Genomic DNA, 143,715 nt, shown 5'->3' with positions numbered 1-143,715 from the left:
GCCCCCATCCCCTCCCCCTTTGCAACGCCTTCAGTCGCACTTTACCCATTTCAGTTAGCTGGTTTCGGTGCGGTTCGCTTATCTATGTGGCATACTTTTGGCGCTTTTCGCCTTTCGACGCTGCAGCGTCAAAAGTTTTCGGTGTGTGTGGGTGAAAAGTTGAGGGTGGAAATTTGCATGCGCCATAGATAAATGTTTGTCAGAGTCGCCTATCGCGATTTCCCATTCCGCCGCTGTCGCCGAAGAAAGAGACAGAAGAGCGCCGACTCTCATTGCGAGATTAGTTAAGTTTTTCACCAAAAAGATTATAGACTTTATAAATTAGTTTGCTGTTTGCTAAAGAGTTCAAGGAGTACGTTAGACATACTTACAGGAAATTATATTATAATATTGTATAACAAACAGTTTTACAAGTAGTGCTGCTTAGGGAAGTAACAATATTTCGAAATTACGTATAATAATGATTTTTTATAAATATATAAATATAAATATATATTTAAAAACATTTTCATATTTCACACCACAAGGTCTAGGTCTAATTTAAACATAAGCTGTGCTACTCTCAACCACTATTATCTCTAATAAGCTTCCCTTTATTTACGCCATGATTATACTGAAAATACATCTCCCCCCGGCACACAGCCATTGGGTTTAATATTCATTATCCATTTAAGTGCAATAAACAAATGCCGAATGCACTGGGTATTTACCGCACATCTAAATTAGAGATCCCGAACTGAATCAACCATTGATAGCCACTTCACTTCCGTTGACGCTCTCCCAGTCCGCGTCGTGTAATCAAATTCGACCGATTGTTTGTTGTTTGGCCAATATACATAAATATATGTTTATAGCCGGCCAGCGAGCGATAAATGCAATTTTGATATGCCATACCGCAGCTGTCAATGACGGAATAATGTTTTCCATAATTTTAAAATGCTTCCCCCGCCAAATAAATTAATCGAAAATGCCAAAAATGGGAAAAAGCAATGGCAGGCCAAATAAATGCAAATTAAATTATTTCCACTACCATATATTTAAAAAGTACATATTTTATGGTAGATAAATTAATATTCATCAGGGTTTAAGCTCGCTTAAGCCAATTTAGAGTTCGAATCGTCATTAAATTATTATTTGACATGATTTAGTTTCAAAATCGTTGTTTGCATTAAACTAGTGTGAGGAGTCGTAAAACTCCCCACAAATCTCGAGGCAGGAGAGCCCCTAGCAACAGCGAAGGCAGCGAGAATGCGGCAGAATCCGAGGGCATCCAGGTCCACCGGTAAATTCTGGACCTTGGACCCGGCTAAAGCGGAGAGACCGTAAAATAACGGTACCGCGTTGGACCTTGGACCCACGCCGCCAGAGGGCAATGAGGTCGAACGGTGAATCCGTGGACTTCGGACCAGCACAAAGAGGATGCACCGTGAATTAACGGGACATCTTGGACCTTGGACCCGATGCGTGCCGTGTGCAACGGGAACTAACGGGACACACGTGGACATTGGACCCTAGCGAGCCGTGTGCAAAAAGGGAAATAACGGGACCCCGCCGCGGCCTATAAAAGGGACGGCGCAGGCGCAGCTCGGGACAGACAACCAAGATACGCGAGCGAAAGTACAAGTGAGACAACCCAATATCAAGATTCAAGTGCGAGGATTCAATCGAGTGCGTGACCGTGAGAGTACCGAGTAACCGAGTGCTCAACACCCAGATCAAGATACCAGAGTCAAGACGCTAGGCCAAGGCTGAGACTGCAACGGTGAGATCTGCAGGACGCAGAGATTGAAGTGGAGACGAGTGCTGGACAGGAGCAGAGTCGAGAGAAGGACGAGCTAGAGAAGGACGAGCTACCGGCAGGGTAAGCGCGGATCAAGAGTTTGTGCCAGGCGTCGGGGTTACGGTGGACTGACGATAAGGCTGAATCCTAGGATTTGACCTGTCGGGCCATTTGTTTCTCAGGCTAGAGCCAGACCGACCTCAGGGAATACGACGACACAGGTGGTCCCAGGATCATTCTGGTCGGACCCGAAAGGAAGGTTGTGCAGACTTTTGAGTCCTACAAGCCGGGTGGAACTGGAGAGCCGCCGTTGGAGAACGACGCCGCAGGAGTCCACCAGTAGCACGAAGAGATACGAGAGCAGCGACGCCGTCGAGGAGCGCCGCAGAGAATCGTACGAAGGGAATCTTGAGCCGAGGAAGGCACGTCGCCGACCCGACAAGCCGCTACAGCCAGCTGACGAAGAAACCAATTCCAGCGAAAAGAAAAACTAAATAAAGTTTTCCGATTTGTCCCAATCGGATATCTCTGCATTTTTTTGGGTCACGGGCAGTCACGCAATACAAATTTGGTGGGACGAACACACAATATCTCTGAGCTAGTCGCGGCGTTTACGTAGCGATCAAACAGTAGAAAACAGTTCGTTACACTAGTAATATCATTTATATTAAATAATACATTTCTATTAGTTTTAAAAAACTTACTTTTATGGTACAGCAGTATACAACGATTATTACCTATTTACATTAAATATTAAGTAATAAGTAAAATAGTAGTGCCAAGATTAGTCAATATTATTTACATATAGAAAATGTTTGTTTATATGTATCTCATATATGCGAAAATGTCCCTGCGAAAGTCTAAAATCTTACAGATGCCGAAACTTCATTTATTTCATGAAAGCTAAGCTCTCCCCTTCCGTTGGATGAAGCCCGAAAGATGCCAAAGTTGCTGAAACAATGTGAACCATAAGCCGAGCACATAAATGAAATCGTGCGTAAAATGCGAACAAAAGGAACCCGTTTGTCGTACCATATTGGAGCGAATATTATTGCAAAAAAAAAAAGAGGGGAAAAAAACAAAAGTCAATACGTATGAATATGAAAATTGATGTATGAGGAAATTGCAAAGGACACGCAAAGCATTTTGTATTGCCGAGCTGAGTGATTGAGGACGGGTAGCAAATTGAGAACTTCGAATTGGGATTCTGATTCAGATGGAGGGGCCTGGGTTTTCAGGGGACGAAGTAAAATTCCTTTGAGTGGCAGGGGCTGAGAATCCGAACAAAATGAGCTTTGATTTTGATTTTGGGAATAGGACGAAGGAAGCAGCAGTAATAAAATTTGGACTGCTTGGCAATTTTATGGGCTTACTGCCTGGCAGGTACTTTGAGCATTTGCAAATTTAAAATGTCCTTATTTTTTTTTTGCTACTTTGCATAACTAATTGTTGCTGGCAGAGGCAAAGAAACCGGAGTTGATACTGAATTGGTTGCACAATCTCGGGCATTTCGTTATCAAATTACACATGTTCAATTTCAACGTATTATTGAGTGATTTGCATATTGACTCGAAGGCAAACCATATGCTCGAGATGCTTGAATAATCTCAAAAATTTGATTGAGTTTAAAATGTAGCCGAGTTGAAAAATATTTGTCTTGAATATTTATTCATAGCTTAATGCTTAACTAAGTTTGCGTTATTCGCATGAATAACTTTTCAGTTTCTTTTCGAAATGCCTCACAATTGTTCTTTGCAAATGTTACTTGTCACTTCCTGCTTAAATAATCCCATTAAGAAAATCAACAACTTACGAACTTCTGGAGTTTCGGTAGTTTCATTAAGGAAAACAGCGCTCTTGCCATCTTCCTTGTTTTAACTACTGAACATTTTAATTAAAATTTCGCCGCAATTTTTCCAAGTTCTCCTTCTATATATTTTCTTATGGCAAATTGTCACATAATTTTTCAAGTGTTATTTAAAATGCATCTTCTAGTAAATGATGTGCGGCATTTTAATTAGCTCTCCTTCCCAAGCAAAACTAATTCAATTTGCACTTGGCAAGCAAGCAGAAGCACAAAGAGAGGAAGAACCTCTAACACGAAATTTGGCTGCGTTTTCTTATTCTCATGCTATTTTTTTTTTGTATTTTTTGCGACTTCAAAGACAAGCCAAGACGGTTGGTTCTTCGCCTGGTTGAAACGACTTAACGACTTCTGCTGCCTGGCATACAAATTAGGTTTTTTCCTCGCCGACAGAACGAAGGAAATGTAGAGTAAAGCAAATTTCACTTGAACGTTTTTTTATTTTATTTAACTTTTTCGGTTAACCGAAAAAATTAAAACATCATCATTTGGTGCACTCAGCCAAAAAGTCAAGTCTACTCGACTCGAGTCAAGTCAAGTCAACTCATCTCATCTCAACTCAGTCTCTGGTCGGTGTGTCTGTTGAATTTCAATTTTGCTGGCCTGCCTTGTCACCCCGAAAAGCCCAAAAAGGCCGGAGTTCATATGAAAAACATTACGCATACGCACGGTTGCACAATTTTAAATGGCACGCGCACAACAAATTTTCGCCACCGAGCAAAATCAAACCGAGTTAAGATTTTTCTTTATCTCTCTGTTTGACTAACCAGCCGTGTTTTCTGAGCGGCGGATTAGTTAACTACTTGACAACACCATCCAACATGAAACTCCCCCATGAGTCTTCGCTTTGAATCAAAGTTTTCCCACGGGAGGCTGGGTAGACTTTGTCTCATGTGACGCTGTCGGTGAACATGGATAACATTTGTTGCCTCCCTGTGACTCGGCTTCTTCTCCAGGTGATTCGCAAATAATCAAGAAAGTTTTCGTATTAATTTGTGAGAAGCTTTACCCGTGTTGTTGTCTTTTATTGACCCCAATTTATTCAGACCACGTTGGCTTCTGGTTTGGTTGAGGAAACTCAAAATTTGTCAAGGATTTAGCGGCAGATTTTGCTACGGTCTCTGGAATGAAATAAAGACAAGGAAAGAAGATTTTATCCCACCTTCAATTTGGAATATAACTTCACTCTTGATATGGAAAACAACTTTTTTTGTTTGTAGCGATATTTGTTATAAATCTTTACATTTTTGGTGTATTTAGAATTTTATAAAATTTCTAGGTCTCGAATCCTTGCACTTTCAACTTAACCCAATGAAATTGTGGTTCTATTAATTTACGTAAAATAAGCAATGAAATATATGAATCGCATGCTTTCTCTTTTATTGGAATCCATTTGCCTTTATGGTGCGTCCATTCTCGCTCGACATCTCAATCAAAATCAATTAACGCCCCCAACGTTAAGCTACCGATTGTTGCCATTTCATTTCCTCCCAGACATACAGATAACACAGTCCCTTAACACCCGACTGCCCGCTGCCTAACCCCCTCCACCCCCTCCTATTCAGCTTGTCATATGTTACCCTGGGCAACGACAATGGCAGGCAACAAAAGCGCCTGGCATCAACTCCTCCAAATGAAGCCAGAAAGCAACGCAAAACAAAAAAAAATAAATAAACCAATAGGAAGAGTTTCAAAGATTGAAGATGGTATACCCTTTTTGATCATTATATCTAAACGCGAATTCTTCAGTCCAATTCGTCTATATTCGTCTTAGAATAAGAAAGTTTTATGAGATTTTATTCTAAAAAAAAAAAAAAAAGAGAATTTTATTAAATTCAATCCTCAATAACTTAAAAATATCACAGTTATTCACTTTTTAACTTCTTAATCCCAAGATTGCAATTTAGTTCTTGATGTTACATGAATTGTTTTACAAATCTGGTATACCCTGCACAGTAGTACGAAAAACCGGGAATAAAAAAGGCGACTCCACAAACAAGGATACTCTATGGGGAGTGGGCGATCGCTGAGGAGTCGCCAAATTGGGTAGCAAAAAAAAAGGTCCAGCGGACGGGGAAAACCCTTTTGTCAACATAAATGAAATGCGCCCACAATTTCAAGTTTGGCGATGCCATCCTCCTCTTCCCTCCTCCTCCGCAACTCTAAAAGTATAAAATGAATGAAAAGCGAAAAGCACAATAACAACACGGGCAACGAAGAGTGGTTAAAGGTTGGTTAGGGCTTTTTCAATGGGTGGGTTGGGAGTTGGGGGTTGGGGTTTTCGGTGCTCCAGCCGTACAAAAGAAATGACATTCGAGTGCAGTGCAGTGCAAAAAATGACATAAGAATGCATTAAAAGCGCGCGTCAACGTTGACTGACTACGATGCGACTGACTGGGGGGAAAAGAGACGGCAAGCGGAGGGGAAAAAGAGACGGCAATAAGGCAGGGACAGAGACAGAGAAGCAGGGACAGAACGAGACAGGAACAACACAGCCAGAAACTGCGAGAAAATGCTTTTCCAACAATGCAACAGACGAGACGGCGTCAAGTTGACTTCCACATCACAACCTCAACTCCCTCACTGGAGACATCCCGTGGTCCCCGAACCCATTCCGCCGATTCCTCAACTGGGGAAGGGAAATGGAAGGACGGCAGAGGAGTCCTCGAAAAAGTGCTCGCACAAAATGACAAACAGTCATACTGATTGAATAATGGTCGTAAATCGCATTGGTGACATTGCTCCAGGTGCTTTGCAGGGGCAATATCGAGATTTTGGGCAATGGAACGAGCTTGAGAAGAAATTCAGAAGCTTTTCACTTTGCAAAAAAAAAGTAACATGGTTGTAAAACATGCCATTAAATTTGGAAAGTGAGGTCGAAGTACGAAAATACCAAATTGGCTGTGTATAGGTTTAAAACCTCTCACTCATTAAAAACATATTTTCAATTATGATTTTCTAAAAGTGTATGTTTGTATTTTTAAATACAAGACTTGGCCTTACCAATGATTAATGGAAAACTTGATCAGAATGGAAAACGATTTTGTTAGTATGGCGAATATATGGTAAAAATAAAATTAGCTTGTAAGTCTTCAGCTTTGCCCAGACCTTCATTTAAAATAGCTTAAAACTTTTCCCTGGCCAAATACCCCGATCTAGAAATCTATATTAATTCCTATATATACGATTTTGGAATTTATGTGTTCACTAGAATGCACTTTTTCCTTAAAACCAAGTTTTCGAATTTTTTTCATCTCTGACGATTTATATAGAACTTGTTTGGCAGCTGGCAATTGGATTACAGCCGTGAGATGGTTGACAGGTTTTTTCTAGGTTGGGTGTGCGAATGGATTGGGGGTGGGCTTTGGGCAACGGCAACATGTTGATGTTAAATTGATTGGTGGCAATAGGATTACCTAGCCGCGCCGTCTCCATAGCGAAGCGAAGTAGTTGAGCAGGGAAGTCAATCGACGAACTTGGTCAAATTTTGCGGTGTGAAAGTGTGGAAAGTTACTGATATTTATATTGGTTCTTTAGGAATTGAAATGTCTTGTCCATATCGAAAAGGATTATATTTAATAATTGTTTTTACACTTTTCAACATGCTTACCTCTTATTAAAATTTTCTTTTTTTCTAGAAACCCCGAAACCCATTACCCATTTTAATTGCCCCAACTCAAACTTTACTTTTGCGCAATTTAATTGTAGAATTTCTAATGGTCATCAAACCATTAACAGCCGTACCCCAAATTAAAGTTTCACCCTCCTGACAGCCAACTCCAAATTAAAATGCATTTTATGCACTCGCACACAGCATGTTATCGCCTATGACACCTCCCCCACTTGGCAATTTGTCTTTAAATGTCTTTATATGAATAGACGTCATTTCCTAGTCCCCTTAATCAAGGGATTCCAACCCCAATGTCATTGAAAGGAAGTCAAATCAATAGCCACAAATTTTGACATTTGTCCAACGACTATGCGAAACTTTTTTCCCGTTCGGATTAAAGCGGCCCATTGCGAAAATTTGCAATTTTATGAGACGACGAAATGCTTTTGCTCGCAACCCCTAAGGAACGGAATTAATACATTAGACATTTAAGCGCCCTCGAACTTTAGCGAACTGCGGGCATGACGAGATCGAATGTTGCACATAATTTGGGGCGAAGTATTTTCAGCGCGTGCCGGAAAACTAGGGTGGAAACTCCCACTCCCATTTCCCAGGCTCGAACTCACCCCCCATGGTGGTGGTGGTCTTAACGCATTGGCTCAAGAAAGTTAAATCGCAACGGCGTCGACAATCAATTGATTTATACAAGTCTGTCTGGGTGGAGGGGCTGAGTCTTTGATATTTATTTGCCAAATATTTGGTGTGGCTGACGACCCCTGCAAAAAGGACATTGTTTCATGACCCGGATATTGGCTTAGTCCGATTGAACTTCCTCGACTTAATTGCCCAGGGCAGTTAAAGCTAAGACATTTTTTAATGCTCTCATCGTTTATTTCAATTTGTTGTTTACATCAGACATTTTCCAAGGCTCCAGCCTCCGGCTTTTATGATTGCTCTCTTATTTTATAATCGAATTTTTGTTCGGCTTAAGCCGCTTTCCGCGGCTCAGACCAAATTTGAGCCCAGTTTATGGCTGGCAAGTCGTTTGAAAAGCGACCCGAAGATTCCCAAAGGATTAGAGCTTGTTTACCAAATATTTGCGGGATGTGTTTTATCCTATACACGCAAAATATAAAAAAAGAGCAATTTTAAGAACCGTGGTTTTTTCGTACATAACATATTATGAATATTTTTAAGCAAATTTTTAAAAATTATATTTAATTTATTTATTTGTTTAAAAATATTCAACAAAAAAAATTAAGAAATGCCTAATAAACTTGCATCAGAAACTTAAATAAATAACAAAGTTTTTTCTTCTGAATCATAATTACTCCACAATCAATTTTAAAATAAGTTTCCTTACCCTTGACCCACTGTTCATTTTATAAGCTTCAATTCACTCCTTCCTGCTACCTTTTGCGCCATTTTTGTTGGTTATTTAAGAAACGTCTTATCACTTTCTTATCATTTATCTTTATTATGACCTAAGACCCTCAACAAACACGGCTTCATTTACTTTTCAACGAGAACACAAAAAATGTAAAAGTAAATAAAGAGGAGAAAAGCCGAAAACCTCAATGAAAGGCAACTTCCGTGTGCGTAGCCTTTTCCTTCCTGCCCTCTCGCTGCCATTGTCATTGAAACTTTGTGTTTTGTTTGGGGTGAGATTTGAAAAAAAGCGAACAGAAAAAACACAGAAAATAACGAAGGAAAGCCCCAGAGAAGAATCAAGCGAAACAAGTTTGTTATTTAGCTTTGGCACCTAGTGCCCCTTTACGTCCGGGATATTTACGGCGGGAAAAAGGCAAAGGCAAAACGGATGTAGCATAAACGCCTTTTGAGGGTAAACACTTCAAAATGGAAAGAACCTGGTTCCTTTGCCAACAGCCAAACACTGGAGAGGCAGCTCAATCTTTGCTAATTGATTGCCATTAGGTGGTTGATTCTTTTTCACCGCCTCTTTGAATCGAAAAGACCGCCAGTTCGCCAGTTCGTATTGAACAAAAATAGTTGGAGGAAAAAAAGAGGTCAAATAGGCAAACAAACCGAGGAAGAGCGTCGATTCAATGGCATATAAAAAAGCGATTTCAAGGCAGTTGTCTTTCAGGCATCGTTGACAATAGACATCCCATTCTTCGACCACCTTTGTCCAGGATCTCGGTCCGGTCCTTTGGCCTATGCAAACATATTGAACTTCCGCTTGTGTGGACGCTTCGGACATTGGGCTTTACTTAAGGTTTGCGCTTCAGATTGAAATGGACTAGAGGTCCCCATTGTTGGCACTATTTGCCGAGGACAGACGAGATATTTATTATGCCATCGCACAAAAGGCATGCGATCCACTCAAAGAGATTCCTCGCACAAAGGACTCCACTGCATCCTTTAAGCATAAATTGTGGAATTTCATGACTTCTTCAACACGATTGTCGTCCTTTTTATGTGGCTTACACTTGGTAATTTCGTTAAATCAAATAAACCATTTTTCAAAACTTATAATTGCTTTTAGAATGCAGGATGAAAGTATTAAAACATTTATTTTAATAAAATTCTATAATTGTTTCTTCAGTCAAACATTTTGTTTTTACAAAACTCCCAATTATTATTCAACTAAAATATTTCTTTAAAGAGTATTCAATAATCGTATGCCGTTCGAGGGGCCAAAGCCAAAGGCTCTTGAGACAAGTGAATCCATTTCGAGGGGATTTGGCAAAGTGGTCTAGTCCAAAGTTTCGATAAACGTTGGCCGAAGCTTTCTTTAATAACTTGTAGAATGTGCGCGCAATCAAATATTTAAGGTTGACAAATATTTAAAATATTTTCTTACGTTTATTAAAAAAGTGGTTATTTTTCTCGGGCTTCGTTTTTAGTCAAGGGCCTTGTGTATGTGTACGCTCATGTGACTTGGCCATTAGATGTAATTCAATATTCTATTCAAGCTGGACAAAAAAAAAAAGTCGACAAGGGGATGACGCGATGGACAATGGACGGTCGGACAATTACGGCTGCTTAAACATTTTCTAAAAGGTTGCGAAAATGCCCCCCACATTTTTTGCTCCATTCTTTTCCGCTTTCATTTTTTTAAGCGTAACTTGAACTCATTTTGGTCCCTTCTTTGACATAATGGCCACGTTATGGGATATTAACTTCTGGCTAGCATATTTCGGGACATTTTTCCTTTTTCCCCTCTTCTGCTGCCAAACTAGGCATCTAATAGGCCGATTTTCCTGGGTTAATCAATCAATAACAGATTTTAATGGGGCCACGGATGTGGTTGGATTTTCTGTGGTTTCGGTTACACGACTTTGATGAAATAATGATAATAATGGTGGAAAAATATCAAGAATAGGAGAACTGATTGCTGAGATAATATTTTTTATTTATAAGTTCAATGATTTAAATTTATTTTTATTAATTTTTTATTTATTTATACAAATTTAATTGTATTGCTTGAGCTTGAAACCCATATTAAAAATACTAAGTCCCAGCAGCTTTTGCCTAAACCCGAAGAAAATCCAGATTAAATTTAAAATAAAATTGAATTCATTCGATAGCCCAGGTAAATCTGTGTAGCTCCAAAATTTAAATGAAATTGTTGCGCAAATGGAGCAACAACTATCGGAGCGCGCATAATACAAATGAATTTGATTTGTGAAACAATAAAGCTCAATGAGAGCTGATGGCCAATAATGACGACGGTGATGCCGGCGATGTCAAACGAAATAACATCACGTATACGCGGGGCTGTGCAGCCAATGCAAACTATTTATTTGCCTATTTTGAACGTGACAAATAATGCGCAAAATTTCCATAGCCCGTGTCATTTAAATCGTGGAACCGGAAAGAGTTGATTTCGAGGAATAATGCCTCACGTATCCATTCGCCACATGGAATGCCTACTTCTACTTCCGACTTTTGGCCCCACAAAGTTTCCATCCCATAATCCCCATTAAGACAATAACAGTCTCAAAAGTTACTTCAATGACATGTAAGTGGCGAAATAGACCCGAGTATATTTATTTTATTGTACACCAGAAGCTGGCAAACTGGTGATGAGAGTTTGCCAAATTATTGTCATTAGTTTTCCGAATGAGACATGCCCCGCCCACGCCCTTCCCTTCACCGAATACCGAAACGATATGTGGGCAGGATTGAGATGAGCTTGTTGGGTCTGAATGGCCCGAAGGAAAAGTGAGGTCTGTTTCCTGTTTGGTCTGGTATTTGCTAGTTAATTAGACCATTTGGCCTGGGAGTCTGCTACTGTTTTTGGCCAATTTCTGTTTTCCTTGTGAGGGGGCAAAAGTTTTTGGACTAATGTCGAATATAAACCACTCGTGGAGGAGGTGATTTCTGTATCGACTTTTATGGGGTTTTAACGAATTCATCGGTCTGGTGGGCTAATCAAAATCTCCGTTCTTATATTTTAAAGCAGGGGTGCTTAGCCCATAAGAAAGTGGGTCACATCTGCGGTCACACGGCTGCCTTGCATTGGGCACACGGCGATTCTTCTTTGTGTCGCTAATCCAAATTCAAATTTTGTTTGTATTTTTCATTAGTATGTGTATCGTTACTGCGCGTCTGTGTCTGTAAATGCACTGTCATATGGCAGGATTTAATGGATTGCCAGAGCATAATTAAAACAGGAATTTTTCTGCTATCCATTTACGAAATGCCGTAATTACCTTTCCATTCAAAGGAGAATACTGAAACTAGGAGTATAAGCGAAGCTTTTAATATCAAAACAATTTCCTGATTATCCAGTGAATCTCTCCCCGAACAGGATGCGGAGTGTCCTGTCATTTCATGGATATATAAACTCAAAAGTGACTACCTTTCTACTTCTACGCTACTCCTTTACGCACAGTTTATTTTCAATTTGCTCTTGTAAAAAGACCAGAAAGGCGTTAAAATTTGATTTGCACGCTTCTGTGGCTGAAAATCCTCGGGCTCAGAACGTTAATCACCTCGTTAATTAATTGGTAAATTGTGTTTGTAGCTTAAATTATGTCACCGTAGTTCCTGCGTATTAAAAGTACAGAGCTCTGTATATAAATGTGTTAATACGTAATAATGAAATAAAAGATTAAATGGGATTTGGTGGCAGCGAACTTACAAGCGGTTTGTCAGCGAAGTGAATGCGAATTAAAAGAGTTTATGTATATTAATTACAAAAGTGGGTTAACATTAACGAGGATATAAATACCTAAAATTTAAAGCTTACTCACTAAAGTTTTAGGTATTTTTGTGATTTTTAAGATAATTGTAAATTAAACAATTAAATGATTTGCCCTTTGAACTTTGTCTACCTATTAGTCGAACTCAAATTACACAATGTTTACATTTACCTATAATTTAACTTTATAGTCATGTTAGCCTGCTGGCCTGGCAAAATTTTCAATTACAGCAGAAGGCCGAACCATAAATGCTTGGCAGTCAATTCATTCCAAATATTTTTCTTAGCGTCTCGGACGTATGGAGTCAAGCTAGAAATATTCCCTTGGCATATTGGTCAAACAGCAATTTGCTTCAATTAAGTGCAATTACAGAACATGGGAAAAGGAATAGACACATTTGGTTGTTGGCTGCTCTTAATTAGTCCGTTTGCAAACTGTCCTGCTCTGTTCCACGTTCTATGTTCGGCAATATTCAATAAATAGTTTTCCTCGCCCAATGACAGATTGCTGATTGGACTCTGTTCTTTGGGGGTGCAAAGAAAACAATGCGGACTTGCAATTAAAAGACTCGTATTTCGCGCAATTAAGTTTCAATTAAAGTTGCCTACAGTTCGGACAAAAGTTTTGCACCCACTTCAGTGGGCTGAGTGGACTGAGTGGGCTGAGTGGCAAGAGAAAGGAAACGGCAGCGTGGAAACGTCACAATTACATAAGTAAACAAACGTTCTTCAAGAGCCAGGGTCCTCTGAACAATGTGCTACAATTTAGCAGCGCCTTTGAGCTACGTCCTCAGTAGTCGGTACTCAGTACTCACTACTCAGTACTCATCGTCGAGCCACGCCCGTGGGCGTAATAAACACTTGACCCATAAAATTCGCAAGTATGTGCCACTCCACTCCTCGCTCACCGAGTGCAATGAAGTCCAAGTGAAGTGCGCACGTGTGAACGGAACGAGAAGGAGGAGGAGGGCTCCTCGTCCTATGCTAATTTGGCCATTTGTTTTGGCCCGCTTTTGGGCAGTTTGAGCTGGGTGACGACAACGATGATGATGTTAGATGATAGTCAAGCCAGGCTGCACTTTTGCCATCTCTTCTGGGACCCAAATGCCACTTGCTTTGTCCTCTGGCGCTCCGCAGATTACGCAAACGCTTAACTTTGCCGTTTTGCAATTAAAATGCTCGAATGGGGAATTGCAAACGGCGACTGGCGAATGGCGCCGTGTAAAATGTTTTCTCATTTATTTTCAATTTCATTAAACTTTTCGCTGCTCGGCCATTTGCTCGATGTCACCGTGCTCTAAGCTAAGCAAGGAGAAATGTGCAATTGCGAGCGGCAAAACAAAACTTATAATTGGTTTCGCTGCTTATTTATGCCGCATTTCTTTCAAAACGAATACCCTCATCCAACCGGAGGTGCGATTGCCAAATGACTGCGCTTCAAGGCTTCAATAAACTTGAATTACGGGGAAAACTATCACATAAAACTTAAATTAATGAAGGGTCCTTCATTTGAACCTTAATTGCTTCAATAAACTGAATTATCCGTTTCCAGCAACTTTCTTTTATTAGAAAATATTTTATTTTTAATTAAATTTAGATTTTATTTTGAATTCAGATATTATTTTTATTTTTTAATTTTTAAGTTTATTTTTAAGTTTACTAAGCATTGAATTAAAAATTCCCCTTATATTCCGTTTTAATATGAAGTACACATTCTGTCATTAACTTAACATATTGTAAATATCTTATACTGTTCGCAGAATATTATTTAATTTAGATAGGTTAATAATGTATAAATTGTACAATCAATTAAATTTAAAAATGCTCTTATTATTTTGTTCTAGTTTCAGCGAGGGCATTTAAACTTCTTCGTTAATTCATCCCAGCATTGTTTCTTTATTCCCGTCGACCCACTAAATGCAATTACAGCATAAATCTCTGTCATTAGACCATGTTTGCTGGGCCGCAACCATTGGAGCTTACCTAGCACTCCGGTCGAGGTGGAGAGTTGGGGTCAGCCTTCGAGATGAACCCAAACCTGAACATAAACCCAAACCCACCCACTTACCACCCGGATTGCGGCTGCTGCGGCATGCACGGCGTATGAGTTATGCTTGCTTATGGTTTGTATGAAAGATGCACACAATGCAGAATATTTAATAAAAAGTACGGACAACAATTTAAGAGCTCTAAGCCTGGCACAATGCAAAGCTTAATGAAAGGACATAAACCACAAAAGAATATGAACTCGATTTTTCAGAATTTACGCACGTCCCATCCTAAAACATGTCACTCGATGTTTTATTAACTCGACTCTAAGCTCCCACTCGAAACCGAAAGAGAAAATCTCAGCTGTCAATACTTTTCAGATATTAATCAGAGCAACCCCAGGCCAAGACCACCGAGGAATGTGTATGCAAAGCATTATGCTTAGGCACATGGGAGGCATATTACAAACGAGAAGTCGGAAGACTTCCGGTGCTGACAGGACAGGCAACCACATCAATCCCATCGCATCGCATCGCGGGAGGAACAGTAAAGGAAAAGGGAAAAAGAAACCCCCATTGACAGGTGTCGATTAAGAATTTAGCATTATTTCTGCTCGTCCGCAATGCATATAAAAAATTTATTATACGCACGAAAACACACAAACGTGTCACATTTGCAGACATCCCCCTCCGAGTTGCTCCATGTCGTCTATGCAGCAGGGACCTTCGATTGGCACTTGGAAGTGCGCTTATGTCGTGACATGTAAAATAAATCAAGCATAGGACATCCGCCCCTTCTTTGCTTTTTCCTTTTCAAGACGAAAAATAAAAGAAATCCAAAGACTAAAGTGAAAGTTGTTAAAGATTTTCCCTGCAGAAGCAGATGAGACCGCTGAAGAATGATTTAACAGAAATCATTTGGAACACTAAAACGAAAGCTAGGACTTCAATTTAATTGCAATTTCTTTTGGTTTTCTGATATTTGGTTCTATTGACAGTTTTGATATACCTTTATATTCATCGCATTTGTTTAAATTGTACTTGTCAGTTGTCAATATTTTATGAATTTTAAGTTCTCACAACCTAATTGAAAGATATTTCTCATCGACTATCAATATTACTTAATTTGTTAGTTTCTTAGCTCGATGTGCAATAAAATAATAAAGCGAAACGGAAGCAAATGTGCTTAGATTAAAGGCAATATTGATTTGTATGCCTGTTACCAAGTGCATTCCAGTATTGTTGTAAGTTTCTTTTGATTTCAATTTAAATCGATTGGACAAATATTTTAGTCTATCTTGTGAAGTCCATAATGTTTTGTGTGCTGTGCAGCTATACGTATTAAATGTTTTTACGAACGGAATGTCGGGTTTTTTATGGTCGGGGTGTACAGACTACTTTTCCACTTATTTATACACTGGCTGGAAGATTGTTCACTTTGCATTAAATATGGTTTAAGGAAATGTTTTAAAATAAGGTGGTTTCCGTTTTGAATTTTCGAAGAATTTAATTAATATAATTTGATAGCAAGTTCTTATTTTTAATTTTTTTTATATTTCTAATATTTTCCCTAAGACAAATAATTGTTTTTCTTCCTTTTTTGACTAAAATTATTCAAGAATTTTTCGTTCTGAAAGTATTCTGGTAGAGTTTTTTTCACCATCGACTAACTCCGCTCTCATATTTTCTGTTGTTTTCCGGACTTGGCCAAAAAACATGCGCATACATAGAAGCACATACTATAGTATTTTGCATACTTACCTTAGTTTAATCCAAAATGTAACCACATTTCTGTACTTTGTGTAACTTCATAAAAATGAATATTTACAGCGTATATCCTTTATGCTCATATGCTTGCCAGTAACTTGGGGCCACAGTATCTGGAGCAACAAGAATATGCGATAAACGTGGCTCAGCTCGTTTCCTTGCTTTTTTCCCCTCCCGTATTTTCAGTGCATCAACTTTTGTGGCTTTTTCGACTGTATATGATGGGTGGAATAGTGAGAGGGGAACGGGGATCCAGGGTTGCCCCTGGAAACTTTGTTGCATCACAATGCCAAGAGCAGCGGCGAAAGGGTTGAAGCCGAATGCTGATTAGGTGTTGAGCGATTACGTGAAATGTTTACGCATTTGCTGAAATGGCTGAAATGGGTTAAGCAAGCTTCTGTGGCAACTGGCAAAAAAGTTCCCAGCATGTTGAGCATGGGCCACATTAAACGGAAAGTTTACGCCAACAACTGAGAATGAAGTATGATGTAATGGAAAAGTATGAAGTATGTGCAATTAAGAGTGGAGTGGGTCTCAACTATGAAAGAGGCATAAGGATGTTTTCATTATGTGTAATAAAATGCATTTGATTAATTAGTTGATCAGCTAAGGTAAGTTTTACTTTGTTTAAGACCATTAATATATGTACTGAACTTTTAGTTAGTAAAGCAAGAATTTAATTAAACATATTCCTGTGGATATCTTCTATTTAGAATTCATAAAAAAGTGATATTTGAAATCCTGGAATATTATTTAAATGAAAATGAAACCGTTCCTTATTTCAACCATAAGAACATCGTGGTTAATTAATTTAAGACAACTGACAAAACGAAGCTCGTCAAGATTTCCTTTATTGCTCTCAATTACCGATTCCCCTTCATGCTGCGAACTTAAAACAAATTTAATTAAAGTATTTTCGAGTAGTTCGGCAAAGGAGAACGGGGCAAACGAGCGGAGAGAATCAAAAGATTTATTTACCTAGCGTAAATTTATTTTCACTTCCCCCACTTAATGACTTTATGCTGGCAGACTGCGGGAAACACTTGGAGCGGCGGAGACATAACATATGTCGCTTCAGCTGCCAGCCCGAAACCGTCCCAAAAAACCCATGCACCAGCTCCTTGTGGCGGTGTCTTAAATAAAGGTGCCAAGGCTTCACTTTCGCCCTTAAAAATATATATATATATATAAACCTTTAGATAAAACAGGGAAGAAGCAAGGATAGCGGAACTGGGAGCTTCTTGACTTGCTCAGTTTCAGGAAGCAGTGGCAGCAACAACATGTTGTATAATTTCCTTTTCTTTGCATTACAATTTCGCTCGAGTTTTTGTTAAATGCATTTTCCCTCTGCCATTTTCCTTGCATTCTGCAGCAGCATCCTACTCCTCGCACACAACAAGTTTGTATAAATATCCTTAGCCTCAGCGCGTGGCACGTATGAGTCTTACGATACTTAAGAAGCTTGTAATGCGAGTCCTCCCCCCTTTTCGCCTTTTCCTTTCTGGGAAAATGCAATTTTCACCTTGCATTGTCTGTTGCGTGCCATGTAATTATTTTTCCTCCTCCCCCGCCCTACAAACATTTCGAGCTGCTCGTCTTTCGATTTGTGTGCCAAGTGCGTGTGTGTGCGGGGTTTATATATTGCTTATCGCATTGGGTTTATTTTTAATTAATTTGCCTCGAGCCGGAAATTAAATAAGTGAAAAGGACGCTCAGTGCGCTTGGGGGTCTTGGAATTCTTTAATGATAACGTTTTTTAAATTACAATTAATTGCACGACTCACAAATATAAACATCTGTTTTGAAAACGTATGAACTATTTATACTATAATTATTTGTTTAACCAAAATATTGTAAAAATTTCGTTAAAGGTATTTCTAAAATAAATCAATAAATTTACTTTTGTTGCTTAAAAATATTCCTTATTACTATGTTATTTTGAGTTCAATTTGTTGTATTTTTTTTACTCTTTTCTTTATCTCCAAATCACAGGAAATTTAATGCTATTGAAATAAATCAACTGTTATATTTTACAAGTGCTGTAAATCGATCAAGTGCAATCACTTTTTAATTTACTCAAATTGAGAGCTCTTTGAACGATGCGAGAATGACTTAGCCAAGGTCCTTCGAGTGGCCACAATAGAGTCCTTAAATCAAAGGATTGGCAATGGCCAGTGTTGTTCGCTCTCGGCTTTATTCTCGCACATGCTTCAGGTGGCAATGAATTTTTGGTGCGTGGCTTGATTGTAAATTGGAGCATAAAAATGTTTTACAAACCCACTCTACCTCGACCACCAGTTCTTCAGTACAAGAAGCAGCCAGGCAAATGGACGTGTGTGCATCATACATGTATATTTTGCGTTAAAAATGCATTTATTGTTATATACACCCGAGCATGCATATATGCGTTTTCCTGTGTATCGCTGTATTGCTGTGCGATTTTCATCTGGTGTTCGTCTGTGTATTTGCGGTAAATGAAAAATGCAAGCGGTGTGAAAATGCAGCTACAAATATCCGCCACCGCAGTGCCGTCGCGACGTCACTCTGCCATTTCTTGCATAATGACATTGACATGCCGCATGCTGTTGGCATACTTTTGCGTGCCACTATTTAAAATCCCTTAAATTGCATGTCATTAGAGAGGAAAGTAAGGCGAGTCCTCTGGCTCTTCTTGGGGGGCTTCATCTTCAGTTAAAGGCGTTTGGCTGACTCGACTCAACAAGTAGAATCAAGGAGACAAGTCGACTCCTTTGAGTTCTTGTGGGGCGTCGGTTTTTTAATGAGCAAATGTTAATAGACAGTCTTTCAAACTCTATAGTTAAAGCCGAATAATTCAATTAATTGGACCACATTTTATTTATTTCTCAAGTATTTTTTAAAAATGTTTCCTTTGTGCGAAAATCTTCTAAAATTATTCTTAAGTACAAGAATGTTCTTTTCTGAAGACCACAAAAATTGTCCTTTTCTTACTATAGCAGGCTTTCGAGGAAACTCTGGTAGCCTAACGAATTTATACAATTTACTTCCGCCAATGGTTTAACTAACCATGGATAACTCAATTTTGGCAATTCGTTTTGTACGTGAAGTTTTCTTTAAGAATGCTTAAGATACCTTGCTTTCGGCTCAGAATTCTCGGTTAATGAACATTATTTTGATGTTGAAATAAAACTTTATTCAACTATTCGAGCGACCTCAACTTTGAGTTCCTCGAGAAGCTAAACAAAAGTTCAATTAACTTGTCAATGAACAATGCCAGGCACTTAGGGTCAAAGTCACTAAGCGAATCTTTACGCTTATTTGCATTCAATTCGACGACTTTCAATGGCTTGCAAAACAGTGCGTGAATTTGCGCCAAATTTGATTCGCTGGTAGCGCATAATTCACGCTTGAGGCGATTTGAAAGCCCAATAATAAGCACGAAATGCCACAAGTTCTGTTTCTGCGCTGACTTTTATTGACTTACTTGGGCTTCGAGTTTCTGGTTTTGATTATAAATTTACCAAGTGCCAGGGAAATGTGTATAATATCCTCGACATTTTGCATTTTGAAGGTTGTCTGTTCGTTTCGTCCTGCCAATGTCCCACAATTGGCTCAAGTTTCGATTGGCGGGGTCAATCAATAAATTACCGAATTCGTCCCGATCCACTGGAGCAGGTATTAATTTAATATTGAATCTCTGTGTTTGCCTTGTTATGAGACGGACCACGCGGCGTATGGGCGATGGGTAATGGCAATATAATCAATGCATTGAACTCTGCCGCATCCTTGGGACAATCTGCCACAATCCTTCGGTCATGGCGCATAAATATGCCAACGATACGGTCGCCGTTCGAGTATTTTCCTTTCTGTTCGATTCGATTCGACTCATCGCTCTGCTCTTTCGCCATTTTTGCATGTCTGGGACGTGTTCTTAGTAGTGCGCTGATTTAAATTCCTAAAAAGGTCAGACGAAAATGCACTGTGGGGATTTAAGAAATAAATTCTGGGTAATTAAAATATTTCTAATAATATAAAAATCCATTAAAATAACAGTGTTTCCTTGTAAAATTCTGCAAAAAAAATTTACCATCTTATAATATTTAATTGAGCATTTTGTAGCCCCATTTTCCACCACATAACCTTCTTATTTTATCCACTGTGCCAAAATATTTAAGACGCCTTTTTGGAGCTGGGCACGTCTTGAGGTGCCTAGCTGGGCCATTCGGAGCCAAGATGTCTAGCCCGGCTTATAACAGTTCAATGCTTCCAGTTTGATATGGGTTTAATTTGCTTGTTGCATTTCCAAGACCCCGTCGTATTGCTTACTCTTGGGATTCCCCCGGGGGCCACAACTACAACTTGGTCCTGACAGCCAGTGGTTCTGCGCTGTCCTTTTGGCCAGCAGGAAAGTTGCCTGCTGGAAGTGGAAGTGGAATTGGGACACACCTCGGCACACGCTTATTAGTTGCCCAGCCAAGCTTTGCGTATTAGTGTCAGGTCCAATGCCATGGCATTTATGTTGCGGCCAGTCAGTCGGGAAGTTGGGGAGCTGGGTAGTTGGGGAATGCGGGGGTCCGGACCAGAGCTAATGGTGGAACCGGAACAGGCTTGGCTTCACTTCACCGCCAATTCCCCTGTCACTTGCACGACGAGCTTCCTCGAGGAGCCCCTCTCGTAAATGCTAAATAATGCATATTTCATGGGAGTGGCTTCTCTAGTGGGTTTTTGGCCAAGTTGCAATGATGAAAATCACTCAAATATCCTGGGAAAATGTTTTATCTGATTTCGAAGGTAACTAAAAATAAAGGTACCTATTTATTTTATGGTTTACACTAAAAAATTGAAAATTGAAAAAAGTACTTTTTTTTTACACCTAAATACTTTTTAAAATACAATTTTTAGATTTGTTTCTCCCAATAAATAAATACTTACTTCTATGACAATTACTGGTTTCTTTATATTTTTAAAGCAGTCAAAACCTATTTTATTTTGAGCATCTTTGTGAGAAAAGCTTTCTGAACCACTTTAATGCCTATTTGTGAAGTTGACGATAAATTGATTTTGATGGTTTAAGCCGGAGTCTAGAGTTTAAAGAGTTTTTCAAGTTTGCGGCTAGCTTTCATTGTGTTTTCTATTGCGTTTCATTCAATCTGTATTTGCGGCATATGGCAATACTTTCGGCTCGCGTTTATAAATATTGAAATAGATGTCAATAACATTTTGGCACGCTGTGCAGGCTCAGGCCCTCACCTTTCCTTGTCCCTTCGACCAGCTAGCCCCAGGATAAATGGAGAGCTCACAGGCATATTTTTTGGGTATCGTGCGTGTCGCAGCCGAAAATCTGTTAATAATGATGCTTGACATATGTAGGCAGTTGGCCGTAAGTCGAGGGCAAACAAAATGGAAGCCAACCGAAAGCCGGCGCATTTGTGCGTGTGAAATATGTTTTGTCAACTTATTAAATATGCTCACTTCCATTTCCCAGCTTTCCCTGCTCCTTTTTTCGGTGAATTTGTTTTGTCTGCCTTTTTTCCGCTGCGGCTTTCAATACGTGCCGGGGCATTTGAATGGTCGGAATGGCACAAACAAATGCGGTCTGGTTGGCCGGATCGGGTGGCCCCGGGTCTTATGTGGCTGAATTGATGTTGATGAAATTATAAGGTACGATTTTCGGGGGCTCGGGCTGGGGCGTGATTGAGCTCTATCGGCTTGGAATTGAAATGAATTATATCAGCAAAATATTTGCTGAAACATTGATGAAGTATAGCACAACAGTTGTGTCATCAAAATATTTTCTGGCCGGGAGGGATTTGTATATGCGATACCAGAACTGGAATTTTGTAACCCTCATTATGGCGTAATATGATAAATAAAATATAGGTTGGAGATGTAAACAAAAACTGTTCAATTTTATTACCTTAAAAAATAATTAAAGCTATGTCAATTTTGTAACCCTTATTATGGCGTAATATGATAAATAAAATATAGGTTGGAGATGTAAAAAAAAATTTTTCAATTTTATTACCTTAAAAAATAATTAAGGCAAATTCAGTAATATAATAAATAAAATATGGGGTAGCTGGTTGAATTTATTTGTTACCTAAAAAATTTAGCATAGAGGGTAAGTTATACAATGTCCATATAAATTAATTTTATCCCATGATAATTTCTCAATAAAATTTAAAAAAATTTAAACGAAACAGAAAACAGATTTTATTTTCCCACTACAACCTCAATCAATTTTCAGTTTGCCTGGGAAAAATAATGGAGGCGGTGGGCGGAATCATCAACTGAGTCACACATATGGCAAAGGACATTCATCTGAAGGAATGACCAACATTTTAGAGTCCTGTCCGCCTCGCCTTGCCATTCAACTCCCGTGTTTATTGTCAACTGCAGGCAAAGCTCTCTGTTCCACAGCACTTATTTTTATTTAGCCAAAGAAAAACAAGATGGAACAAAAGTGAATAATAGCTAGCTAATTTCTGCCACCGATGTCGTAATACACTTTGTGAACTTAAAGTAAAGACTTCACTTAAATGATGGAAAATTGAAGGCATAAATTAAGACGTTTTAATTTTTCAAAAGGGATAGTTATGCTTGGTTAGAGAAAATACCCTAATAATTTTTATTAATGGCAAATAATTTTCGATTTAAGTTTTTGGTTTAGGTTTTGCAGATTCCTAGTTGTTTCGAGGGAACCTTTTTTTAGGGTATTACCAATCTCCAGAGTCTCTGCTCGAAGTAAAAAGATACTTTATCCGTTTAGAGGACGGCTGCGTGGCGATTGTCGGGCAGACTGACTGTTGTGTTGCCTCTTCGCTCGGTTGGCCGTATTTACAGGTGAAAACCCCATTGAAATGTGGCCCCTTGTTTTGTTTGGAAACAATCTGCTTTTTGTTTTCGCAGTCTCGTCGGCGCCGAGTAAGAAAAAAGGACAGCACAAAAGCAGCACAACTTCATTTTAATGGAGTAGACAACGTCAGCCATGGCGACACAAAACGGGCGCCACACTAGATTCTGGTTGGTCCTGTGTGCATCCTGCGAGGCCACGCCCCTTTTTGCCACATGGAGTGCGTATTCCCATCGAAATGGCGTGGGTGTTACCACCGTCTTTATACTCGTTTGCTGTGCTTAATTGAGGCATTGAATTTTAGTATTAGCCGCTATAACTTTCTACCACCTACGTTTTATTGTTTGCAATTTGTGGGTGCAATTGAAAATATAACGAAAATTGGACAACGATTAGGTGATTATTAGCCATTTTAGTCCCATTTGACAATAACAATAAAAATAAATCAGATTTAATATTAATTAGTTTGTAAAATTGTATGACCATATTTTATATATTTTTGTTTAAATATTTAATTTAAGTTTTTGTATTACTTTGAAAATAAAAGTCTTCCTTTTGATTCTCTAAAATATTACTGCTAATATCTTCGTTAATAAGGTGCTGGTCGTTACTTGGGGTACCTGAAGGGAAATAAATTTTTCAGTATTCTTTATAATGAACAGTATATATATAAACATTTTTTTTTTACCTTCAATCTGTGGCCCATTGAAACCATCCCCACTGCCTTGATGGTCTCCACTGCCATGGTGATCTCCACTACCTCGGTGATCTCCACTACCTTCAACTTCTTCACTCACTTCGAGGTCCTGAAAAATGTATTTTTATTATTTGAGACGCTTTCTTGGAAGATTTAGATTCTATAATTAATGGTTTTACCTCTGGGGGCGTCGATAGTCGAGTTAATACAGCATCGTTTTCTTTAATTAAGGTATGAGTATTGTTTAAAAACTGTACATAAAAGAAAACAATATAAGCTTGTTACTATTAATTAAATAAAATTCGAATCGCTTGTTTTTTTTTGTTAGGTTTCGAATGTATATTACCTCCTGATTTGATTGATCAGTGATCGAAGAATTTTCCGTTGATGTGCTTAAAACCTCTGGAGCCCTGGTCGTTGTAGTTGTTGTTGTAACTGGTTCAGAAGTTGTGTTCGGTGTTTCTAACATGAAATTATAAAATTTTCAAGTTTTAGTTCAATTATAGTTATATGTTAACTTTCATTTACCTTTAATTTCAGACTCGTAGTTATAATCACCACTACCAGCATATACATCCTCTTCACTAACTTCGAGGTCCTGAAAAAAAGTTTTGATTAATTGGCCGCTTACTTCGGGGATTAAGATTGTATTAGCAATGGATTCACCTCTGGAGGCGTTAAAATGCGGGTTATAACCAGATCGTTTTCTTTCTTTAATATTTCAGTGTTGTTAAATATCTGTAAGTAAAACCGAAAATTAAAACGTTGTATTATTTACAAAATATGATTAAAAATAAAAAAATACTTCAAAAAACTTAAAATCGTAGCTTTCAAAATCATACTAGAGTATTTTTTCAAAAGAATTAATTTTAAGGTTAATATTGATTTTCGTGTTACTTCTTTAATAGTTTTCTGATGGGATTTAATACCACAATTTGAAAACTTATTACCTCTTTAATTGTTTGTTGAGTGCTTAATGAATTTTCCGTTATATTGGATAATGCGTCTGGAGCACTAGTTGGTATTGTTGTTGTAACTGGCATGGAAGCTGAAATTGTTGTTGCTAACATGGAATTGGAAAATTGTAACGAGTCAATATAATTATGATGACATGTTGACATTAATTACCTTCAATTACTGGCTCGTAGTCATAATCATAACTACCACTTCCTTCAACTTCTCCACTTTCTTCGAGATCCTAAAAAATCAATTTGTATTTGTTATTATTTGTTATTGGGCAGCATTCTTAAGAGATATAGAACCCATCTTTATTTGAAATTTGAGTACTCTTATAAGTCTGTAAAATAAAAACGTAATTGAACTCTGCTGTTTTTATGATTGGCTTTGTTATTGGTAAATTGGTTCCAAGTTAGCTTCATTACGCAATGATTTTATATTTAAATAATATATTTAAGAAACGAAGAATGCTTAACTATTTGTGTGATAAATAGTTCAGTTAGGATCTATTTATGCCAAATGAATCTGTAAGTTCAAAGTTAAAAAATATTTTTATATTATTTTACCTCCTGATTTGATTGGAGAGTAGTAGATGAATATTCCGTGTAAGTGGTTGATTCTTCTGTTGTTGTGTCTGAAATTGTCAGTGGCGTAGGTGTTACGGAATCTTTGTTTGTTGTTGACAACGTGGTATTATCAACATTTAGAACTTCACTTGGCTTAAACATTTTTAAATTAAGTGTAATGCCTAATGTATCATTATTTGGTAGTCTTATTTGCACTTCTTGATTCTCATTATAATCGTTCAGTTCTATATAAATTACAGTCATATAAACATTTTTTGGAATCACAAGAGCGAAAAGAACTAAAATAATTTTTATTTTTGACCACATCACTGACTTAAATAGTTTTTTGAAAAAATGGAGACGGAAATTTTTTGCGTGCGAACGCGAGTACGCTCACCAAGTTTCTATTGCCATTTAATTTACATCTACGGAATTCGTAGGTTATCTTGAAAAATAATTGACATTCATAATTTATAATGTATACATATATATGAGTTTATTACTGATTAAGGGCACGTGAATATTCAACAATAACTTGATAAGTGAATTCAGTCGAAAAATAATAGGAAACAGTTCGTCAACCCAAAGCGGTGATTTCCCCTTAATCACTTAATCTCATTTTGCTTCCGTAAAACATTTTGTGTTGATTAGGAGTATTTCAAATGTTTTCTGTCTGAATAATTAGCTGTCCAGCTATTAAAAATTAAAATTGAGCAACTCATTTGTTCATATTAAATATGAGTTCATGGGAAAATACAAATTCCATTTGACATTTTGATAAGAATAAGTAATAAGAATACGTTATTTATAAAATGCAATGCAAGCTGGAAAAAATGGGGACCATTTTTAGGGTTTTTTCATAATAAACTTTGACATGGAAAGTTTGACTTAAAATTTAATAAGCATACCTTTTGATCCTGACTAAACGTATGGCTATTGACTGCCGATGCTGATAAACTGAGGTTCAACCACTCGAATGCTTTTCAATGGCAGCCCGCTGTGCATTTTGCAGATTTCCTGCGGCCAAGCTCCTCGCGTGTGATGCAAATGTAAAAGCCATCCCCCAAAGCCTTCGGATCTCGCTCCTCCTGGCCGGCTCAAGCGATTGGGAAAGGTGTCATTAACAAAGGCCACCTCGGCGAACCGCCGCACCACCCGCGGCCATCGAACCACCCACATCCCACTATCCTCATCCCCATTCCCATCCAAAACCAACCAGCTATTTTCCAGCCGCGTCAACATAATTGATGAGTTTCGCTCTAAGCTAGAGGCGAATGTCGACATCGGTTTCCCGTGAGCAGTGTTTGTATGTTTGCGGTCGCCTCTCACACAGATACCCACGCACAGCTCCGAACTATGCGGGTGTTGGTAAATTGGCTTACTTTGTCGACAGCCCAAGTCCCTCGGGTGTTTATTGAAATTTAGTTGAAAATGGCTAAACACTTAAGTTGGCATTTTAGGCCAATCGCAAGATAAATGATGGCCGTACGTTTATTTAGTTCCTTTCTCAAACTTTATTGAGGCTACGTCGTGGGGGCAGGTGACAGCTTGAAATAAATAAATTTCAAAACGCCAGCCTCAAAGGAATAAACTAAATTCATTAAATTGGAAAATAAACAGTTTTTTATAACAGAAATATATTTTTAAGGCCTGAACGCCAAATGATAATGTGCAAAAAATTAAAATAAATAAGAAAAGTAAACCCTAGACCCTCCCCGTTATTCGTGGCGATGGGCATGGCATTATCCACCCTCGGTAATCTCCTGTTGACCTCGCACCTGTGCACCATGGCTCGGCCCATGCTGTCCCCCGCGAAGGATCTCAGCTGCTTGGCCACCTCGATGCCGCACAGCAGGGCGGCCCTCGTGTAGTAGCAGTCCAGGACATCGTTGAAGATGTGGCACACCTTGGTGGCATTCCTCCGCTCGTACCAATCCGCCGGAGCCTCGCACTCGATCATATCGGTGCGCAGTTCCCGCAGGCAGTTGTGCGACTCCTGGAGGCCAGTGCATCGTTTCCGATTGCTGCCATCGCCGCCCTCACAGACCTCCGCTTGGAAGTAGGCCAGGCCATCGGTCAATCTCCCGTAGATATTGTCCGGCGCCAGGATGCAGTTGCGCATGGACTTTCGTATGTTGCCCAGCACCTCGGTGATCTCGGCGCAGGAATCGGTGAGCGAGGGCTGGGCCAGCAGCAGGACAATCCTCTCGGGACTCACCACATAGAGTCGGGCCAGCTGCATCAGCACGGGATTATCGTCGCAAAGTCGTCCTTTATCTCTCGATCCAGCACTCCGTTCACCTCCCATTCCTCCCATCAACTTGGCCGCCGAGGACTTGGGTTCGTAGCCCGGTGGACAGCTCGAATCGGTCTTGTTCTTGTGACCTCCGCCATGTCGAGTCGAGTGCGGGGCTAGTCCGTACCTCTGGAAGTACCAGGGAAACCAGATCGCCTGACCCGTCTCCAAATTTCCCAGCAGTTGCAGCAAAAGCAGAAGAGCTCTCCACTTTCCAGTCATGATTCTGCTTCATTTGTATTTTTATTTGTAATTTGAGCTTTCTCTAGGTTAACTTTGATAGCTGGGAAGTACATTTATAGGAAATTGTATTACGAACAAATATAGTTATTCAATAACGACCAACACTGCGTATGAGTAATAAACTTTTGAGCCAATGCGCAAACCATTAATCAAGTTATATTGGGAAAAACCTTATTTCTACTTGTTAAATATTTTTCATTTATACAAAATATCCTATTTTAATAAATATTTCAACAAGTACTCAAATTCTATGCAATAGATACAAATCTTGGTAAATCATAATCGCAAAAGTACACCTAATAATGTCCAATAAGCTTATGCATCGGTGGTTTTATCAGGGTTTCTTTTCTTCATTCGGCAAGCGTTTCTTTGCGAAATTATCACAGAAATTGCAGAAGGCAACTGCCAACCACTCTTTGGCTCCGCAGAGCTGACACAATAAATTGTTAAATTTAAAATGAAATCCTTGCCTTTTATTCTGTCCATTGGGATCTCTACTCCACTTAGTCCCCGCATCCCAAACGGATTCGCCTGGAGGGGGATTCTTTATCAAAGCGCACACCTTGAAGGACTGACTCCCTTGTACTTTTTTTTGAGTAACTCGAGCGGTATATATGCGTGTCTGTTCTGTGCCGAGTGAATTTTATTAGCACTCATAAGTTGTAAAGTGTATGGGCAAAAGGCAAGCGGAGACAGAACAAGACGATTGCCGAGGAACTCCCTTCAGAAAGACTTTTGTGCGTTTGCCGCACTTCATGTTAAACAGATTTTTATTGCAGTTTTTTATTTGTCCCGGCTTCCTGGGTCCCTCTCACTATGAAATTTACTTTGTCGCTCATTTTGCTTTTTTTATTATTAAGCATTTCGCTGCTGGAGGAAATGAAATATTTTTGCATGTAAAAACCATTCGACTTCACGCTGTGACAATGTTTTCGCGCTGTTTATGTGGACGCTGCTCGCGCTTTTTATTTTATTGTATTTTATATTTCTCTTCATTTCCGTCACGTAATAAAATAACAAGGTAAATATGCAAAGAGCAACAATTTAAACGCATCATAAATAAAAAAGCAAGCTTTGAATTCCCCAGGATTCGCTGGCACTTCATCACACCTACATTGTCTTCATCGAGGAGCCCAGGGAATCGAATTCTGTCCGTTGTCTTTTGTCCGTTGTCCGGAATAACTTCATTAGGCCTTCCTGATCATTAATCTTTGGCTTCGGGCTTATAACAGATTGTAATGTGTCCTGACCAGGACCTACGGACAACAATTAACTGGCCAAGGACCAGGACGAGGACAAGGGCGCGGGGGAATAAGTGTGCAAGTGTGTCCTAGGCATTATCTAATCCAGTCAATGGCGAAATTATGTCATTAGCTTCAGCCGTGTTCAAATTTGCCCAATGAACTGTGTTAAATTTTCTGACTAATTGCTTCGGCATGCGTATGTCCTGTCCAGGACGCTATTGGCAAATTGTTGTCCGCCACACAACGAAAAAAAATAAACCAAATAGTGAGTGAAACAACCGACGTAAGGGCCAAAAAGATGAAGCTTAATTAAAGTGATTGCTGGCGGAGCAGAAATACAGAAATTCCGAAGGCTGTGGCTTTAATCGAAGGTCAGTTCGCTTGAATAATTTCCAACGGGTTATTGATTGAAAGCAAACTTTGCCCTTAAATTTCTTACTAGCAAAAATATATTTTAATATATTACAATCAATTCTTTTTTTACGCACACAGCCGACAATGTGCATTATTCAATTGACAAAATGTAAAAATCAACTCATCCGATGGGTCAATTTTGTCTATGGGCGGAAACTTATTGCATTTTAAGTGCATAATTTTGCACATAATTTAATGCAATTAATTGAACATTAAAAATTGAACGTTAAATAACAAAAATTAAAACAAATGGCCGGAAATTTAAGCGCATAAAAAAGAACTTAATGAAAGTCACTCACACGCCGGCACACGGAGATATCCACATGATTGTTGTTTGTTTGCTGCTGCGTCGGCGAGCATAATTAAAATGTCAAACACAGCATAAATCATTTTTCAGTTAATGTTAATGCACTTACGCCAGGAACTCTGCTAAATTTTTAATTGCATTTCCATTTCCATTGAAATCAATAAAATAGCCCGTGAACTCTCTCAAAACTCTGCTTAACTGCCGAGTGCACTTTTCATAGCACCAAAAAAAGAGAAGACCAAATCGAATAAAAATGACACTTAATTTTGCCTGAAGTGAACTTTTTAGCCAGCTTCCAGGTGCGGCTGCTTCCGACTGAAAAACCCAATGAAAAAGCCAACAAAGTAGGGGCATTTTTGGAGGGGAGGGGGTTGGCAAAATGGGTAAATGGAAATTAGATTGCCTGGCGCCTTGGTCACCCGCCAGACAACAAGTTGATACAACTTTTGGGTCCCCGTGGATGCCCTTCCCTCGTTCCCAAAAGGGACTCCAACTGCCGGCATAACTAGTTCAAGTCGCTTCCAGTAATTATAAATTTACCCAGGGAATTACCTGGCCCCCCGTTGAGTGGCCATCCAAAAGGAGCGCAGCCCAGGTGAGTTTGGTTAAAACTTCTGAGTGCGGCTAGTGCAACCGGCTGAAGAGAACCTAACTAACTACCCAACTAACTAACTCGCTTCAAGTAATAATATTATTGATAGATTACGGTGCGCCTCAAGTGGGTTTGTTTTCGATGATGGGCGGTGGGGAGCCCCGGAATGGGGTTAAGTATTTTAATGCCGAAGCTAACAAAGTGGATCCGAAAGTCTGTTTGCACTGCAGTTTCCCTCCCGAGTGGCTGTCATGCCAAAGGTAGAAGTAGTTTAGACATTTGTTGGAGCGTACCTGAAGAGCGGCTGGAAATGGTTATAATCGTACCTAATTAATTTGCTAGCACTGAAAATGAAATGCGCTCGGTAGAAACTAGAAACTTCTAAAAGGCAAAACTGCACATGAGACTGCAAAGGGATAATTTCACAATGTTTTGTTGAAGTTCCATTAATTTGCATAATAAATTCCCAATGACATCTTAGTTTAATAATTTAATTTTTTTTATTGTACCACCATTTTTGTATAGTGAATTAAATATTTTCTAATTATTTACTGGCTTTTTTCAGCCGCTAAAACTAACCCACACTTAAACCTTGCCAAAAACAGAACCCTTTGAAGAAGTAACTCAAAGCCAACGCAAAAATTGAGAAAGGCATAAAAAGGCATAACTTCAAATCGAAACCTGATGCCGCTTTTTCTTACCTTTTCTCCAGGGCCAAAAGAGGCCGTGTGAAGAGCGGCAAAAGCAAATGCAGAAGTGAAAGGTGTTAAGACCCCAGAAAATCCTCGTAGACTTTGAGCCAAGTCTTTACAGGGTCATGCTGTTTCGGTTTTGCTCTGCTAGTCCCCGAATTTCGTTTTGGTTATTCGCTTCAATTGTCTTTCAGGCAAAAAAAAAGTGGCGGAAAGAAGGCTAAGAAAAGCTGTTGGGAGAAGAGTTGTTAAAGGGAAACCAAGAACAATGGAAAGCACAATAGTCTTCAAGTGCAAAGTGCTTTTTGTTTCATCCATTTTTTATATCAAAATACTTAGTATATTTTGAAAAAGGAGTACTGGGCGATGCATTGTTCCTTTAATTAAAAGTGGTCTTGAGAAATAGCTTTTATATAAATACAGTTTCTTTCTAAAACTATAAAAAGTAAGAAAATACATTTATACAAAATGTAAAATAATTCACACAAAACTACGTTGCCCAAATTAATATTCCATTTAATTTTATTGTTGGATTGTTTATTTTTCTATGATTTATTACCCTGCAGGAAAAATGCGAACTAGACTGAAAAACAACTAGTTATACAACTAATATAAAGCAACCGGAATTTGTCTGAATGCATTTGGACTACACAGGGTCTAGAAAATTTGTGCTAGTCGAAAAAATGATTAATACAAAACTAGTAAAAAGGAAACTTGCCTCGGACTAGTACCTTTCTGACAAAAGAAACCTTAAAAATATTTAACTGGTAGAACAAATACATGTTAGGGTCTAGTTAAAAGGCAACTGGAATTTAACTAGTTGCAAATGAAACACATATGATCCAAAAATATAGCCTAGAGTGTAAATGTCTTGGGATATTTAACACTAAACAAATCAAACACTCGAGGTCCTCGGTTCAATCCCCAGTCTCTGTACATTTTTTTTTGTTTTTTGTTTGCTAGGTGATGCTTTAGTTTTATTTTAAACTTTGTTTAATCTGTCCGAGGCAATATATATGTGAAAAATCACTGATTATGAATTATGTCACACTAAAATTCATAAACCTTGTTAGGGCATTACAAAATGTGATGCGTGTGTGGCTCAATCAGTTAGTGTGTCTACAAATCCAAAGGTCCCGGGTTCAAGTCCTAGAGAGGGCGACTTGCCTCAAAAAAAGTAAGTTTGTTTTAATTCCATTTAATTATCATTTACTGTATTTGATTACATAATAATTATCAGAAATTCTCTAAGGACCGCGCCTATTAATTGGATACTAAACTAGGAGAGCGTCAAGTTAGGCATCGTCAAGTACTAGTGAAATCCAATCACTTGATGGTTTAGAGATTAATTTTTAGTTTTTTCGTGAAAATATTTTTTTTAGTGTAGTTTAACAGCTGTAACCATAAATTGGTTAACAGTCACTAGTGCAAAACTAGTAGCAAATGGACTAGTTGTTTCCGACGACAAGCATATGAAAAATGGACCACTTCGTTACATTGAAATGGACATAACTTGAACTAGTTAACCTTCTTGACCCAACTAGTATTTAAATAGTCCAAAACTGATTCCGTTTCCTGCAGGGTAGTAAACTATTACACTCAACTGTATATAACGCACAAATTATATAATTACACAGAATTACTTTACAAATCATCTTTAATAAAATTGTATTTCAACAATAGACTGCCTGTCAAGCTTATTAGGTTCCTTATTGCCTTATTAAATTCAATTTGGTGCTTTGGATTACAATTCCATTAGGTGAGTCGCTAATCGGACATTAAAATGCCGCCAAATTGGCCCAGTCCGGAGTTTATCGGCCACTAACGTCCCGAGGCGCGCTTTCGCTGGAACTTTTACCTAAATTACAATCACTTAGAACACTTTTAGCAGACATTATGCACTCATTTTAGACTTCCGTCTAATTTACATGCTATTTAAATTATGCTGCTGCAAGGAGCGGCTTCTGCGAGGAGCAGGGCCATCCAGCGAAAGCCCGCACCCAATATATAAGGCAGCTTCATCAAAATGCCTGTCTGTCCCGCCCTTCTCCCCTTCCCCATACCCTGGCCCCTCACCCTTTCCCACCATCTGCGCTCCTTTGCTCCATCATGGATGCTGTTCAAACTTGCAGCAGCTGCCGCAGCTACTTTGTAAAAACTTTTGTATGGCATGCAGCGCCAGAGGGATCCGGATCCTGAAGGACGCGGGACGAAGGATGCAGAGTGAAGAACGGAGCGGCGGGCAGCCGCATCCTTTGGATCGCCTTGCTTAGCATCTCCAACTGCATAAAATTCTGCCCAATATAATTTAAAGAGCATACCCAAGTGGCCTTTACTACTCCTTCGTCCTGGCTGCACTGGCTCCACACCTATATCCTTTCCCCCTATCTGTCTGTAAGCTTTTGCAATAAAAATGAATTAAATGCAATGAAGCAGCAGTCTGCACGGTAAAAAAGAATGGAATAAAACTGCCGGATTAAAAAGTGCATTTTATCTCTCACTTTGGGATTTGGGATTTTTTGTACTTTTTAATAAATATTATATCTTTATGCTCGAATTAACCGAAATCTTGACCAAATCATTTGTTACAAAAATGTTTGAAAAGGTTTTTCTTTAAGGGTATTGCGATAAACCCAATTATTTTATCAACACCTTTTTTTAGGGAAGACAAGAACATGCTTTTTTTGTTATATCGATAAAGGATTTTAATAAATGTTATTTTCCTTGATTATCTTCCTTTGATGAGCTTCACAAAAATTAAAATTGTTTTATGTATATTTTAGTGGCTTTGTGAAACTGATATGTTGGTAGTTTTTTCCCAGTGCAAAGTCGTCCAAACATCCCACATCCTCAGCCGGCGCCTCGGGCGCGCAAATTGTTGCAACAAAGTGGAAAGTGGAAGGAGTCGAGCAACTGGTGTCAGTTATTGTTGGGACAGCCAGGTGTGGTGGGAGGGGGAGGGTTTGGCTGGAGGATTCGTTAACGGCCACGCCCAGCAGCCAGCAAACGCCCCTTGTTGCTGCATTTAATGGCAATTTGTAGTCGAAGGCGACGGCTTCATGCAAATTTGTGGCTTATAGTTTATCAAGCCGAGCTTCTCCGTAGCCCGACTCGTATTACGGCTAAGTTGCCCCTTTCCCCATCTGCCCGCAATCCATCAGGCATTGCGAAATGCGTAAGCTTGCATAAAATGCGTAAATGGTTGGTTTTCTGTTGCCTGGGGAAATGGCTGGAAGGAGGAGCAACATGGAGAAACTCATCCCCCCGGAGAGATTTTCTATTCTAGTGGCTTTTACGGGCTTCAAGGTGGCACAAATGCGTTTAACGCCAAAAGGGGATGGCGAATGGGGCGGAGGCGCAGGAGGGGGCAATGGGCCAATTAAAAAGTTGTATTGCTGTTGTGTACTTCGATTAGGATGATAAATTGTTGAGAGCCAACATGGTAGTTAGATAAAACGGGATGTACTGAAAAAAGGGTTAAGCTGCGAAAAGTTAAGAGTTTAGAAACTATTAAAATGGCAGAAAAATGATATAAAAATAATAGAAAATATATTAAATTATTAAGAAAATAAAAACCATTCAAGTTTCCAAAAAATTTTAATAATTTTAATGTAAACTTCCATATCAAAAGAAATATTGCATTTAACTTTGCAACAAATATAAAAAAGTGTATACATTTTTAAATAATATGCACGAGTATTCCTTTGAAAGATTTGGGTCTTATATGATGATTTTAAAGATGTTTGTAGATGTCTGCAGCCAGAAGTTATAAAAATTGAAAGTTTTGCTTACTGAAATAAAAGTTAACTAGCTGCCGCAGGATAACAATAAAGGTCAGCTAAGGGATTCCAAAATTCTATCAGTTTAAAAACAACTTTGGTGGCCATTTTGTTGTATTTCCTTCTGCTTCATTTTTAGCCGGGCTACAGAAAAAGTGCGTCCCACATGGCGTATGAAAGTTGGCAACTTGTTCGCGTGCTTTTCTCATCTTCGGCCACCGCTAAAGTAAAAAGTGAAATAAAAAGAATTGCAAAAGGAGCCGGGACCTGGGGAATTGAAGTGCTTGTTGTTCGGGGCGGGCAAGGAAAAGAAAACAAAAAAAAAAACACCAACGAATTGCAGTAAGCTATGCAAATTTTCTTGTTATTGTAGTGGCTGTGCTGGCTGGCTGGTGTTGCGCTACTTCTTCTTTGGCAAATCAAAGCCGAAAGCGGCTAAGGAAACCGGCAGCAGCAGCCGGAGGAGAATCCACTCCTGCGATGTCCTGTTGCGTCGTCCGGGAAAAGGAAAACGTGCGCCAGCTGCTCCGGCACTTACCACGCTCCCACCATCCTTCCTCCTCCTAAGATTTTCCTTTTGGAACAGCTCTTGCCATTATTTCTGCATGCTTCACATGGCGCCTCGTCCTTGGGGATCCCCCTCCCCATCCTTTGTTTGCACATCCTTGTTTGTATTGTGCTTGCTCCTCCGCCCCTGCTATTTGTTTGATTGTGGAAACATTTGCATGCCAGTATAGTTTTTATTGGCACAGCGTTGACACTGATAAGTTCCCCTCGGGCAATCCACGGGAGTTTTCCCCACTCCCCATTGTTGTCTGCGGAAAATTAAATAACAGTCATGGGGGGCGAAAATGGGAGGTGCGAAGAGAGCGTGGGTGCCGAGCGGACCACTTGCATATTAATTAATGCTTTTGGTTATCCCAACCGCATCCCTTTCCCGATTTTTCACAGTGCGTTGCACCTTCTGCCTCTGTTTTCTTTTTCCACACTCTCTGATATTGCCCCTTTGGCTCCTGTCATTCGATTTGCATAGCAAACAGTCTGACCGAGTTCAAGGAAAGGGAGCTAGATTTCAATTAAAAATTATTAAACATCAAATTCTTTTGAGAGGAAAGAAAGTGGCCAGTGTCCCTATTTATATTTATTTATATACGACTTTTCTTGTTTCAATCTGGATGTGGTATTTTATTTATTTACATATTTTTATACATTATTTTTTATTTTTTGTTATTATTTAAGGGTATTTTATTTGTATTATAATTTTAATACAAGTATTTAGAAAACAGAAAGTATGATAAAATAAAAATTTTTAAATTATGTTACTCATTTTATTAATATCTTTTTTTTCTTAGATACATATATAGATTTCCATGGGACTTAACTCAACTGCATAAATTCGTGTGCCAGTCCTTAAATTTGGCCAACTTTTCCCGTTTAATTGAGGCAGGACATTGGAAATATTAGACACTCTGCAGACCACTGGGAGTGCTAGCAAACAGTCATTGAAATTGAATCGCCGGCACAAAAAACATACGCAGAAATACGAAAAAACGCAATCTGTGTCTTGCACACTCCCTAATAATAGACAAAACGGCAAAGAGACTAACTGAGAAATGCGGCAAAAGGGAGTGAAACGGGGCAAAAGTGTTGCTTTTGGTCTGCCTATTTCGGATGCATGCGAAATGGAATTGAAAACAAACTGAAAGCTCAAAAAACAGTTGCAAAATCAAGATAAACCTGGTCGACTTTTTATTACCCTGCTGAATATATTGAAGAACGCTACTTAAAAATTCTAATGCTAAAATAATACAGATACTCATAGATAGGTTAATACATTTAAACTGTCTTAATAAAAATAGGCATTAGCACAAAAATTAAATGTTAAACACATACAATAAAAAATTTCAATTAAATTTCGGAAATATTTATAAATATTTTGTTCAGACAACTTGATCATTTAATTTTTTCAAAATGTAAACTTGTCAATAGAGCGGCCCTACATTCCCAGGTCAAATATGCCCGGGGCTTTTTCGATAAGTTCTCATATTGAAAGCCACAGGAATAGGGTATTTCAAACCCCCACTTTCCGCTTGCTCTGTGTCCATTCATTAGAGGACTTCACATTTCGCGCGACGCAGTCAATGTCGTTGCATATTTTCAAACAGACGGCAAACAGAAGGCGGCTGCCTGTTAGATTTGAAATCATCGCCGGATTCGGTTTCATTTTGGATCCCACAGGCGCGTTTCTGGCTGGAAATATGTGCTACGTGCCTGTGACGACTGAAACTCATTTCGGCGTAACGGTATGCCTAATAAAATATTTATTCACCGCCCAAAACAGGTGCGAAATTTTAAATGCATGCATTTGCTTTTTACACTCTCCTGTTTTCGTAATGTAATGTAATTTTATTTACTTATACATTCAGAGTGGAGAGATGCGAAAATTGTCCCTGTCCGCGTCTCTTCCCATATTTTTTCTGTATTTCACCCGAACTGAATTTGTTTCCCTTTCATTTCATTTCGTTCAATTTGCGCTCATAGGTCGGAAATGATTTCGAGTGTGCACTTCATTAACAATCAGCCGCGTAATGAGGGGGGAATACAAGGATATGTGCGTGCTTATCCGCCTAATACGTGCGTGGGATTACGCCGCTTTTATTTGTATTTTTTTCGTACTGTATATTTGTGTTTTGTTCATTATTAAATTTCAGCTTTTCGAAATTGACGCCTGGCTGAGGCCCCAGGCGTGAAACAAGTGTAGCGAACATTTAATTGAATGGATATCTGAATGCTATTATTATTTCCTCGTTTTTTGTTCCATCTAAAATTAGTTTTTAAACTAATTGGAAAATGCTCTTACTGTTCTGGCAGCTGAAATTTGTTGAACAACTTTACAAATGCGAGCAATCTGTAGATGAAAATTACATTTCATGAGCAGGTTTAATGTTCTGGTATTTTTCCCGGGGATAAAAATAAGAAACTGTATAACATCGAAAAGCGAAGTTTAAAATTTTCCCACTTCAGGTCTTTTTGAGGCATACAATTTTCTGGGAAACCAGGTCACTTTTCACTTATCATTCACTTTACACGCAACATCAACTAGTCGACTTGTCTCGCTGTATCTGTCCGCAAAAAAAAGGAAAGAAGGAAAACTGGGAAATATTTGCTTATCTCAACGTATCTAACTATGTTAGGCTACATGGCTGCATTTCCTGCCCTTTCCCCCAATCCACTACACTCCACTCAACCCAACTCCACTGACGACCTCGGGCGAATTTGAAACCGAAAATGGCGAAATATGTATGCGAATCCTTGGCTCGCCTCAGGCGTGTTGTTTTTCTGTCCTGGCTTTGATTTTGATTTATGTTGCAGTAAACACAGCCAGCCGACGAAAAAGGAGAAGGAATGGCAACCTCATTTGCTACTTACTTTGTCGCATCATTTCACCATAGACGGCACTCCCTGCCGGCACCACCATATCTTCCCTATCTAACTATAACCCCTGACCCACTGGAGTTGGCAGCCCACTGAATCTCAGTTAGACAACGCATGCCAACGCACGGAAGTTGTGATTTTTTCGTCTCTCGGTTTTGTTGTTCGGTTGTTTGGCCGTTGTTCCGCAGGATTCTCTCAGGCGACAGGGCAAATATTTGCCATCCCTCGAAAGCTTCTCACATAATTGTGGTGGCGGTCGGCGGCGGTGGTGCAAAATGGCAACAGAGAAGAAAAGCCAGTTCTTGGTTTCAGCTGTCTCTCTATTTCAATCCTTAATCATTCACTATAAATTCTGATCCATCAAAATGCCCCCACTAACATGTATTTGAATGACCTAAAAAAATGTATTATATTGGTATCTGACCCATTTTTATCAATTTTACTCTAAACATTTTTTACAAAAAAATATTTAAATTTTAAGAAATTTTTAGTTTGGTAAATAATTATTATTTATATTTACAATGTACATTTTACATAAATCACATCTTTAATAGTAATAATTATTAATTACAATTAGTTTAATTTTATTATTAGATTTTTTATAATTTTGTTTTTTTACTGAATATAAAAATTTTCTAAATAGTTTTTATCATATTTGTTTGGTTTTTTAAATATACCTTTTTAGCGAAACATATAATATATTTTTTAAAATCCCTTATCCTCCTTAGACCAGTAATTTCCAGATTTCAAGAACATCCTGAATTGAGTCATTTTGGCAGTCGCACTGTGAGTGTTTACGCTTTATAAAATGCAACATTTTCGGCGATGGCAGCATTAGAATCCAGCCTGGCAGTTGGCAAGGCGACAAACTTGCTTTTAGCCCGACTCGAGGCTTTTGGGCAATAAGACGCGTAACGCTTTGTTTGACTTGAATTTATGGTGATGTTTCTTTTTACTTCGCTGCTTTTCCTGGCAAGCCCCCAGCTGACTCATGGCGAAGTGCCTGGAACGGCAGACAGTGTCTGGTTGGTTTGTCTGGCACTTGTTCCAGAAATGTTTTAATTCCTTCGCCTCGACACAATAATTTACACACTCGTGCCGGCTGCTCGGCCATTAAATCCTTGTTTGCCTTGCATTCCGGCCAATAATTATGTTTGCACATTTTATGTAGTCAGCGGCATCCCCTATTAAAATTTATATGACAATTCGTTAGTTTGTTGCTCTGCCATAATAATTCATAGCGGGTATTTTTTATGCTTGTTATTTTATCGCTGAAATGTCTGGAATTCTATTGTAGTTTTGTTTATATTTTTGGGATACTTTTGTTCTTCTTTTGGCTTCTACATATGCCCATCAAAGTTGATTGCTCACTTTTTAGCTGCCGCAAAGCACGTACTAAAATATTCCATCCCGCTGGGACCACAATTTTTATGATTTATCAATATTTCTCGATCATAACTTTTCGCCTTTATATTTTAGTTATATTTATGAAGAGAAGACCACTGAAATTGTGTGCATAATTTTCATAGAATATTTTATAAGAGGTATGGTATTTTATTTGAAGTTAGGAATCAGCTTAAAGAAAAATAGATTATTCTCTTTTGGATATGATAGGAACGATGCAAGATTAATCCAAGTATAATTATTATTTGGTCGTAAAATAAAAAATCCTAAGATTCAGTAAATCTAATACCAACAAAAGAAGAAGCTTAAAATGTTAAACACCATCCCAAATAACTAATTGGGTTATGAACAACTAAGAAGAAAACCTCAACGAATGGACAGCTTAGGAGCTTTATTTATACAATTTTCCAAAGCACAAATCATACAACTAAAACTAAAAACTAAAAACCACCGAGGAATAACCATAACCAGCAGCTTGGAAAAGAAAATGTGGGGTAATCTAAAGAGAATTTTCCATTAACGCACGTGTGCCGGAGTCGAAGGGCAGGAGCTGTTCGGCTTGCCACATTGCAACAAAAAGAATTTGAAGCTCGGTTTGGGAATCTCAGTGAGAGTTGGCATTGGCATGAGGGTTGCGTTGCGTTTTGGGGCGAAAAGCCAGCATCGCAAACTGACTGACAAAACCTCAACGTGCCACTAAAAGCATAATCATGCACTTAACTAAAGCCCAGCCAAAGGATGTTGTAAAGGATGTTCGGTGGGCGGGGGCGTGGGCAGGATGTTTCTCAGGTGCTGAGGTAACGCACGTAGAACTTAAGTCATCATCATATAAATAAAAATTTATGACTTTAAATGTGTTTGTGCGTGAGTCTGTTTGTTTGTTTGCCTGTGGCTCTGTGGTTACTGGAGTGCAATGGAAAACCCCAGTCATGGTTTATCACCGGTGAGAAGTTGGGGTTCCCGAGTGGAGAGGGGCCGTGACGACATGCGTGACTTTATTTGCACTTGCACCTGCTGAAAGGTTGATTTAAAAGTGGTTTGATAACCGGTGGAAGTTCCGTAAAGAAAGCACAGAATGCTTTGAAAAATTATAAATGTTTAAGCGTTTAAATCCATAAAAAATAGGATAAAGAAAATTCATTTAATTAGTTTTTAAAAAATGTGCTGAACAAATAACCAAAACTCTGATCTTCCTCAACATATCTACGCCATTAAAATGATATAACTATTTTGAACGATCTCTGACCTTTTCTTTCTGTTTGTGGGTCTTAGCCATGTTCAATGTTCATCATAAAATATATTTAAATTGCTCTCCCTTTTTATACCCTTGTAGAGGGTATTATAATTTCAGTCAGATGTTTGCAACGCAGTGAAGGAGACGTTTCCGACCACATAAAGTATATATATTCTTGATCAGCACCAATAGCCGAGTCTATCTAGCCATGTCCGTCTGTCCGTCTGTCCGTCTGTCCGTCTGTCCGTCTGTCCGTCTGTCCGTCTGTCCGTCTGTCCGTTTCTATGCGAACTAGTCTCTCAGTTTTAAAGCTATCGCGATGAAACTTTCCCGAAGGTCTTCTTTCTATTGCAGGTAGTACATATGTCGGAGCCAGCCGGATCGGACCACTATATCTTAAGGCTCCCAATCAAATATAAGAAAATTCATTGTAACTTTGTAGGAAGTAGGCGTTTTGATTCTTGACTACTTAAAAACAAAATTGAAATAAATCGAAACGCTGAATCTGGAATCCCTGGAACTGCACCGAGTGAGTATTCTTTTATCTACAAGGGTATATAAGCTTCGGCTGGCCGAAGGTAGCTTCCTTTCTTGTTTCCAACTGCAAGAGAAGAAGAAAACCCAAGTAATGAAGAAAAATTCAGCGAAATGCCTATTAAAATTGTGCCTTTCCAGCTTTCCATCGCCGTTGATGACCTCCTAAGTGTTCCTAATCACACATAATATTCATGGCAAACATCTCGGAGCTGACGAGTTTCTGCACAATTATGACAACAGACAGCTTTTACTTTCCCGTACTTAGACATATACCCGAATGTAAATTTCAGTTCCACGAGGGGCCCTGGTAATGCGAGAAACTAACAACGGAAAGCCGCTTGCCCGGCTACTTTTCAAGTTAAAGTTATTATCCTTGGGGCGGAGCCACTTGCAGGACTCTTCGGCCCCGCCCCCTCGCCAGACTTGACAAAACTCGGCAGACTTTTGAATAAATTTCCAATCTCCGGGACAACAACGAGGAAGGCGACGGCGAAGGGCAGGGTGGAAATCAGCATTATGAATATGTAGCTACATCTTCTTAAATGTATCTGCCTGTTGTTCGTGTTGTTGGCTAAGTGAAAAGCCAAAGCCGAGTTGCGCCTGCAACATTTTTAAAAGCCGCTTTACTTTCCCTCTAAGACGGCAACTTTATTACATTTTTTTCTATTCTTTTTTTTTTTTTTGGCCAGGCCAGCAAAACTTTCTTTAGCTGCAGCCAACAGGGGAATACAAAAAAAAAATAACTATCCAAAATAGAATGGAAAGTTCTCTGGCTTTCGTCTTCTTGCACTTCTTGTTTGGCTTGACGTTGGCTGTTAAATGCTTTTAGCCGCTTTTCGTTGCCAACTTTTGGGCCAGAAGTTACGCTCGAAATGGCAAGCGATTTTGGTACTTTTCCGAAATATGATTTAATTTCGGCTGATTTCGTGATAGGGACTTCGCAAAATAATTAAGCCACTAAACAGCTGATAACAAATCCCCAATTAAACCGAGGACAATTAATTTTAATGCCTCTAAGACGGAGAATTGTCTTTGGGCCGATAAAATGCGGCCAAGAACGAAGTGCGACCATTTCTCTTTGTGGTCAACCGCCATTAACGTTTATTACACCCACCGAGTGCCGGCAAAAACCAAAGAGCACATGCAGAAAAACAAAAGGAGAGACGGGGCAAAAACAGCGATGGGCGAAAAAATATAATTAAAAATAAACATTACGCGGCGACAGACAATGGAGGGAAAAGGCAAAGAAAATTCACAATCCAAAAGGAGGTCGGCCAAAAAAAGCGAAGAAATGTGTAATAAAACGAAGGCAGCAGCAGGAGCCAGGTGAAAATTGCATTAGTCCGAAGGAGAGAGACAAAGGAGCGAGGGTCTTTTGTGCAGCAGCATTTTAGGCGCTTAATTGAGCGTTTTAGTTATGCTAATTGTTTGCCAGCAGCAACAAGGACAACAAAAGCACAGGCTAATGTCCTCTCGGGTCCCCAATTCCGGCTCACATTTATTGCCGGCCATTTGTTATAAGTGCAGGCACCGAGATCATTAAAGCCAGGGGCTATTGGCCATCTTGGACTCGGAGGCTAACAAATGTGGACCAATTTATTATGTTATTGTGCGGAAAAAAGAGATGATGAAGGTTTTTGGAGCGAGCTCTTATTAAGGTGGCAATTAAGTGGCGATTCGGGGAACACAACATTTGTTTTTTTTACGAGATGCTGGGATCTGTGAGTTAATTTTCTGAAAAAATAGTTTTCCTTAAAATAAAACACCCCGTTTATTTTTCTCGCTTTTGGTTTCTTTTTTATTTTGATTATCTACCGTAAATTCTTATATCATACATGTCTCGATCTTTTTGGTTTTCGTTTCTTTTTTGTAATATATACAAGTACAATACATATATACTTTTACATATATAGGCCATATTTAGACTTACGATCTAATTGCTTACTTTTGCCCTACCTTTTGTGTCTTTTGGGGCTTTTCTTTGGGGGCAAATACATTTAGGCGTAGTATGTTTATATATATATATCTTTTTGTTTTTATTTAGAACATATACATATATATATAAATATCATTTATACGATTTATAAATAATCTTGACTTTGTTATATAAATGTATAGAGAACCTAAAGTTAAAAGCTTAGCACAACATTTTCATTTGCTTTGTAAAATGAACCTTGGAGTTGGCGCAGAGGTTTCGAAATGTACTTAAAAATGGATTAAAGAATTTAAATACTCGAAAGCTGCTAAATTTGTAAGCCTCATGCCGAACTCCGCGTTAGGAGAAGTTGAACAAATAGATATCGTTGCATTAATGATGAACTAGCGTATCTTGTCCTTGTATCTTTTGTATTCCTTCCTTAAATGCATTTGAAGTTACTTTGAGCTAGCTGAAACGAGTGTCTGGTGTGTTAGTGTAAGTACTTTAGATACATCCTGCAGTTGCTTCTGGGTCTTGGCCTTGGGCTGAACTCCTCCCCACATGTCGCACGTCGCACATCCCCTAACTATAGCTATTTAGCTGGACACCACTTTAATTTCTACCCCTGAAGTGTGGCACTGGAGTTGTGTGGCAATTGAATCATGTTAATTGCCTGATGCATCTGCTGTTGCTCCTGCCGATGCCGCATACACATTCCGATCCGGTTCCTTTCCAGCTGCATTTCGACACCCGCAGGCAGGACTTGTGAAGCTGCTGCTCCTGCTCCTCGTGCTTCTGCCTTTGCTTTGTTGCGATGACCCGCATTCCAACGGCTCTTGTCCGCCGGATTGTGCACCTTCCGCTCGTGTTGCACGCTGCACCGCCGGCCTTTGTCATCATCGCCTGCAACGGCGACACTAATTGCCTGGCCAGCGTCCAGCTGAGCACCGCCATCAGCGATCCACCGACCATCCACCGGGATTGACTTGGATTCGGGGGGTAACGGGCGCTGGAGCTGGACGAACCGGCGCCTCGCCAGGCGGCCCCTCCGTCCCCCAGTCCGCCCTCCGAGCCGTCGTCTTCTTCGCCTGAGGGTACAAAATGATAGGAAAGAAATTCTAGCGAGAAATAGAAAGAAATGCAGACAGAAATGCAGGCCATGTATTCGATGTATTCTGGTACTTCTTCCTTTTGACTACAGCCGAACTTGGGTAACTCAAACCTAATATGTAACTTAAGGCGAACTTGTGAAGTGGGAACATGTACTCTTTATTCTGATTAAAGAAGCTAAGATTAAATAATAATTCTATTATCAAGCCAAGAAGAAATTTAAAAAGATATTTTTTGAAATGAGTTAACAAGATTTATAAGACAACAATTTCATCTTTATTTTGCTAGAATTACGAAATCTATTCACAAATTAAATTCTAAAATGTTGTAAAACATTTTTTTTAGCATAAACTAGAATTAGAGATGAGTTGAAGCTATCAAAGTTCGACTGTAGTCCCATATTGGAATTTTCTTCTTTTTTTTTTGAAGTGCTTGTGTTTTGTGTTTTGGGAAAATAATTGGCTGCTGAACTCACCCTGTAGCTGTGTCAGATAGCTGTTCTTTTTGTTTTGCAAATGGTCCTCGTGCAGAGCGTATTGGTCATAGAAATCGTCGGGATTGACATGATTTCCATTCGCCACGTTTCCGTGTTTGGCAAACAGATCCGCTTCGAGGACGATTTTCTCGGTGGTTTTCCAATAGACGTCGTGCAACTGGGCACTGCAGCGCAGCTGTTTAAAAGGATATTTGGTAATAAAATATTTAGTCGGTGAGTTGGTAATCCAACTCACTTTGAGTTTGCCATTATCGAAGTGCTGATCCGTGACCACAAAGTGAATGCCCACAATGGCGGTTTCCATGTCGTTGCGGGAATCTCGAATGATTTTATGATGACGCACGAGGGCGGGATTAACCTGGAAGATTGGGTATTCGTATTGATTACGATGTAGAAATTTATGGAAATAGGTAATTTTTTGGGTCAGGTCATTGAAGGATATTGCAGCAAGAACTTCTTTTTAAAATGTTTCACTCTGAAATCGTTTTTATAGCTCCCTACGAAAAATTTGTGATATGGTAATGGGATTCGCCTACAGCTGTCCAGGTTTTTGAAAGCCATTATCTTTGACGAGTTTTGCGCCTCTTGAAACTGAAACTGTGACTTTGATTGACTGTCTGGCTGCCAATAAGTTTGCCCCAAATGGTTCGTTTTCACTTTAAAATCGCCCAGCAATCGGAGATATTTCTTTTTGTGTCAAACTTCAGCATGTTGCAGTTGTTTCGCGTTTATTTAGCTGGTTTGTTGCCTGGTTTTGGCGGTATGTCTTTGTTGGCTTATTGTTTAAGCGCATTTTGTGGCCAACAAAAGGGGGGTGATTGGGGAGGGGTTTTGGGAAATAGAGAGGGCTCGAGCCTCGCACATCCAATCAACCGAGCGTGGCCAACTCAACTCAATTCGACAACCGGTTCGGCGGCATTCGCTTTTCCATTCAACCATCGCCATATTGTGGTCTGTGTAGGTGTGGGGCTTAACGTGCGTCTGTGTGAGTGTGTGTGCTTTGCACATGTATGAGTTAGCCTTGTTTTCCCAACCGCCTGTTACCCATTTTCCCGTTTCCGCAGTGGCACCTATGTATGTATTATGCAGCATCAATAAGCATTGTTTTCCGTTGAGCGATGCTGAAACTATCGCTGTCTCACTCTGCGGCCTCTCCCCCTCCCTCTCACACTCCTTTCCGATTGCTTGGTCAATGTAAGTTCACTATATAGCTCTTATTATTAAATATCGTTCATGCTTTAGCTCCGTTTTGATCTACATTTAGACCCTTGAAATTTTCATTACACACTCGGTAAATCAAAAATTATATTAATAATAATATTCATTGAATATTAATAATTTGCATGCCTTGAAGTTTTAATTAGACATTCGGTAAATCATAAATTACATTTATAATAATATTCAATGGAATATTCGATTATCAAAACTGGCAAATATCAAAATACCTAATTATGTGAGTAATGTTCACATTAATAATTTTCCAGACGTCTTAGAAATGTGCTTTCCTTCTGAACTTAGCTTTTATGGAAACTAATGGATCACATTTCATTTTTGTTCAACTAGGTCTATTATTCTTGCCTAACTCGTTTCTAATTGAGTAGGCGTAGGCCCCCTACAAGTTCCAAAAGTAATTGAGAAATGTAATATGCAAATCGCTGAAAATTGTCCCGCTCTCTCCAAAGAGCTTTCAACTGCCTCTTCATTTTGCACATTTTCCAGAATCATTTCCATTTCTCTCCCAACTACCTACACAGGATATGGATATGGTTAGTGCTTCAACAAAAAATTACACCTAAATTCTGATGCTCCCGGAATTTGGGCGGGAATTATAATGTGGGTTTGTGCAAGGGGGCGTGTCGCCATTGCGTTGATCTGCACGAATGCGTGTGTTTTTCTGGTAATTACAGGGGGGACGGGGACCTTAAACCCCTTCCGATCCCCATTACCACTCCCGAAAAAGCAGACGCATAAATTCCCGACAGATGCCAACGCTAGAAAACAAGAATATTGCGTTTGCATAATTTTGGGCGCAAACCAGGGGCGTTGTTGGGTAGGTGGAGGTGGAGGTGTACCCAAAAGGGGGGGTTGGCACTCACCTCTTCATTATTCACTGTCCATGTGAGATTGGCCGCCGGCCGCGAGTGTCGCGATGTGCAATTACCTCGCAATATGTCGCCGACCCGATATCGAGGTCGTATTCCCGTTATGAATGGCGCATTGTGCGGCGTTTCTGCAAGGAAAAAGGACGAAAAGGGGGCGGTGAAAATGGTGAAAATGGCGAAAATGAGATGGCATCAACATCAGCATCGGTTCAGAGGTAAACCGGATCGATTGTCACTATATTTTTGATACTCTGCGGCATTCGGAAAACCAAAGTCCGGGCCGAACATCGGACCCAACCTGTCGTCCTGTCAATTCTGATTTCCAAGTGGGTGTGTGTTTTGCGTGAGTGTGTTTGTGTGAGTGGTGCAATCAATATCCGACAGCTGTGTGAGTGAGGCCCATTTCATAATTGAAATAATTACGAACTCTCCAGGTCGGCAGAGTTGGAATTTTAATTTCGTGCTGTGAGGAGACCCAAAGCAACCGTTCAAAAAATTTAATGGTAAATTTATGTAAAATTCTAGCTATTTCAATTTTTTAACTATATTTCTATGTATGTGAAAATAAGAAACCCTTTTAAAATCTGTTCCAGTTTATGTTACTTTATTAAGGCAAAGATGAAATTTAATTTTTGCTATATTGTATTTAAGAAAATTTCAATATTTTTCAATATTTTTCATTCTCGATATCTTCAAAAATTCTAATTCCTCCTGCTGTCCATTATCCTTGAAAGTCAGAATGGAAACCAGCAGACACATATCCGCATACATGTGACATACAAACATGAAATAGACACTTTCAAAAGTTTGTCAAGCCAATTTGAGCTCACCTACGTCAACATACAACCCACACAGTTTATTGACCGTCTCCATTGGCATTGGCAAAATGTTTGCTCCCAGGACCCTCACTTTGTTTGCCGGCTTAAATGTCTTCATCTTTATCTCGTTTACCCTCAAATTTGTTTGTATTTTGTCTGCTTAACTGCCAAAACATTCGAACTTGGAGTTTATTTTTAAGTTTTATGTCCACAATCCGCACACAAGTATTTCGACTGAGTCTGTCTGGTGGGAGGACGACTTCCAATTGGCCTGGCCAATTGAATACGACAGTTGGTCAAGTTGGCAAGTTTGTCTCTGTCTTTGACTCCTCGCCCCGGGGTAAGCTTAACTTTTCTGGCCTTGTTTTTTTGTGTGGGCAAGAAAAATACTCAAACTGAAAATTAATTTAGTTTCGAATATACACTTTTTGAAGATCGAAATTAGTTTAATATTTGCACTCAAACTCTTAAAGTGGCTCACTTACTGGTCGATTCTTTAACCAAATTTACCATAAATTCCCCAGATTCAGAAATGCGAATTTATTTTTCTTACTTATTTTTATCCTACTGGTTTTTTTACTTACCAATAACTTCCAACTCTGCTGCCGCTATTAATGTATGAAATGAGGGCGCATCCGCCGATACTTCGCAACTGTATTTACCGGATGTAGCCATTGTCACCGCATCGAGCACCACTTGGCTCTCGTTCGAGGATACGCGCTGCAAAAGAGTTAACAAAAGTGCAGGTGAGTGAAATAAAAGGAGTGTTTTTATAACCGTCCAGAGCTTACATATACCCATATTTATTTATACATATCGCTCTTGTTGGCCTGATGAAAAATTTCAACAAACGTATCTGTATCTCGTTGGATTACTTCCGCTTTCCATACATGTGTATTCTTTTTACTCATATTTAATGCGGGCTTTCAATAATTGAGGCATAGGTTTATTTTTCGCTTCTGGCATTACATGTATTTTTTATTAATTTCCTACTGCCTCCCATTAATTTATAATAATCTTACGAATATTTGTGCCTCCTAATCTGAGTTAATAAAATAAATAGTTCTTTAAATGTGTATGCCCTCGCAACGATCTAAAATCGCTTTCAATATTTTGACAGCATTTTCGACAGTACATTGTGTACATCCGCTATTTTTATATTTTCTTTCTCTATTGGCGGCAAACAATTCTATTCTGCTAGTATTTTCACCATGTTCAAATGAAAAGAATGCCGCTTTCTCGTTCTTTTTGTCACACGAGTTGGAAACAGAAATTTGAATGAAAAATACGAAATACACACAGAAGCAGTAAGCAAATAAATAAAATGCCAACGTGTTTTTTCTATACGCCTGAATAATTTTCAAACCAATTTAAAAATGCCAATATTTATTGAAAAATATTGCCCAGCAACGTCGAACGCATTTTGAAACTAAAAAACGAAGCCCAAGATCCGAATGGGAATCGAAAAGTTCGGCACACGTGTGCGGCATTCTGTTTTTCCGGCTCCTAACTGCCATGAAGCGGAAGTTAAAAACCGTGTTTTGATTTGATTGCGCATCGAAATTTCACATGTGCCTGCCCCTCCTTGTTAACTGTAGCGTTTCGTTCGATTCGAATGCCCTGGAAATGCAAATGTTTTACATTGTTAAAGCCGCAACCCGTTTAGTTTAGTTTAATTTATTTGGCTTCGATTTTTGCTCTTGTTCCGTTCTCCGTTTTATTGGCTTTCCAAATGGCGGGGGAGAAGTAAAATAAAAATTTATCTGGCTATAATACAGTTTACCTCGCCAGATTTATTGGAATATACGATATGTGTTGGCTAACAAACGAAGAGGTGTGATGCAGAAATCGACAAATTGTTAAAACATAACTTATTAAAATATTAAACAACGTTCTATTGTAATTTTTCTTTGAGTTATTAGAAGTAATGCTAATAATTTTATATTTTAAGTAATTAATTTGATAAAAATAGTCTTAAACTTACTTTCACTTTGACGCCTGGGAAGTGAAAGACCTTCATGGGCGGCGTTTCCTTTGGGGTGTACCGATAGAACTCCCGCCTGCCCTTATACCATTTCACCGAGTATAGGCTGTCGTCTTCGATGTCGTAGAAGCACTTCAGGATGGCCTTCTCGCTGCGCCTCACCGCGTGCGGGACTCGAACCCGGACATCTCTCAAAGCCTCGGCCAGCTCTGGAATGAAACAATAACAATAACACGGCAAATCAGAAAAATAATCCACCGACAATTATATTTAATTATTTAAAGCTGCCATGCTGTCGGCGCAAAGGGACTAAACAAACAAATCCCGCGGGCCGTGCCTAATAGAAATCAACTGGAGGCTATAAAAACTCATCGCGTTTCGCATTTTTAATTCGCTGTTTGCTTTTATTTTATTATCATTTTAATTTTTTTTGTCTCGTTTCGCCGGCTGCTGCTCTGTTTCTTCGCTTTGGTTTACGGCGTTGTGCATAATTTATTACGGACATTTTGTGTGGAATTTTTATTAAATAAATCCCAAACGGATTTTATTGACTCGACAATTCCCACGATATTTTAGATGGCCTTTTACCCTTTCGAGTGAAATGTGTACTGAATTTAACCTGTAATTTGTCATAAATATGTCAATGAAATTATCTTTATAAAGTATTTATATATTCTTTGATCTCGCATTAGTATTAAAAAATAACTATAAATATTTACTTATATTTAAAAAATGAAGTAAAATCCATTTTAAATTGATTTTTAATTTGAAAGAGTAATAAGATATCGACTATTCCACATTGAAATTTAGGAATTTTAATATCTAGTCTGATCACGTATTGACATGGCTTTCGGCATGCCACAAATCTCTAACTGACTGAACACTCACATGCCCATATGCCCGCACATACATATTTATAAATACATGTATGTATTTTCAGGATTCCTCTGACATTTGTACGTATGGCTGATTTCCTGTTTTACTGCCATGCAATTTTTTCCTTCGTCCCGGCTTGGCATTATAAATCAGCTTATAATAGGCAAAGGGCAAAAATACCCTTCCACCTGTTTGCATTTATTGTTTTTCCCCAATAAAATATGAATAAATTGTTGCCTGATTATGTGAGATGAAATTAAAAATGATTTTATCCGCATGTCGTAAAAAATGTAACGCTGCCGAAAGGCCATCAAACATTTGTCACACATTTATGAGTTCGGCGGGAATGAAATATTTATTTTTAAAGGTTTTAAAAAGAAGTCTTATGAGATTATATTTTGTTGCTGTTGAATTTTAAAACCAATTGTATTTGGGCTTTGTATTTGTAAATAATGCGCTAATAGTCATATTAAATTATTATTCATTCCCTATTATTATTATTCCCTATAATAACTGTCATAGCCCAAGGGTCTCACTTCTAACCAATTGGATTGCCCTTGAGAAGCACTCTACCTATGTTCCCACAATGTTGCCATTAAAAAGCGATTTCCCCCGACTGCAACTCAATTCCATTTCATTAGGTTAGTCTTTCCGGTTGTTCCTCTGTCATTTAGCGCCTTCCGCCTTCTGTGGCTTCCATTTCAAGCCACACTAAATAGACAAGGTTGCAACAATCCGGCAACAAATGAATGTCCAAACAGGCCAAGCACGACTGTGTGGGAGGTGCTTTGTAAATCCCATCAAATAACTGTAATTGCAAAGTTTTTACAGCCAGACACGAGGAGCACGCCTATGAGGCGAGGGCCCCAAAGCCCGATCCTCAGCAAGGACAATGCACATGCAACCCGGCCATTTGTCGACAGAGGAGAGTAGAACAGGGAGGGTGTCCCGCAGGACTCCTCCAGAGGAGGCGGAACCACTACGTCCCCCACAACGTGTGCAATAAATATGAATAACGAGCACAACGTGAGTGGCACACAAAGTAAAAACGAGACCGCACTCGACTCGCTGTGGCAGTGAAAAGGCAGATTCAGCAGGCCATCCTGCTGGTTCCTTGCTCCTGGCCCCCACACCCTACTACAAATCCTTGGAGACCATCCAACCTCATTGTTGGCGACACGCGGCGACAAATATTTGCCTCTGCCGCTGCCTTTTGTTTAAATCTTGTTTATGCAACATGCATGGCATATATTAAGAAGTGCCGGGCAGACTCGAGTGTCAAGCAAATGTCCAGCAGCGCTCTGATTTACACCCAGGCCACCAGATGACTAGATGACCAGATGGGAGGATTTCCACTTCGGCTAACAGATTGCTCTGCTCCAAAAAAATATAGATTCTACATGTATTTTCCTTTTTTTATAAGGAAAAGTTAAAATGTATGGATAGTCTTATTTAAAAAACGAGGACGGAAGCTAACTTCGGCAAGCCGAAGTTTTAATACCCTTGCAGATTTCACTAATGAAAACTTGACTAAAATAGCAAATTGAATTAATAAACAGCAAAATATTCTATAATTGAAAAAAATAAAAATTTTATATTTTTCACCCTATTGTTCCTATGGGAGCTATATGATATAGACGTCCGATCGGCACGCGCTTTTACCCTGATCAAGGTACGCACAAAAAAATACGATTTGGAAAGTTTCATGGGAATAGCTTATATTTTGCGCGAAATATCCTGAAAAACGTCAAATTTTGACCGATTTCACCCTATTGTTCCTATGGGAGCTATAAGATATAGACGTCCGATCGGCACGCGCTTTTACCCTGATCAAGGTATGCGTAAAAGAATAAGATTCATGTCAAAAGCTTTTACACTGAGCGAAATATCTTTATTTTGTGAAAGCTATATCCGATTGTTCCTATGGGAGCTATAGGATATAGACGTCCGATCGGGTCGGCTTTCAAACTTGATCTGCGTACACATGTTTTAGGACGACTGTGAAAGTTTCAAGGCGCTAGCTTTTAAACTGAGCTCGCAAACGGTATTGAAACAGACGGACAGACGGACAGACGGACAGACGGACAGACGGACAGACGGACAGACGGTCAGACGGACAGACGGACAGACGGACAGACGGACAGACGGACATGGCTATATCGACTCCCCTATTGATCCTGATCAAGAATATATATACTTTATGGGGTCGGAAACGTCTCCTTCACTGCGTTACAAACTTCTGACCAAAATTATAATACCCTCTGCAAGGGTATAATAATTAATTTTAAAGTCAATGCTAAGCTAAGTTAAAATAATTTGTATTCAATTTTGCGACACCTGAAAAAAAGATATTATTTATGTAACTCTCGATTAATATACTCTTGCTCAGCTAGACTTAATTTTTCTTTTTCTTCACCTCTGACACTTTTGGGCAGTTATGTTGACCCTTGTTGAAAATAAATTTAATTTTTACCTTAGGCTATTCCATCAGAACTCCTACACACAAAAAAATTTGCTTGGTAAAATTGATTAACAAAGATAGTTACGTAACTATTAAAATAGTAACGTGTATTTTGTTTTTGCTTTGGGTTTGTGTCTTTGCTAATTGTGTGTATTTTGTTGTTGTGAAATGACTATTTACTTAGTAGAATTGACAATTTTGCTGGTTGGGGCCTGTTTGACAATTATTACAGTTGATTTTACCAAGTTTTTTTTTTGTGTGTAGCTGCTGAAATTATGACACTTTCTGTCAAAGCATATTTCGGAAACTTACGGCGGGCTAATTGAAAAGAGTAAAACTATAGGGGAGCAAACTGAAAAGTTTGGCCAGAACTGTGACCGAAACTAGCACATAATTTCCCTTCCACATGAACTCCTGGCCAAGAGCAGCGTTTGGCTGACTGACCACATAGTGTACACCGAAAACGAGGGAGCTGGCTGGAAGGAACTATGAGTTTCTTGGCCAAGTGGAAACTTTGCAAAGTACAAGTTTATGGAGCTTGGCTTTTGAGTTACACTTACACTTATGCAACAGATGGGCCAAGACTGCCAACTGGCATTTTAATTTTCTATTAGCCGGAAAGTTGAAGTTAGCCGTACTCAGCACTTAGCCCCCAACACAACCTTTAAAATACCAGGGGATATCTGGCGCCAAATCCATCATAATTTGAGCTGACGTTAAAAATGTAAATTCCCTGTAACCCAATACCATTCGTTTTAGACCCCATCGAGCACTATTAGTGCCCCGCCATTGTGAAGTCATTATTCAGTCAGATTTGATTGCCATCTGGGGTTATCAGCCTGCGCTCTGCAGAAACAGGGGGAGGTTTATTCAGACGCCAACGCGTCGGGGATGCTTCGTCCTTTGGGGGTGGCTTGAAAAATTGTTGACAATTTCAGCTTAATGCATTTTTATGTCACTTCTTCTGGTTTAGCGAAAATGAATGCTCCTGCTGTTGTTGTTTGTCCTGCACAAACACAAACACAGACCCACTCCGTCAGTCACAAACACATGAGCTGTGGTCCTTGCATTCGCAGAACCACCAATTCGGCGGACCAAGTCGCCTCTTCCTTTTCCCGGATCGCTGGAGCCATAGCCATTCATTCAGCGAGGACTCTGAGTCTGATTCCCAGTCTGTCCTTTGTGTTGATTATGAAATTTAAGCACAAAAACCCCTGACAGTCTGGCTTCGGGCCCTCCCCCTCTTTGTTTACCCTTAAAGAGTTGGCTCCTTGGTGTTTGCCTTTTAATGGCACATTTTCCACTTTTCGACTGGCTTTCCAGGGGGTTGCAACATTACAATTTAATGCCTTCCGCTCTGTAATTGCGAACAGATTGGTGGAACGGCATACTGTTAAAGATATTTGATTTCTATCAATCTTGGGAATATTAAGCTCTTTAAAGCCCAAATCTTAGAATCAAAAGGCCATAAGAAATCCAACAAGTTCCTAACAGTGCAAAACCCAAAGCCAACTTAACATCCTTGGCCATTTATTTAAAAACTAAATAAGACAAGCATCGCTAAATCGCCAACTAAGCTCATAAAATCCCACGAACAAGTGCCCGAGTGTAAAGCAACGTGGGAAATGTTCAAGTAGGAGAAAAAAAGCATGAAGGCAGAATAGATAGTTGGGTGTTTGGTGGAAAGCGGGGAGTTTGTGGGGTGAAAAGCTATGAAAAAGTGCAAGGATCAAACAACTGAGGGAGGTTGGGCTCACATAGCCGGGCTAAATAATAAAAGAAAATAGGAAGAAGAGCAAAAAATGCTTGCTAGCCTCTGGAATGAGTCAAAAAACGAAAGGACCCGCGCTTCATGTGGTGTCTGGTCTCCTTTTAGGACCTACAAACCCTCGACTCTCGTTTCTAATCCAACACTGGAAATTGTGCAGGAATTTGTTGCAATGAGCTTTTTATTATCCTTTTTCGATCTCACTTTCTGAGTGTGTGTGTGAATACCCTAGTATTCTCTCTCCTTTCTCTTTTTTGCCGATTTTTGCTCGCTTTTGCATTCATTTTCCAATGCGAAAGGCGAAAATTGCAGTGGCAGCGTGTTTTTCCTCGCACGGAGCACAGGTGGAAATTTATACTGTTACCATGTTTGCCACGCCCCCAAAAACACACTCACACAAACACATGGGGAGTGTTGCGCCCAGACGTTCAAATTATTTGAGGATTTGTTAAATTTTCCGGGCTTTTGCTGCATTTTTTGTCCATTTCCACCAACCTATTTTATTTTTTACACAATTTGTCGTGGCAAGGCGGACAAAATGGGCCACACAAGTGTCTGTTAAATGGTCGTTTAGGCCGAGGGGAACTCCATTCGCTTTCGTGGACCGGGTGGGTTCAAGGTTTATTTTTTACCTTTTCTATAGCGAAAAGAGCTGCTGACTTGTTGACCTGTAAATAACTTGAGTTTAACGAAGAGATTAACGTTCCAGATTCGCTGGCGAAATTTTATACATTTTTTGTGAGCTCCTATTTCACGGGGAAGTAAAAACCTTTCAGTTTGTGAATGGATGAAATGGGCAAAGGAGATTACCAAATGGCTGCATAGAATAGATGAAGCTTTAGATTTGTTGTAACAAATTTAGATTGATGATAAAACTCTTGGTCTTATTAAAACATTTGTTCATTGATTTAAACAATTTGAGATTTCTTACGAAATTAAACGATACAGGGTTTTTACTTGGGAACTTCCTGAGCTTTTTACCCCTCTATATAAAAAAACATTATGCAAATATTAACCATTTATCAAAATTATCATGCATCTAATGGATACTATAAAAACTATTTCACATATCCGTTCTGAGTAAAATAGAAACATTACCGAGCAACCCCTCTGACATTTTGTATATCTCTGTTTTCTAATCTCACCCACTCAATAGACTTAACCCACCCCCGGCACTCCCACACTTTTCGACCCCTGGGATTAACCCTCCTCGGCCGGAGCGGAGTTTAGTTGTAAGACGGTGGAACTGGGAGCACGCGTAATTTTTAATTTACCATGACATAAATCGTATAAAACTGTCAAAGTCACTAAAAGCACGAAGCAACAGCCCGTCCTCCCTGCTGACTGCAATGTCCTTTGTCCTGCGACCTCCTTCGGGGCACAAATTACATCCCAAACACACAGAAGGGTGTCGAAAGTCAACAGAGGAGCAGTCGAAAAAAGGTAGAGGGGCCAACGGAACGAACGACTTCAAAACAAAGCAAAGGACTCCTCTTCCCACTTCCCACACTACAGAATGTCGGCCCAGGACGTAGGACTCAGGACTCGAGCATTAATAAGTAAATCTCCAGCATGTGACGGCTATCAGTGGCACTTCCGCTTCCCCAGGATGTTATGTACGTACATATATATATCGATGTACGGTATGTGTGTCTGCCCACTCGCAAGTAAATCGAAACCATTTATATTTTATCTTGTCCTTGTCGACGGTTCGTGCGGAGCGAACTTCTCTAAAGTTGCCAGCAACTGTGAAATGAAGTTGCCAGTCCTCAGAATCTGGGGAATTCCCCGAGCCGAACATGTTTGTATGTGTGTGTATTTTGGCCGGAAGTTGCAATTCCTGCCCTCAATGCCTATAAATTTAACTTAGTCTTTTGCGGAACTTCTTCGCCAGCCGCCTCAGTGGCTTTTGTTGTTTTGTCATGTTTTGTTATCCTATTTGTCCTGCCCGAAAGCAAGTCCGTAGTCCAAAGTCCGAGGTCCAGAGTGGAGACCAGCAGATCCAACATATATATTTTGGCTTGACTTAACACTCTGGCTGTTGATTTTCGGCCGAGGATTGCATTAGTTTAATTAGGTGAACAGAGTAGACAGCATCCAAGATAGATGCGGTCAATTTGCTTGGCCTGGCTTAAAAGCCGATGCTATAAACTTTGTCACTTTGCTTAAATTCTTAATGCAACTTGCAAACTTAATAGCTAAGAAATTGAGAAATGCAAATAGGTTGTCCATTACTTAACCCGTAAATAAAGTATAGCCAAACTTAAGTGTACATATGTGAGTGAATACGCATTTACATACTACATTGATCCTCAGAGCCAATACAAATCAAGAGAATCATTCTCCAAGAAAAACGATTGCCTAACAGATAAATAAATAAATTAAATATAGTCAAACATATGGGACTGAAACACGCATTTGGGCCGTTCTTTTACAAACCGAACAGATTTGGGCAAAAAAAAAATTTAACATTTTTGATTTACCTGAAACTTTTTTTACACGTACTATTCGGAAAATAAGTAAACACGTGTATCAGGATTTGACCGAAAAAAAATTATTTTCCTAGTTAGAATTTTTTTAAGTGTGCCAAAAATTGTCAAATTTGAAAAAGTACCCTCTCATTGAAAATCTGTATCTCCGGTTATATGAATCCAATTGACTTCATGTCTTTTGCATTAATTCCTCTAAAACCTCTCCTTTCAAAATAAAATTTCTTAAAAAAATTTTTTTTTTAATTTCTTAAAAATAAAAACAAATTAAGATTTAAAAAAATTTTTTAACTATTGCCCCCACAAAAAAAAAAAATTTTTTTTATTTTAATACTTGCGCCATATTGTTAGTTACAATCGGTTTTTGTAAAAAGTTGGAGCCACTTTTAGTTTTTAAAATATCGAATTTGTTTTAGCAAGGCCTCGGCTTTTTTCTATGAAAAAAGTCGCAGCAAGTAGATATACTCTCTCACTCTTATCGGATCCTAATGGAATTTATGTTTTCTCATTGTTTACTAGTCCTTTAACAATTGTTAATGATTAAAAGTTAAGTTTTAAGTTTTTTGACAATTTCTGAATGACAAAAAGTAAAAAGTCATTTTTTAATCAATTAAAAACTTACAACTATTTATTTAACCGTCTATTTAATAAACAATAATTTTAAATTTATTTTATTTTTTAATTTTTATATTATGTAATTTATTAAACATTTTTAAATATTTTTTTTTTAAGTTTTTAAAAAAAATTTATTTAATAAAAATAAAAAATTATAAAATTTAATTAATTTTTTTTTTTAATTTAAAAATAAATATTTAAAAATGTTTAATAAATTACATAATATAAAAAAATAATAAATAAAATAAATTTAAAATTATTGTTTATTAAATAGACGGTTAAATAAATAGTTGTAAGTTTTTAATTGATTAAAAAATGACTTTTTACTTTTTGTCATTCAGAAATTGTCAAAAAACTTAAAACTTAACTTTTAATCATTAACAATTGTTAAAGGACTAGTAAACAATGAGAAAACATAAATTCCATTAGGATCCGATAAGAGTGAGAGAGTAGATCTACTTGCTGCGACGTTTTTTCATAGAAAAAAGCCGAGGCCTTGCTAAAACAAATTCGATATTTAAAAAACTAAAAGTGGCTCCAACTTTTTACAAAAACCGATTGTAACTAACAATATGGCGCAAGTATTAAAATAAAAAAAAAAATTTTTTTTTGTGGGGGCAATAGTTAAAAATTTTTTTTAAATCTTAATTTGTTTTTATTTTTAAGAAATTAAAAAAAAAATTTTTTTTTTAAATTTTATTTTGAAAGGAGAGGTTTTAGAGGAATTAATGCAAAAGACATGAAGTCAATTGGATTCATATAACCGGAGATACAGATTTTTAATGAGAGGGTACTTTTTCAAATTTAACAATTTTTGGCACACTTAAAAAAATTCTAACTAGGAAAATAATTTTTTTTCGGTCAAATCCTGATACACGTGTTTACTTATTTTCCGAATAGTACGTGTAAAAAAAGTTTCAGGCAAATCAAAAATGTGAGCCAATAAAAGGTGTTCGGTTTGTAAAAGAACCGCCCATTTACAAACTACCTTGATCGTCAGATTGAATGATTCAAAAATTGAACTTTCCCAATCGACTTAAATTATTTTCTCTCTAAGAAAAACTAAAATCTTTTTGAGGAGGCACAGAATGGAGCAAGAACAAAGCACCGATGAGAGCATTTCCACAGGATAGACTTGTCTGACATGTTTGCCCGAAACGCTGTGAGTGACATTATGATAACCCAATGACAGCTATTTGCCAAATCAGACATGTTAGCGGGTGGGAGGCTTTGTGTAAATCAATTGATTGCCAATGCGTTTTGATTGCCAGCCAAAATTTGCTCGGGACACGCGACGGTGGGGGAGGGGGAGGTGGAGGGTGGAAGATTTGTGGGCGAGGGTGAATAGATTCGGTTCTTGTTTTTCTATGACGAGAGGGGGATGTTCCCCTTTTAATATATTATGGCCCGACATGCACGCCGAACGGGCTTTATTGTCTAGAAATCAGCAGGCAAGACAGTTGAACGGGACTGCGATAAATCCAAATTAATTGAAATTGCAAATTAAAGCGGCTTGCGTTAATTTCCACTTGCCTGCTGCAGTTCAATGACACAAATAACCGGAATGGGAAAATGCGAAATGGAGTTTTCTTCTGTTTTCAGATGGAGAGGGGCGAGTGGCAGCCGGCAATTTATTGAAAGACGAATTTCTGGCTCTGAGCTGACAGCCTTAATTCGCTTTGATTTGTTCAGCCTGGCGGGGAAACAAAATGTTCAATAAAAGTTTGCCATTCAAAGTGGAGCAGAGATTTCCGATGAATGAAAACGAGTTTGCTAGGAAAAGTTGCCCCAAAATATTTGCCATTTTCTTTGAAAATGAGTAATTAATTGCTTAGCATTTATGTGGAAACTTTGTGTTTGGTTTTTCTTAGTAGTATTTAAAAGTCAAATAATATCTTGAATACCTGAAAATTATTTATCGGTTTTATGCTTCGTTCATTAACTAAATAGTCATAAATATGAATTGATTACGACTTTAAGGATTTAACTACATTAACAGGTAATAAATGCGGCAATTATTTTGCGCCCCTATCCCCAAATTATTTATAATTTAATCCCAATTTTGACAGTTCACGGATTTTTCTTGCAAGCAAACTAAACTGATAATCGGCTCTTATCGTTGCTCTTAGATTCACCCACTCACTCTCACTCAACCGAGCCGAGTTCTTTCTGCAATATTCCCTTAGAAATATGCTTATCTTTCGGGGAAATACACATTTTTTGGCTTGCGAATATTTTCCGTACATATGCTTTATGGTATGTTTTTTCCTCTTGATTTATTTTAATATTTTATTATACTTCTCGTTTGATGCAGAATGCATTTATGTTTTTTTTCCTTACCATACTTTTTGCCTTCTAATATTCTTTCATATTTCTCTTAACAAGATTTAGCCATCCACATGAAAATTCGATTTTTCTTTTATTTATTTTGGCTTGTAGATAAATACTACTTGGATTGAAATCAATTTTACATGAATTTTCCCTTGTGGTTTATTGGTTGCAATGTTAAGGTAATTTTCAGATCTTTGCATTTTGCTGTGGATTTTTGTGTAAATACCTTGGCTAAAATCTTAGCAAACTAAATTGAGTTACTAAACAAAAGAAATCAGTTACATAATTTTTTTTCGTGAGAAAGAATCGGTTATTATATTAGAAAATCCCCAGCTTTTATTCATATTATAAAATTAAACGCTATCCTAATCTATTAGTGTTATTGCCTTGACCCGAATAGCTAATGTCAACTGCACTTTTTCCCTGTTCCCCAGTGAAAAGGGGGTCAAAGTTACCGGCAAATTAAACGCAAATTACCTGCCAGAAACACAATATCCAACTTCTACATATATCTAGCTGCATAAATAAATGCATGCATCAAACATCAGGCAGTTTGACATTGCCTGGCCTACCGAGCCACAATAAATGGGGTGGTGACCTAGTGGGTGGTAGGTATTGGATGGGTGGTTGAGGTTGTTTTTGGGGGCCGGACAATTACCGTTACGGCCAGGAGGCAGACACCGCAGAACAATAGTTTCCTGTTTCCTGAGTGCTAAAGTTTTCATATGTCTGACCCATAGAGCACCACCTCCCCAGATCCACCTATCGCAATTTAACACCCACCGCCCACTGGGCTACCCGAGAACGGCCTGTTCCGTGTGGGGAAAATCGAGCCTTATTTTGGTAGCTCGCATGCTCGGCTTATTACACAGAAAAAATAATAATGCTACCATAAAATAAAATATATAAACAAATAAATATATTACATTTTTGTTTAAAAAAAGAAAAGTATCTAAAGGCTTTAAAACTGGATACCTCATGTCTTATAAAAGTTTATTTATTACAAAAGAATAATAATATATTTTTGTTGCAAATACTTAAAAGTAAATACTTTTATAAAATATAATATAATAGTGAAATTTATTGTCAGTGCAGGAGAGCATCGAGCCCCTTCTACTGAAACATTTTTAATGCAATTTTCACCTAGCAGGGGATCCACAGTCTCCCCTCTCCCCTCTTACAGCCCCTCCTGTGGCTCCCTTGACGTAATTACTAAATACTCTTGGGTCTTTCCCTGTCCTGGTCAGGTCCTTTTTTTCCTGCACTCTCGTCTTTTCTCTCGTCCTGCACTGCTCTTTGTTACTTATTTTCTTATCGTCTCGGATTTGTGGCCGCAAAATGTTTCGTGAGCTTTTGTTTGGAATTTGGCTAGCCCGGCTTTCATTTTTCTTATTTGTCTGGATATGGGTTTTTCCTCCTCGTCTCCTTTGTTTTTTCCCTTCTCTGCTTTTTTTTTTTCCTCAGCCGCCTGCGGTCTATTTTTGTTGGCATTCCTTAAGTACAAGCGTGTGCCATGTTTATTTTTAATTAATTTTCCCTAAGCAGTCTAAGACTTTGCCACCGCCGAACAGCCGAAAATCTCCTGCAGGCCAGGGCAAACTCATTGGCGCTCTCGATTTAGTGTTTTCTTTTTGTTTTGTTAATTTTCAACAATTTTCTACTTAATTACCTAACGGGTTTTTTGAGTAGCAGCCAGTCTGTTCTGCCATTTGAGGCCAACCGCGTAATTGTTAATTGTGGTAATATTCAAAGAAGAACAGAAGTTGGTAATTTTCTGAGAACCGTAGATGTACCGAGAAAAATATTTATTTATATTATTTAATATATTTAAAAGTGGCTAGTAATTTTTAAAATATTTAAGGTTCTTATATAATTAATTAAAACTTTGTCGATTAGAGCGTATGATTTATTGCGCAGTGCCGTTGGCAGACTCTGTGGCCAAGCCAGCATTCTATTCGCATTCCGATTGGCCTTGGATTCAATTCCAGTTCGCTTATCTGTCGGAACGTTCCGCTAATCGTGCAAATTTCAAGCACAATTGAAGCCAGCTCAATTAAACCCACTGCCATGAAGGGGAGGCGAAAGGAAAGGCGGAAGTCCCCACGAAAATTTGTTCGAGGCTTTCGTTGGCCGGGTCGAATTAAGTTGAAATTAGCCAGGTTTAAAGTATAATGAGCGTATAAATGATTAATTGTTTTTTCGACAAATTGATAGGGGCCGGAGGTCGAGCTGTCGTTTAATTAACTAGAGTTTATTGACTGCGCGAATTAGTCTAATTGGTCACTTGTCAGCCGACACCTGAAAGAGTCCTCAAGACCCAGTGTTTCTTGGTAAATATTTCCATTTGGAAAAATCACTTTCAGTCCCCAGAGTCGCTTCGCCGAGTGCCAGACTGAGGAATTAAATAATCTTTTATCAATTCCCCCAGGCATTGTCAACAACAATTGAGGCCGGTCTCGGGGGCCATTCAACGATTTGTCACAAAGCGATTTCTGCTTATTTTCACAATAATTTCATTTGTCCTTTTGATAGCAAACAACAGAAGAAAAAAACTTTTCCATTCTCCCTCTCCTTCGAACGACCGCAAAGTTTCAATTACTCGAACTAATTTATTAATGTTGTTGAAATGTTATTGGGGGACTTGTACTTCCGACTGTCCGCTTTGGCATACTTTGTTGGATATTTTATGTCGAGCGAGAAGTAGGAATTCCAGAACTTAGAGCTCTAAGAAATTTACGAAAATTAAAATGAAATCAGATAGTTGGAATTCTTGAGCGAAAGAATAAGGCAGAACTACCATTTGATGTAATTAAATATATTTCAGTTGTTTTTTGTATCTGAATTTAAAGACGATTATTTTTTTAATTTTATGTACGTGTTAACTGAAATTTTTTAACAGGCTTAAACTATATATTGTGAAGAGTGAGCAATATTAAATTACCCTTTATTTACTGAACTCGAACTTCCCTTTTTTCCACCATCAAATTAATGTCTGTCATGACTGCTAATTGATGGCTAATTCAGGCGGACTTAAAGCCATGCTCCTGCCGGGCTTGGGGAAATCAATTTAACTTTAATTAGTATGCCAGACATGCATGTGCTGGCAGCACTCATTTTACAGAGTGCCGGGAATAATAAAATGCCCAACTGGAGCTGCATAATTTTCGGCGTTAATTCAATTTACACTTTTCAAAAGCCAAGCGGAAGTTCACCCCGCCCGGTGACCGTTTTTATAATAAAATAATTTCAAAACTATATAGAAAATGTGAAATATTGCAGCGAAAGTGTGTGCAACAGCTATAAAATATTTGACAAGCAAAGGGAAAACTTTTGCAACTAATAAAAAGCGGAAATGCCGCGCAGACCGGATGTAGTGGGGAGGAGAGGGAGTTTCGACTCAGACATCAGTGGAAAATGCGTCTTGTCAGCCCCGTCTATTGGCTGATTTTCCCCCCTTTGGCTGCGAGCATAAATAATAAATATGGCATGTAGTAAATGTAAATGCGCAGTGGAAATTCCATAAATTCAAAGGCCCAGCTGCGCATTCCCTTCATGACATTTAACACTTTGGCAAACAGCAGAGCAGCCCGGCGATTCGACGAGGCGGCAAGTTAGCAAGCCATTCAAATGCACTTGAGATTCCGGGAGCAACAGCTGCGTCCTTCCGAGGACCAAATGGAAGGACACCCGTCAGCGGTGGCAGCGTGACGTAATTGGCATTGCCAACTGTCGGCTGGAAATTAGTTGGAAACTTGGAGCCTGGAGAAGCGATAGCACAGTGATTAATGAAGCTGATCCAATAACATGGAAACGTGATCAGAAAACTTGTCAAAGAAACATAAATATATCAAAGCTAATATGTCTTCCCCTTTGTTGGTTAAAGTTAAGTTTTTGAATAATTTTTCTTTTTATTACTGCTCCCCCCTTAATTTTTTATTTGTAAACACACATAAACTCTTTACACTCGTTGCACTAAAACTATACTAGAATTGTCGTTTATGTTTATATTTATATTTATATTAGGTTACTAATATAAATTTTCTACCCATTATTATTTATTTTATACTAAATATTATAACGTTTTTTGTAGGTTTAATTGCGTACTAAAAATTTTATTTGAATCCTCCCTAAGGTATTAACTTAAAACTCATCTTGATAAGATATTTTTGGAGCTCAACAATGAAGAAATAATGTACAAATAGTTTAGTTACTATGATCGCTTTTTGGAATATTTATTTTCAGGGTTTCAATAAAAGTCTGTAGTATTATCATCTGACCCACTTTTGATTATCCCCTCACGATGTCATCTCTGGCCAATTGAATGGAACTTCGCTGACTGGTTGACGTGCGAAGGCGCCAAATCCAAATTAAATAAGATTTGTTTGGCTGCCTTCCTTCAGTTCAGTTCAGGTCAGGTCGGGTCAGGTTGGGTCCTTTTGGCCGCCCGCAGAATGTCTTCGCCACATCCTTGGCCCTCTGGCTTGGCTTTAACTTTCGTTGATGGCACCGACCCGATGCCGCGCATTTTAATGAGTCAAAAACACAGCCCGCTTGAGCTGGGGGCGTGAGATGTCGGATTGTTTGCCAACAAACATGCGTCAAGTTCAAGTTGGCGTGTGAAAGGCAAGAAACCGCCTCAGTCAGGGTAAAAAAAAAATAAAGGAAGAATTTCACCAGAAGGAAGCAAACACAAGAAAGGGACAAAAGTTTTTATCATGACGTCTTGGCCTTAATTTCGAGTTTCAGTCTCGGCTTTCGAGGTTTTTGGTGTCGGCCACGTTGTGTCGCTTCGAATTGTTTGCCGGGCGGAGGAGCCCAAAAAAAATGTGTTTAGAATGCGGAAAACTTGTTGAAAATTGAGTTTTGGGTGAAGTTTTATTCATTGATTTGCGGGTTCATGTGGCTGCGGTTTCTTGGTAGACTTTTGTGGCAGGCAAGGTATGCGAAAGACGGGATGTGTGGTTGCAGGCTCCGAATAACGGCGGGTTCTCCTAATTGTCTTTTAACAGAGGACTTCAAGTTTCACTTTTCAGAATATGCAGAAATAATTAAGGGCTTAATTAAGTTTTAGTAAATATTTTGGAAATATTTTACCCATTGCGTCTTTTATTAAACATGAAATTCAATTCATACATTTATAGTAAATTTAGAGCAGTTAAAATTTGAATTTATTATAAAATTCGTTTTTTAATGATGTAAAATATTTATAGTAAATATGACTAATATTCTTATTTTTCTTATTCTAATTTTTTCTACGTAATTCAAATATTTTGAAATTAAATCATGCTATTAGATAGGTTTTATATTAAATATTAAGTTTTCTTTATTTATTTTGAATGTGTAATAGGAATCTTTAAAGTCAATATGGAAATTAAATTTTGATATGTATTTGCTTTTCCTTTAATTAAGTAAACAATCCTTTGAAAATGCGAACAAATGGAAGCACACCCTTTGCCAATAATACTTAGGAACGGTATCAATTAAATTGACAGTAATTCTTGGAGCTTTCTTGCCACACTTTCCGATAAGTCGGGGGTTCCTCGTTTCCCGTTCCCCGTTTCCCGGCTGCCAGGGGATGTCAATCGCAATTGGCGAGTGCCAGAACTCCGGAAAGTTTCCCTACGACCCGCTTGTGCCATTCGATACGTACGTGTTTATTGGAAAGCCCGTTGCACGTTCATTATTTGAGGTCACAACAATAGTGAAAGCGTCCGCCACAACGAAATGTGCAATAATTTTTAGCTGGCAAACTTTTATTAGGAACGAATATACGGAATATACGAATGCCGAAGGACGTTACGACATGGGGAATTTTTAATCAATAACTTTGATTACTTTCGTTGTTGTCGCAGCAATTACCAGGTGTTTTGTTTGAAGGGAAGGTAAGGCAAGGGAAGTCTGTCAAGTTTATTAATTTGCAACTGCGTTGTTGCAGTGGCTCGTAAATTTTTTAATGGCAACATATTCATGGAAATGCTTTTATTAAGCTTTTACTGCTGCATCGTCGGCGAAGGTGAAAGGTTGGGGCTTTGGTCACGTTTTGCGCCGTTTGTTGATTGCCTTGCCCCTCGACTCGACTCGCAGTTGCACATGTGAAGGCGATACGGCCATTAAATATGCAGCACCCCTCCTCTTCTCGCCCCGGATTGAGACCGAGACCCTTTTCCCGAGTCCTCCCTGAGTTATGAATTGCAATGCATTTCGTAGTGGCAGCCCGAAGGGATGGAAGCTGCCATAGAATTTACCTGCACTCGGCGATGAAGTGAGTGAAAAATACTTTTGTTTGCAAGAAAACTCATTGGCTTATATATTATGTAAAAGAATTTAATATGTATCGAAATTCAAATTAAAATTTCTTAAACCATTTCTGGGTTGAATCACAATTGGATCCTTGACCCAATTCGAAAGAATTGAAGTTTAATCAATCAGTTACATAATTTCGCAAAAAATTGTACAAATACAGAAAGAAGAACAAAATATATAATTACAAGCTAAAAAAATATAAACATCTTTTTAAAACTTATTTTACTAACTAAAGTTTCTTAATCATTTTATTAAATTATCCTCACGTGGTAATTATTTAAATCAAAGGCGATGAGATTTTCATTACTTTTTTCCCATGCAAGCGGAAAAATGATAAGATAATTATTTAATTAAAAACTTTCTCTTGCGTTTAGTAATTTTACTTTACAATGCATTTTAATGGGGCTCAAAGGGGCGGTCAATGGGGTGGGGGCGTGGCACGTGGGCGGGGGCGGCTTAGCGGTTTGCTGCATAATGGAGGTGAAAATTGTTGTCTCTGCGCCCCAGTTTGTGTTAATATGCAGCGCTTTGGTGTTATGCGCCAGGCATTTACCCACCTGGATATTAATAACGATTATTAACTATTTGCCAGCGTGGCGAGGAACAGGATCGCAGGCTAAGGCAACAACAACAATAACAACAACAAGAGGGGATAATGACTGGAATGCATAACATACATATATTCCGGCATACATGCGTATATTAAAATTCTCGAGCATGCAAATCGGTCGTGAACCCAAGGGCGAACCAGATAATTAGTGTGTTTTAAAAACAATAACGCGCCGCAGGGGACTTAAATATGATATATATTATCCTTTATGAACTCGCCCCTTTATAAATGTGATTTTGGGGGGTGTAAAAATGGGGAAAATCAAGGAATCGTTATCCTCTTATCTCCTCTGGTATTTGCGTTTAATGTAAAATAAAATATAATTTTTTAAAAACTATTATTGGCACAAATATTTATACAACAACATATATACCAGTCATTTGTAGGGATATCCATTTTGAAAGAGAAATAATGATATTACTAGGATAAAATTAAAATATACACTACTTTTTCGTGCTGTATTGACAATTTCAGTTTGATTACGAATACCAATAAATGCAAAAAAAAACCCTGGGGAGAGATTTGCTAAAAGTGCATGCCTAAAAACCCCCCAAATGGTCCCAGCATTATTTTTTCTCCTTGCCCATCTGCCACATTTTGACGTTCCTGCTGCATTTTGTCAAACTAACACATCGTTTTCCGGTGCATAGTTTTGGGGTCCCCAAAGGCAAAGGCAAAGCGATGCCAATGACCGGGGTCAGAAGGGATTTGGGACCCTAATGGTCGTCGCATAGGGCACGCACTCGCACACAGGCGAAATTGTTTCCTGTTATTATGCAAATTTCTTCATGGCTTGCCCGCAGGCACATGCCAGGGAAATAGTTTTCCTTTTCGAGGGCTTTGCATCCCCGAATTGACCTTACCAGAGCAATTAAGCCGCTTAACCCATGGCTGCAGCCATATTTTGCAGCCCCGCCCATAAAAATTGTTAAGCTTCATCCCATCCGCTTGACAACGACAACGAAAACGAAGCGAAAATGAAAAATAAAATGGCCAAAAACATTTGGCCGTTACAGCTGCAGTTTGTCAGTCGTGGCTAAAGCTTCAATTTGTTTCCCTTCGTCTCCGTCCCCTGCACGGTTTTGGTCCGCTTTTTTTGCTCTTAGCCGAATCGAGATTTTCATGCATTTTATGTAACGATCCGACCACCTACCCACCCACCCACACGCCCCTCACTCAGGTCTCTGCATCAATAATAGTTGTTTGGCGTTCCCATCGGTGCACTGAGAAAAAAATCTATCTCAATTCAAGAATATCAATCTTCAACTAGTGCAGATTTTTAATTCACAAATTTTTCTTTTTTCAAAATATTATTTTTCTACTTTTTTTAAGTATTAATAAATAATAATATTTTTATATTTTATTGTAAAAAATTTAGATTCTCAAATTTTCTCCGATTAAATATTTTAAAAAATCCGAAAAATTATTCCTTGTTTTGATGCCATGACTGAATTTTTATTAGTTCGAACATAGCAGATCTTAAAATAACCGCTTTTATCTCAAATACCACGGTTTCACTCTTGTTTTTCTGTGCTTGCTGGTTTTGGCATGGATTGGTGTGGCGCTTGTCGTTTGCGTTTGGCTATGATTTTTTAGTAAACGAGCAAAGGACTCAAAATCGAAATTCCCAACACTCTGCCAGAGCTGAGCTTATTCATATTTTTTGCAGAACCAATCCCCCCTCGCCCATTGATTTGCCTGTTAGTTTTAAGTATGCCAAGCGAAAGGCGAAGCCAAGTCAAGCATCCTCCAAAGGGGCGAAGGGGAAACGGAAACTGTGCGGTGGCCTGTCTCGAGTGGAAAAGTGGTTAGCGAGATGACATCGGATCAGGAATTCTACGCCACGGAATGCACTGTAATTGGTTCGATAATATATACGGGAATTGATTTTCCAACCGAGGAGGTTGCCTCGATGGAGCTTTAATTAAAGACGAGTTGGAGCCGCCACTCGAGGCGACAGTTTGTTGTCTTCTCCTTTGAGGGAAATATAACTAGGAAAGGATACTGCTAATTGCTTAAAAAGATTTATTGAAGTAATATCAGGCCAATGATCTACTGATGGAAATTTAAAACATTGGTTACCATAAGGACCTGATTGAGCCCCATGGAATAAAATCAATAAACTCTGGGAAAACCACACCTTTCCACTTAGCTGACCTTCCGCTGCCTTGCAATTTAAATCACATTTGCGGCTAATACAAATTACAGCCTATTGTGCTCGATATCCACTAATTTTACCCACCGACAAAACAACAAACCAACCGACAAACCTCAAGGCCTCGCCAGGCCCCAAATAAATGACAATTTCCCGAACAACATTAAGACATTAACGCGAGTTTTGAAACAAAACTGAAATGGAAATAATATTGTCACAAATTTGCAAGCACTCTCGCCATGTGGTTATTAAAAGTAAATCAAGTGCACGACCGATTTACGTAGCCCCAGACTAATTAGCCACTTGTGTACTAAGCCAGGTACTCGGGTATAAAAGAGAATCCCATTCCAAACCCCTTCAAAAAGGGGGTACAAAAACATTTTGCTGTTTCCCCGATTGTTGTGCGTGTTGGAGATTTTTATCGGGCCCTGTGAATTGTGGGAGTTCTGTTTGGGTGGATTGTGGGTGGCTGGATGGGTGTTTTTGGGTAAAATGAAGGTCCCCGGAGTCTAGTACAATGTCGTCGTCGTCTCTCCATCGAGTGCACTTGGGCAACCGGCTCGATAATGGCAGGTTAATAAACGTTTTTGTGCGACATTGAACGTATGGCGAGACGCAGACGACCAGGTGTGGGCAGATTGTCCTCCTTCGTCCTTTTTGCATGGCTAATGTCCGACCCGCCCTTTGAAGGCTAACCCGAATCACGTGGGCGGTCTGAACTTTCGATGCACGGCTTGTGTGCATATCGCACTAAATCACGGTTCAATGGGGCTTATATTCAGAAAATACAAAGAAGGTATTGGGGCAATTAAAATAAAAAAGGACAACGAAATGGTCGCTAACCTGGCGAGATGTAAATAAATACACATCCTTCGTAAATCCTTTCTTGACTTTTAATCGAACAGAAAGGCAAGGGTTAACTTAAACATAAATTCAACGATAGATAATTTAAATAATTCCACTTTCTTGCTATACATTTTTTTTTAAATATTAAATCCCCTAATGGAGTTTACTATTTTCCCTTTTTGGTGTTCAAGGCTTAACATATAGTAATCTCATTTTTACACAACTTTAAGCTGGTGTTATTTTGTCTGCAGCCCGCAGGGAAAATAGGGAAAGCTAAGCCCGACAGTCACTTGTCACAGCATCCACACAGCCTACACAAAAGTAGTGGGCCGAACTACTAAATAAAGCCCAAAAAGGTATGCTGCACGAAACAAATGCCAGGCACGTTGGAGGCATTTATCAAGAGTCCTTCCACAGATGTCGTGTGGCACAGGCAAGGAGCTGAAAAAGGGGGAAGGAGCCAAGAGCCGTGCAAAAGGATAACAGGCCCAAATCCAGAACGCTCCGAGTGACAAAGAGTCGAAAATTTCAGTCACGCGAAGGGCTTAAATGTCGTTTGATGTATTCGCCGTCATTTAAGTTTCTGTTGATGGAGTGGGCGATAGATATATACCTATATATAGGAGAGAAATCAACTGTCACATCCCGCTTTTGCCTAGCTACGACTTGGGGCCAAAGGCAAAGGCTGAGGCAAATGCATTTGTGTGATAGATTCCCCATTTTATTGACATGTGTCCTGGCAGTCTGCTCCTGGAACCTGGAGCCTAAAACCTGGAACCGATTGACTGGGCGAAGATGCAGATAAAACTCGAATCTGCGCCGCACGTCCAAGGGTTAAGGCCAGGTGAATGGCGGTGGTGGCGGCGGCAACTTGTGTGATTTATTGAATAAATCAGTTTGGGGTCTCCTCCCTGAAGATGCTGAAATATTTATGTGTATACGTACTCGCGTTCGACTGTGCGTGCGGTTTTTGAAATTTATGTGCGATGGTAAATAAAATGAGACTTTCAGCGGCGGCGAAAGCCGCAAAGACGAGGCAATAAAAATTTGAAGTGTGTGTAAAGCTCGGCCAGATATAATCCCATATAGTGTGTTTGTTCGTACGCCAGAAGACGCTGACAGCCTGAGTTATTGGCTTAAAGAATTGTGATTTGAATGTGTGGCCACACTTTAAATCAAATTTAAGAAATATGAGGCGCCAAAATAAACTAGAAGTCATTAGCATAATTTATGTATCGAATTTATTTCGACACAATTTCTGCTCATTTTTTATGCACAATTAATTTAAAGCTTAGACGAGGTAAATTAAGTTCCAGTTGTTAAATTGCATATTCAAATGAAAGTACTTTCAGAAGCTTCGTTTAAGGGGCTTAACTTTTTTCACTCACTAATCTTAGATTTATTCCTGACTGCAATTTATATTTCAACAAATTATTCATATTGATTTCCATTAAATGTATTTATTGGTGCCATAAATTCCAATTCAGGCGCTTTTCTATGATATCAAATTTAATCACAGCTAATTAAACCATTAATGGGAAAGGAAATAACAACAAAGTGAAGTACCCATAAATGTGTTTTTTAGTTTCACTTTATCATAATTGCATTTCAATGTTTCATTCAATAATTTCATATTTTGTTCAGCCTTGGCTAATTTCGTTGTGTTTACTTTCATTGCTCTGTAATATTTGATATTATTTTTAATTTTATAATTTCACTGAAGTCATTAAATGAAATAACAATTTAAATATGCTGTTGATTATCAAATCATGGTTCGACATTAATGAGCATTTCGACATTGATGGAGTTTTATTAGCTATGCCAACAATTATTTTAAATTCACTTACCCAATGTGATTGCCAGAAGGAGTGTGGCCAAAGCCGTTTGGTAAACAATTTGTGGAAACCGCATGTTGCTAGTTGTTCGCGTTCTTACTGAAATTAAGAATTGATGTATTTATTTTTTTGCCAATAAAAGTCATATGAAGTAATCCTTATAATTAAGAAATATTATCTTAATCATATTGTATTACTTCTAAACTAAAAGGTTAATTTTTCTTAATATTCTTAAAATCCTGGGTAGTCAAACTTGAAACCAAGTCATGCCTTAAAAGCGCTCTCCCCGAAAACAACCTCAAACCAACCGCAAAATGCCGAAACTGTGGCAGACAACAACATCGGTTCTTAATGCGTTAAACTTTGGCTGCAACACGTAACTCTCCTTGGCCAGTGCAACCTGGTCTACCGAGCCGACTTAGGTTTTCCCTGGGTGTTGCAGGTGCTGCAAAGTGAGTTTCTTATAGTCACTACTTTGGGCCAAAGTATTGAAAGCAATTTCGTAATCAGCAGGAAAAGAACAAGGGAAGTCTGAAACTGTATAAAGTAATAACTATAAAGAAAACTGCAGCGATTTTGCTCGTCTGAGTGAAAAGTTTGCCATTAACGAGTATGAGAATGTGGCCCGAAAACACATTGTTGCCTAACTGCACATCAAATGCTCCTTCCTGCTCCTTCGACTTTCAGCATAACATTTTTCAATAGATTCTTCGCTTTTTTCTGCTTGGGGCGGAGGCTCTTTTAAAGTTGAAAATCGGATTATAATAATCCCCTGGCCGACTTGAAAGGGTCAGTGCCGGAGGATTCGTTGGAGGAACTTTAACAAGTTGTAATCTTTTATGGCAGCAAATTGTACTACAGCATCGGGCCAAGAATATCTCGTATGCGCCTTTCCCAGAGCTGCTCACATGGCCCGAAGACTCCAACGAATGGCCATTCTGTGTACACTCCATTAACTTTGCAAGGGCCCCGGCTTAATTGCTTTGGCTTCATTAAGGTCAGCACAAAACTAACCCACAAAGGCGGCGAATTGGGCAAAAACTTTCCACTTTTTAATTTATGCATTGACAAACTTAAGCGACGGAGTGCGACAAACAAAAAGGGCAAGTCTGTTCCCAATGCGATAAGCCGCAAACTGCACTTCCAGACTACAGTCTTTTTTGCAGACAAGGAAACTAAAACCGAAAAAAAGGATATAATAAAAATGCGCTGCCCTTAAACCCGTGTTCCTTTTGTTAATTGCATCTGGAGCAAAGCTAAGTAACGAAGTGAAAGAAACAGATTCTGAAATCCCCCTTTAAAAACGAATGCAATCTGCTGTCGGAATGAGCTAGGCGATTTTCCGGACTTGTGAACAGGATCTCAAGTCTTCAGATATACGGCGAAATATTTTTCTTTCTACCTTTCTGCCTTGTTCAGTTTGTTCCACTAGCATACAAATATTTACAGAAAAATGTCGCTTTAATTGACAAAGCCTGCATTTCTAACATATCAATTTGTTTGTCCTTCTTCCATTCTTCAAAGACACTCCACTTTCGAGTGGAAAATTGTAATTTGTAATCTCAAAAATCAAGTTTATAAATCCTTCAAGAGTCATCCAATCATAACAGTGCAGCCAGCTCCCTTCATCCAGCTCAATTTGCAAAACTATCATTGCAATAAATATATCCAGTCGTCCCTAGCAATTGCCAATGACATCTGCTGCTGCTGTTGAGTCTGTAGCATTTCACAGATTGCTCGATTACAAAACAATGCAATGGCAAGGAAATACATTTTTAAAGCCACCAAGATAGATGGCTGGGCACTGGGAGCTAAATCAAATCGGGTTTGCTGAGAGGAAGAGACCGATTAAACCGCTTTTAGCCTTCAAAGGCAAAAGGCACACACATACACAGCCACACAGATGGCCATGGAGTTGCACAGAACTTGTGAAAATTGGTAAACAATTTATGTGGTCAAATAAAATTTCACCGAAGTGGAGCAATAGCAATAGCAATGCAGAAGCAGCAGCAGAAAAGCCAGACACCACAACAGGAGCAGAAGCAAATTTATGACCGCTCAGTCCAATACCAGAAAATTCGTAAAAACTTCCGCCGCAGGAAAACGAATATTTTGCAATATGAACAGAGGCGCAGTGGTCAGATATGAGTAAAAACACCCATATTTTTGGGTCTTAAATTATGACCAAATTCGAAATTAAAAGTGGAAAGAGATGTGAGTGGAGGTATTTTTTATAAAAAGAAAACATGGGCCTTTCGTGCTCCCTACTTTTGACAAAAGTTTAAAAAAATACCATCAAATTAAATTATAATTAAACAAGTGAAAACAAGTGCTATTTTATAACCGAATATATTTCGTAAATATAAAAGGATTTTCCTTTTATTAAAAAATAATTGCTTTCCCTTGCAAACCTTTTCGATAAGCCCAGTAGAAAAGTCCCTTCTAATCTCCCCCTTAATATTATCCCACCCACGCCCCTGGGCATCGGCAATAACTGCATAGATGATACCAGAAGCCCAGGAGAAGCCCGAAAACTGAAGTGAGTTTGCGAGGGGCAAAAGTGGGGCCATTCAAGGATATAAATTACATGCTTAGCTACTCGTAGTTCCCCAGCCCGATTCGCTCGCTCATATGCAAAAGTTTTCCCCCATTTTTTTTCCTGTTGTGCTGTATGGGATTTTTGTTGCAGAGATTATGAAATAAATTTCCACATGCCACAACATTTTCGCAGCCGCAAAACGAACAACAAATATGCTAGGTACAGATACAGGGCTCGTCGAGAATGTTGCACTTGAGATGCGCCTTTAGCGCCTAAAAGTGGGCAACGAGGTCCTGAGCCAAGGGAGCCACTCCAGATCCTTGATCCTTGAAGTCGGAGAACCAGTGGCCATGCCAATAACAACAATGGATTTGCATATGAGATGTTTTTCAATCGCCCCAAGGTATTTTGTACCGCCATATTTTCGTATTTGTTGAGGCGAAGTTTAAGACGGCAGAAAAATAAAAGTTGTGCATCCCGAGTGTGGAAAATTTGTAAAGTTTCTTTCGTTTTCAATCCATATATCATAGAAGATAAGAATTGAAACTGCGAGTTGTGCAAAAGTTTTTCGCGCTTAAAAATTGATGCAGAATCTTGATGCTCGATATATATTTTTTATTAAATAATATTTTATTTTATGTGGCATATAAATTTACTCTTAGATTCCAATTTATAATCTCTAAAATCTCTTTAGCTCTAATCTAAATAATTTCCAATTGAATTAGCAACATTTTGTTCATAAACTAGGCTTCCATGTATAAACATTAAATTTTAAATTTAATCTGCAAATTAATATCCAAATTGGTAGCCAAACAGAAAGCTAATAAATTAATTCGATAATTGCATATGCTGCATGGCTTCATAAATGACATTGAATTATGCAATAAATATTAAATGCCTGACAGAAAACACGGCAAACTAAGTAAACCCGTTACTAATTGAATCAATCGTAGGCTTCGGTCGCCAGCTTTTGTAAGTCAAAGCTCAAGTGGCATAACGAAGCATTTAAGGGCAAGCAAATACCTCAAGGATAAGCTGCACTGATTAGCTGAGTAAATACACTCATAAATCTGTCCGCCTGAGTAGGTGAAAATTAATACGAAAGCATAATTGCAAGCCGCTAAGAAATTTCCCGAGATTTTCTAATAAATATTCGCACAAGGAGTGCGAAAACTAATTAACGCCCACGCCTGGTTAAGCTTTTCCTTTGCATTTCTGGCTGGATTTCTTTTTCTTTCATAAACCGCAGCAGTCGCAGCCAAGCCGAAACACAACAAAAACGAGGAAAATAAAAGACCAGGGCTATAAGGGAAATGCCTGGCCGAAAGAAGAATGCGACACCGTTGCAGGTGGCAGTAAAAAATGGCTGAAATTTCTCCAGCTGAACAGCGAATGCGAGGACGGCAGACTGGGAGGCTGGGGTCATCCGCAGCTCAGATCAGGACACAGCTCATTAAACGCCGGTCATAGCTTACCTCTCTCTAGGCGGATATTACACGGAAAAATATATTAAGAAGACCTGTCAGAAGAATACCACACACCATTTATCGAAGTCGATAATTCCCTGCCATTTTGATATTTTTCGATTTTCTAGGGTCCCTTCTTAAATTGGTAATCGCAAAAAAGTAAATAATTTGTTAAGCTTTCGATCACTTGAGTTAGGATCAAGAAGGCAGAGTAAAAAAATCACTTGGCTTGTATCATACAATCTGTCAATAATTTTATTAACTATTTAAAAATGGTTATATATTTTAGGGAAATATTATTACAAAAGCTTTATATAGCATATAGATAAATATTTCAAACTAAATAAATAAAATCTTTATAAAGCCTTAAAATCTTAAATATTAAATAAAGAAAGATCTTAATTTACTCGCCAGCTTTAACGACAAAACTTCCGATTTATTTTTAATAATATTCATTTAAAGCCAGATCGGCAGACCTTTGCTATTTTCCCCAGTGTGATTCTGCTTGCTGGGTCCTGTTGTTATTTTTAAGCCGGTCGCAGGATAATCCGAAAAGGCTGGCGACGACTTAATGCGCCCCTTGGCTGTGCTAAATAGCTTTCATTATTTACTTTATTCTCCCATAAAGCGTGCGAAAAAGTTCGGACCAAGCCAGAGCTGGGAAAATTTAAAAAATACAAAAAAAACGGAGTTGGAAATGGAAAATGGCAGAGATAGAGTTGGAAAATAAATGCTCCTACTCGACTGGTTAAAGGTTTGCTCGTTTTGTTTCGAAACTTTTTTGACTCAGCTGTTTGTGGACACTTGCCTGGGCTTTCCTTCTTCTACTCCTTCTCCTCCGGCGGCAATAAATCATTTCACATATCAATCAGTCAATCAAATAAATGTTTGACTGCCGCCCAACCGTCTGCCCTCTCCTCTCCTCATCCGATATTGATTGTCCCACTAAATACAATTTTTGCCTAGTCAGTGGGTTGCCCCGAAAGTGAGGCGGAAAAACTCTGCCAGGCAGTTGACATTTTCCATCAACAAAAAATGGGGAAATTGAAGAAGCAGAGCCGAGCTCAAGACATTGTTGCCTAGTTCCCCGGCAACTATGGGAAATGTTTACCGAAAAAGGAGGAGCCCGGGGTCCCGGAGACACGCTCCTTGGCAATTGACAAGTTTTGTTTGCCTGCTAGATGGCTGGATGGATCCGGGCACGCCCTTCTGTCTATCTTCCGGCTTATCTTCCGCTGGCTGGGATGTGAAAGGTTGCCCCCGGAGCCCCCAAATTGGCTTGCCAAGTGCAAGGAAGTGCTGCATCAAAACTTAAATGCCAAAGATTGCGATATATGTAATTACAGAAGCACAGGGGAATTTTCAGAGAGAGCGGGTAAGTGATTCATTTTGGTAGATCTCGTGTGACAGTCGTTTTTGAATCCCCTTTTAACAGTGCCTCACAGAAAATATTTTAAAACCGAATTTTACATTAGAAAAATGAACGAAATTACAGAAATTTAAGTTTAATTATTTATTTCAAGTTATATTTTTTTCTGGCTATCTAGATTCTTATAAAAGTCTCTAAGAAACAGCTCAAACAATGCAATAATTTTCTGGCCCACCTCATCACGAACTTCAAAAAGATTACCGATTACAAAAATTACTATTATTTTCTAAATATCATTCTATGTCATAGTAAAGTAAAACTGCATTCCTACCTTCAGATTCTTTTTAGCCGTATTTTCTTTTTTTTAATATTTTTTTATAATATTTTCAATGCAACTCGCTAGTCATATTTCACATGTGTATTTGGGTACGAGTTTTGGTTTTATTTTTGTCTTTCCTGTTTCTCTTGCTGCGCACAATTTGGCAAACAATTTTATTTTATGCAATTTTCGGTTGATTTATCTGCGAATCCTTTAAGGCGCGCCGAGCACCGAGTATCCTGTGTGTCCTGGCGAACGGGGATTTGGTTGCTGCTCCATGTTGCTCCTTTTTGCTTTTTTCTGTCCGCCTAAGCCGCTTGCTTCTCTCGACTTTGGCCCTTTCCCGCTCCTTATCTCATTTCGCGTATCACGGAACTCGTTAAAATCACCTTAGAACACGTGACTGCACAAACACACACGCACGCACACAAGCAGGTGGAAGAAGCAACAGCCTCGCACACACAGATCCTTCGCCGGATCCTTTTTCCTATTTTCCGCCTTCTGTTTTGGTAAATGCTATGTCAGAAACACAAAAGCTGCATCGCACACACGCACGCCAAAGCCAAAAAAGAGTTCAATCCTGCGGTTACAGTTAAATTCGGCTATTTGTTTTTCTTGTATTATTTTTTTTAGCTTTTTGCGCTGTTCAAAGCCCACGATGTTCGTAATACAGCGGAAATTAAACGGTGATCTACGCACGTCCTCACGCAAGGACAACGCAATGTAAACTGCAGCAGGAGTCGCAGGACTCGCGTCACTGTGAGTCCTTTGCACAGATTTCTCGCCCAGCAAAGCCACCACGCTTTTCTCTCCCAACCGCTTTGCCATTCGTGATTTTCCGACTTCGGATTGGCGAACGTAACCGATGACCGTTCGGAAAATCCGAGTCCTTGGGCGAAAAATCACGAATGGAAAATCGAGGGGAAAGATTGAGTGGTAGGTTTTTACACAGCCCTGCTTAAGTTTTGTGCACTGCTTCGTTCCCCTTCGAACTGCTTGATGGACTGCTTGCCGAAACTCACCACGATTCCCCTCTTGAAAATCGACAGCAGAACGTATTTATGTTCAAAAGTTGCAGAAAATAATAAAAAATATATATTTAAAATTTGTAAAATTAAAAACCAAATTGTAAAAAATTAAGCTTGTTTTTAACATAGAATGTGTAACCTCATAATATTTAATAAAATAAATAGGAATAAAAAAACCCTTTTTTATGAAATAATTTAATTTTTTTTGTAAAACTAATTGTATAATTAAAATTATACATTGAACAATTTATACAAGTACATATTTATTTATGCTTCGTATTTATCCTACGAAAAAATTTTATTTATGGTCTTTAACCAAGTACTTCTCATTATTTATATGGTCAGACAAATCCGGCGCCTATTCGGCTGGTCAGTGACTCCATTTTTAGAGCCCAATTCAAATCCAGCATAATTGTAAATCAAATCGCTTGCCAAAAAGTCCCACAAAAGCCTACTCGAAGCGCTTCAGTGGAACATATCCCCGATGTAAATGTCGTCCAGACCGAGAAAATGAGACTGAGATGGCTGCAGAAATTAGTTGCCATTGGCAGAAGCACTTTGCGCCCAAAATGTCATAATCATAAAAATTTGCAATTATGCTGATGACCGCAACACGGTAGCAACAACCGGCAACTGGAGCAAAACATTTTCAGTTCATTAGCCCAGCCACGCCCCTTCTCACCGCCCCCTTTTGCTCCGTGTGAGGAGGATACACATTCGATTTTGTTGCCCTGGAGATTGCTTTTCTTTTTTTCTTGGCACGACTTCGAGGCTAAGAATAATGCAATACAAATTATGCAGACAACTGGAGACAATAAAGTCATTAGCCTCCATTCTCAGCTGTCTGCTAACCAGGCTAAAATAGAGTTCAGTGGAGTGGTGTACTTATAAATAAAGATACTTAAAAATACTACATTTTCTGAAACAGAAGACAACAATTACAAATGTCCAATAAAAATATATAGTTTACATTTTACAAATAAATTAATAATTATTATTATTATTAAAAATCCTTGTGGTGATTTTTCATAGACATCAATTTATTCATATCAAATGTTTGTGCGTGACTGTTTTGCTTATCACTTAATACATGTTGTGGTTTCCTTTTTTAGTTTTTTGCTTTCTCTTTCAATTATTTTACATAAATTCATTTCTTACAATACGTGATTTCGTTTTGGTTAGATTTCATAAATAATTCACAATATTTTTGTTTAAGACGGGGATTTCTCTCTTTTCTATATAAATAATTTCGAAATAAATTAATGGCTTAAAGCGAGGGCAACTACGATCTATTGGCAAACTGGGCAAACTGGGTACTTTCCCGTGCGCAGCTCTGCTACTTGGAATTTGAGTACAAATGCGAGTATAAGTCAAGGTCAAGGCTGTGAGTGTGTGTGTGTTTGTTTCGGGAAAGCTATGCATGTTCGCCCGAAAGGAGTTTGCCATTTTCTTCCTGATTTTCCTATATATTCTCTGCGATCCGATTCGATTCGATTCTCCTGATCTCTCTCTTACCAAACTACCAAATAAATGGGCATGCAGAAAAAAAAATAAAGATAGATAGAAAGACAGAACGGGGGCGGATCACCACTGGTTGGAGGGACGGCGCTCAGCGCCCGGGGCCGCACTGCCGGAGAATCGCGGCGACGAGGAGTTCTGCGAGGAGCTGCTGCTGGGCATTGTGCTGCAGGCCGCCTCGTTGGCCAGCAGCGTGTGAATGGCCGTCAGCAGCTTCTTGCGAGCTCCAAACGCCGCGATACCCAGCTCCATCAGGTTGTCCTCAGTCAGCGTGGTGAACACCTCCAGGTCGATTTCGTTCAGCACGAAAATTTCTGCAAGGATAAATACGAAAGGCGGCTTCAGTATCTACACAAAAGTTAAGCTTAGATATTCTAGAAAATATATTTAAAATTAAATTTTAAAAATTTAAAAGAATCATTATCATAAATTTAAAAAAAATATATTATTATTGGTTTTGGAGCCTATTAAACGTGTTAATATTATGGTACAAAAAACACATAGAATTTGCTTCTAGTTTTTGATGTTATTTCTCTCCCTTTACAAGAAGAGCACATTCTTCCCTGGCTAAGATTTTAATTTCCAAGTGTGTGGAATAAAAAACTCCCTCCAGTCCAGGTCAGACTCATAAGCTTTATAAAGGACATCTTTCGTACACAGTTGGCAAAAACCGGAGACAATCGGCGGGAACTACTCACTGATATAATGCTCCAGGCCCAAGCTGGTGAGCAGAGTCTGGATGTCCTTGTGCTGGGCGAGCTGCATCCGTCGGTTGACGGGCGTGGCGTCCAGAAGTCCTGTGGTGGCGCTCAGTCCGTAGGGGGAGCCCAGACCCGGTGGCAGACGCCAGGACGATCCACCGCCACCACCATTCCCCTCCCCGTTCTCCAGCGGGGCGGCAGGGGGGGCGGGCGAGGTGCTGCTCAGGCCCATGCCCATCCAGGCGGGCGTGGGTGTGCGCAACTCCCCCGCCACCGGAGTGCGCTCCATGGCCTTGTAGCCCAGGGCCCGTTTCATGTCGAAGTCGAAGGCGCGGTGGCTGCTCGAGTTCTTGTTCCCGAGCTCGTAGTGCAGACTGCGATAGCTCTCGGCACTGCCGGGCAGCAGATGGGCTCCTCCGCCGCCCGAGGACGAACCACCGCCGTTGGAGTTTCCCAGTCCCAGGAGCACTCCATCGCTGAGGCGGCGACCCAAACGGGCACCACCTCCTCCTCCTCCTACGCCACCTCCCTCACTTCCGTAGGTCGAGTCCGGGGAGTAGTGCGCCCTATTCTGGCATCCTGCCGTGGAGGAGGAAGTGGAGGAAACGGCGCCCGGGAGCTGGGCATATGGCGGATACGACTGCTCCAGCGAGGTGGTGCTGCTGCTGAAGCTCTGGTAGCCACTCGTGTTCTGGCTGCAGCTGTTCCGCGGCGAAACAGTCGGCGGTTTGAGCGGCGCCACCGCTCCAGGAACCTGCAGATAGTTGTTGTTGTTGTTCGGGGCCTGACCACCACCACCCACCACCACGGACCGACCTTGAGTCTGCTGCTGCTGGAAGCTGTTGTGCAACTGCATATACTTCTGCGTGGGCGCACATATCCCGGTGGGCGTGGCCAGGCCATTGGCGTTCAACAGCAGGTGATTGTTGTTGGCATACGGCGTCAGCTGGCCAGCCAGATTGGGCGGCAGCAGGGAGGGAGTTTTGGGGCTGTCCACATAGCCCGCCAGCAGGGCGGTTAGCTGGGTGCGGTAGGCCAGGTTGAGGTCCTTGTCCTTGGGCATGAAGTAGTAGTCGGGCACCTCGGGCTTCACGAACGGCGTGGCCAGGCGCAGGATCTCCTGACGGGCCTCGTAGATTTTGTCTAGGGAAGGTGGGAAATTCGAAATCATTAGAGAACAGTCAAATATTCAGGTAAAATAATGCTGAAAATTGTAATTTAATTTAAGACTAATATATTACTTATATTATTAAATAAAAAAATAATCATACAAAGCCAGCTAGAATATTTTTTATCTTCCCTATAAAATAAATGCGGTTTGAAAGGTCAGATAGTCTTTTAATTTTAAAGTTAATGAAATTTATAAAAAATTTAAAATAAATGTAAAGTAGCAGGAAAAAAAGTACGTTTCTTAGGCCGAATGGTATTTCTTGGTAGCTCAGAGAATATTTTCTATAGAGATTACGCATTGGAAAAATCATTTTTTTAAAGGGATAGTTGGTTAAACTCACCTATAAACTTCTCCACTCCCTTGACCACAATGGCCAAAGTACTCTGCCGCTGCTTTTGGCGCAGGGTGATGTAGACGCCGTACTTGGTGTTGAGGCTCATTATCTCGGAGGCATCGTTCTGGTTGTCCGGAAAGTCAAAAATCAATGCTACGGGCAAATTGCCAAGCAATTGTTGTCGCGCCAAGTAGACGTCGTCGATGCGTCCGCTGATCGTGACCTGCGACTTCTTCAGCGGCTTCACGTTCATGTCGCTCAGATCGGGGAAGATGATCTTGGTCTGGGTGCGATCCATGATGCTCAGCAGGTTCACGTTGTTCTTGCCCTTGACGATCTCGTGGTGCTGCGGCGAGATTTCCATCTGGACATTCACCAGGATTTGGCTCTGAAAGAACAGTGGAATAGGAATCGGTGATCTGATCGGTATAAAGTGGGTACATTCGTCCTGAACCTACCGCAATGCTCTCGCAGGCGAAGTTGATCAGCAGCTGAGTGGCATCTCGCACTTGGGCCGATTCCTTCTCGGATCCCTTGACCAAAACCAACGAGGTGTGCAGCTTGGGACGAGTGGAGAATATAACCTGGGTAAAAGATGGGATATGGAATAAATTCAATATGGTTTCGTAGAAACATTAACATTTGAAATTTAATTAATTATTACCTACTTCTAAGTTTTTCTCAAAAATACCCGTTTTATATGCAAAATATGTTTCAATTTATGTAAAGAAATTAATTATGATCACTTATTTACTTTCAAGTTTAAAATAAGTATATTCCCGTATTCAATATAATTTTTAGCAACAGGTTAAATGGAAAATAATATTTTATTATATTTAATATATATTTTATCACTTTAAGCCCATAATCTAGACCACTCACCTGCACATTGAACTTGGTCTCGATCATTTTGATGTAGGGTGTCTCGTGGTCGGGCTGCGGCTTGCTGGGTCCCATCACGGGCATCTCGAAGGAGATGAGCAGCGGGGTGGAGAGCCGGACGAGGGCCCGGGCCCGCTCCACGCCCTCCAGACTGCCGCACAGCGACACCTGGTTGGACTTCTCCGTGGGATTAGAGCGGTTCGAGTCGGGGAAGTGGATGTGGGTGTGGGTGTCGTCCATTATGCGCTTGATATTGTTGCCACCTCGTCCGATGATGTACGAGTGGTCCGTGTAGCTGACGTCCATTTTCATGATCACTCGGGTGCCCTGCTCATAAGTATTGCATTAAAAAAATTAGACCATGAAATAAACAGCAGTAGAACCCACCCTCGAGTCCAGGCTGCTCAGGATGCGCTCCTTGGCCCGCTGCACTTGCTCCACCTTGCCCACAATTCGCACATGCGGATCTTTAATTAAAATATTTATTAATTAAAATTCCAATGAAAATATACAAAAAAAACCTCACCCTTCTTGCTCTTGGCACCAATTTTGAGTCTGCAAGGCCAGCTCACATACGTATCCGTCGTGTTCATGATCTAGTAAAACAGTTTGTATTGGTTATATGGCGATTCTAATATACCAAGTCAGCAGAGCTTCTAGACGGTCCTAACGGTATCTTAAAACTAGTTTGCGTTATACACTGAAATTTATGGTGGAACAGTCGGAATGCCAAAGAAAGACATGGATCATTTAACTTAAAAATTTTGCTCAAAGAGTAAATAGCTTAAGACCCTAATGAATCGAAATCATATTATTTTTCGTTTAAAACTTGTAAGGCATGGCATTCTAAGTCTTAAAAATATATGGAAAAATAAGGATTCGATCTAAAAAATAATTATGAAAAATAAAATTACCGAAAAGCTTTAATTCAGTATATAATAAATAGGCTACAAAATGTACAATTTTTTTTAAGTTTTTAAGAACGGAAAACTTAAAAAATATATATATTAAAATTTTAAATTATATCTAACAACTGTAAATGTACTTACGTCATGAAAAAAATACTCAGCTCCATTCATTCCCTCGATAGAGCTATCCGCTATAAGAATCATAATGAATTGAAAATTGAAAGAGATAAAAACCTAGCATTACCTTTTATCAACTGCTCCAGTTTCTGCCGATCAACCTTGAATCGCTCGGTGTGCAGATCGTCTGGGTTTTGAACGCCCAACTTCATGGCGATGGCGCGTATGTCACTCCAATCGCTGTCCACCGAGGAGATCTCGCTCTGGGTCTCGCTGGGGGCTCCACTGCCCGCCGAGGTGGTCGAAGGCAGGGCCTGGAGACTGGCCAGCGAGCCCATGGGTCCACCATCCACCTCCAAGCCCACCATCGGCGGTTTGGCCACATCTGCGGCCGTTGGATACATAAGTTTGTTGAATGAGGCACAGGAGAGCATCGTGATCGAGGGATATGGATGAGTTTATCGGATCAAAGGGTCGGTTTGTGGATCAAGGGATGTGGATAAGTGAAAGGTCAACGGGGGCGGGGGTTCCGAAGAGTCGTTTAGTTTTAAAAACCAAGCAAAACGTCCGTCTCAGTTCAGTCTCAGGATTCTGGATGTCGAGGCGTTTTTTGGTCAGCTTTGTGAGGTGCTTGCGGTTGGTTAATGAAGGGTGATTGATGGTATGAGCTGGCGATGAAATGTGAAAAGTCCAAGTGGATAAAATAATGAAATGATGTGAAGGGTCGTAGAGAAAGTCAAGCTTAATTTAAAAATTTTTTTTATTTTCTTTATAAAAGTTTTTTTTTAAATTGTCTTTTGACAATCAAAAGCATAACTTTTTTTGTCATAGGTACACTTTATATAGTCATTTTTTGTTTGCTTTTCTATTTTGTAAATCTCTCAATTCTTTTTGTTCTGGAGCTTTAGCTTGGTTTGTTAAACATTTTCTTGAAATAAATAATTTTTGGATTTTTTCTTTTATCATCTTATTATACCTTATGCTAAATAGAATTTTTACTGGCAAGTTTTCTCTCTTCTCCTTTATTAACGTAAAAAATGCTTATATTTAGGTTTTATTAACGATGTATTTTTCTTTTTAAATTGTATTCTTAATATTGTTGTGGGCAATTATTGTACAAAAAAAATATTTTTGATTTTTGCTGATGTAACTATTTTCTAGAAGCCTCCACAAAACGTTGCTCTGACACCTTTTGAGTTTAAATTAGTTTTGGTAATTTTTAGAACAATTGTTAAACTATGGACAGCAAATACAAATTGTTTATTGGAGGATCTGCAGGAAATCAATCTTAAAAATTGTTAGCACAATTAAGCAATCATTTCGTAATAATTTGGGTTTTTTGCTATAAAGTGAAAATGAAAACCAGTCAAAAGATAATAAAAAATGCACTAGTCTTTGCCTTGTTATAATTTCTAATTTCCTTTCTTTTCCTTTGACATAACCTCTCAAAATGGAGTGCAGCTGCCATGAGGTTTGCACTTTCCCCTTTCTCCCGACAACCCGATAACCGTAATCTTCCGCACTTTCACTTTTCCCCAATGCCGTTACTTACCGCTGGGTGAGCACTCGGGGATCTCTACTTGAGGTTGAACAGGCCCTGGAGATCCAGGCAGAGGGCATGCGTGAGGTCCTGGACGAATTGGATGGCCTCGACGAGGCAGACGTTCATAACAAAATTACGTATTTGTTGAAATCTCTGGACGAAAGGCATTTAAAGTGTGATCTGCGCAATATACATAGGTCTATATATCAGTATATAGATGAGTGTGATTGCGAGGGTCGGTCGGTCAGAGGGGTTTCGTCAGAATGTTCAAGTTACGGGAAAATCTCTTCGATTCCTGGGGGCTCTACCACTTCTAAGTACGGCTCGAAGGCAACTGAACGCGGCTCTCGACTCCGCCGATCGACTTTGCCTGCTGTTCGACTAGAAATATTTCTAACTGTAGAGCGGATGAATTCCGCAAATCGCTGAGGAGGAGAAGATCTGGCGAATATTGTTGTTGCTGGGTCAATGAACCAACCGCTCCCGGAATAAGAGATCCCACATATCGCCGAGAGAGCGCAAAACAAAACAAAGTCGGAGAGCTGTTCCCAGAACTTCTAACATTTTCTATTCCAAGCTCCATTAGCAGAATGTTGCCATGTTAGCTCGAGAATGTTGCCAACCGTTTTCATTCATTTTGGCGCCAGAAAAATCGGGAGAGAAATACGGCACAAAAGGAAACTGACTTTATTCGCGCCAAAAACCACGCCACTTACCGCAATATCGGAATTTCGGATCGTAGCACAAACACACATAGATATATATCTCAGGTTAAATTACTTAAACACAATCAGTTGTAAAATCTTTTTTTTTGACAAATAACACGCTCGTTTCACGTAAAAAAAATTATATATTCGCTTGCTAATTAATTTTGTGCGCAATTAATTTTCCGTCAATTGGTCAAATTAAGGTTCGAATGGGAATTCGGCTGGCAGTCGGTGTACTTTTTCAATGTAACCCAAAAAAAATAACCACTACCGAAGGGCGAGCAACAGAAAAGAACACCACGTGTGTGGAAAACAAAAAGGAAAAATGCAATGAAAATTGTATGAAAAGCGAAACTGAATTGTTGTCAGAAAATCGTGCACCGCGCGTTCTGTTTTAATATTATTTTTTGTTAACTGTCTTTTTATTTTAGTTTAGAAATAATATATATTGTTAATGGGTGCGCGCCGTGCATTTGTCGTCATTCAAGCGCGCTGACTATCAAACTAGGCTTGGCTTTTGGGTCCAAGTCCCAACTGACCTTCAGATCCGAAAGCTCCCTGTTCTTTGGGGAGTGAATTTATCTACTATACTATCCAGTGCATAAACAACCTTCGAAAGCTCCCAGTCAGCTGGATATTGGGGACTCGACATCAGCTTTTTATCTTCTACTTCTTAAACTGAAAGTCGAGCATTGCAAAATTACAAAAGCTCCCCAGATGGCGTTTTGGATACAGTGAGCTTCAAAAGTGTACTCCTCAAACTTTATAAAATTTCTAGGAATTAATTCATATTTAAAAATTTCAAAATGTTTTATTAAATAAACACGAATACATAAAACTGCTGCAAATTAATAATTTTGTTTATTTGTTTTAAAGGGTAACTATAATAAGAAAATACCAATAGTTAAACTTTATAAATGTTTTTCAAACTATTTACCTTTCTAATATATTAACATCCACATAAAAACTTGTCTTCATTCTTTATTGAATAGATGGTTACTTTATTTCCTTGCTGCGTGTTTTTACATCACTATTTTGTTTTCTTAGAGCTTACTATTACATTTATTTTGGCTTTACACATCTTCGGTTATTTATTGGGGATATGAATATATTATATTTAATGCAAAATGCATTTGCTTGTGTTTTTGATTCTCATTATAAATCTAAGACTTATCTTTGTCTCTAGCAGCTAGAAACATGTACTTGTCATCTTCCTATTTTCATATCTCTTGGTTAATATTTGAAATATTTTTCAGTAACATCAAAATTGTTCTTGTCCCTTCTCTATATACATAAAACTATTTTTTACATTCTTATATATCTGCTGCTTATCATATAATGGCTATAATTGAAACCATACTGAAATTAAATTTAACGTAAAATTCCCTTCCAATTGTTAATAATGTAATGGGCATAAATTAGGGAAGACAACTTTCACAACACGATTTGATTACAGAAATCTTAGCGCATGCATTTTATTATTATACTTTTGTATTATTTGCATTTTAACATTTACACCTTTATGTTTTTTATTTACATATTTTATAAACATTTTTAATTTATATCGTTTTTTAATAAATCATTCAACATGTATACTTCTTGATTTTGGTTATTATTTTCATTTTCATTTACATATTTGTTTTCTTTTTTGGCTAAGATTACCCATTGCATTACATTGATTTATTTTTAAGGTAAAGGAACTATTTACCGCTGGATTTTTGTTGGCCAAAAATGTTTAAATAATCGTTTGTTTCCTTCGAGTTTTAATATTGCCGAAATAAGAGTCGAAATTAAATGTTCATTTTCGTTTTAGCTTGATCTATGTATTTATTCGCTGTTTTCTACAAACAAATGATTGCTATAATAATTAATTTTGCTTTTTTTCCACAACCGTAAAAAGTTCCTTTCTGTACAGTGGAGTTTACCATATGAAATTTAATTTTTGTTTTTTTATATACACATTGACTTTATGCCGAGGGGAAGATAAATCATTAGTTTTTCCTTTTACATCGAGTTGTTTACAATGTTTAAGCTTTGAAAAACCCACTTTAAAATGCACTACGGTACCCGAAAGCTAAGCTCAAGTGCAGTCTAAAGTTCAGCTTGCTGTACACTGTGCACATTTCCTAAATCTTTTTTTTTGTTTGGTGAATATGCTAAATGCTTGATATACAACTCAAGGAGATTAAAGTACATGACAAGCATTTGAAGTATTTTTCGGCTTTCATTTTTTCACCCTGTACGCAAATCCACAAATTAACTGTGCATTTTGTGTATTTCTTTAACTGTTTATTGATGCTGCTCTCATTGAGCGGATTCCCTTTAGCTCTTGTGTTGTTGTGATTTTTACAATCGACAGTAAAAGGTGGAACAAAACTTCTGATAAGGAATATTATTGTCAGAAAATTTGTGTTGACTAAATTATTGTGGATACTTAAAGAAAGTTTCTGAAAATAAATGGAGGTGCTAAGAAATATTTTAATATATTTTTTGAAGAGTAAAAAATACAAATCAAAGAAAACTTTTGCGATTGCAACGTACAGGGTGCTAGCTATTCCATTGGTTTCACCATATGTCTTACTTTTACCCCACTTAACATTAAATTATTTCCTGTTATTATTCATCGATTTCATATCTACTTGCGGGCCATACTTTCCATAATTAAATACGAGCCCCCTTTGCGCTCTCCCTGACCTTATGCGTATAACACTTACGAGCTACGACCAGATCGATTTATGCAGCTGGCTCATGCAATCAATATGAGTACGAATGTATATTAATTATGCCCTTCAACAATTCGGAGGGGAAATGGGAAAAGGGCCGCTTTTCTGGGTTTCTTTTTCTGTTTCTTTCATTTTTGCACGGTGGCGAGCACCTTAAGCTACTTTCGGAAATGGATTTCATCATCAATTCGGCATCAGCACGCGCTCCAACGCGACTGCATCATCGCATCCATCGCCTGCGATTTCTTTTGCCACTTTTGCCGCTTTTGCCGCCGCCGAGTCATCAATAATCGTTGATCCGGCCAACTGGCCACGCCCCCTGCACCCTCGCCGCCCCCCACAAGTGTCGCTGACAGCCGCTTAATGCTGCAACTTGCAACTTCTCCAGCAGCAGCAACATCTGCAGCATCAGCAGTTGCTGCTGCATTTGCACTTGTGCTGCCAATATTCGCATCGCCATCATCATCATCGTCGCGATTTTGAGTTGGCATCGCCATAGCCATTTGACAATTATAAAAGCATTTGACGCTCGGTGCGGATGTGGATGCGGATGCTGCCGCTTTTGAAGCTGTCACATCGATGTTGCTGCTATGGAGTTGCTGTTGCTGGTGTTGCTGCTGTTGCACCTTGCCAGTCGCCAGCTTTGTGTATTGACAGTTGATAATTTGATGGGACAGCGGCCCTAGGAGCAGCGGAAAAGCCGAGAGCAGAAGGGCAGCCGCCGCTCCGCCGCCCCCGCAGATCCAGTGCCACGCCCCCGCCAACTGCCTGTTGACGGGAAGCTTTAGCTTTGCCAGCTGCAATGGCCAGAATCGCCAAAAGATTTCATGTGCAGCTGTCGAGGCGCCCGATGCCGTGTTATCCGCTGAAATGGAAAGATTAGGCAGGTGAGTTTTTGGGTGGCAAAACACGGAAACAAAGGGAGATTGCCATTAAATGGGAAGCCATGTTTTGGCCCTTTGATGTGTTTGAAGGAAATAAATTATATTTAATCTTGACCTGTAACATTTTTTGGTGTTTTTTTAAATAATTCAAATATTTTATTTATTTATTTCTTTAATAATTTATACGGCAAAATATTAAACATTTTATATTTATTATTAAAAATTAAAATCATTAAAAACGGAAACTTTGATTTTTCCCCTAATCAGTCTTAAAGGTATTTAAATATAATTTAGTTCTGGAAATGGTTAGGAAGTAGTAAGAAAATATAGAAGGAATCCATTTTTCCACCAAAAAGTAAACTATCTATGTAGATATTCACCCAGACTGATTTTCCTGCATGTGGGTGTGTCAACAGTGCATTTGCATAAAGTTCAGAGCGGAATGCAAGCAAGGAATCGGAATATGATATCTCCTCGTTCCTTCTACTTAATAACGAGGGTGGCTTGCAAACTTCCGTTTTGAGGGTTTCCCTTTGGCACTGTGGACCAAAAATATTGTTGCATACGTTGATGTTTCGCTGGGTTTCAGATTGCCATTTCCATATCCATTCCCCAGCTTTATTCCCCGTTTCAGCGGTAAGCCAGTCAACTCAATTTTAAATACAATTTTCAGCTCAATGCGTTTACACACTTGTTATTCCTGATGTTGTCGTTACTTGGTGTTAAGTAAATGTTGTCGCTAGTAAGTGGCAAAAGGGAGAACCGCAAAAAAAGGAACAGGATGTAAAAAAAAAGAAAAGGATACATAAAGGTTCCCTCGCCATTTCGCCCGAGGCCCCAATCACGATTCCGTCCCGTACAGTCTGCCGCAATTCCGCGACAATCTTTCATGTCTAAACTTAGTTTATAGCAATTTGATTTGCCCGCCATCTGATTCGATAAGCCTGCTCCGTGCTCCTTGCTCCTGGTTGTTAGCTGTTGGTCTTGCGGAGTGTTTATGCTGCACAATTTTATTTACATAATTTACATTGTGTGCCGGGGACTTCGACAGGATGCAGTGGGTCGAACTAAGTGGGATACAGTCCATCTTGCTTGTTTGCCAAAGGCTTTACCATTTTTCTGATATAGGATCACTTAAACGTATCGAATGTTCACTCTAATCTTTTTGATGTGGTAAGTTATGGTATTGCTTTTATTTAAGCGATAAAATTAAATAAATAATTGGATTGGAAATAACTGCTAGATTCAGACATAGTAATTCAAAGAAAAATATTAAAATAAATTAAAAAAAAAATTAAAAATTTTATTAAAATAATTTTTGTAAATTTGCAACTGTTTTTTATGTTGTTTTTATAGTCCCCCGATTTAATGGCAATTTGTTACTCAATCAACCTCCTTGTTCAAACTCAAGGTACTCACCCGAGTAGTAAGTCAAATAGGACTCGTTGTGATCCTCGTAGCCGCCCCGCTCGCCGTTCGGGTTTTCCTCGAGGGGATAATTGTTGATGTCATACGATCTGCCTGAGGCCATTATCCTGGGCCGGTCCTCCTCGATGACACTCTCCATTTCCTCCTTGAAGATGTCAAAGATATTGGCCGTGCACTTGAGCTAACAACGGGAAATGGGATGGGTTGGGTATAGGTTTATTAGTATCTCAACTGGTGCGGACTGTACTCGTGGCTTACCCTCATCTGGCTCTTGAGGAAATGCTGATTGGTGACCATGAAATGTATGGCACTCGTCACCGATTCCAGGGTGCTGTTCTCCCGCTTCTCCTTTTGATAAGTCTTTATGTGATGTGGCGGCACCTACAAGAAACGAATAAAGATGAATAGTGTCAAGTGACATCTCTCTCGAAATTGCAGCGAAATCAATTTGCAAATATTCCGTAATCCTTTTCTCGATGAAGTGGGCCGGCAATATGAAAGCGAAAACTATTCCCCCCGACCAAACCGACTGACACTTTTGCCCCGAAAAATAAAGGCGACCAACGACGCCAGAGCGGCCGAGGCAAATTTATAACTTATGAATGATGAATAGATTTACGCTTGAGTGATTAACTAGAGCAGATGATGGTGATGATGCTGGCCAGGATGGGGGAGCAGAACGGGGGGCAGGGGCCAAAGGACATGGGTGAGCTGTGTCGAGAAGACGAGGCCACTTTGTTTGCGGTGAGTTTAGTTTGAAGTGCCTGGCAGATACGATGCCCTGGCCTGCTCCGCCCAAGCCACCCAAAACCATCCAACCACCCATAGCTGACAGCACACATGATGGCTGTGGGCGGTGAATAGTGGGTGTGGAGTGGGTGAGTGGTGCTCCTGTTGAAATGCGCTCGTTAGCTAAAAGATCAAGTGGCACCCACACCCACTCCCACATGGCCGCCCACTGTAGGCAACACTCAAGTGCTGTTTGTGTTAGTTTTCCCTGCTTTATTTTCGTATATTTATAAATATGTTTTTTGCTGAATTGCTTGTTGTGATGGCGATTAAATCCGAAACTTTGCATTCCAAATTGCATGTTATTTATTCTTAGGAGGGATGCAAAATATTTGATCGATTTTACTTTACTTAAAGATAGAATTTATACCCGTAAATTGCAATTACTTCTTACAGGTTTTTGATTGACATTATGTACAAACAATTTTAAAATTTGATAAATATTTGCATGAATTACTTGTTAGAGATAAATTTAAAGTTACAAACAAGATAAATATTAGTCGGATTTATTTTAATATTTAAAATCACTTCGAAATCTCTTAAAATGCTCCTAGCAAATTAAACTTGTACACTGAAGCTCTTATTCCTATGACAGATTTGTACCTGCTGACTCATAAAAGCGACTTCATTTACTTTAGAGTTAAACGCAGACTAAGCGCAGCGAACTTACAACTTGATCTCTGACCTACGAGAACAGACTAACAAAGGGCGCAGGTTTGAAATATGACTTGTACGGGCCTCCGTGACATTGACAACGCATTTACTATACTCCAGCTGCCACCGGCTAAAGGTAACCCACTGTCTGGATTGGGGAAACAATAACAATAACACCAGCCGAAAGTCTGGGAGAAAGGCCGTAATGTTCTGGGGCGGCCATAAAAACGCCACAGAGAAAAACTAGCTGACAACCTAAACGTTTCTTGAAAAACCGAACGCAAAATGCCAGGACATGTCAGCCATCCTCCTCCTCGTCCTCTGGCAGCCCCTCATCACACCTGTGCAATCATGCGGAGACAGCAGCTGGGCGCAAACTGGCAGGAGGCACTGTGCCGGTATGACCTCCTGTTGGAGTCGACAGTCGACTGCTGTGGTTGCGGCCATAAAACATCCAGACCAGCCCAGAACGGCCCAGAACAGCCCATCCAGCCATTCTGGCCAAAAGCGGAATGGCATAAAAACTGACGGCGTATCAAAAAATGTATATAACCGAAGAGGCGAAAGAAAAAGCGGGCTGGGTTCTGGGTTCTAGGCAAATATAAATGCCAAAAGATGGGCCTGCAAAATGGAAACGCCGCACTCGCAGGTGCCAAAAAGTATGCAACAGACGAGCAATGAAAAATCGCACACTAAACGCAAAAAATTGCAAAACCATTGCAATGGCCACGTTTCACCTGGATTTTCATTTTTTTAAAACAACTCGATTGATCAAATGCGAGGAGGCAATTAAAGAGTTTACTATTTAATGTACTGCAATTGGAAACTGTTCGGGTAAAGGCAAATGTTTTCAAACGATTTGCTGGCCAATCTCTGTTTTATTGTGGGAAATCCAAATTATTTAGGCTATTAAGACTGTTAGAAATTAAATTTAAATGCCATTTAAACACTACCAATTTAAATGATTGTGCTATTAAGTTTAAATGAAAAAGTTAGCTATTTTATAATTTATTTAATTGTGATATTAATTAATTTAAAATAATTCAAATCTTTTTTATTATTAGAAATTTTATTGCAACAAGATGACCACTTAAAAGTACTTTAATAATTTCAAGAAAACTGATGATTTAATTAATTAAGGAATTCCCCAATCTCGCAATAAACTTGCATTAGCCAACCTCTATTTCGCACTCAAAGTGCATTCAAACCAGGAACAAAGTTTCAGCCCCCTTTTGAAACCAATGACTAATTGAAAAACTGGCGGCTCATCAATAGAAGGCGATCAAAGACCTCCGTTCACCGTTTTCCGAAATGCCTGCTAATTGTAGGGCGGTGTAGGAGGAGTGGGCGGAATGGCCGGAATAGGCGTGTCCGGGTGCCGATAACAGTGGTAAACGAAACCAAAACTTACCACAATACCATTAATAGTCCATGTCAAATTAGCAGCCGGTTTCGAGTATTTAATTGAGCAATTGCCGTCGACCAAATCGCCGATGCGATAGCGTGCCTGTATCCCGGTAACCACAGTGTGCTGTTCCGGCAGCTCTGCAAAAAGTGGGCCAAAAAGTGGGTCGTTAGTCGTCGTTAGCCAAGGAATGGAAATGTAAAACTGGCCCAAAAGGCACCAAGTCGGCGGTCGGTCTCAAATAGATTTGTTCTAATTAATTTGCTTGCCTCGACCGCCGCCTGGCCCTCCATTAGCCCATTGCAATGCTTAGTTTATATGTATATTTTTTTGATTTCCAGAATCTCTTTCTTTCTTTTTTTACTTACCAACCACCTCCATTTCGCCGGACACCATGGCCGTTTGAAACGTGGGCGCCTCCACGGATATTTCGCATGTAAATTTTCCCGAAATATTCAGCGGCACCGACTGCAGGACGACGTGGCTCTGATTCGAAAGGTTGCGCTGCAGAGAGGAGAAAAGAGAAAGGAGAAAGCGAACGGAGAAAGTCAGCAGAGCGGCGGGGAAATGAAGAACGTAATAAAAATTAGTTGCTTCAAAATTGGCTGGACGGGGTGCATAGAAATTGAATATAGCCCAGAGAGTGGAAAGTGAAAAATGGGATGGGGGAAAAATATGAAAATGTTGTCTTGGTTTTGCTGAATGACGAAAAGCACAGCAGCTGGCGGTGCAAGATTGCCGGATGAAAAGTGACTGCAAATTGAGGGCATAAAGGTGAAGGGTTGATTTTAATGCTCAAGGGTTCATCTTCATTTGATTAAGGCGTTCTTTGACGCAAAGCAACTTGACACAGGGCTTTGAGGTAGCTGCTTTCTTTATAATCACAAGTGCAATCCTTATCCCGTCTATTTCGTGGGCTCTTGAGCTTCTAATAATACGAAAGTAAGGAGCATCGCTTGAGGCATTTAAAGTGCACTTTTATTGGTAACTTTTCTTAGTTTAACTATTAAAAATTTAATTTTTTATAGCTTATACTAAATTTTGACATAGTCTCTATTTAAATCACTATAACGCTCTTCATAAGTTCTTCGAATAAAATGAGCATTTTATGTCGATAATAACGCTGGCGAAATTTAATCTTTCGAAGAGAAAACGGGGAAACCTCATATAACAATTCACTTAATAAAAATCAAATTTAATAAATTGCATTTAATATTGTGCGTAATTTTCAGGATAAATAAATGTCACATAAATGCAGTGGAGAGGACGAAATTAAATGGGGAAGTGGTGGGCGGTGAAAAGGTCATTGGTAGTTCCAGAGGATCAATGGCTGAAGTTCGAGCGAATGTTTAACCCAATTTGTTGCCAATGATGCCTAATTGGCCCTTGTGTATTCCGCCGTTATAATTAAAGGTGGCCACTACCCTTTCTAAGGGTCTTTTACTTTTTAAGATTCAATTTATTTTAAGTACAATTTGTAACAATAAAAGTTTTCCTAAAAATCTACCTAGCACTAACAAAATTTTAAAAATGTAGGGAATTACGATATTATAATTTTGGCAATTAAAGCGGAAATTAAATAAAATAAATAAATAAATTGATGTTGGATTTTAAGAACTCTAAAAATAATTGTTTAGTAAGTGTATTTAGCGCTTCGTTTTATGTTCGCTCGTGTCATTTTCCCCAGGGGCCTTATGCAATCTGTATATATTGTTTTTTAATGAGCCGCAAGTCAATCCCAAGCGCGACTAATTGGCCACGCCCAACAACTCTTAACGGATCCGGATCCGTCTCCGGATGGACTGGCATAATTACAACGTGGGGCAGTGGGGCAAATAAGCCGGCAAATGTCGTTATGAAAACGAATACTGTGAGTTCGGGGAGCCGGCAATCAGCCATTATGGATATAATTTACACGCAACTGCAGTAACATGTGCGCGTTATGGGGACATGGATATGGATACAAGGATGTGGATGTAGAGCTAAGGGGAATTATCCATATCCACATCCACATCCATGTCTGGGCACTGCTGGGCCTGTACTTACCTCGACATTGAGACCACTTGTCATGGCAAAGACCTTCATCGCTGGATTCTCCTTGGGCGTATAGCGATAAAACTCTCGCTTGCCCTTATACCATTTCACCGAATATAGAGTATCGTTTTCCATATCGTAATTACACGTGAACAGCGCGTTGCTGCCACGTTTCACCGCCTGTGGTATCATTACCGACACATCCTTGAGTGCCACAATAAAATCTGCAAATAAAATGAGTTCGGGGGTAAGTGAATTATGCATGAGTCCAAGGGGGGATCGTAAATATAAAGTGTATTTTAAAAATATACGATTAAAAGTTTAATTGGCGCGGCTCTTGAAAATGCTCCCGTTTAATAATGAATTTTAGAATTGTGAATAATAAACACTTGAATTGTAATCTTCCCCTACTAGTTTGTTTTTATGGACATTTTTATGGACATTTTTCTAGGCCCAACAAAAAAAGAAAAAAAGGTGAATGGAAAACTGACCTTTCCCCCACACCTTCGGATTCCGATTGGACTAGCTAACTACTATGCCAACCCTTCCTTTGATAGGCGAGTGACCAGCTGACCCGACCACTGCCTTCCGTTCGATGTTTCAAATGACAGCACAAAATGTTGCAAACAAAGTAGAGTCCCATCCAACCACCGATTTCTCGATTTGCTTTCATTTTTCCGCCCTTTTTGCTCGTCCCTATCATTTGGCTACTCTCGTGAATGGTTGAGCAAAAAATAGGATGACTGAAAATAATTATTTGTTTTTAAAAAAGATTTTGAGTTTATTACCAAAAAGAGTCTTATATATATTCTTCAATTTAAATTAAATTTTTCAAAATATATTGATCTTCGTTTTAATAAAAATTGTATTATTTAAAACCCGCATTATATATGCTTTATCTGATAATTACTTATAGATTCTTTAATATTTTGTAGCTATATTATATTCCCATATTTATTGTTCTGAATTAAAATTCAAAATACATTTTTATTTGTTTAAATATTTTTCTTTGCAGCATTAACTTTTGCAGTGCATGTTGTTTTTTGTTACGTTGCCTTTGGTTTGTTTTTCTGTTTCTACCGGTGCACAATGCTTTTGTTTCCCATATTGACCCATATAACGAGCGAGCATTTTGTTGTGCCCTCCGAACTTCCGACCCCCGAGTCTCTTTCACCCATCAACCCACCGACCTTTCGACCCCCACTTGATGTGGCTGCATTTATCGTAGGGCGCACAAAATTGTCCTTCAGCTGCACATTGTTGTTTAGTACTGACCGCCACCCGATTCCCAGATTCCCAGATAGCCAGAGATACCCAATCCTCTCGATCTCCCCGCCCCCAAGGAACCACAGCAAGAACAACAACTTTCCCAGCCATTTTATTTTGTTATAAAAAACTTTTACAATCTACGTTTGTTAAGTATTTTAACTGCTTTCCCTGGTTAGAAGTGGGTGTGTGTGTGAGTTCGGGTTTCTACCTTTCCCTTGATATATTCGTGTGGCTGTGCAATATAAACCAATGAAAATTGCAGGGCCAACTCTTCGTATCATTCACTTTCCTTTCCCTCTCCCCGTTCCCCTTTCCCCTGGGCTGGGAGAAAGTTCTGTGTCTGCTCTGGGTGTTTATCTGTCAGTTTATGTTTACAAATGTCCACTTTTAATGGTTCACCATTTAACTGGAGGGACGCCAACAGAACTTGCACAGAACCCAACAAAAGTTGGATATCCTGGGATGCTACTGCTTGACATGCTTTACCATACATATTGTTATGTTCTATTGTCTGGCTTTTTATGCTTCTACGTCAGCTTCTCCTTATTTTGCTTTCCTTCGTGTGGTGCTGCATAGTTGTTATGACTTCTATAAGCCATTTGAAATGACTACCTCTCAGCCATCTGCTATACACAAGTGCTACTAACATTGATTGTATTTTTCCTGAAACTATTGTAAAATAATTATTTACAATAAATAATCCTCCTGTTTTTTATTTGGCATTCAAAAACACTATATTAATTTGACAAAATAAATTGCTAAGCCCCTGTCGATCCCACAATAAGTAGTTTTAGTTTTGGTGGCTTACTAAAAGCTTACTGCAAAAATGCTAACAAATTTATGTTCTGGTTTCCAATGGCACTTTTTCATTGATTTAGCTGCTCGGCTGAGTCGTTGACCGCAACTTCAACGTGTATAATTTGCAATAAAACTTTACAGACGAAATGCATTTAATTTGGGCACATTAAATTATATTAAAAGCTGATCAAAAGTTAAGCAGCAAAACAAAGTGCCAGACAACACAAACAAAACAAACAAATGGGAAAGGGAAAATGAGGTCTCCTCTAAGTTGCCTTGTAAGTGCTTCTCACACTTAGGTGAAGCCTCTGAAATTTGTATTATTCTACATATATACGACATCTATATATTGCAGACTCAAAGCAGACTCCAGACCGAGACGCGACCACAGAACTCGACCAGAAAAAAGGAAAAGCTCAACGGGAAAACGGGCAAACGGCAACCGATGACGACGATGGGCATTGTAACTGACATGGCTGTCAACACTGTAGCCATTGCCAGGAAAGGACCTCGTACTGCCTCATCCACATCCATCTCCACACTTTGCAGTCATTTCAACTTTGGAATTTCAATAAGAGTCTCGGCGAGTGAAAATGCCGCAGGTGGTAGGCCCACAGAGTCCCGGGTCGATGGGAAAACCAAGTTGCCGGCTGGCATAAAGAAAGGCAAATAAACCAGAAAAGTAAATACATAAATTAAAAGTGTAAAGGCGAAAAATGTTTAATTCGCGAAGGGATGCGTTGGAAGGTACTCAAATGGAATGGATTGGCTGAAGGACCGAAGCGATGAGGTGGTAAAATTATAGACCTATAAAATATAAGACATAAACTAATAGGTCATTGGGCAGATCTTAAAGTTCGGTTTTCCGTTTCATTATAACATGCCTTTCGTTTTATGAAAATAAAAAATAGTTTTAACTTGGGTGATTGAATACAAATAAATCTTTTGAGTTGATAAAAAAAGAAATACAAATTTAATTCTTAATTTTGAATTATACGAGGCAGGAGAATCCAGTTATTTTTAAGAAATTTCTGTTCCCTCGAACTTCAGTCACTATATCATTTTGCACCCACCACTTGCCAAAGTCAAGTCCCAAAAGTAATGCGTTTTTTTTTAAGCCACATCTAACTGGCTATTTTTTCCGCCCAGCTCCGAAAGCATTTCTAGTCCTTTCTTTTCCCTACGCTTCCCCGTCCTCTGTTTTTCAGGCTTTTGGTTTATTTTTCAAACAATTTTTTATCATCAGCTGTCAATAGTTCAGGCAGCTGACCCACCGAACGGGGCAAGCAAAACGGAAAATAAGCCAGAAGGGCGGGTAAAAAAAGAGAAATCATTACATAAAAAATGTTTTATGCTCTGCTATTGCAACTTTGACCAAGCTAAAAGCAACAACTGCAGCGAAAAGGATGAAATTATTTGTTTTTGTTGTGTAACATGCTCCCTGGCTTTGGAAGTAGTCCAAACTTGCACGTATAAATACATTTTTGATGCCGACTTTGTTGCTCCTGTTCTTGTTGTTTTCGTTTGCAGCTTCATTGCTTGCCATAAAAACTAAAAAATCGCCAAATAGAAATAAACGCATTTTTATATGTATCTGTATTTATGAACCCCATAAATATGTCAAATAAATTACGAAACAGTCAAAATATTGTGCCATGTTTGTGCTGCCAATGTGTTTGTGTTTATGTGCGAAGTCTTATAAGTGTGACTATTGAGCCGTCCTCTTTTTTGAGGTATAAATCTGCTTCGGAATTTTTTACTTTAACTTTATAAGAGAAATATTTCCATGGGCGATTTAATCATGGAAGATTTATTTTATGATTATAAGATTTAATTATTTTCATGTAAAAATAAATTTTGGTAAGTATTGTTGTATAGTTTTTTAATCAGTCGCAGCCAGACTGAAAAATTTAAATTTAATAATTCCAAATCATCTATTTAATATTGCTTTCCATCTATTTAAGCACACACGAAATGGTTGCTGCTTGTTCAGCATTTAATATTCTTTGATACTCGATTTCGAAACACACATAACAAAAACTTCTATCTCTAAAATTGTCCGCTAATTTGGGTTTTCGCTTTTGTTGGTTTTCTGTTTTGGTTTCGGTTTTGGGTTGTGTTTTGTTTTCAGAGTGTCATAAAATTTTGCGGCCAACGTTTCGGGCCCCCAATGACAAAAACAAGCGCAAAGAGTGCGACAAAGCTCAGCCCGCAGACAATTTCATTAGGATAGAAGTTAAAAAAAATTACTCACATTATGAGATACTCAATGGCAGCGAAAAAATGGGTGGGGCGGGGGTAAAAGCCTAGAAATGAGGGTGGCCAAAAGCAGTAAAAGGCGAAAACCAAATGCAGAGTTTCGCAGTTTTCGGCATTTACCAAAATGTTTGTCACTGCAATGCATGGCACTCATATATGACTATGATTGTGTGTATGAGCAAAGGACACTTTGTCCTGTGTGTTTTTATTTTTTTGAGGTTTTTTGACAGGGGCGAATGGCCGGGCGGAGGGTCATTTGGCGCTCTATGCGCCGGGGCTATTAAATAAACATGCAAATTATTGCGCAATTTTTGATTACGATTTTTCAACACGAGGCAACCCGACGTAGGGGACAACAACAATAGCAACTCTCTCCTGCATATTTGTATATGTAAATCGAGCCACTACCAGATATAGCCACCCTGCACCACCCTGCTTTACAATACGCCCCGTGGTTTCACCCTGCAATCTTTGCATGCATTCAACACTCAACGCCTATTTTGCATACAAATTTTATTATTATTGTATTGAATTGGAGCCGCGACAATGGCGGCAGACTCCCACTTTTGTATGAGCTTTGTTTGCTTTTTCGCCACTCTGGTTTGGCGATTTTTTTCTCGCTTTTTCGGGAATTATGTTAAATGAAAATCTGTGCAATTTTTAGCATGACACTTGTTCGTTGTCATGTTTTTTCGTTATGCATTGTGCATCACTTCAAATTGAATATATCGAATCGGCTGCGAAAATATAGGATAAAATATTTAAACAAAGATTTAATCATAAGATACAGAATTAAGAATTAATTGGAAAATGTTTAAGCTATACGGAAATTATAAATACGAAAAAGTTTAGCATTCATCTTTCATTTCTTCACAGTGTGCTTAGTTTTCAATGCGAGTTTATTAGTTATTAATTTTATTGTTGTTTATTGTTTTGGTCATAAAATAGAATTAGATTCCAAAACAATATTGCTTTAATTGTTGAATTTTTGATTTAATTTTATTTAATTAACATTTTTATAATTCATTTCTATAACAAATTTGTAAAGAAAATAGATTTTAAATAATCATTTTAAGAAAGGGACTACATAGTGAAATGTATCATCTTTCGGTCATGCTTTATTGAAGTCATCATTTGTAGGCTGGCCAGGATTTAAACGAAATGACGCTGGGAGTTTAGCACGAAAGTCTGCAGAGTGTAGACTATCGTATAAACATAGTATGTGTATTCACAGGCGACCGCCAAAGCGTCGCCAAAAGCATCATCACACATGGAGACCAACAAAGCCCTGTGCTTTGACCCCGCCCATCAAGCGGCGCTTCTTCAGTCAAATAGAACTTGCCGTAAAAACACATTTCCATTGATATGCAATGAGATGGTGGGGCGGAGCAGGATACTTCAAAAGGGACGTTTGCGCTCAGCTTTGTCTTCTCCTGATTTTATCGCGAGAAATTCAGGGACTCCAATAAATTGCATCCATAAACCCATTAATTTGATGATTTTTTTTATTTTTATAATTATAACAACTACATAGATAAAAATATATGAATCTAATATATATTTTTATCTATGTAGTTGTTATAATTATAAAAATAAAAAAAATATTATATAATACTACAACATGCCAATAGATTTTTAGCGCTTCCCTGATGATTCAACACCATCTAAAAAAGAAATTGTTGATTCCCCCCTTTGGATTTATTTGCGTGTGGGAATTTTGGAGCGGCGGATGACAAGTACGAAGTGTGCAATGTGCCAAATATAAACATAAATGGTTTGCCGGGCTCTCGAGTGCCAGTGGAAGTGGGGTGTGTCAACTACCTGGTCGACAACAGTGGCTGAAAGCCCGCATGCAGAATGCATAGATACAAATATACTTTTTGTTTTTCAACCGGCAATCTTCCGTGGCCAGCTGCAACTGCAGTTGATGGATCGATTTGTTTGGCCCTCCGAACCCCTGTCGCAATTCCATCTAGACCGACTCGTCTCATCGATGGTTGCATAAATTAAAATTCGTATTTCTTGTAAATATTTGTACCGAAAAACGATTTCCTCCATATGTGCACAGGGAGTTTGCATTTCGAGTGGTTCTCCATGAATGCTTCAATGACTCAAACTGTTTGTAAATGTTGTACATGAGCACTGTATTTTTGAGAGCTTAGAATATTGTTTAGTTGATCTGGGAGATGGAAAAGAACAAAAATAGGAGTATATTACGAAACTAATAGCTTGGGAATATTTACTAAAATATATTTTAAAACATTTTAAAACTTCTTACAAAAAATATGTAAATAGTTGCACGTTAAAGTTACTTATTTATAATTAATATATTTATTTTAAATTTTTGGTAACCCTTCCAGTGACAGAGATAATAATGGGATACCTCAAGCGAAATTATTAAGTGAAGCAAAATATAAATATATCAAACTCATAACTTCTTACGAAAACGATGTAAAATGTTGCACTTTGTAGTTATTTTTTCATTTATTTATCTTAAATTTTTTGTTAACCCCCTAGTGACAGGGATATGAATGGAATGCCTTAACTCATGCGAAATTATAAAGAGAAGCAAAAAATAAATATATCAAACTGAATATAAAGGTCCTGATTGACTGTCTATTGGTGGCTGGGCCCTTATCAGTTTGTATTTATTTGTTTTCCGGACGGTAAAGTTTTTGTTCCCCATCAAAGTAATTTCTTTTGCTATCCGAGAGTTTTCGACAATGACGGTAACTATATGCGATATATGTACAATATACGTTTCGGAGTGTGTATATATATATTATAGGTGTGGGGCTATGCTATTCGCCAGACATCGGGCCGTCAAACAAACCAATTTTCACTGCTTTTCCAATAACGTGTCCCATGCACCGCCCCTCGATCTGCTGTTAAATGTAAACTGCAAATTGTTGGTTTCCATTTTTTTTCCCCCTGACAGGACGAAGTGGGGTAGTTTCGGTTTGGGTTGGGTTGAGTTTTTCAGGCGAATGGAATCGTTGGGTTTTTGGTAACAGCTGCGCTGTTAAAAATCGAAATGAAGTCTGACTCTTTGGCCAGACTCCGAGCGTTCTTAATTAAGGCATTCTGATAGAGAACTCCATGGCCGACAATGGACAATAAAGGATTTCAACTTTTTGCTGCACATCCCGTTCACCTTATTGTTTCCCCCCAGTTGTACTTTTCATTTTTATTCCTTTTCTGTTAATGGACAGTTTTACCATTTGCGTATTGCCTAACCAAAAAAAAATGGGGAAGTGGGGAAGAGGAGGCACCTAGGTAAATATCGAGATACCAGAGAGAGCCCCAAAATATCAATTTATCTTTAGTCCAGAGCTCAGGAGAATTGTGCATGCTTTGCATGAGAAGTGGACGTGGCTCCAGGGGCACGTAATGTTGCAATTTCTCAGCAACGGAGAGGGAAAAACCCAGGGAAAACCAGACCGGAAAACCTGCTGCCGTCGAGTGCCTTGTTTATGCAATGACGACGCATAAGTAGCAAGTTGATTTCGGTCCGGGGTCTCCTGCATTTCGCCATGGAGGGAAAAACTGTCTGAAACAAAATAAATTACAAAACAATGTTGCCGGGCAGCCACGCCCACCCAATGCCAGGTTCCCAGGCTCCTGAGTTTTCCGTGTGCAGTTTCCACTGCTGTCTGCCATTTCCCAGCACCTTAGCATCATCGTTGCTACTTGACATGCTGGCATCTTCGGATCTGTGGGCACTATAATCTAAGGAAATTTATGTGAAAGCCAGGCGGTTCGAAAGGAAAAGGGAAAGTGAACGGGAATTGAAAAGCCGAAGGTCTCGCATTCCGTACATTTTGTTTATGCCACTCAAATGGAGCTTTTGGGATTATTGATTGGTCTGGGGGTTTGACATTAGCAGTGGACAATGAAGAAAATGGGCTGCAGACATGACACAATTTGAATGATGGCTGTAAAAAAGAAAACTGATTAAAAAATAATATACAAATCTTAATCGATTTAAAAATATAATCTAGAAACCAACATAATAACAAAAAGCTGTGGAATATTATTACTTTATTTTAAAATATGAGATTCCAATTCATTTGCGGCTTCTAACAAATCCATTTTCATATTTTTCTCTACTACAGCAAAAACATTTCTAGCTCATGTCAAACTTGCCTCCTTGAAAGGACGTTCATACATTTAGACCCGCAATCACAAAAACTCGAATGTCCTTGTATTTAGCATTTTAATTGATTGTAGCCACTTGATTTATAACAAGCTTGGGCCCTCTCTCTCTTAGTTATATGTAAATATTTGCTGATTTATTGGCCAGTCAGCCAGGGTTATTTCTAATTGTGTAAATGTTTTTGGTTTTGTTTGACTGGGATCATCGATTGGCCATATATCATCTGACCTCGAGGCTAAGTTGACAATTTTCTCATTGATCAAAAGCCCAAATCGTAATTTTCAAAGAAACTGCCCGCAAATAAGCTGTCAAATGCAAAATAGTCCCGGATTCCACCTTTTGAAGATGAGGAATTGGCCTCCACATTACGCATACGACCCGTTGCACCCCGAGAACCACATGTAAGTTGAAATTGGCCACAAAGCCTTCGGTGTGGGAGTTCACTTTCGTTTGCGAAGACCTTTTGACACAGAAGCCCCAGTTGTTGTCCAATGTTTGTATCTGGCATTTCGGACTGGTGTCTGTATTTGGCTTGGGTCTTGGGTTTTGGCTTTCGGTCTGCTTTTGTATTAATTGCTGTGACATATTTAAGTTGAGATTTTATTGTTCTCCGTCTCTGTCCCTGGGCATGAGCTGCCCTTCTTTCTTTCTTTGTTTGCGTGGCTGAGTGTGTGTCTCTGTGCGGTGCCTCGGCCAAATTGATTGAAATTACTACTTAAGTCAAGCTACAAGTCCCCCCAAAGGAAAGCCAACTGGCAGCGGCAGCTCTCGCAGAGATGGCACAGTGGGTTAATGTTTGAAGGGATAAGCCTCAGAAATGGTTTGTAAAATAAGGCACTAAGAGTTCTCGTACTAATATGTCCAACCTGCACAACTAATAATATGTAAAAACAAAATCCTGAAGAATTCGAGGTTTTTTTAAACAGAGAGAGAGGGAGGAAAATCTTAGTATTATCTATAAAATGTGCTAAATCTTCAACTCCTTTGTTATAACACAAAAGTATTTGACAAGTATCCACTATGGCTAATGATTAACCAATTTCAGACCCACTGTGCGATTCTAGTAGGAGGAAGGGGGGTCTCCGGCTCATAGCTTTAGAGGACAGGCAGAACATTTCATTTGAAATCCACAAGGCGAAAGCCAGCTAGGATTTGTAATGAAGATATACAGACACGTTCCGAGATACAAACACGCACGGGGCAAGGGATACAATCGCACACATGTCCGGCTCAAATCACTTAGTTTCACATTACAAAGCCATCCTGACGAAGGAGGCGAACTCCTTTCTGCTTGTGCGCTTCCTCGCTTGATACTCATCGAACATATAAATTAATGAATTCGATGCTTATCAATAGTCGTAGCAACAACAATAACATCACTAAGTCGGCTCTTGGTCCTCTTCCCCTATTAGTTGGCCTGGTTAGCTTGTTTTATTTGCTTTATTCGCTGGCCCCCGATTATGTTCGAGTGACTGAGATTTGCAGTGTCTTGTCCAACTTAAAGTCAACGCAAAGAACAAGAAAACAGAGCCCGACGTTTTGGTTTCCACACATTTGTCTTGTTCGCATTTATTATGGCACATTCGCTTGATAAAAGACTCGGGCCCCTTCAATCATCCCATTGTTGTTCGGGGGCTTATCCCTTGGGGTTTACCCCCTCCAACTTCTCAGTCTTTTTTCTAGCCGGGGATTTGTAATTTGGTTTTGATAAGGGCCAGAATTCAGAATCCAGAGTTCTGTGCTTTAACTGATTCGTCTAGCGGTTATCTATTTTATTTTCGCATTAGGAACCATCCAAAGTAGCTGAAGAAAGTGGAGAATTTCGCTACTTACAGATGTCATGCTCAAAGGGATTATATGATCAATACGTCTCGAGAAGCTTGATAGTAATGTACGCTTTAATTTAATGAGTTCAGAGTACTTTAATATTGCATAGATGTAAATATTTAAGTTATTGCCCAGTTACCAAGTGCTTGGACATTTCAAACCGATAGCCCTAATGAAAACTTCTGCAAAGCAGCCTAATTAGAAATGAATGTTACTGTGCACACTGCATGCTCCACCTGCCTGGTTTACCTTATAACTTCCCTTTGCAAATCAAAAAAGGGCAATAACGACGGGGCTAAGCGAAGTCTGCCAGTCCCTTGGCCCATTCATAGTGATTTTAAAATGCAGTTATGCAAGAATCTGATGCAATCGCCGGCAAAATGGGAATAGAGCGAGAGCAGTGTCGACTGGCAAGTGGATTTCTCGATTTCTGGAATGGGACTGAAACTGGTCAAGGCATATCCTGAGTCTTGGCAGCTGAATGGAGGCAATAAAGATGGTCTCCTTTGAGCTGGGGGAAATCCAAATCGGATTCCCATCAAAATGCAATAAGTGGCCTATGGATTGGTCATATTCGATCCCAAATGGGCGCCTCAAAAGAAAAAGGAAGCAGAAGGTCGTCAAACATTGTTGGAATGTATGCTATGGAGAGCTTGAAGAGGGGATAATTGATAAAAGCACTGTTGCAAAATACCAGAAATGCTGAAATTTCTCGGAGTGATGAAAGTGGTTTATTTATTAATCATATATTCAGAATCCCCAGCCATGTAGATGTTTTTCCCAATTATTTCCCGCTGTGCACTCACATTATTAGTTCGTTGCCCCAAGAACTTTGTCTCTGATTGATTTTCCACCCAACCCAAATACAAAACCGAACATTGCCAAAGAAAACTTTCTTCGAACTGCCATAATTTCTTAATCTACATCAACTGTTGACAGTTTTATTAAAAAAATTTTCGCATCTGACATGCCAAATGTGAACAAATGAACAGGAAACGGAAGCTGTACGACAAAAGCAACTCAAAGTGGAGCAGTCGCGGAACCAAAAAAACCAGAGCCCAAGAAAGAAACCCGAAAACAACTCAAAAGATGTGTAAATTTGTTCGCCAGAGACAGGACGAAGGGCAAGTGCCAAATGTCACTTGGATTTGTGGTGGCTAGCATCGAAAAGTATCGAAAAGTATCCACGGGCCCCAAGGAAAATGTCTCGAAGAGAATCCAACTGCCATCCGTGGTTGTATGCTGTGTGTATCGAAAGTAGAAATGAGAAAAGTTTTCGGCTCCGCAGACCGATGGCATTTATTTTATATTTGTAGCAACTTTTACAGGGGGTTGAAATTTAGTTTAGTAATCAAAGCAAGAATTTGTCGATGGGGTGGCTCGCTCCATCGAAATCGCCCCGAAAAATTTGTTTGTTTTCGTGCAAAGGCATAAAGAACATCATAAGGGAAGCAGGGAAAAAACAACAACCGAAACTAATGTAATGGAAATTTCGAATCGAAATTATTGAAAATAAATGAAAGCAAATAAATATTCCGTGGGCATTTTATGGCTCAGGGGGCACCGGCATCTCAGGAAGGCGCTGGAGCAAGGCGTTGGCTGTTTTTATCATCTTTGTTATCTTGGGAAAATAAAGCTTTTACCGGCCTAAGGTTACTCAGCTGGATTAAAACTTTGTTTGTTTTATTCCAGACAAAAATATTCGACGCTTAAATGTTTAATACTTTTATTGTATTAGGCTTTCCAAAATCAGTAAATATTATTTTAATCTTTCCAAAACAAACTTATTTTATATTTCTGAAATTCTCTCCGGAAAGTGTATTTTAATTATCTCCTTGGTTTCCTGATCTCGGCTAATTCCTCGTTTCATGTCCTGCTTAATGGCGTGTGAGAGTACAAATTGCCTAGATTAGTGCCTAAATTAAAAGTGAAATTGAAATAAATTAAAAATTTGCCAGCCAAAGAAGCCAGACAAGAGCGTTTTAAGGGGCCACTTAGACTACCTACTTTTTTCTCACAGGCGTTAAGGAATATTTTTGATGGAATTTATGAGGCTTTCTGTGGAGTCGCATTTTCCTTTGTTTATTTTTGGTTCTGGCTGGTATGAGAAGACACAATTAAGAGGAAAGTGGGCGGGGAGAAGTGTTTATTATTTGCTAGCAAAATCAATTAGCTTAAAATTGAAAGCGTTTTATGAGACTCTCTGCTTTTCATTAGACAAATGAATGATTTGTTTACACTTGTATTTTACATCGCTGAGAGAGTCTCAAAGAAAGTTGTTGGAAAGTATTTTCAGTTCATTAGGATAAATATTTGGACTTATATTTACCACTGCTGAGACTTTATGTTGTTGAAAAATACATTTAGGTAATTAGGATAAATTCTTAGGAAAAGGCAAAACTATTAAAATAATGTTTTAACAAGATTCGTTCCCTAAAAAATAACTTCAGATTCCAACAAATTGGGTGTTGCAATCTCTATTGCGGTAGCAACACTTAAATATATCAGCAAGTTAAGTGCAAAATTCAACTTCCGGTTCCTGTCGCGATGATAAATGTTTATGTTATGACATGTTTTAAATTTTCAGGTGCATTAGTGTAAAGTGCTTTTTCCTCGCCGAAAAAGATGCCAAAGAATGGCGGTGAAAAATGTCTGTGAATTGTGCGCCAGGCGAGACGAAGAGCTAAAATGCTCTTAACACTTTCAATCTTTTTTTCCCTCTTTTATTTCTACCATTTTTGCCCTTTATGTGGCTGGCTCACAGTGTGTGTGTGTTTGTAAGTTTGTGCGGAGTTAACCACCTGACACCCGATATTAAAATGGAAAGCTCATAGAGTGGAGAAGTTATGTCCATAATGAATTTAAACCAACGAGGCGTGAGACTAGAAACTCCGGTTTTTTTTCCAGAAACTTGGTTCTCTCACACTTATTTAATTTAGCTTTTTAGAACCTTATTTAAACTGGAATATTTTAAATTTTTTATGTAATGCATTATGTTTTTACTTTTATTCTAAAGAAAGTTAAATTATTCGCATGTTAAAAAGTATTATTTGCACAAAAGGTAATTTTAAATTTAATTTCTGTTCATTATGCAAAAATATTTAGATTGATCATGTTAATATCCAATTTATAATCTTGAGAAAAATCAAAACTTTTAAAGTTTTGTTATTTATAATTCTAATTTTAAATTAAATTTTAATTCGAAAGCTTATGGATAAATGTAAATAGAATAGTAGAAAAAGATTTTTTTCTAAAATATAAAACATACAATCATTAGATTGTATAAGTGTTCCTTGCACTTCAACACTTCCTCATATGAAACCGAATGCGACACTTTTGTCGCCCGTTCGTGTATCCTGCAGGTGTACAATTTATTTTCGAGTATGAGTGCGTGTGTTAAAATTTAGCACAACATTCTTCCAGATGCACCTGCTTTAGTTTCAGCCAGACCGGCACACTCAACCCCATCCGCCGTTTTACGCATTAAGGCTCTTTTGCGATGGCGCAAAATGCAATTTATACATTTCCGTTAAGCAAGCGAAATTCCAACAATATTTTTTCGCCTCTACTCCGCCGTGTGCCGACATGTTTTTGCTTTTAGCGGAATGCCATACGGAAGCGACAACAATGTGGCGAATGCTACCACTACCAACTGCTACACACATCCAACTTCACACAAAACAGTTCGTCTATTCCCCCGAACTTCCCGATCTCTTGTAGTTCTTGTCAGGGAATTTAAACTAATTAAAATGCTTTCTAAGGGCAGCCGGAAATTTCATAAAGCAAGCAAAGCAGAGCGGCAAATCGGATTGCGTTATTTATGGCAAAATATATACCAAGGGTCGCCAGTCGCGACTTTTCCTCGTTTGCATTCGCCAGCGCCGCACTGGGAAATCAAGGAAAAATATTTAATTTTCCAAATCAATAAACACGCTGATTGCATTGCCTGACAATTGGCATCAGAGTGAGTGAGAGTGGGAGGCAATAAATCTGGGCATGTGTAAGCGATGCTTCGGTATTTATTTGCCGGGTATTCCGAATGGCCCATCCCTCCGGTTATTGGTGGTCAAAATGGAGGAGCCCGGCAGCAAGACAAACTGTCAACTTGCATGTTCAGTGGGTGGCAGGGATTTCCCCTCCGCCCCCACCCCCCGGGGGCAACGAAAAATAATTGAATTCCCCAAATGCCAAAGTGGAATTTTAATTTGTGCTCGACACTTTCTAGTTGGCCTCAGGCCCTTAAGAAAGTTCGAAGAATTGTTGCCACTGATTGCTGATCAGTATGCAAAATGTGTGCGTGCCAAAAATCAGCGCAAAAAACGCTGCGTGGCTGGGTGGCAAAAAGAGGAAAATAAAGAAAAAAGGGGGTCTGACATTGTCACACGTACTTTCATCGCTCCCCCTGAATTGATGTCTTAGAAAATTAGCAAACTCCTTTCTGCCAAGTGCCGCCTCTCGTGACTTGGCATTCTCAACACCTTTTTTTTAAGACCGTTTCTTTCATTTTTTTATTTTCTACTTCGCCATTCCTCAATCACTCTCTTTCCGAAGTATTTTTTGCAAAATTCAGATTGTATGCGAAGCATTTTTCATTATGCAATCTGTATGCAATTTTTAGCTATAAAAAGTGATTTAAATTGATGGAATGTTATCTTATTTATTTGTTTTATTTTAAGACTTATTAAACTTTTTTTTGGGAATGTATTAACCGAGAACCTATAAAGATAATTTTATACTTAAAAAATTAATTTTTTTGTACACACTAATATATTTGTAAGTAATAATAACAAAAAAAAATACTGTCCCGTTTTTTTTCTAGTAGCCCACCATTTTAAAATATAATTATGGTTACTTTTTGGGAGCGGGTGCTGGCCAAAAACGACCACCATTTTGGTTTAAAAAAGAGCGTCCTCTTTAGAACGGACATCCTACTCTTCTCGTCGACAGTATCGTGGCATTTATAAACGCATACATATGCATGAGATCATAAAGATTGCGACAGAGCCCGTGTATGTGTGAGCTTTGTGAGTGCAATGCATTTGTCATAAATGTAAAAAAGCAAAAAAAAACACTCTATAATAGCATACATGTGTGTTCGCTCACTCTGCATGTCCGTCTCACTCCCACACTATCCTCTCTCACTTCCTCCCACTCTGGGAACCTCTCGTCAACGGCATAATGAATGCATCCGGCATGCATTGAAAACTTGACTCATATTTCATACCCAAAAAAAAAACAAAAAAAGGACAGAAAAGAATAAAATTTCTACGGGTACATTGACCATCTTGTTGGGGCTTCATTGTTGTTGGTCGCCTGGTTTCTGTCAACAAATTTGTTGCATTTATATATATTTATATGTATCGTGTATGGAGGAGATTTTAAGCCAGTTTTTCACATCGTTTTGATGATATTTCATAATCTTTTATGCCACACCATCCCCAGCGTGCAAATAGTACGTATTAAATTGCATTTTAAGGCAATATTTTGCACTTTTTTTCTTTTCTGTTTTTGCATTGTGCAAATTAAATGCAATTTTTTTAAATAAAACACTTTTAAGTGCAGCTCAACCGGCTATAACGTGCGTAGGCCACTTTGAAGTTGATATACATTATGGGATTACAAAACAGAGCCGGCATATTAATTTTCAATTGCGATATATGTACAATTTGGATGGATTCCATTTTGATGAGAGAGCTGATTTAATTTGCACGAATGCAATGGACAATGAAAACGCTATGGATTTCGAATATTTCTCATTTTGGAAGAGTCAAATTTATTTATGAAGCAGTTTAATTTAAGGTAATTTGAGCTGATAGCCAATGTAATAACTTTTGAAGGATATATGATATTTATGATTAGTTAAATTACGTTTTTTCTACTGAGTAATGCAATTTTAATGATAGCCTTTTAACAATTTGTATTTGGTTGAACCCAATATACGAATGTATAGTTTTTCTACTTTTTATACCCGTTACTCGTAGAGTAAAAGGGTATACTAGATTCGTGCAAAAGTATGTAACAGCTAGAAGGAAGCGTTTCCGACCCCATAAAGTATATATATTCTTGATCAGGGTCACTAGCCGAGTCGATCTAGCCATGTCCGTCTGTCCGTCTGTCCGTCTGTCCGTCTGTCTGTCTGTCTGTCTGTCTGTCTGTCTGTCTGTCTGTCTGTCTGTCTGTCTGTCCGTCTGTATGAACGCTGAGATCTCAGAAACTACAAAAGCTAGAAGGTTGAGATTTCCCACACATATTCTTTGGCTTCCTACGCAGCGCAAGTTTATTTTAGCCGAGCGCCACGCCCCCTCTAACGCCCACAATCGCCCACTAACGATTTTAAAATGGGTCCTGCGCCCACATCTTTAAAGATTTCCGAGAAGTATAACTGCAATTTTGTTGTGTATATTTATACCTATCGAAATGTAGAAGACATTTTTCAAATCGGACCATTCATTAAAAAGTTATACGCAATCAAAATTTATATATCTATCTCCCTCGCACTCCCTTTAGCTGAGTTACGATTATTAGTCGGGACACCAACCCGACACAGCGTTCGCACTCCCTTTAGCTGAGTGACGGGTATTAGATAGTCGGGACAACAACCCGACTATAGCGTTCTCTCTTGTTATTCCTAAACTATATAGAAAATAGTAAAAACAAACTAACAAGTAACTCCTTTGTAATTCCATATTTTTCCCTAAGTAAAATGAGAATCGTTGGCATAGTTCAACCGCATTAGCCATCAGATTACGAAAATATTTTTACCTTCTGCTGCTCGACGGACTGACAAACTGACTGACATCAACCGCACTCTTCACGCAATAGTCGGATGCTGACAAAAGGCACGTCAGCCGCCTGCCTGCATTGCAGCCAAGTTGGAATGTCAGGACAGTAAACGGCAATGTCTGCTAGACAAAGACGACTCAGCGCCAGAGCCCCTCAAACTTTGGTCCTCCATCTCGCATCCCTACTCCCCCTGCAGAAGAGCTCCCAGTGCCTTAATTCCTGCATCCACCTGCTGTCTTGCCGAAATAGCAAAAACAAAAAATCCAAAGTGCAAGTTCATGTGATATGCAAAGTGGAGTGTATGAGGGAGTTTCTGTGCGGGCTTATATGCATGTGAGGTGCACTCAAAGAAAACTTTCTTTTTTTGCGGTTTATTTATATTTAATTAAGCAAGTTAAAGAGGCAATAAGTAAACTTCCGTGCTCACAAACGTTCAATTTTATAATTTATATACGAAATAGAAAAATTTTTAGATTTTTTATTTTTAATTATATAATTTATTTTCTGAGTGGACCTGAGATGCTAAACAGAAGGCCTGCCAGCGAAAGGCTGATAAAGCTCAGGCACACCAGGGCGTATGCGTGATATGTGGTATATGATCAGGATGATGATGACGATAGCGATGATGATGATGCCGTTGAAGAATGTTAACTGACTTTTGTGCATTCTGGAAAATTGAAAACGTATCTCTTGCTCAGTCGCTGCTGCTGCTGCCTTTCCATTGTGATTGAAGCTGCCCGCAGAGAAGAAACTTTTTCCAGGCAAACCTATATTGAGGGATATAGCCAATTTTGGCCTTTGTTCTGCGAGGAGGGCTTCCTAACATGTTGCATGTGCTGGGCTGGGCCAAAAATGAATGGAATAGTTTTCCCTTTTTTTGGGGCTCGAGGGTCCGATGAGTTTTCCACTTAATCCCCACATTCGGGGATGCAGTGTGCATTGTTTATTGTTTGGCCCTCAAAAGGCTGGTCACGGCAAGCACTTTCCCTTCGACAGGCCCTTTTTGTGTGCGTTTAGCATAAATTAGAAAGTATCGATCGATCTGTGGCGAAATTGAAAAGGCAACTTTGGAGCAATCGGAAAAAGTTTCGAATCAATAAGCGAGGCCAGAGAATGTTTTTCGGCTAAGCTGCTAGCCAACTGAAAATTGTAATTTCGAAGAGTACTGGGTGATTGCGCAGAGGCGAAAGGAAAATGGGGGGAAAATAAATAAAACTTGCGCCCTAACCACACATTCGGTAATTGCAAGAAAATCTCATTTAATCCCAACAAATGCGACTTCATCACGCAAAAAATTATGAAATATATATTCTCCGTCTCTAGGCAGCAATTGCTTTCGTCCCTTCTATATATCTTTATTTATATATCCTTTCCCCCCGCAGTTGGCCCTAAGTTGCCTTTTTGTTTTGCTTGTTTACACATTGTCCCGCTCGCGCCTTTTGGCCATACAAAAAAAAAAGAAGGAAAATGAATATAGCCAGCAAAAATGGCAGTCAGAAGCATTGGTTGGATATTTAGTATCGCAGTTTCTTTTGCAACATCATCATTTTGGTCTTGTTGCGGTTGGATGGTAGCATTTGAGAGGAGAAGAAAAGCTCAATGAGTTGAATCTGTTGAGTACTGAAATTGGGTGGATCAAGGAATTAGTCGCCTGGTAACCTTTCTTATTTTTTCATTACTTGAAGGCCGATTAAACTCAATCAGAAATCGAAGAAGCTGCCGTATTTGAAGAGTTTAAGAAGTGCCTTATGAAATGTATTATTATGTTTAATATTTTTAAACTTAATAAAGTTAGGATATCAATTGTCAGAGACAACAAAGGATTAAATATTTAAATTCATAAAAAATATATAATAAAATGTATTATAAAAATATTTGGTATTGATAAGTACGAAATAGTTTAAAAAACTGGTAAGTAAATGTTTGATTCAAATACACTATTTTTCAAACATTTAGAGCCACCCTCGAATTATTTAACTGCTTCCTGGGCTCCTCTTTTTCTGGCCATCGTTTCATGCAGATGAATGCGCGTATTTATGAAAAATGTTGTTGTCATCGCAGATCTTTTGTTTTTATTGCCATTTGCTGAATGTGCTTTCGCCTCCGCTTCGGCTGATGAGAAATAATGTTTGCGGAAAAATAAGATTTGTTTATTTTACGAACGATTGATTTCGTCTTCCGCTGTCCTTGCCGCTCCATTTAGCCAGCTTTTCCCCACCCGCCGCCACCCGCTTTTCCGCATTTTTCCCACCCACTTCGGCCACTTGTCCTCGCTTCATTTTGCGCGGCTTAAAAATTAATTATCGCCAAAGTCGGGGACTCATCTAGGACTCTCGTCTGTCAGCCTGGACGGCTGTCATTTATATTTGGAGGCTTTGCGCAACTTTTTGAGATATCTCATCAAAGTTTTTGTCGTCCTTCGACTTTGTGTCACTTGACTTAGCTGTGATTTGGACTCGCTCGGTTTATAATTCACTTACCAGGCACCAGGATGAGGAGCAGCATCAGGGATATCCAGCAGACGCAACCACGCCCACTTGGGGCTACATATCCATGCCCCTGGAACCCGCAGTCCTTCTTCGCCCTCCACTTGTTGGCCATTTGCATGTGATGGGTCGTCGGAATAGTCGTCGTCGGCATTGAAATAGATAGTTTTACTATTTTTCTGTAGGGGACGTTTTTTCCTTTCTCCTTTTTCTATTTTTCTTTTCTGGATCTTGCTTTACGTCCTTCCGTTCGGGCCTTATAAATATATATTGGCCAATAAATGTCAATTGAATTTGGCCTATTTCTGAGTTTTGTAGATATGGTTTACTCAGAGGCAAACACACAGCTGCAATTGTAAGAACATTTAAGTTTATGATTAGACTAAATTTATCGGCAATAAAATTGAAATAATTGCAAATGCAAAACTAAAAATATATAATTTTTATTAAATCTATATAATTTTTACAATTATAGTCGCTTTCGATTTAAATATTAAATTGAAAACGTTACTCATTTAGGATAACAATTCTCATTAATATTAAATTACAACCATTTGAGTTGCGAAACAAAAACTTTGCTAAACTTCATTGCTTTTTGATTGCCCATTAAATAATTGAGCAAAATTCAGTTAAATAATTCATTAAGTGTTGCGCTTCAGAGTTCCAGTTCTATTTGATGGCATCAGCACCATGTGCATGCCCCAGCGCTCTTGGCAAATACAGTGATTAATGCAATTAACTGCAGTACTTTAATTAAAAATCGCCTCAAACACAGAAGCAGAACAAACACACACTCTGAAATCGATTTCATTTGAACACTAATCCGTGGGTGTGTTGCACTGAGCAAATGGAAAAATAATAGCATTAAGAGCCGGGGCAAAAACTTAATCCACAGAAAAAATATAAAGAAGGGAAGTACGAGAAAAAGTGTCCAGTGGAAAAAAATTCGTTAAATACCTAAAATCACTGTGTAAAATATATGGGATATAATTGATATAATCGAGTGAGATAAAATATATTTTTTCAACAATTATTTATTCTTTTTCGTGACTTATGATTTTATGTGTTTTTCACCTGAAATTTTTAAAATATTTATTTTAGGTCAGTAACTACGATAGCTTCGTTTAGCCATTTTTTTGTTTATATAGTACTTGTAGAACTTTGAATTATTTTCCCACTCCTTTTATACCATACTGATCCCCTCTTTCTCTGTTTAAACGAGCATTTCCTAATTGTCTTTCCACTTTGCCAAAAAAAATAGGAAACCAAGCGAAACTTCAATCCGCAGTTTAATTATTTCCCATTTAAATAAAATTCACACACTCACACACCCACTGGCATTTACATACACACACATGTGCTTCATTCCATTTGCTTGTTTATGTCGTAAAAACTTCTTTTCCCTTTTCGGTTTTTTCGTCAGCCGCCTCGCTTTTGGCCATTTTCTTTTCGTTCTTGCCAGTTTTATATTCTTTTGAAACAAAAGTGACACAAATACACTTACACCCTTTTTTGGCCTTTCAAAAAAGGAAATTTTTGTATACTCCTTAATGGGTGATAAAGTTAATCGAACGATTAAACATATAATTAAAGTTATCTTTTATTGCGATTTTTTTCAGTGTAAATTATATTTTAGTTGATTTGTTTATACAAGCCGGCACTTAAAAAATGTTTCCAATCGGTTCAGGTCAAATAATGTAATCACCGCTAGGTGGCGCTCCGGAATCTCGCGGTCTCTTTAGTTGAGTAACGGGTATCTGATAGTCGACTCACGATTATAGCTCTTTTCTTTTATTCAAAATTGTCTTTTTGCAAATAAGTTTGGCATTCAGCCTTGCTACCAATGCCAAAACATTCGAAAAACAAACAAACTTAAGGGTAGAGCACTGCGAAGGAAGATTGCCCTCACACCGCATTTAAGGTAATGAGCACATACAAAATGCAATTAAAAGCTTGTTGCCAAAAATGCAATTTTGCGTATCTTTTTCTTTGCTCCCTGCTGAAAACACATAAAGGCAAGCGTACATAATTGTGTATGTATCCTTTTAAGCTTGGACTTTGCAGTTTGGGCACAGCATGCAAAGCATTAATGCATTTTATGGGCCCCAACCGACGGCGAGTGCTTTTAATGATGCACGGGTAAAAGTAAGGAAAGCGGGAAACCAAACGTGAAAATGGCCAAAGTACAATTTTTTTAAAGAGCAATTGGTCTGAAAATATAACTTGAAGGGCTTTAATATTTTAACAGTAGGCTTTCTATTTTATTTAATTTTTTGCAAAACAAAAAGCTTAGTTTTGCCATTCTTCAATATAAAATGTCCTGGGACAAAGAAAACAATACTGGGATTTTCCTGCGTGAGTAATCTCTTTTCCCGAGGCATAGGAAACATGCAAAGCGAATTCGTTTCAAATGTCTTGTATTTTCATTGTAAGTCACCGATTCCATTATGCAATGTGTAATGTATTGTAAGTAAAATGTCTCTTATATTGCCTTCCTATTCTATCTTTTCAGATTTTGCATCTCATGCAGTTCATTGGCCCTGCTGATTTCCATTCTATTTTCGTTTGGGTTTACTCTGTTTTGTATCCCTACTCCTACTTGGTTACGGCTCACTTATTTCATTTGCCTTGATACCTTGTGGTATTCGAATTGTTTGCACAATTTATTTCATTCTCGGTTCGGGCGAGGAAGTGAAGTTGGAGTCCCAGTATGACAAACATTTTTGTGCCGATTTGCTAGCCCAGTTTTGTGGGTCAAGTGGAGCATGCATGTGCATATATGCAAATGTCACCCACTCTGTGTTTGAATGAATGAAACCACCAACTGCAATTACGAGCAGATCAAAGTGTTTCCATCAGATTAACGTAATACATATGTGGCAAAATGTGCGCTTCACAGCTGATCAGTTGGTTGCTTTGACTGTATCTAAATTATTGATTCATTTAACTTGGGAAATAAGTAGTAGATAAGTGAGTTGGTTGATATTTCTAAGATTTAAAAACGTTACTAGTAGAATTTAAGTTTAAAAAAAAAAAAAAAATTAAAAAAATTAAAACAGTTCTTAATGTATGTAAACTTTTTTTTAACGTTCTTTTGTTCAAGTATCAAGTCGAATTTTAACTCAGGATCTTCAAAGTATATATATTATCCCATGTTTAGTTTATTATTATTATTATACATCCATTACTAAATTACAAAAAAATGGTATTCTATGTACCTATACCTATACTAGACTTAATGGTAAGTTTGTGATTAATTTAATAAATACGATGTAAAACTATCACTGATTGATTATAAAAATCTCTGCTGATTATAGGCAGTTCCTGGCACCAATAGGTCAATTAAGCACATCAGCCATTGTTCTCGTAATTCCCGCAACCCTTTCTCCCTGAAACTCACGTGGCATAGAATTTCACCTGGTCGGGTGTGCTCACGTCATCGTTGCCGTGCAGCTGCCAACCTTTCTTAGACCGCAAAAACTCATTACGACCCCCCTTCGCTCCTCGCCCTCCTTACCGCCTTTGTGTGCTCCTTTGCACTGGCTGTCTCTGTCGCTCGGTGCGTTTTTGCTATTTCGCAATTAAAACTTTCATTAAAGTAATTAAAATTGCAACAAAATAAACAAAAATACAATCGAAATCTGCAAGGTTTGGAGAGGAAAGGGGATTTTCGGGTGGGGAGAAGGCAGCAGGATTTGACAGACACACAAAAATGCAGTTAAAAACGGTCCACTTCCATGAAGGTTGGGGGGTTGGAAAATGGAGAGTGGGTGGCTGGAACAAAGACAAAAGTGTGACAAATATAAACAGGGGTATAAATAAAATGGTTAAGTGCTGGCTGGCTGGCAGGGGGATATAATAAAATGTGGTAATTGTAAATAAGTGGAAAATGAGTGCCGGGCTTGACAGGGGCGGCGGGGCTTCAGGGGGGCTGTGTGTCTATTGCATTTGGCGGGATAACATTTTAAATTCAAATTAAACGACCGGCAAAGCCACAAAAGGATTGACATGAAGTTAGTGCCACCAGACAGCAACCCAGTGGCAACAACAAAAAGGGGAAAAGGCGACAACTTGACTAAGGGCAACCACAGCTCCAGTTGGCAGCTGTCGTTGTTGCACCAGCATTTTCCCAGCCATTGTTTTATTTGAGCTTGACATTTGCATGGCAAATACGAAAGTACGAAAATCGGGAGGGAAAAGGAACCAAGTTCGAGTTGCAAATAAAATGTGCTATAGGTTTCGTAGCATTCAATTAATTTCCAAATAATTTGCACGTAAAAGAAACAATAATTGCTCTCGTTTTTCTCTTTGCTTAGATGGTTTTTCTCAGAGGCTGCATTTTGCCAAGTTAGTTTTTACTCTTGACACTTGATGCACATAAATTGGGAAATCAGGCGATTAAATCTGAAATGCTGGGCTATTAAAATTGAGGTCACATTTTAAATATTTGAACTGTTAATGGACAGCAAAAACTAAATATTTCGACATGCTAATCGAGAGACAAAGAAATCTAAGAAAAAAGGATGCTTCTGCAACTCAATTGTAAATAGTAATTTTAATACTTTTACATTCGCTTCAACTCACATATTTTTCTTTCATTCATATTTTCCAATTCATATTCATATTTACATCTCAAAATTTGGGGGACGGAAATAAAAGATTTTACAAGACAGTGCGCAGTCAGTGCCTCGCACTCCCTTGGGATTTTCCGCACATTCCTCCGGCTGGCAAACAACTTAGCCAGGAAAACGTTTAAAGGCAACTTGACACGCCGGCAAATAAAATCTAAACTTCTTAAAGAAAACCCTCATCTTCCGCCGAGGGGTCGATGAAGCTAAAAACGAATACGAAAAGCAGTAAAAAAAAAAAATGATAAACGCTTCAACTGATGACACATTCAGTTTCACACACGAACGACTTTCAATTTACATTTGATGTTTTATGTTTCGCAGCATTTACCAAACGAAAAACGAAGAAGCGAAGAAAAACCGAATGAACCGAGAGAGGGGGGTTGGTTTTGGAGCGAAAAGAAAAAGAATCACTCATACGCACCCACGCACATGAGGATTGGCGCCCGACGTTTGACGCCGCATGGCAAAGCGCTTAGAAAAGAAATAGCACACTCAGAAAAAAAATCGCCCTGAATTTTAGAAAATCGCCATACTTTTTAAGCCAAAGGCAGCTCGCCTTGCCTTTTAGAAAAAATATTTCTAAAAATTAGAAAAAAAAATTTCTTAAATTTAGGGTTAGTTTTTGCAAAATTGAATAAGAAGAAGAAAAAAAAAATCGGGGAATCGGGAGTTATGCCGACTGGGTGGAGTCTGTCGGTGTGGGGTGTTGTTGTTGGGGTGTTGTTGTTGGGGTTCTCGTTTCTCAACTTATTTTTCTCTCCTCTATTTAAACACATGGATGACGTCACGATGCTTGTACACAAACACACTTTTAATCTTTAATTGTAACTGAAATAATAACTGAAATTATTATATTATTTATTAATGATAAACATAAAAATCAAATAACTTACTATCTTGAGGAAAACATTTTGGTCGCTCGCGGGATTCGAACCCCTTACCTCACAGTTTGCAGTCAAACACTCTACTAGCTGCGCCAGGGAAGCATCACGAGGAGCGCTGTACAAAGTACTTTCTCATTCTGTTCTCTTGGGTTCTAGGTTTATACTCTTATTTATCCATTATGTGTGTGTTAGCTTACCTAAATCCTTATTTGTATTAAAGTATACATTTTAATGCGCAAAAAAAAAAAAAAAAGACGCAAAAAATGTCCGCCTCGACGTGGGATCGAACACACGCTTCCGAATATAAGCGTAGAAAACAAATAATCCGCTCGCATTAGACCCCTAGGCTACCGATTGGGCCAATTTTCTAAAATGTAAGGCGATTTTTTCTTAGTTTGAAAGAAAAATTTCTGAATAACAGAAAATTTTTCTAAAAGTGGATAACAAGAGGAGTTGATCTAATCAGGGTAAGTTTTTCTTATTATTTAGAAAAATATTTCTGAAAAATAGAAATATTTTCTGAATTTCAAGGCGATTTTCAAAGTATGGCGATTTTCTAAAATTTAGGGCGATTTTTTTTCTGAGTGCACAGAGCACATAGCACACAAAAAAACCCTGAATACTCGGGGACTCAGAGCCCAGACCAAGTGGAACTTACCAAAAGGCAGCAGTTCGAGCTCGAAGGAGTGGAGGCGGGAGTATCCTGTAGACGACAACGGTGCCAAGGAGACGACAGGCGGGAAAGCGGGCGGCGTTGGGTAAATAAACGAAAAATATTTTGTACTTCAAATGGAAAGCGAACAACCAAAAAAACCCAAGAGTTTAAGCGATTACTAAAATTTAGGAATGCCCTATATTAGCATTTAATTCTTATTAATTCAGCAAGAAATTGAATCATTAAAAATATGAATATTAGATTTTAATTAATATAAGAATATTCAAATATTAAATTTTAGATTATTAAAAAATTTGAATATTAGATATTATTAATATCTGTTATAATTCTTAATAAAAAAAATTATTAAATCATTAACATTAATTTACTAAGTTCGTTTTATTTTCTCCATTTGTATTTTTTCCATTGGTAGAGTATTTTTTTAAAGAGTTATCCATAAAGAAAGGAGTAACGCAGAATGGGTAGAAATATTGCAGAGCATAATTTTTGAGACGATCTAAAATTTTTTTTTCTTTGGCAAGCAATCAAATTAGATTGAGATTCTTTGATTTTTGACTTGCAAAATTAGTCAAAATTTGACTTTGTTTTTGTTGATGGCTTAAAAAATATGAAATCCTAATTGAAATTAGGTATACTCCAAATATCTTTTATTTGTTGTCCAATAGTCGAAAACCAAGAAAAGTTCACTTTACATTCTCGAAAATCCAATAATATCACTTCCTTTGCCCGCAAAGATGCATGAATTGCCTAAAAATGGGGGGCAGTGGGTGGTCGAAAAAAGAAACTTCTGCCAACTTGTAATAAGCAGCACTCAAGGATATTTCCTACATATTGACAACTTCGCAGTGTAAACTTTTCAATGGTCACTTGTGAGCGTTGCCCCGAAAACCGATGCTTGACAAGTTGGCTCTTTTGAGATCGGCATCGGCCACAAAGGCCCTTCAGCTTGAGGCCCACACAAAATAGAAGAGCAGGGCCGCACTCAGCATGCGGTCAGCAGAAAACAAGAAAGTAAAACAAAAGCACCCAGAAAGCAGTTTGTGCAGAAATTGCCCATAACGAGCACTTGACCAGGGACAAAATGTGAGATGCCAGAGTTCGCAGGAATTTCACAACATCTTTTGTATACCTTTTTCGGGGCATCCCAGTAGCCGTGGCAAATAAATTTAAAGCGCTCGAAGGGCAGGCAAAAAATAGAACAAAAACGATGCACTTAAAGACCCCACATTTGTCTCAATGAAGGCCGTGTCACATAAGTAACGTTAAGTTCTCTTTTTACCTAATTTATACAGTTTACTCTGGGCGGTCGACCAATGTCCCCTGTCCTGAGGTCTCTGCGGTCCCCCATTTATGTCCGGATCCAGGGAGTGGAAGCCATATAATTGCGCTTATCTCTTGGCGCACACTCAAGTGGCCCGGCTCAATATGTTTTTGGAGTGAAATGAAGTGCCCATCGTGTCCACTTGGATAAAAAGGAAAAAAACGGGAGGAAAAACGAGAAAAAGAGGCAGTGGCATTGGAATCCCGGCAGAAATTTTTGTATTTGATTTAAAAGGAAATACCTTTTTTAGTTGAAGCCTCTCTTGTTTACCCTGCTGTTTTTCTTTTTCTTGTCGCTTTCTTTTTTCCCCTGTGGTGACATTTTTATACGCTGTGTGTTTGTCAGGGACGTGGAAGGGGGGTGGGATAAGTTTTTGGCATTCTACCAATGAGATTATCTTAAGTGGGGTGTTGGGTTTTTCGGAGAACCCTCAATTGCAGTCTTGAAGCCGAGCTTCCTTTTTTGTCCCTACACAGAAATGAGTTTCGCAATAGTTTTTAACTGTCTGGGGGGTCTGCGGTTTTTCTTTTTGTTAGGTAGGGTTGTTAGGTAAATCGATGTAAATTGCTTTTTAAAGAAGTTGAATGAATAAATTATGTGCGCCAATAGAAAGCCAAACAGCCAAAGATTCATTGTCAATATAAACTGTAAGGAGTTTTTGGAGGAATTGTCTTTTAGACAAAAGAGGGTTAGTTAAATGCAGATGGGGGTTATTGTTAATAGACAACTTCGAAATAGATAAGAGGATATTTTAAATGTTTATTTTTTTATGTAATCCCCTTTTTATCCTCCCTTTAAACATGTTTCAAATTATTCGCTTGAAGATATTAAAACAATTGCCATTACCCAAAATTCAATCAATATTTAATACTCCATTTAAGCAAGTAAAAGTTAAATCTTCCTGGCCCAAAGTCTTTCCCTATATGCTGTGAGTGCATCTTTTGAAAGCCTCAAGTGTGAACACACATTATAATAAACGCCTCAATTGTTGTGCAGTCATCTGTGTAATTTATGTTTAGCTAATGTTCAGGGATCGATGAGCTTGTCAGCTTTTGTGAATCACAACGCCCGCAGACGCACACGAGTCCCCGTATCCTATATATCCTTTATCCTTCATCCTATATCCTGGCCCGCCCACACACACATGCCCTTACATTAACCTTCCCCCCGAAAAAGCAAAGGAAGCTGGAAAATAACGTTAAGGTTGCTTCGTTGAGTCTAATAGACCTTCGTGTCTGCCTCGACATTGCCGTTGCCCCAGTTTAGAGCGGGTCTTGTGTAAAATCCTTTCGGCATCTCTTCACCCATCCTTTGATATTTTGCTGATGTTCTAGTGTTATTCTCCCCAGAGTAGTCGACGTCGTGTATTTTTTTTTAGACATGTTTCAATGATTTCTTATTTTTGCCAGAGGGGCGAATCTGTTGCGCTGCTGTTTTGTCGTTAGAGAAATTCAATTTTTTTTATTTGTCGCTCCGATGTTAAATCATTGATGTGTGAAATTTGTGAGCTCTGCCAGGAGGAGAGCAGCAGCACCAGCTTCAACAACAACAACTTGACTTTGATCGATTTTCAAGGCAGTTTCTGTAGCCCACTTTGATTCCGTTTCTGCCTTTCTGGCTGGTTTTAAATTTCTCCACATCAAGTGGGCCCTGAGAAGGAATTCCCTTGGCCCCATGCTCCCGTCCCCGAAGTCAGCTCATTCCAGTCTAGTCACTTGTTTTGTAAACAGCTCGTACGCTTTCACCGGTACATAAACCAAAAGTCCGAAAAAATTCCGTGTTCAAAATAAAACTAGAAATCTTTTTCTCAAGCAAACCTCTCCGACTGAAACGAACTGTGAGTTGTGCTTGCATTTGTGGTACCTATTATATTGCATTTCTTTTGTAGTTAACCCACTGAAGATGTGTTGCCAAGGAGCCTGTGGATCAGTGTCTTATGCCCTGGCCTACGGACCGGTTGGACCCGCCTTGCCGGCCATGAACTACAACAACTGCTGCTGCGGCCCCAATCCGCCCTGTGGTCCCTGGACCTGTCCACCCAACAGGTGCTGTTGCGCCGGCGAGTGGGGCTGCTTCGGACCCTTCTATTGAACATCGATCGACCTTAAATGCGATCACAGAGTCTGGAATAAACTAACCTCGGAGGACGTGGAATTTTTTTGTGCTTTTGGTTTGAACCTGGCTGCTGATTTCTGTGCAACGGTTCAAGCTGTTCAATAAATTAATGTGTTTAAGAAAACTTTACTTTACTACAACTGGGAATCTATAAAGTAGGCAACTAATGCTTAAAAATAATTTAAGTATAGTGAATTTAGATGACTAAAGAAATATCTCCAAAATGACTTAGTTTCTAAATACACACGTAAAATTGTAAGTACAATATCGGGACCCAGGCATTAAGAAGCATAAAACATAGATTTCTTGATTATTCTGCTGAAAGACTTAAAAAAATTGTTTAAAAATTAGCTAGGTAAAAAACTGCATCTTAGATGACCAAAAAGAAAATAATTTTCTTGAAGAAAAAATTCATAAAGTAGATTTTTCATTTTATTTAGTCCGTCTTTCCAGTTTAATTGAGTACTGCTAATTAATTTAGATCTAATCTTGCACTCGAAATGCGAAGGCAGATACTATCAATTCTGATTACTCCTTTTTCTTTTGACCACCATCCAGGGTACAAAGTTGTGCCTCCAGCGGGGACAGGATGTGCGGAACATAGCAGTTGTTGGTGTTCTTCTTGCGGCTCGTGTCGAGGACATAACACTTATCGCAGGGACCGCAGGGCGTGGGTATGAAGTCTCGGCCGGTGAAACGAACGGTGGACAGAGGTGGATTGTTGCAGGCCAGATCGTAGGAGGCACAGGCCCAGCCACCGCACATGGTTAGGTTATGGAAGAAGGAACTATATGCGGAAGGGGATTATAACGATATAATTATAGCAAAGGAGAAAGCAAAATCTACTAGGTGTTGATTTACATCAGGGGTGCTCAGCCATATCACTGGTCGTGTGATGTTTTCTTTAATTGTTTTTTTTAATTTAAAATGTTTCGATAGAAACTAAAAACTTACCCCGCTGGAAGTGTTAGGTTTCTGATGTTGTTCCGACAACGACAGGACAAGGACTGAATGGTGTTTGTTTCAGGGCTGACAATCTGAGGTTTTCAGGGCCTACTTTGAGAAACCGGAATCCACTCGATTCTGTGCCCACTCCATGTATCATCGCGGATGACCTAACATCCGCAGCAGCCGCCGCAGCATCCGTAGACGGAGCAGTCGTCACCTGGACCGCAGGGCGTGGGTGTGAAGCAGCGCCCCGTGAATCGCAGAGTCGACAGGCGTGGATTGCAGCAGGCGAGGTTGTAAGAACAACAGGCCCAGCCACCACACATCTTGACTTTGTTTCGGTTTGGTTTCCAAATTGTTACTATTTTTTCTATTTTTTTGGGTTAGTTATTGCCCTTGGAGCGGACACAAAATCGAGTGTTTGGTACCGAAGTGAAAAGCGAACTGCAGTAGACTGGCTGTACGGGGACCAAAGGCGATTTTTTGCTCTGGCAGCTGTTGACAATCTCATCGACGCCGCCCTCGGGGCTTTCTACGCTCCGAAAATCTGGCCTAAAATGGAAGCTGGCTAAATCGGAATCGGAAAGTGAGTGGCACCAAGGAACACAAGAGGACAATAACTAGACTTGAAAAAGGGAACCATTGATTTCCGAAATGAAATTGAATTTTATTCCTTGCGACATCTCAGAAATCTTTAATTTTCGTTTTTGACTAAATAAAGTTTTTATCTGTTACCCAATATTTAAATGTACTTTAGTGCAATATAATTTATTTTTGTGGACTGAACTTAGAATATGTTTTGTAAAAGCCCACTAGCAGTGTTTAAAATCTAGCAACATGTTTTAAAGATTCGGATTTTGCTTTCGATTTTTGTTTGTAGATTTTTCAAGTCAAATCAAAGGCAACATATTGCTTTTGAAATTTTTCAAACTAAAACAGCAGCCAGATTTTTGCTTTTTAATTTGATAAAGCTGAAACAGCAGCCAGATTTTTGCTTTTGAATTTTTAGCTGGCTGAAACAGCAGCCGAACTTACGACTTTTGTAGATTTTTAAATCCAAGCAACAGCTGCTTTAAAGTTTTAAATAAATTTATCTCAAAAAAACAAAAAATCATTTCTGATATGGCTGCGAACACAAATGAGTTGTGGGATTTTTTTGAAAAGCACGATGGTGAAGATTTTGCTATCTGCAAAACTTGCAAAAAGAAGCTCCGGACCAACAAAATAAGCAATCTTAAGGCTCATTTAGCCAATATTCATAAAATAATAGTTAATGGACGTAAAAAAAATCAATTGGAAACAAAAGATATTGGGCTAAAAAAACCTCGAGCTAAAAAGATTGACATTAAAATCTGCAAGAAACAATTAATACGTTCTTATATTGGACTTGTAACCGATGACAGCGTGCCATTTAATGTATTAAATTCACAAAACATGAGAAATATTTTGGATCCAATCTGTGAAGGACTTTACGCAAAAGATGGAAAGAAGCTAACCCTAAATGCATGCAATGCTAAAAAAACATTGGCGACCGTTGCACAAAATGTGAGAATTGATATGAAGAACGAGGTAAGGAACCGGTTACTCTCATTAAAGATAGACTGTGCAACCAGGTTATGCAGAAACATTTTTGGCATAAGTTCTCAATTTATTTCAAATGGTCAAATAATGTCTCGTATTTTGGGTATGGTAGAGCTCAAAGGTGCTGGGGCAAGCACGGCCAAAAACCTTGCTGCTGAAGTCCTAAAAGTCCTCCAAAAGTTTGATATCAATTTAAAACAAATATTATCAATTACATCGGATAACGGAGCTAACATGATCCGGGCCACAAAACTTTTGTCGGCTATTACTGAGGAGGAGGACGAAGATAACTGTACCAATGATGAATACCTCGAAAAAATTAAGTTAATGGAAAAAACTCCAAATATGTCAGTAGGAAATGTAGTCGTGTGTCGTTGTGCTGCTCACACAGCTCAACTCTGTGCCCTTGATGTGACGAAATCACCAGACGTATTAAAATATTTAATAACCTGCCGTAACTTAACCAAATATATAAGAAAAAATTCTAATGGATATCGAGACATTTTTACGCTTAGATCATTGAAAATGCCCCAGCTAGATTGCCCAACTAGGTGGGGATCAACGTATACTATGATTGAAAATTTGAAGGAAGCCAAGGAAGTACTAATTAAAATCGAGTCTATTAAAAACAAAAACCAGAACGAAAACTTTGAATTAGACTCCTATTTGTGGGAGTTCATTGAAAGCTATTATACTGTGCTGAGCCCATTGCAAAAAAGCATCATGAAATTTCAAGAGGAGCAGTTGCATTATGGAAATTTTTATGCTCAATGGTTAAAATGCAGATTATTAACTGCCAAAATTATAAGTGATTCAAAACAAATTTTAGTGTCTACCATTGGAGGAAAAATTTTGGAGTCTATTACAAATCGAACAAAAACTTTGATGGAAAACAAAGTACTATTATCATGTCTTTACCTTGATCCACGGTTCCATTCAACATTGACTGGTGATCAAAAATTGGAGGCCATTGAATATTTATACACACTTTGGGACAGACTTAACGATGTTAGTCCTGCTGGCAACATTCATTCAGAATCTGCTCAAAGTGAAAAATTATTAAATACCACTTCTGTCAGCATGGAAGATGACTTGTTAGATGAGTATTTGGCACAAGGAATTCTAAGTAATACAGTCAGCACCAACGACATATATTCCAAAATCAAAAATCTTCAATTGCCTCCCATGCGAAGTGATGCAAATGTCCTTAGCTTTTGGAAAGAGAAACAAAATACGGATCCAGAATTATATGCTCTTAGTAATGTCTGCTTTGCGGTACCCCCCACACAGGTAAAAAAAATATATATTTTCCTACTTTAAATAAAACTAAAGTACTATATATTTTTTTCCTTTTCTTTTTTTTCTCAGGTTACTATTGAACGAGCATTTTCGACTTTAAAGTTGGTCCTTACCGACAACAGAAATCGACTGAGTGAAGAAACACTGGAAAACATATTGCTAGTCAAGTTAAATCCAAATTTTTTAGATGCTGCAATAGATACTTTGCCGCTTTTTCAAAACGATGAATATGAATAAAAAGGGTTATGTCTAGCAATCCGTCGTTTTTTAAAGCTATTTAACCATATTTTTCTGTAACAAAAACATTTAATGTAACATTGAAATTAAGCAAATCTAATCTATAATCAACCTGTCAGAAACAGACTATATGTGCCTGATTTCAAAATCTACAAAAGCAGAAATTTAGCTGCTGTCTCAGCTAGCTTGAAATACATAAACAAAAATCCGGCTGCTGTTTCAGCTAGCTGGCAATCCAAAAATCCAGCATTTTGCCTATTCGGGCTTTGCTTTTACTGTTGGCTGTAAGTTTATCAAAAAGCCAAATCCGAAGTAAATTATTTTTGTAAGGCTTTCAAATAGTCAAAGCACCCCAAAGCTAAAATTTAACAGATTTTGCTGCTTATATCTCAGCATTTCAAACACTGCCCACTAGTAATATTATCTCACAACTACATTTATTCTGCACAGCAGGCCATGCAAATATCTACATGGCGGATTACGAACCGTGATGAGACTGTTAGTCGCTCCTGTTCCACCTCCAATTCAACCAGGCGGAGACAATCAATTACATTAGCCCCCCGACAGACCAGAGGGTCTGGAAAGAGGGCGTGTCCGAATGGAAGTAGCTAATAGACAAACCCACGCATGGTCAACTGTGCAAATAGCACTCAGAGGAGAGGAGGTGCTATATAGAGTGTGGTGATTCCGGTTGGTTATTCCTAGCCAACATATGTAGGATTTTAGATGTGACCACAAGGCAAATAAAATCTTATGACCAATGTAATTGTTTTTCTGGAAATTATGTGGAGTGATACTAAGTTAGGCTTGGTTAATATTAAAATGATATTATCCGAGTATAAAAAGCAGGGATCGCAAGTAAGAGTTACTTTTTTAAAAAAATTGACAAATAAGTTTTATTTTTCAATTTCTATTATAAAAATTGACAAATAAGTCTTATGCTTCAATTTTTATTATAAAAGTTGACAAATAACTCTTATGCTTCAATTTTTATTATAAAAATCAACAAATAAGAGTTATTTGTCAACTTTTATAATAAAATAAAGATTGAATTGAAATAACTCTTAAACTGTAGGGTACATTGGTTTAAAATTTAAATATATATAATCTACGCTTTAATACCTTTCTGTTGATATGCCATATGTCCCCAAAATATTTTTTATGATGTAACAAATATTATTATTATAAAAAATATTTTGGGTACATATGGCATATCAATAGAAAGGTATTAAAGCGTAGATTATATATATATAAATTTTAAACCAATGTACCGTACAGTTCAAGAGTTATATCAATTCAATCTTTATTTTCAATTTTTATTATAAAAGTTGACAAATAACTCTTATGCTTCAATTTTTATTATAAAAATCAACAAATTTATTTGTGCATAAAACTTATTTGTCAATTTTTTTAAAAAAGTAACTCTTACTTGCGATCCCTGATAAAAAGGAAATCTTAGAATTATTGTTGAATTTTTTAAGTACAACCGAAATTAATAATTAAAATCCTGTTACTAAAAACCTGTATATTTCTATATCCTTGAGCTACATGTCATTTCTATTATAATTACTTAGAGAAACTGATAGAGCTTTTAATCGACAGGAACTGCCAAATTTCCCCAAGTGATTCTGCAACTAGTGGCGGACAAAAAAGGTGCTAAATAGGCGCCTGGAGCTGTGAGCGGACTACCATCATTGCCCCGGAATATTTAGCACTTTTTTTAGCGGCAAGTATTTGGCAACAGGTTGCAGGGACTAAGTAATTTCTGGGATGAGCTGTGCGGCGCCACGATGTCGGACGCCGTGTGGGCCCTGTGGGTCCAGCTGTAAGCCCTGCAGCGGAGGTGGTTGCTGCGGATCTGGCTGCGGATCCGGGTGCGGATCTTGCGGCGAGGGTGGTTGCTGTTGCGGGGGTGGATCCTGCGGTGCATCCTGCGGCGGATCCTGCGGAGGATGCTGCGGCCCGCCGCCCTGCGCTGTGGTCTCGTACCGCCTGACCTGCGGCCCCGTGGGTCCCCTGTTGCCCTGCATGAAGTGCACCTGCAACTGCGGATGCGGGTGCGGATGTGCCCCGCCCTTCTATTTCGTGCCGAACAAGTGCAAAAACTGCTGGGAGTGGGGCTGCTTCGGACCCCTGTACTAGTACCCTGTAGTACCCTGTTGTTGCACTTTTGATGGAACTTTTCATATTTTTGAATGCAATAAATTCACGTGTCAGCCAGAGTTATTTGTGCATTTTTTCTTTGCCTTTTTGACAGGCTAACAAATGACCGAGCTGCAGTTTCAGGGTTGCTAAAGTTTGCGCCATGAAAATCATTTAACATTCGAACTTTTGTTAGCTAGCCCGCAAAAAATCGAAAAAGGAAATGGACAGGGAAAAGTTTCCATTGGAGAGGCTAGCAAAACAATGAAAAAATGGGTAAAATCTGAAAGCTGCTTGTTTTGGTTTTGCATACGATGCGAATGCAGGGGCGGTGGTGAACAGAAAAAAAGTGCATGGAAAAACAAAATATGCGTGTGAAAACCGTCCAATCTATTTGGTTACACGACGTACTTATGTAGGTCATGGATCTGACAGTTTTTGTTCAGCCATTCGGTTGTATTTTTTAGCCACGCTTGAATAGCGAAGACAGGTCAATTGAAACAACTTTTTGACAACGTTTCGCCCGAAAGAGCCAACAAAATATTTTGGTTTAACAACTGGCACAGTTTGTAATAAATTGAGGCACTTCTCGCCATAAACTAGTTTTTTAATTAAACCACCATTTTATTTGCTTCATAAACTAATAAATTAGTTTTCGCTTTCAGCAGCTATAAAATTGCTTTTGAATATTTACCAAAAAAATTAGCACAGATTTGTATTCTAAATTGGCATACATTACCACAGATTTATGGTCTAAATTAAATTAAATATTAGTATTTAGAATCATAGACGTTTTATGATTTAAAAGAACAAAATAACTGCATCAAAGAGTTGTATATTTAGTTGTTAAATCGATAATGGTTTTATCAAAACTCTTTATCTTGGCTTTTAATCTATGGATGTTTTATGGATGTTTTACATTACAATCATTGTATACACCCAGAAAAAAAAGAACGAAAAAAATCAAGAACATTTTTCTTGATTTACGAACAATCCGTTCGCTATTTTTCGTTCATGAAAAACGAACGCCGCGGGGTCAAATCATGAACTTTTTGGTAAAATTATGAACGCGTCACAGAAAAGTGTTGAGCTTTGAACGATTGTGGTCAGATTATGAACAATGGTTCTGAAATTGCGAACGCTGTTCATAAACTATTTCTTGCCCGGACCGAAAAACATGCAAGTCTAGTGCCCCGTTTGTCCGTGCTTGAAAAATTGGTTCCGTGGTCCAGCTGTTAGACCGTCCGCCTTTGACATAGCCCAGGTTCGAGCCCGCGAGAGGACGTCGTGAGTCGTAAGTTTTTATAAAATATTATTTCAAATGTAAATATGTACTTCTAATAATAAATAAATTATATGACAACAACAAATTCTAAAGTATAACATGTATTAAAAATAATTCAACCACTAAAAAAAAGAATATTAAATACATCTCTACCAGGCGCACAGTAAAAACAGCAAGTGGCAAGTCCAGAAATCTTGTTTATTTTTGTTTTTTTATGAACTTTTTGTTCTCAAATTAACCCCAAAATGTTCTAAAAGTGACCCCATTCGTTCGCAAAGCATGCCAAATATTTCGTTAAATTTTTATGAACAAGCGTTCATGAACTGACAACAAACGGGCTTACGCACTTTTTGACCCCGTTTGGGCTTGATTTTTGAACGTTTCGAACGGATTTTTTTCTGGGTGTACAAACCCTGCTCTTTATGAACCTGTCCAAAATTTCACCAGATCTCTTTTAATTAGAATTTGTCTGATCAAAATCCCTTTAAGATGTAGTAATATTTACTTAAAACTGCTGACTCAGTTAATAAGTTATTAATTAATAAAGTTAATAATTATTTTTTTTCGTAAGAATCTTTACCTTGGCATATAAAATGAATTACGAAGCTTTTATTATTATGGGCGATGAAAACACTTTGTCGAATTGCTAAAAAGGATTGCCTCTTGTAATTCTAATTATCCGTCTAATGATGATCAGTTTATACATAACGCATTGGTTATTTCTAATTAAAATATTTATAGCGATTACTTTTTGAAACTTTAAACATTTGACAAGATCAAAAATGTTTTTTAATCGCAAATTCATTTAATCTTGTTAAATATACTGTTATATTTATGTTATTTTATGTTGTTAATATATCAATTTGTCAGTCAATTTTTACGAAACTAACATGCTTTTATGAACGCAAAAATCGGCACTTAATAGAATCTTAGTAATGTCAGCACACCTTTGTGAAATTAGATTTCTTTTAATTTTAAAAAAGAACTTGCCTTATAATTTTTTTCGGCAATTGATAAATTATTGTCTTTTCATTTTTATAGGTTTACAATAAAGGTAAACAAAATTGCTGTAACCTAGTTTAGATACTCTTGTTATCAGAATATTGAAAGACACAAATAATATATTTTATGCTAAAAACGAGCCTGTTTGTGCAAAAACCCCCGAAGCAAGCAGCACCTCTACGACCGTAAATTATATTTTAAGAGCCCCCGGTAAAAGTACGAAGTAAAATCAGAGACACAGATATAGATATCATCATCACCCAGTCGGAACTCTCAACCGAAAGTAACTCACCTTTGGGTAACTGGTGAACAAGGCAAATGTTATGACTGCCGGCAGTTGTTGTCTTTGTATGCGTTTTGTTGTGATTGTTGTGCCGGCAATAAATTAACTTATTTTAGCATGTTACACGGCTTCTCACACACATTCGCACTGCTTTTTCCTCTGCACATACACATGGCACTAGATGGGCGGTGGGCGGTTCACTGGGTTTTTCTGGGCTGAAAGAGCAACGTCAGGGGATTTCGGGGACCGACCAGAATATATATCTCACACTAGAGGATAGGGCTTGACCTATGCTCTTCGCCCCGACTCGAGAATTTTTTCGTGGATTTTGCACATTTCTCACATATTTTTCATAATTTTCGCGAGCAAATCGTGTGTACGAAATAAAAGTTTGGCGAAACGAAAAGTTTGTCCTGTTGGCAGTGCTGTTTTTTTTTGTTTTTGTTTGTTTTGCCAGCACTCAAATCTCTGGTGAAATATTAATTTTCACAAATTCTGACACTTTTTTTAGCCGGCATTTGTTTGTCCACCGAGTTGCAATTTCTTTGGTAATATTTTTTATTTGATTCTCTCTTTTTGTCGTCTCGTTAAGCTGCTGTTTATTCTTTGTTGTGATGGGGATATTATTTAAATTTATTGGCTCGTCGGCCCTCGTATTTGGCAGCTTTGTTGTGGTTGTACTCGTGGGCGGTGAAAAGTGGCAACAGCAGAGCGAACCAAACGATTTGACATTATCAACGTAACTGAAGCATCAGCGGCAGGAAGCTGTCGGCCGTCGACGGATTCGGAATCGGAATCCCAACAACAGCAGCTGCTGCTGAAGGACCCGATGCCGAGCTGTTAAGTAGAAGCTGGAATCGAAGGAATTCGGATGTAATCGTGTCCTGGCGGCGAGAGAAGCGGCCAAAGAGCTGGGTCCCTCGGCACTTGACGAAACGCGAGCCGAAGCCCTTGTTTTGGCCAGGGAAATTCTAGAGAGCCTCGGATATAACCCCCAAGAGCGAGTAAGAGATTGTGTTTAAATTTCCCTTCGATGAGAAAGCTTTCAAGTTCGAAAAGTGGGTTGTTTTTTGATTTAACAGTGCTGCGAAGGGACTTTTATGCCAAACAGGGATTTTAATTTTAAAATACTGTGTAAGGTCTACATGGCAAAGTGGTTCAAAGTAAGAAGGCTATTTTAACTTTGAAACGTTACCATTTAATAAATCTTTTTCATTTTACCGATGTCTTATTAACTCATCATTTATGGTAGATTCTGTCTAAGAATATCATTTTCTTCTATTTTTTTTTAATTTGTCTTCTTACTCTGATATTTATTTTTAAAAAACTCACAGATATTTGTAAATATTACATTTCAGAGCTCCTCTGCAAACAACTTGTAAGGAACCAAACTTTAAATAAACCCTAAATGAAACGGCATTCAGGAAAATAAGAAACTAAAGAGAGAATCTTGGGAGACAGCGACTAAAGTGGTCAACAACGAACGGAACTAATGCACAACATGCAGAATGGAAACCATATTGACAAGATGCAGTACGTATATCCATGGAGAAAACTGCAGAACAGCAGCGGTTGAAACATAAAGCAATAAACAAGAAAATACCAAATGCATACGAGGCAGCAAACATGACAAGCAGTAGTGGCAGCATACAAAACAAAAAGGATACATGTGAACATGAATCCATGTGTATATATATGTATATACAAATATCTGTAGTGCGGGATGTGCTGTGTGGGAAATGCTCTGGCTAGACAATAACTGTAAAATGTAAATATTAATATTGTCATAATAGACAAGACAAGTTGAAAGGCAGAACTGCTGGTGGGGTGGGAATTCGGTGTCCGGGAAGGATAACGATGACGGCCACGACGATGCCATGGTGATTGCCCCTATGGTTCCTGATCCCGATCCCGATCCACATCCACAACCAGATCCTGACGAATAACCGCAAAAGTGCCGTTAAGCTGCCAGCCACCGAATGCGAGCGAAACAGAAACAGAATACAAAATGTCAGCTCATTTCCGGTTGCTTAATTTGAAATCGTTGTGCCAAAAATTACAAATGAGCTGACAATGGCACACCGAAGAAACCAAACAAGCGAAAAATAACAGGACACGGCAGGACATGGATGCCAGACAGAGAGAGATAGAGGCAGAGACAGAAAGAGAGAGAGCGTGAGAGAGAGGGAGTTATAGAGGTGGCATGGCGACAATAAGCACAAAATAGCAGCGTCTAATACGCAAAATAAACGAGAACTGGCCACAGCATGACAGGCAGGATAACACTGGCCAGCTGGGCGCAGTTGGCAGGACCCCAAACCCACAGTTCCACAGCCCCTCCCCCGAAAAACTCCACGGCACATACCCCCTCTTGTGTTTTACAATTTAACGCACATCCTAACAAGGCAACGCCCCATAGTTTAATTTTTCTCTCCATTCCTCGATGTGTGCATGAATTTCACACACTCAAAAAAAATTAAAATTTATAGTTAAATATAGTTATAGTTAAAAAAAGAGTATTCCAAGAATATTTTCAAATATAACAAGGATAAAGTTGTAGGTAAAATGCCAAATCCTGTTTAAAAGGAAAATGTGGGGCTCCGATTTTTAAATTTAACGTTCTTGAGTACCACACAACAAAACATTCTTCTTCTCTAGTCAAATGAAGAAAATAATTTTGACATTGACTGTGACATTAGTCCAGACGGAATAAAATTTGTGAAAGTAAAATCAAAATTTTTATTGTATTACATAATTGAAACAAATTGTATGTTGATTTCAATTTTAAGGAATAAGAGTTGAACCTGGGCCTTTTATAGTGTAACCACTGAATAATTTTTCAAGTATTATTAAAAAACATTACTAACGTGTAGGCTTACAAACTAATTAAAATATTAAACTCCATATTTTATTTATTCATTATCCATTATTTATCCATATTTTATTTTCACCTAATTTCTCTATGTGCACACTCCCTCCATGTTTCTCATCCACCTCATTCTCTCTTCCGCTGGGCTTGCTGCACTCTAATCTAATGATGACAAGCATTGGGTCGGGGGAAGCCCCTCGTTCAACCACGGCTTTGAGTGTCGCTCTTTTATTGCGTATACGCCATGTGCAACTCGCCCTCGACGCAGACACAGAAACAGCCCAACTGACACTCACACTGACACTCATACAAAAATGGAAGCCACAATGTGTCGAAAATTTGGTACGTCCATCGTCATTCACCTTTTCGTTGAGTGCAGGCGATAAAATGTACGACGAGCACACCATCTACTAACATCAAGTCCTCCCCAGGACCTCCTTCTCACTTTTCATGCGCTTCAAGGATTCGTCCAGCTGCTGACAGCATTTGGGCCAAGGAGCAGCCACTGCCAAATGGTCAAGTGAGAGACTTGACTCAGCTGTGAATAAAGTGGAAAAGGTGAGATCGATTGCTGTTAGAATGATATGAACGAAGAGTTTAAGGATTCTACTTGTATAACTTGAATATCAATTTAAAATAATTAAAAGAAATCAATTAATTACAATTCTTGGTAAATGATAAAATAAAAAAACCTTTTAATTCTGATTGCTTGAACTAGGAATTGTGCTTCGCGGTTTCAATGAACCCGAATATTCCACAAAACCCCTCCGCCCAACACCCTTGCCCAGCGCTTTTCCAAAAACTTAATTAACGCTCATCAACTAATTGACTAATTTATGCAAGTCAAATAAATGTCATGTCAACATATAATTAGTTATGGCGCCTGAAGTGCCGCTAAGCAAATGCGGATGTGTGCGGAAGAATGCAAAATTACCTAATTTATGCATGATTTAAATTCGCTATGGCAACAGCGAGTCTCTTTCGCAGCTAATTAAATTCGTGTAATGAAAAAATAGAGCAAACAAAGAGAGACTTTTGGGGGCAAGGGAAAACTAAGCCATTTCTTGGGGACGAAGTGTCGGCTGTTTTCCCAACTTGCCTTGCACTTTTGAGGTCATCCTGCGAATCTCCAAGGATGCTCTTAGCCCTGTCAACGGCTCCTCCTTCTGTTGGCCAGCATAATTTTGTTATTGTTCCTGCATTGCATTACAAGCAACTGCGGAGCAACTCTTGCTGCTGCCTCTTAATCTATTGGATTAGTGAAAATTCAATTAGGCCGGGCCAAGGAGTCGCCTTCTGCTGCGCAGTTTCCAATGAAATTAAACTACGAGCGCTCTGGCTTTAAGTTTGACATTTCGATTCGTAAATATTCCATGTGCCATCGAGAGCAATTACTTTTGTACGATTCAGCCGCGCGCTTCTCGTCAAATATTTGTTTAACGGGCTAAACAAAATATCGCCCACTAAATCCACGTCACAATCCAGCTATAAAATAATAAATAAACCTACGAAAAATACCTAAATCATTGCCTCCACGAGAGAGACGAAAAAAAGTGGCGTAAAGCTTCACAAAAAATGGTTGCGAATTTCAAACCATGTGCAAACATTGTTGTAACACAAATATTTACAACACTTTAAACTATATGGCAGCTTCTGAAGCAGCAAAAAACCACCACAGAAGGGAAGAGGGGTTAAAAACAAATGTCTATCAGTACATGATTGAAAAAATTTATATACAGGCACCCCACTCATAAAGAGGCCGTATAAACAATCGAAAAATAAAATGAAGCATTTGGATTCCCTCTGAAAAACGAATATGATATACTAAAAAATAATAAAATCAATATTAAATATTATATTTACAAATATGAAACTGAATACAAAACTAAGGAAATTTTTAATAATAAAATATCTGTGTTTTTTTGTTACTATGAATCAAATTAAACACCCTTTTATGATATAATGTATGATATGATATATTCTTAAAAATATTAAAAGCGATAATAAATATTATATTGACAAATCTGAAACTAAATAAAAAGCTAATGATTTTTTTTTTTAATTAAACTATTTTTTTCTTTTTTTGTTACTATTAATCAAATGAAGCCCTCTATCCAATAAATAGAGTATACATATCTATTGTAAAAATGTCGTAAGTAAACATGGGTATAAATCGTTTTGTTTGCCAAAAAGTAAATGTTGGGAAACCACTTGCAACTGACACAGTTTTTAAATGGACGCAAAAGATAATCTTGTGTTCTTCTGAATATTAGTTGCTATGTAATAGACAATGTTTATATTACGACTTTTTAGATGAGATTTATTTAAATAAAATAGTGTTTATTAGTAAAATGTACAATTTTAATTCCTTAAAATACTTACAATTCGATATTTTAGTGTTGATCCCAAAAATCCTAGCTAATTTCCATTTCAGAGTCTGTAAATGCGGTTACTTATTTTACTTCTTGTTTTACTTAGCTATACTGTGCCAACGTTCATTTACTTTAGTCCTGGCCTTTTCGTGGTTTCTATGTTTTTCTCTGTGGGCGGGTCCTTTGTCCTGTGGACAAAATAAGTCATAAATATATTTCGCTGATTTCATATTTTTCCACAAGGTTGCGAAAATAACTTGCATAATGTTCCATTCGGGGGAAGGACGAAGGACTCAGAGCGAACAAAACACAAAACGGACTTAACCAAGGCACAAAGTGAATCCCAACAGAGGGGGAAAGAGGAGCCCCACAAAAAGGGGCAAACGAATAATTCACAAAGAATGAAACAGCAAAGAAAGGCTTACTATTCGCTGGGATATTTAAGTAGATTTGCCTGTTGTCTTTCAACTGTTTCCCATTTTCCATTTCCATGGCCAGACTTACTTTCATATTTTATCATTCCTTTCTTTGCTCTTTCCCGGACTTTATACTCTATACCTTCAGCTTCTTTATATTTTCTTTTTTTCTTTTTTCGGTTCGCATGTTTTCGCGCTTCCTCCTTTTTATTTCCACGCTTTTGTACTTATAATTTCTCACGTTTTACTGCAAATGCAGCACAAAAATTTCTCGTAGTAACTTTTAATTTCATGCCATTTAATTCGTTGAAAGCGGAACGCGTAAAAGGAGCAAAAAATCGGCAGCTAAAGAAAAGAGAATACTGCAATTATGCCAGGGTTTCTGCTGTATGTATGTGTATGTAGGACGCAAAGGAATTTGCCACAGGACACGCTTTATACACTCAAAAAAAAATTTTAGAAAATCGCCTATGGATTTGCTTTACTGGCGATTTTTTTCTATATTTCTGGAATATTTCTTGAATTTAATGAATTTTGATTAATTGGAAGAAAATTTTCTTTACCAGTAGAAAATTTTTTTATTTTAAAGAAAAAAATCGCCAGTGAAGCAAATCCATAGGCGATTTTCTAAAATTCAGGGCGATTCATTTTCTGAGTGTAGAAAAAGTTGCTTCCTTTTTTCCATTTGGCGACTTTCTTGCTCTTTTTTCGCACGCCTGGGCAGCGAAAAGTGGACAACTACAGGAATCCCATGATCTTGAGGAATTTTCGTTGATAGAAGCACTAAAGTTCTCTTTTAGTCGTAATTATTATCTTTTATACTCTATACAATGAATTATTTTAAGTTGTTTAATATTTTATTTTTATTCTTGATCAGTCGCTTAAATATATTAAGTTATTAAATCTCTTACCAAAAAGTCCCAATGTAAAAGATAACTTTCAGCACGTATTTAACTACTTAAATTAACTAAAAAAATAAATGAACTTTTTCTTTTTTTCTTAGTCAAAGCGAACATAAGAAATAAGTTTTTCGGTATCCAAATTTTTTTTTTTCTGAATAGCGAAACTCCAAAGGGAAGTATCTGATAATGAAGTACTAAGATGACTAATTACAACTAGTTGAAGAGGGCAAAAAAGTATATGTGCTTTCGAAAATTTCCTTCGACTATGCGACAAGTATTAAATATTTAAACCGTGCGATGGCCAACTAGAAAATTGATTAACTTTTAGCCAGCAAGCTGGGGTAAACTTTTTTCGGGATGCATAAAACGTATAATGGAAAGCCAGAAAGGTGAGGCCAACTAATAAAGTTTGCGGTGAAAGTAGCTTAGGCCACGCCCACTCATTGAAGCACTTTACCGGAGGCTGCATAATTTGCACATTTGTTGTGTGTGAGTTGTGGGTGGGATGGATGTGGGTATGAGTGGGTCCTACTTTTACCTTGTTCATGGCTAAAGTTTTAAGACATTACTTAACTGTTATGTGCACCGCAAGGTAGTACACACACGCCCACTTTCACGCAAATCACTTGGGCACGAAAGTGAAACTCGAAACTGGCAACTTTTCCTGCCTTTCCTCGGAGGACCTCCACCACTCCTTCATAAACTGCACTCTTGTTCATCGCAGCACGTCGACCTCTTCATCATCATCGCCCGTTGCTGTGCAACAAACTGCAAGCAAGTTGCAACCTTTTATGCGTGATGTGCCAAGGTGATGGAATCAGGATTTTCTGAGGAACAACTGAATATATGTAAGCTTAAGCATATGGCGTCGGCAATAAAGATACTGTTCATTAGGCAGAAAATTATTGAGTTTTATTGCTTTAAAAAATCGTTATAAAAGTGTAATCTAGCGCATTTTTAAATAGGTAATTTATAAGAACACTTTTCTCGTTCCTTGCCAATCAACATATTTTTCGCGAGCACTGACAAATATTTGAGGTTATCCAGGACATGTATCAATTTTCTATTGTGCTCCCTAAGGATCTGACAAATGGCAACAGAAGCTACGAGCTTCCAACACGAAAACCACATTGTACCAAAGGACAAACAACAAATTGATGGTGTTGAAATTGTTATTGAGAAATTGCGCCGCATCATCATCATCGGAGTCGACGTCATCGAGATCAAAGAGGCTGACTAGTTTGGCTTGTACATACACATATCCTGGCACATCCTCCATCTCCATCGGTGTGCAATGACAATACAATTTAATATTGACAGCGGGGAAAAATAAGGGGAAACAATAGCCCATCACACACATTTTTTTCCTATTTTTCTCCTATATATTTTCGACTGTCGATATTTCATTTATCTTGTGAGTTGTTCATTTTTGACTATATGACTATGGGAAAATGAATTTTCTTACGTTGTCAAGGTATTGACGCTTTCGTCAATTTGTCAGTTTTCAATCAACTTGACTATTGAATTGAAGTACCAAAAAAAATGCGTAATCAAAAGAATTTCTGATATCGGAAATTGATAAAATAAATAAAGTTCGGTACATTTAAAATACTTTGTAACATTGTTTGATTAAATAAAAAATACCAGTGGCAACCACAAAACTCGTTTAACAATCAATTAAATATAAGTAATACCTAATTACATGTAAAATGCAGGGTAAAAAAGAAACACGTGACATTGCTTCAAATATTTTTTAATCAATCACTTACATGCATATATTCACGGAGCTGTCTACAAAGGGCAAAAACTGTCTGACATGAAAATTAGTTCTGCAATATTTTGCTATTTATCGATTGGCTAGCAGTGACTGTCATCTCGTCCCTTCGCCTGTATGCATGTTTAATTTGAGCAAATATTATTTTTCCACTCATTTCATAATTGTCTTTACCATTTTGGATTTACGAAACGTTTTTTCCGAATATTTTAGCCGCATTTGAATAATTTGTCAAAGGCATTTTATTGTCATTTGTTACGCTCTATTAATTATGTGGCACACACAAACACAGAGCAGAAAAAAAAAACCAAAACCCAGTCCACAAATCAGTTTTTTCCTTTCTATCCCTTAACGTACATTATTGGTCCCCCTTTTTCCCTTGCATTATTTATGCTCATTTTATCGCGTAATCTGTTTGCGAATGTTAATTGCTAAAATGTTAAAGCAAAGCGTTTTTGCAGCTATTTGTTTGGTATTTCATAAAATATTTTTTACCATTCTGTCCGTTGGTGTTTATAATAATTTTATGTGTTTGCTGTCAATTGTTTAATATTTTAATTGTTTTTGTTGCCGGCTACTTTGACAAGTCGTGCGTAAACCGCGGGCATATGCTTTCATGAATAAACCTATATATTTGTTGCCAACACGAAGAGTGCGGGCCATTGAAAATATTTAATATGCCACTGGGACGATTACACGAATTGTTTATAATTTTATGCAGTTTGATAAATATGTTTAAAGCGAGAGTTGTGTGCT

General features: G+C 38.6%; 10 protein-coding genes across 11 annotated transcripts; 2 read left to right on the top strand and 8 right to left on the bottom strand.

Annotated features, from left to right (window-relative positions):
- Positions 1-23,493: 23,493 nt before the first annotated feature.
- LOC108068702 (uncharacterized) lies at positions 23,494-25,612 on the bottom strand. The gene is made up of 10 exons (XM_044394949.2): positions 25,566-25,612; positions 25,232-25,299; positions 24,837-24,906; positions 24,659-24,771; positions 24,375-24,446; positions 24,237-24,306; positions 24,055-24,170; positions 23,888-23,959; positions 23,700-23,817; positions 23,494-23,631 (listed from the first exon to the last, which is right to left on the bottom strand). The coding sequence occupies exons 4-10, from the start codon at positions 24,749-24,751 to the stop codon at positions 23,528-23,530; spliced, it is 645 nt and encodes a 214-aa protein (XP_044250884.2). The 5' UTR covers positions 24,752-24,771; positions 24,837-24,906; positions 25,232-25,299; positions 25,566-25,612; the 3' UTR covers positions 23,494-23,527.
- Positions 25,613-26,851: 1,239 nt separating this feature from the next.
- Positions 26,852-27,813, bottom strand: LOC108068703 (uncharacterized). The gene has a single exon (XM_017158430.3). The coding sequence runs from the start codon at positions 27,747-27,749 to the stop codon at positions 26,856-26,858; it is 894 nt and encodes a 297-aa protein (XP_017013919.2). The 5' UTR covers positions 27,750-27,813; the 3' UTR covers positions 26,852-26,855.
- A 15,491-nt stretch (positions 27,814-43,304) lies between these two features.
- beat-Ia (beaten path Ia) lies at positions 43,305-78,102 on the bottom strand. 2 transcript variants are annotated; one of them, XM_017158490.3, is made up of 8 exons: positions 77,831-78,102; positions 72,138-72,224; positions 49,837-50,045; positions 48,437-48,572; positions 47,029-47,162; positions 45,168-45,290; positions 44,912-45,107; positions 43,305-44,444 (listed from the first exon to the last, which is right to left on the bottom strand). In XM_017158490.3, exons 2-8 carry the CDS (start codon positions 72,199-72,201, stop codon positions 43,987-43,989), a joined length of 1,320 nt encoding a protein of 439 aa, XP_017013979.2. In that variant the 5' UTR covers positions 72,202-72,224; positions 77,831-78,102; the 3' UTR covers positions 43,305-43,986. The 2 variants fall into 2 exon arrangements, with proteins under 2 accessions (XP_017013979.2, XP_017013981.2); XM_017158492.3 differs by having other exon boundaries at positions 43,305-44,414.
- Positions 78,103-79,865: 1,763 nt separating this feature from the next.
- Positions 79,866-84,911, bottom strand: BicC (protein bicaudal C). The gene is made up of 9 exons (XM_017158488.3): positions 84,605-84,911; positions 84,502-84,551; positions 83,979-84,048; positions 83,840-83,919; positions 83,453-83,779; positions 83,029-83,154; positions 82,577-82,958; positions 81,063-82,208; positions 79,866-80,678 (listed from the first exon to the last, which is right to left on the bottom strand). The coding sequence occupies exons 1-9, from the start codon at positions 84,909-84,911 to the stop codon at positions 80,431-80,433; spliced, it is 2,736 nt and encodes a 911-aa protein (XP_017013977.2). The 3' UTR covers positions 79,866-80,430.
- A 94-nt stretch (positions 84,912-85,005) lies between these two features.
- On the bottom strand, positions 85,006-87,216 carry LOC108068743 (uncharacterized). The gene is made up of 3 exons (XM_017158489.3): positions 86,737-87,216; positions 86,030-86,200; positions 85,006-85,145 (listed from the first exon to the last, which is right to left on the bottom strand). Exon 2 carries the CDS (start codon positions 86,186-86,188, stop codon positions 86,054-86,056), a length of 135 nt encoding a protein of 44 aa, XP_017013978.2. The 5' UTR covers positions 86,189-86,200; positions 86,737-87,216; the 3' UTR covers positions 85,006-85,145; positions 86,030-86,053.
- Positions 87,217-88,692: 1,476 nt separating this feature from the next.
- On the bottom strand, positions 88,693-135,350 carry beat-Ic (beaten path Ic). Its single transcript, XM_017158473.2, has 8 exons — positions 134,636-135,350; positions 116,217-116,569; positions 96,657-96,868; positions 94,979-95,114; positions 94,617-94,750; positions 92,021-92,143; positions 91,754-91,943; positions 88,693-90,315 (listed from the first exon to the last, which is right to left on the bottom strand). The coding sequence occupies exons 2-8, from the start codon at positions 116,374-116,376 to the stop codon at positions 89,645-89,647; spliced, it is 1,626 nt and encodes a 541-aa protein (XP_017013962.2). The 5' UTR covers positions 116,377-116,569; positions 134,636-135,350; the 3' UTR covers positions 88,693-89,644.
- Positions 125,412-125,973, top strand: LOC108068734 (uncharacterized). The gene is made up of 2 exons (XM_017158477.3): positions 125,412-125,571; positions 125,623-125,973. Exon 2 carries the CDS (start codon positions 125,637-125,639, stop codon positions 125,823-125,825), a length of 189 nt encoding a protein of 62 aa, XP_017013966.2. The 5' UTR covers positions 125,412-125,571; positions 125,623-125,636; the 3' UTR covers positions 125,826-125,973.
- Positions 126,243-126,944, bottom strand: LOC108068733 (uncharacterized). Its single transcript, XM_017158476.3, has 2 exons — positions 126,804-126,944; positions 126,243-126,636 (listed from the first exon to the last, which is right to left on the bottom strand). Exon 2 carries the CDS (start codon positions 126,612-126,614, stop codon positions 126,378-126,380), a length of 237 nt encoding a protein of 78 aa, XP_017013965.1. The 5' UTR covers positions 126,615-126,636; positions 126,804-126,944; the 3' UTR covers positions 126,243-126,377.
- Positions 126,965-127,264, bottom strand: LOC108068735 (uncharacterized). Its single transcript, XM_017158478.3, has one exon. The coding sequence runs from the start codon at positions 127,121-127,123 to the stop codon at positions 126,965-126,967; it is 159 nt and encodes a 52-aa protein (XP_017013967.1). The 5' UTR covers positions 127,124-127,264.
- On the top strand, positions 131,467-132,136 carry LOC108068732 (small cysteine and glycine repeat-containing protein 6). Its single transcript, XM_017158474.3, has one exon. It carries the CDS (start codon positions 131,685-131,687, stop codon positions 132,054-132,056), a length of 372 nt encoding a protein of 123 aa, XP_017013963.2. The 5' UTR covers positions 131,467-131,684; the 3' UTR covers positions 132,057-132,136.
- Positions 135,351-143,715: the final 8,365 nt, after the last annotated feature.

Source organism: Drosophila takahashii, chromosome 2L (genome assembly GCF_030179915.1).
Source record: "Drosophila takahashii strain IR98-3 E-12201 chromosome 2L, DtakHiC1v2, whole genome shotgun sequence".
NCBI lineage: Eukaryota > Metazoa > Arthropoda > Insecta > Diptera > Drosophilidae > Drosophila > Drosophila takahashii.
This window is presented reverse-complemented; position numbering and strand designations above follow the sequence as displayed.

Bases quoted from the DNA above. Each gene is read 5' to 3' on its own strand.
- LOC108068702 (XM_044394949.2), bottom strand. From the start codon at position 24,751: ATGCCAGTTACAACAACAATACCAACTAGTGCTCCAGACGCATTATCC. The intron at 24,307-24,374 runs GTGAATCCATTG...ACTTTTTTTCAG, and splicing joins GCATTTTAACGCCTCCAGAG to GACCTCGAAGTTAGTGAAGA. The intron at 23,632-23,699 runs GTAAAAAAAAAA...ATTTCCCTTCAG, and splicing joins CAATGGGCCACAGATTGAAG to GTACCCCAAGTAACGACCAG.
- LOC108068703 (XM_017158430.3), bottom strand. From the start codon at position 27,749: ATGACTGGAAAGTGGAGAGCTCTTCTGCTTTTGCTGCAACTGCTGGGA.
- beat-Ia (XM_017158490.3), bottom strand. From the start codon at position 72,201: ATGCGGTTTCCACAAATTGTTTACCAAACGGCTTTGGCCACACTCCTT. The intron at 47,163-48,436 runs GTAAGTAAAAAA...TTTTCCTTGCAG, and splicing joins AGCAGAGTTGGAAGTTATTG to AAACGCCGCACAATGCGCCA. The intron at 44,445-44,911 runs GTGAGTTCAGCA...ATTTCTCGCTAG, and splicing joins CTATCTGACACAGCTACAGG to AATTTCTTTCCTATCATTTT.
- BicC (XM_017158488.3), bottom strand. From the start codon at position 84,911: ATGCTCTCCTGTGCCTCATTCAACAAACTTATGTATCCAACGGCCGCA. The intron at 83,920-83,978 runs GTGAGGTTTTTT...TTTTAATTAAAG, and splicing joins TGGTGCCAAGAGCAAGAAGG to ATCCGCATGTGCGAATTGTG. The intron at 83,155-83,452 runs GTGAGTGGTCTA...TCTTTTACCCAG, and splicing joins AGACCAAGTTCAATGTGCAG to GTTATATTCTCCACTCGTCC.
- LOC108068743 (XM_017158489.3), bottom strand. From the start codon at position 86,188: ATGCCTTTCGTCCAGAGATTTCAACAAATACGTAATTTTGTTATGAAC.
- beat-Ic (XM_017158473.2), bottom strand. From the start codon at position 116,376: ATGCCGACGACGACTATTCCGACGACCCATCACATGCAAATGGCCAAC. The intron at 92,144-94,616 runs GTAAGTTTTGGT...CGTTTCTTGTAG, and splicing joins GGACTATTAATGGTATTGTG to GTGCCGCCACATCACATAAA. The intron at 90,316-91,753 runs GTGAGTACCTTG...TTTCCATTTCAG, and splicing joins CTATTTGACTTACTACTCGG to CGGATAACACGGCATCGGGC.
- LOC108068734 (XM_017158477.3), top strand. From the start codon at position 125,637: ATGTGTTGCCAAGGAGCCTGTGGATCAGTGTCTTATGCCCTGGCCTAC.
- LOC108068733 (XM_017158476.3), bottom strand. From the start codon at position 126,614: ATGTGCGGTGGCTGGGCCTGTGCCTCCTACGATCTGGCCTGCAACAAT.
- LOC108068735 (XM_017158478.3), bottom strand. From the start codon at position 127,123: ATGTGTGGTGGCTGGGCCTGTTGTTCTTACAACCTCGCCTGCTGCAAT.
- LOC108068732 (XM_017158474.3), top strand. From the start codon at position 131,685: ATGAGCTGTGCGGCGCCACGATGTCGGACGCCGTGTGGGCCCTGTGGG.